The 144179-nt window shown below is 32.2% G+C and overlaps 1 protein-coding gene across 1 annotated transcript; it reads right to left on the reverse strand.

Moving 5' to 3' along the window:
- Positions 1–57853: 57853 nt before the first annotated feature.
- Positions 57854–59393, reverse strand: LOC127809299 (uncharacterized). The gene is made up of 4 exons (XM_052348063.1): positions 59024–59393; positions 58511–58873; positions 58013–58363; positions 57854–57861 (listed from the first exon to the last, which is right to left on the reverse strand). Exons 1-4 carry the CDS (start codon positions 59391–59393, stop codon positions 57854–57856), a joined length of 1092 nt encoding a protein of 363 aa, XP_052204023.1.
- Between the last annotated feature and the right edge of the window lie 84786 nt (positions 59394–144179).

Below are 144179 nucleotides of genomic sequence, written 5' to 3' on the forward strand. Positions count from 1 at the left end.
AAACTAATTACGCTAAAGAAAGTTCAATTTCAGATTTCGGGAAGTTTTGAAAACTTGAGTTTTAGCCATGGGTCCATTGTACAACACTTGTAATAAGAAAAAGACAACTTTGTTCAATCAACGATATCTCAAAATTGACTTAATTGCTTTTGACGATTTCAAATCTAGGTAAAAGACGACATTTTGATAAACTAATTACGCTAAAAAAAGTTGAATTTCGTATTTTGGAAAGTTTAGAAATCTTGAGTTTTAGCCATGGGTCCAATGCAGAACACTTGAAACAAGAAAGAGTCGACTTTGTGAATCAATGATATCTCAAAATGGACTCATTTGCTTTCGGCGATTCCAAATGTAGCTCAAAGACGACATTTTGATAAACTAATTACGTTAAAGAAAGTTAAATTTCAGATTTTGGGAAGTTTTGAAAACTTGAGTTTTAGCCATGGGTCCATTGTAGAAAACTTGAAAGAAGGAAAAGTCAACTTTGTTCAATCAACGATATCTCAAAATTGACTTAATTGCTTTTGACGATTCAAAATCTAGGTGAAAGACGACATTTTAATAAACTAATTACGCTAAAGAAAGTTCAATTTCAGATTTCGGGAAGTTTTGAAAGCTTGAGTTTTAGCCATGGGTCCATTGTAGAAAAGTTGAAAGAAGGAAAAGTCAACTTTGTTCAATCAACGATATCTCAAAATTGACTTAATTGCTTTTGACGATTCAAAATCTAGGTGAAAGACGACATTTTAATAAACTAATTACGCTAAAGAAAGTTCAATTTCAGATTTCGGGAGGTTTTGAAAACTTGAGTTTTAGCCATGGGTCCATTGTACAACACTTGTAATAAGAAAAAGTCAACTTTGTTCAATCAACGATATCTCAAAATTAACTTAATTGCTTTTGACGATTCCAAATCTAGGTGAAAGACGACATTTTAATAAACTAATTACGCTAAAGAAAGTTCAATTTCGAATTTCGGGAAGTTTTGAAAACTTGGGTTTTAGCCATGGGTCCAGTGTCGAACAATTGAAACAAGAAAGAGTCAACTTTGTTGATGCGAGCATATGAAGATCCCTTTGGTTGCATCTAAAAGCCCACGAACAAGTTGAGCATCCTCCCAAGAAAGCCAATAAATAGTGATATACACGAGGGTTGAGTGAATCAAAAAAATTGAGAGAAAACACGTGAGGGAGTGCTTGTGAGGTTATATTTGAATCTTTATGCAGGTTACTAACATGGACCCAAAAGACAAGGGAGTTAGAGAAGAGGGGAGTAGTGACAATTCATTTGTGATCCAAGCAATGCAACAACACTTTGAACGCTTCAATGTTATGTTTGGAGAATTGACTGACAGAATAGAAAGAATAGAAAAGCAAGAAGTTGGCCCAACCAATGTGAGAAGAAGACCAGCTCGTGAAAGTGCTAACTTGGGGAGACAAAGTTATCTTGATGGATATGAGGATGATGAAGAAGATGACCTAAACTTTGATGATCAATCTACTTTGCCTAGATTCGGCCACAGATTTGGAAGAAGAAATGTGAGGAGGCCGAGAACTCTAGATCGAGATGGAGATGATGAGCAAGAATTTGAGGATCAAGCCACAAACAGATTGGGCAATGAACGGGCTAACAGATTTGGTGGGAGGAATCCAGTAAGAAGGGATACCTATGATCGTGACTTGGGGAGCATTAAAATGAATATTCCTTCATTTCAAGGAAAGAATGATCCGGAAGCCTATTTGGAGTGGGAAAAGAAAGTGGAACTTGTGTTTGACTGTCATAACTACTCTGAAGTCAAAAAGGTAAAACTTGCTGCTGTTGAATTTACTGATTATGCTATAATTTGGTGGGATCAAGTTGTTTTGAATAGGAGAAGAAACCGTGAACAGCCTGTGGACACTTGGGAACAAATGAAGTCAATCATGAGAAAGAGGTTTATTCCAAGTCATTACTATCGAGACTTGTACCAGCGGCTACAAGGCCTCACTCAAGGTGCCCGAAGTGTGGAGGATTACCACAAGGAAATGGAGGTTGCCATGATTCGAGCCAATGTGGAGGAAGATAGGGAGGCAACCATGGCTAGGTTTTTACAAGGGCTAAATAGAGACATTGCCAATGTGGTAGAGCTACAACATTATGTTGAGCTAGAGGATATGTTACACATGGCCATGAAAGTTGAGAGGCAACTCAAAAGAAAAGGTGTTGTACGGGTGGGACAGATTTCGGGTTCATCCTCAACTTGGAAACCAAATTGGAGCAAAAGGGAGGAAAAGGCAGATCTTAAAACCAAATTCGAGCCTAAGTCTTACAAGGGCAAGGAAGTGGGTCCTAGCAAGGAGAAAGGTACTTTTGAGCCTCAATCTAATAGAAATCGGGATATAAAATGTTTTAAGTGTTTAGGCAAGGGACATATTGCATCTCAATGTCCAAACAAGAGGACAATGGTTTTAAGGAGCAATGGAGAGGTTGAAACTGAAAGTGAGACAGAGGCTGAATCTTTACCACTAATGGATGAGAGTGATGGAGAAGAGCATCCCGTGAATGGAGTTGTTTTGGTGACAAGGAGAGCTTTAAACTTGCAGGCAAGAGAAGAGAATGAGGTGCAACGTGACAACATTTTTCACACAAGGTGCCACATCAAAGAAAGAGTGTGTAGAATGATTATTGATGGAGGAAGCTGCACCAATGTAGCTAGCACGGAATTGGTGGAGAAGTTGAATTTACCAACTCAAACACATCCCCGACCATACAAGCTACAATGGCTGAATGATTGTGGTGAGATTAAGGTAAATAAACAAGTGCTAGTTTCATTTTCCATTGGAAGGTACTGTGACAAGGTTCTTTGTGATGTTGTGCCAATGCAAGCTGGTCATATCCTATTGGGGAGGCCATGGCAGTTTGATAGGCGGGTCAAGCATGATGGATACACTAACAAATACTCTTTTGTAATGAATGGGAAGTCTGTTACCCTTGTACCCTTGACACCCCAACAGATATATGAAGATCAGATGAGGGTTAAAAAAGAGAATGAAAAGAAAAGAGGGAGTGAGAACAAAGGAGCAATCCCGAGGAAACGAAGGAGCTCCAAAGGCAAGTTGAGGAACTTTTAGCAAAGGGATATGTAAGAGAGAGTATGAGTCCATGTGCGGTTCCGGTCTTACTTGTGCCTAAAAAGGATGGGACATGGAGGATGTGCGTGGATTGTCGAGCCATCAACCAAATCACTGTAAAGTATCGCCATCCCATTCCTAGATTAGATGACATGTTAGATGAATTGCATGGTTCATGTATCTTTTCTAAAATTGATTTAAAAAGTGGATATCACCAGATTAGAATGAGGGAAGGAGATGAATGGAAAACCGCTTTTAAAACAAAATATGGTTTATATGAGTGGTTAGTGATGCCCTTTGGGTTAACTAATGCCCCTAGTACATTCATGAGGTTGATGAACCATATTTTGCGTCCTTTTATAGGCAAGTTTGTAGTGGTTTACTTTGATGACATCCTAATCTATAGCAAGACCTTAGATGAGCATCTAGAGCATTTGCAAAATGTTCTAAGTGTTTTGCGAAAAGAGAAGTTATTTGCTAACCTCAAGAAGTGTTCCTTTTGCACAAATCAGATTGTGTTCTTAGGATATGTTGTAAGTGATAAAGGGGTTGAGGTAGATGGGGAGAAAGTTAAAGCAATCAAAGAATGGCCTACACCTAAATCTATCACCGAAGTGCGAAGTTTCCATGGCCTAGCAAGTTTCTATAGAAGATTTGTTAGGGATTTTAGTACTTTAGCCGCACCCTTGACTGAGGTTATTAAAAAGAGTGTGGGTTTTAAGTGGGGAAGTGAGCAAGAAAGAGCTTTTAATTTGATCAAAGAGAAATTAAGTTCTGCACCAATACTTGCCTTACCCAATTTTCTAAAACCTTTGAGGTTGAGTGTGATGCTTCGGGCCCCATTGCATTTTTCAGTGAGAAGCTAAATGGAGCAGCCCTTAACTACCCTACATATGATAAGGAGCTGTATGCCTTGGTTCGAGCCTTGGAGACATGGCAGCACTATTTATGGTCGAAGGAGTTTGTCATACACACTGATCATGAATCCTTGAAGCACTTTAAAGGACAAGGGAAGCTGAACAAACGACATGCAAAATGGTTAGAATTCATTGAGACCTTTCCTTATGTGATCAAATATAAACAAGGAAAAGAAAATGTGGTTGCAGATGCATTATCTCACAGGTATGCTCTTATTTCAACTTTTTTTATTATTTATTTTTTTTAAACTGATGCGAGCATATGAAGATCCCTTTGGTTGCATCTAAAAGCCCACGAACAAGTTGAGCATCCTCCCAAGAAAGCCAATAAATAGTGATATACACGAGGGTTGAGTGAATCAAACAAATTGAGAGAAAACACGTGAGGGAGTGCTTGTGAGGTTAATTTTCGTGATTATTGAAAGGAGAACTTTCTCACTTGGTTTTTCCAAGAACTCAAGACTTATCAAGATTGTTCCAATCTTGTGGCGTCCAATTTCCAAGGCTTATCGCTCCCAACTTCTTCTCTTATTCTGGAGTGTGGCGTCTATATCATTCTTTTTCTTATTTTGTTTCGTTTACTTGAATCTGGTTTGGCTTTCTTGGGATGATGCTCAACTTGTTCGTGGGCTTTTAGATGCAACCAAAGGGATCTTCATAGGCTCGCATCAGTTTTGGTATCAGAGCCATGTTCTAAATCAGGTTCGAAACACATTAAAAAAAAAAAAAAATTTCAAGTTGTTGGAATCTATTAATTTCCAGATTCTGATTAGGTTGCATTCTTGCTATTTCCTTTGTTCTTGTTGTTTTCTTCTACCAGATACAAATTTCGTTTTTTGTGTTCTTCTTTTCCACCCTTTGATTTTTTGTTCTCGTTGGTTCTTGTTTTTCATCCTTTGACTTTATCCTTATTGTACTTCTTTTTCTCGTTCCTTGATTTGTGACTATACTTAAGTTCTTCCATTGGTATTAAATCCTTACTTGGTTACCTTTGATGCCTTGTGATCTGTTCATCTTGATTTTGTGAACTCTAATCACCTTCATTGTTACCGTTTGTGTGAATCAACTAAACCCACACACCTATAAAAGCATATCTCTGTTCATCTTGATTTCAAGAATCAAACTTTAGATAGTGGAATTTTCGTGCTTATAAAAAAAAAAAAAAAAAAAAAAAGAGTTTCAGTCAAGCACGTAAAAAAAAAAAAAAAGAAAAAAAAAATACACAACAAATCAGTGGGTACATAGCATTTCAACACACAGACAAATCTGGTTGTTTTTCTAATGTTCTAAATTCATCAATTGTGATTAAATTCTGTGTTCAAAATTTATTCAATTCTGTGTTCCTTCTTCAATCTAACCTGGTTATACTCTTTGCAAATTGGGTTGCCATAGATTTCACTTTCTTGATTATAGTTGTTGAGTTCTTTCAAAAGCTAATTGAGAAAGTTGAGTGGTAAAAGGCAAGAGTGTGAGCTTATTAAAAGAAAAAGCCAATAAATAGTGATATACACGAGGGTTGAGTGAATCAAACAAATTGAGAGAAAACACGTGAGGGAGTGCTTGTGAGGTTAATTTTCGTGATTATTGAAAGGAGAACTTTCTCACTTGGTTTTTCCAAGAACTCAAGACTTATCAAGATTGTTCCAATCTTGTGGCGTCCAATTTCCAAGGCTTATCGCTCCCAACTTCTTCTCTTATTCTGGAGTGTGGCGTCTATATCATTCTTTTTCTTATTTTGTTTCGTTTACTTGAATCTGGTTTGGCTTTCTTGGGATGATGCTCAACTTGTTCGTGGGCTTTTAGATGCAACCAAAGGGATCTTCATAGGCTCGCATCATTTGTTCAATCAACGATATCTCAAAATTGACTCATTTGCTTTCGACAATTCCAAATCTTGGTCAAAGACGACATTTTGATAAACTAATTACGCTAAAGAAAGTTCAATTTCAGATTTTGGGAAGTTTTGAAAACTTGAAATTTAGCCATGGGTCCATTGTAGAAAACTGGAAAGAAGAAAAAGACAACTTTGTTCAATCAACGATATCTCAAAATTGACTTAATTTCTTTTGACGATTCCAAATCTAGGTGAAAGACGACATTTTGATAAATTAATTAAGCTAAAGAAAGATCAATTTCGGATTTCGGGAAGTTTTGAAAACTTGAGTTTTAGCCACGGGTCCAATGTCGAACAATTGAAACAAGAAAGAGTCAACTTTGTTCAATCAACGATATCTCAAAATTGACTCATTTGCTTTCGACATTTCCAAATCTTGGTCAAAGACGACATTTTGATAAACTAATTACGCTAAAGAAAGTTCACTTTGAGATTTTGGGAAGTTTTGAAAACTTTAGTTTTAGCCATGGGTCCATTGTAGAAAACTTGAAAGAAGAAAAAGACAACTTTGTTCAATCAACGATATCTCAAAATTCACTTAATATCTTTTGACGATTCCAAATCTAGGTGAAAGACGACATTTTGATAAACTAATTATGCTAAAGAAAGATCAATTTCGGATTTCGGAAAGTTTTGAAAACTTGAGTTTAGCCACGGGTCCAATGTCGAACAATTGAAACAAGAAAGAGTCAACTTTGTTCGATCAACGATATCTCAAAATTGACTCATTTGCTTTCGACAATTCCAAATCTTGGTCAAAGACGACATTTTGATAAACTAATTACGCTAAAGAAAGTTCAATTTTGGATTTCGGGAAGTTTTGAAAACTTGAGTTTTAGCCATGGGTCCAATGTCGAACAATTGAAACAAGAAAGAGTCAACTTTGTTCAATCAATGGTATCTCAAAATTGACTTATTTGGTTTCGACAATTCCAAATCTTGGTCAAAGACGACATTTTGATAAACTAATTAGGCTAAAGAAAGTTCAATTTCCGATTTTGGGAGGTTTTGAAAAGTTGAGTTTTAGCCATGGGTCCATTGTAGAAAACTTGAAAGAAGAAAAAGACAACTTTGTTCAATCAACAATATCTCAAAATTGACTTAATTTCTTTTGACGATTCCAAATCTAGGTGAAAGACGACATTTTGATAAACTAATTACGCTAAAGAAAGTTTAATTTCGGATTTCGGGAAGTTTTGAAAACTTGAGTTTTAGCCATGGGTCCAATGTCGAACAATTGAAACAAGAAAGAGTCAACTTTGTTCAATAAACGATATCTCAAAATTAACTCATTTGCTTTTGACAATTCCAAATCTTGGTCAAAGACGACATTTTGATAAACTAATTACGCTAAAGAAAGTTCAATTTCAGATTTCGGAAGTTTTGAAAACTTATGTTTTAGCCATGCGTCCATTGTACAACACTTGTAATAAGAAAAAGTCAACTTTGTTCAATCAACGACATCTCAAAATTAACTGAATTGCTTTTGACGATTCCAAATCTAGGTGAAAGACGACATTTTAATAAACTAATTACGCTAAAGAAAGTTCAAATTCGGATTTCGGGAAGTTTTGAAAACTTGAGTTTTAGGCATGGGTCCAATGTCGAACAATTGAAACAAGAAAGAGTCAACTTTGTTCAATCAACGATATCTCAAAATTGACTCATTTGCTTTCGACAATTCCAAATCTTGGTCAAAGACGACATTTTGATAAACTAATTACGCTAAAGAAAGTTCAATTTTAGATTTTGGGAAGTTTTGAAAACTTGAGTTTTAGCCATGGGTCCATTGGAGAAAACTTGAAAGAAGAAAAAGACAACTTTGTTCAATCAACGATATCTCAAAATTGACTTAATTTCTTTGGATGATTCCAAATCTAGGTGAAAGACGACATTTTGATAAACTAATTACGCTAAAGAAAGATCAATTTCGGATTTCGGGAAATTTTGAAAACTTGAGTTTTAGCCACGGGTCCAATGTCGAACAATTGAAACAAGAAAGAGTCAACTTTGTTCGATCAACGATATCTCAAAATTGACTTAATTGCTTTTGACGATTCCAAATCTAAGTGAAAGACGACATTTTGATAAACTACTTACGGTAAAAAAAAGTTCAATTTCAGATTTCGGGAAAATTAGAAAACTTAAGTTTTAGCCATGGGTCCATTGTAGAAAACTTGAAAGAAGAAAAAGACAACTTTGCTAAATCAACGATATCTCAAAATTGACTTAATTGCTTTTGACGATTCCAAATCTAGGTGAAAGACGACATTTTGATAAACTAATTAGGTTAAAGAAAGTTCAATTTTGGATTTCGGGAAGTTTAGAAAACTTGAGTTTTAGCTATGGGTCCAATGTAGAACACTTGAAACAAGAAAGAGTCAACTTTGTTCAATCAACGATATCTCAAAATTTACTTAATTGCTTTTGACGATTCCAAATCTAAGTGAAAGACGACATTTTGATAAACTAATTATGCTAAAAAAAGTTCAATTTCGGATTTCGGGAAGTTTAGAAAACAAGAGTTTTAGCCATGGGTCTATTGTACAACACTTGAAACAAGAAAGAGTCAACATTGTTCAATCAACGATATCTCAAAATTGACTCATTTGCTTATGACGATTCCAAATCTAGGTGAAAGACGACATTTTGATAAACTAATTTGGTTAAAGAAAGTTCAATTTCGGATTTCGGGAAGTTTAGAAAACTTGAGTTTTAGCCATGGGTCCAATGTAGAACACTTGAAACAAGAAAGAGTCAACTTTGTTCAATCAACGATATCTCAAAATTGACTTAATTGCTTTTGACGATTCCAAATCTAAGTGAAAGACGACATTTTGATAAACTAATTACGCTAAAGAAAGTCCAGTTTTGAATTTCGGGAAGTTTAGAAAACTAGAGTTTTAGCCATGGGTCTATTGTAGAACACTTGAAACAAGAAAGACTCAACTTTGTTCAATCATCAATATCTCAAAATTGACTAATTGGCATTTGACGATTCCAAATCTAGGTAAAAGACGACATTTTGATAAACTAATTACGCTAAAGAAAGTTCAATTTCAAATTTCGGGAAGTTTTCAAAACTTGAGTTTTAGCCATGGGTCCAATGTCGAACACTTGAAACAAGAAAGAGTCAACTTTGTTCAATAAACGATATCTCAAAATTGAATCATTTGTTTCCGGCGATTCCAAATGTAGCTCAAAGGAGACATTTTGATGAACTAATTACGCTAAAGAAAGTTCAATTTTGGATTTTGAGAAGTTTTACAAACTTGAGTTTTAGCCATAGGTCCATTGTACAAAACTTGAAAAAGAAAGAGTCAACTTTGTTCAATCAACGATATCTCAAAATTGACTTAATTGCTTTTGACGATTTCAAATCTAGGTAAAAGACGACATTTTGATAAACTAATTACGTTAAAAAAAGTTCAATTTCGGATTTCAGGAAGTTTAGAAAACTTGAGTTTTAGCCATGGGTCCAATGCAGAAATCTTGAAACAAGAAAGAGTCGACTTTGTTGAATCAATGATATCTCAAAATTGACTCATTTGCTTTCAGCGATTCCAAATGTAGCTCAAAGACGACATTTTGATGAACTAATTACGCTAAAGAAAGTTCAATTTCGGATTTCGGAAAGTTTTGAAAACTTGAGTTTTAGCCATGGGTCCATTGTAGAAAACTTGAAAGAAGAAAAAGTCAACTTTGTTCAATCAACGATATCTCAAAATTGACTTAATTGCTTTTGACGATTCCAAATCTAGGTGAAAGACGACATTTTGATAAACTAATTACGATAAAGAAAATTCAATTTCGGATTTCGGGAAATTTTGAAAACTTGAGTTTTAGCCATGGGTCCATTGTAGAAAACTTGAAAGAAGAAAAAGTCAACTTTGTTCAATCAACGATATCTCAAAATTGACTCATTTGCTTTCAGCGATTCCAAATGTAGCTCAAAGACGACATTTTGATGAACTAATTACGCTAAAGAAAGTTCAATTTCGGATTTCGAAAAGTTTTGAAAACTTGAGTTTTAGCCATGGGTCCATTGTAGAAAACTTGAAAGAAGAAAAAGTCAACTTTGTTCAATCAACGATATCTCAAAATTGACTTAATTGCTTTTGATGATTCCAAATCTAGGTGAAAGACGACATTTTGATAAACTAATTACGATAAAGAAAGTTCAATTTCGGATTTCGGGAAATTTTGAAAACTTGAGTTTTAGCCATTGGTCCATTGTACAACACTTGTAATAAGAAAAAGTCAACTTTGTTCAATTAACGATATCTTAAAATTAACTTAATTGCTTTTGACGATTCCAAATCTAGGTGAAAGACGACATTTTAATAAACTAATTACGCTAAAGAAAGTTCAATTTCGGATTTCGGGAAGTTTTGAAAACATGAGTTTTAGCCTTGGGTCCAATGCAGAACACTTGAAACAAGAAAGAGTCGACTTTGTTGAATCAAGGATATCTCAAAATTGACTCATTTGCTTTCAGCGATTCCAAATGTAGCTCAAAGACGACATTTTGATGAACTAATTACACTAAAGAAAGTTCAATTTCGGATTTCGGGAAGTTTTGAAAACGTGAGTTTTACCCATGGTTCCATTGTACCACACTTGTAAGAAGAAAAAGTCAACTTTGTTCAATCAACGATATCTCAAAATCGAATCATTTGTTTCCGGCGATTCCAAATGTAGCTCAAAGGACACATTTTGATGAACTAATTACGCTAAACAAAGTTCAATTTTGGATTTTGAGAAGTTTTACAAACTTGAGTTTTAGCCATAGGTCCATTGTACAAAACTTGAAAAAGAAAGAGTCAACATTGTTCAATCAACGATATCTCAAAATTGACTTAATTGCTTTTGACGATTTCAAATCTAGGTGAAAGACGACATTTTGATAAACTAATTGCGATAAAGAAAGTTCAATTTCGGATTTCGGGAAGTTTTGAAAACTTGAGTTTTAGCCATGGGTCCAATGCAGAACACTTGAAACAAGAAAGAGTCGACTTTGTTGAATCAAGGATATCTCAAAATTGACTCATTTGCTTTCAGCGATTCCAAATGTAGCTCAAAGACGACATTTTGATGAACTAATTACACTAAAGAAAGTTCAATTTCGGATTTCGGAAAGTTTTGATAAGTTGAGTTTTAGCCATGGGTCCATTGTAGAAACTTGAAAGAAGAAAAAGTCAATTTTGTTCAATCAACGATATCTCAAAATTGACTTAATTGCTTTTGACGATTCCAAATCTAGGTGAAAGACGACATTTTGATAAACTAATTACGCTAAAGAAAGTTTAATTTCGGATTTCGGGAAGTTTTGAAAACTTGAAAGAAGGAAAAGTCAACTTTGTTCAATCAACGATATCTCAAAATTGACTTAATTGCTTTTGACGATTCCAAATCTAGGTGAAAGACGACATTTTAATAAACTAATTACGCTAAAGAAAGTCCAATTTCGGATTTCGGGAAGTTTTGAAAACTTGAGTTTTAGCCATGGGTCCAATGCAGAACACTTGAAACAAGAAAGAGTCGACTTTGTTGAATCAATGATATCTCAAAATTGACTCATTTGCTTTCGGCGATTCCAAATGTAGCTCAAAGACGATATTTTGATGAACTAATTACACTAAAGAAAGTTCAATTTCGGATTTCGAAAAGGTTTGAAAACTTGAGTTTTAGCCATGGGTCCATTGTAGAAAACTTGAAAGAAGAAAAAGTCAACTTTGTTCAATCAACGATATCTCAAAATTGACTTAATTGCTTTTGACGATTCCAAATCTAGGTGAAAGACGATTTTTGATAAACTAATTACGCTAAAGAAAGTTCAATTTTGGATTTCGGGAAGTTTTGAAAACTTGAGTTTTAGCCATGGATCCATTGTAGAAAACTTGAAAGAAGGAAAAGTCAACTTTGTTCAATCAACGATATCTCAAAATTGACTTAATTGCTTTTGACGATTCCAAATCTAGGCGAAAGACGACATTTTAATAAACTAATTATGCTAAAGAAAGTTTAATTTCAGATTTCGGGAAGTTTTGAAAACTTGAGTTTTAGCCATGGGTCCGTTGTACAACACTTGTAATAAGAAAAAGTCAACTTTGTTCAATCAACGATATCTCAAAATTAACTTAATTGCTTTTGACGATTCCAAATCTAGGTGAAAGACGACATTTTAATAAACTAATTATGCTAAAGAAAGTTCAATTTCGGATTTCGGGAAGTTTTGAAAACTTGAGTTTTAGCCATGGGTCCATTGTAGAAAACTTGAAAGAAGAAAAAGTCAACTTTGTACAATCAACGATATCTCAAAATTGACTTAATTGCTTTTGACGATTCCTAATGTAGCTCAAAGATGACATTTTTATAAACTAATTACGCTAAAAAAAGTTCAATTTCGGATTTCGGGACGTTTAGAAAACTTGAGTTTTAGTCATGGGTCCAATGTAGAACACTTGAAACAAAAAAGAGTCGACTTTGTTGAATCAATGATATCTCAAAATTGACTAATTTGCTTTCGGCAATTCCAAATGTAGCTCAAAGACGACATTTTGATGAACTAATTACGCTAAAGAAAGTTCAATTTCGGATTTCGGGAAGTTTTGAAAACTTGAGTTTTAGCCATGGGTCCATTGTAGAAAACTTGAAAGAAGGAAAAGTCAACTTTGTTCAATCATCGATATCTCAAAATTGACTAATTTGCTTTTGACGATTCCAAATCTAGGTGAAAGACGACATTTTAATAAACTAATTACGCTAAAGAAAGTTCAATTTCAGATTTCGGGAAGTTTTGAGAACTTGAGTTTTAGCCATGGGTCCAATGCAGAACACTTGAAACAAGAAAGAGTCGACTTTGTTGAATCAATGATATCTCAAAATTGACTCATTTGCTTTCGGCGATTCCAAATGTAGCTGAAAGACGATATTTTGATGAACTAATTACCCTAAAGAAAGTTCAATTTCGGATTTCGGAAAGTTTTGAAAACTTGAGTTTTAGCCATGGGTCCATTGTAGAAAACTTGAAAGAAGAAAAAGTCAACTTTGTTCAATCAACGATATCTCAAAATTGACTTAATTGCTTTTGACGATTCCAAATCTAGGTGAAAGACGACATTTTGATAAACTAATTACGATAAAGAAAGTTCAATTTCGGATTTCGCGAAATTTTGAAAACTTGAGTTTTAGCCATTGGTCCATTGTACAACACTTGTAATAAGAAAAAGTCAACTTTGTTCAATCAACGATATCTGAAAATTAACTTAATTGCTTTTGACGATTCCAAATCTAGGCGAAAGACGACATTTTAATAAACTAATTACGCTAAAGAAAGTTCAATTTCGGATTTCGGGAAGTTTTGAAAACTTGAGTTTTAGCCTTGGGTCCAATGCAGAACACTTGAAACAAGAAAGAGTCGACTTTGTTGAATCAAGGATATCTCAAAATTGACTCATTTGCTTTCAGCGATGCCAAATGTAGCTCAAAGACGACATTTTGATGAACTAATTACACTAAAGAAAGTTCAATTTCGGATTTCGGGAAGTTTTGAAAACGTGAGTTTTACCCATGGTTCCATTGTACCACACTTGTAAGAAGAAAAAGTCAACTTTGTTCAATCAACGATATCTCAAAATCGAATCATTTGTTTCCGGCGATTCCAAATGTAGCTCAAAGGAGACATTTTGATGAACTAATTACGCTAAAGAAAGTTCAATTTTGGATTTTGAGAAGTTTTACAAACTTGAGTTTTAGCCATAGGTCCATTGTACAAAACTTGAAAAAGAAAGAGTCAACTTTGTTCAATCAACGATATCTCAAAATTGACTTAATTGCTTTTGACGATTTCAAATCTAGGTAAAAGACGACATTTTGATAAACTAATTACGGTGAAAAAAGTTCAATTTCGGATTTCAGGAAGTTTAGAAAACCTGAGTTTTAGCCATGGGTCCAATGCAGAACACTTGAAACAAGAAAGAGTCGACTTTGGTGAATCAATGATATCTCAAAATTGACTCATTTGCTTTCAGCGATTCCAAATGTAGCTCAAAGACGACATTTTGATGAACTAATTACGCTAAAGAAAGTTCAATTTCGGATTTCGAAAAGTTTTGAAAACTTGAGTTTTAGCCATGGGTCCATTGTAGAAAACTTGAAAGAAGAAAAAGTCAACTTTGTTCAATCAACGATATCTCAAAATTGACTTAATTCCTTTTGACGATTCCAAAACTAGGTGAAAGACGACATTTTGATAAACTAATTACGATAAAGAAAGTTCAATTTCGGATTTCGGGAAATTTTGAAAACTTGAGTTTTAGCCATTGGTCCATTGTACAACACTTGTAATAAGAAAAAGTCAACTTTGTTCAATCAACGATATCTTAAAATTAACTTAATTGCTTTTGACGATTCCAAATCTAGGTGAAAGACGACATTTTAATAAACTAATTACGCTAAAGAAAGTTCAATTTCGGATTTCGGGAAGTTTTGAAAACTTGAGTTTTAGCCATAGGTCCAATGCAGAACACTTGAAACAAGAAAGAGTCGACTTTGTTGAATCAAGGATATCTCAAAATTGACTCATTTGCTTTCAGCGATTCCAAATGTAGCTCAAAGACGACATTTTGATGAACTAATTACACTAAAGGAAGTTCAATTTCGGATTTCGGAAAGTTTTGATAAGTTGAGTTTTAGCCATGGGTCCATTGTAGAAACTTGAAAGAAGAAAAAGTCAACTTTGTTCAATCAACGATATCTCAAAATTGACTTAATTGCTTTTGACGATTCCAAATCTAGGTGAAAGACGACATTTTGATAAACTAATTACGCTAAAGAAAGTTTAATTTCGGATTTCGGGAAGTTTTGAAAACTTGAAAGAAGGAAAAGTCAACTTTGTTCAATCAACGATATCTCAAAATTGACTTAATTGCTTTTGACGATTCCAAATCTAGGTGAAAGACGACATTTTAATAAACTAATTACGCTAAAGAAAGTTCAATTTCGGATTTCGGGAAGTTTTGAAAACTTGAGTTTTAGCCATGGGTCCAATGCAGAACACTTGAAACAAGAAAGAGTCGACTTTGTTGAATCAATGATATCTCAAAATTGATTCATTTGCTTTCGGCGATTCCAAATGTAGCTCAAAGACGATATTTTGATGAACTAATTACACTAAAGAAAGTTCAATTTCGGATTTCGAAAAGTTTTGAAAACTTGAGTTTTAGCCATGGGTCAATTGTAGAAAACTTGAAAGAAGAAAAAGTCAACTTTGTTCAATCAACGATATCTCAAAATTGACTTAATTGCTTTTGACGATTCCTAATGTAGCTCAACGACGACATTTTAATGAACTAATTACAATAAAGAAAGTTCAATTTCGGATTTCGAAAAGTTTTGAAAACTTGAGTTTTAGCCATGGGTCCATTCTAGAAAACATGAAAGAAGAAAAAGTCAACTTTGTTCAATCAACGATATCTCAAAATTGACTTAATTGCTTTTGACGATTCCAAATCTAGGTGAAAGACGATTTTTGATAAACTAATTACGCTAAAGAAAGTTCAATTTTGGATTTCGGGAAGTTTTGAAAACTTGAGTTTTAGCCATGGATCCATTGTAGAAAACTTGAAAGAAGGAAAAGTCAACTTTGTTCAATCAACGATATCTCAAAATTGACTTAATTGCTTTTGACGATTCCAAATCTAGGCGAAAGACGACATTTTAATAAACTAATTATGCTAAAGAAAGTTTAATTTCAGATTTCGGGAAGTTTTGAAAACTTGAGATTTAGCCATGGGTCCGTTGTACAACACTTGTAATAAGAAAAAGTCAACTTTGTTCAATCAACGATATCTCAAAATTAACTTAATTGCTTTTGACGATTCCAAATCTAGGTGAAAGACGACATTTTAATAAACTAATTATGCTAAAGAAAGTTCAATTTCGGATTTCGGGAAGTTTTGAAAACTTGAGTTTTAGCCATGGGTCCATTGTAGAAAACTTGAAAGAAGAAAAAGTCAACTTTGTACAATCAACGATATCTCAAAATTGACTTAATTGCTTTTGACGATTCCTAATGTAGCTCAAAGATGACATTTTTATAAACTAATTACGCTAAAAAAAGTTCAATTTCGGATTTCGGGAAGTTTAGAAAACTTGAGTTTTAGTCATGGGTCCAATGTAGAACACTTGAAACAAAAAAGAGTCGACTTTGTTGAATCAATGATATCTCAAAATTGACTCATTTGCTTTCAGCGATTCCAAATGTAGCTCAAAGACGACATTTTGATGAACTAATTACACTAAAGAAAGTTCAATTTCGGATTTCGGAAAGTTTTGAAAACTTGAGTTTTAGCCATGGGTCCATTGTAGAAAACTTGAAAGAAGGAAAAGTCAACTTTGTTCAATCATCGATATCTCAAAATTGACTAATTTGCTTTTGACGATTCCAAATCTAGGTGAAAGACGACATTTTAATAAACTAATTACGCTAAAGAAAGTTCAATTTCGGATTTCGGGAAGTTTTGAAAACTTGAGTTTTAGCCATGGGTCCAATGCAGAACACTTGAAACAAGAAAGAGTCGACTTTGTTGAATCAATGATATCTCAAAATTGACTCATTTGCTTTCGGCGATTCCAAATGTAGCTGACAGACGATATTTTGATGAACTAATTACCCTAAAGAAAGTTCAATTTCGGATTTCGGAAAGTTTTGAAAACTTGAGTTTTAGCCATGGGTCCATTGTAGAAAACTTGAAAGAAGAAAAAGTCAACTTTGTTCAATCAACGATATCTCAAAATTGACTTAATTGCTTTTGACGATTCCAAATTTAGGTGAAAGACGACATTTTGATAAACTAATTACGATAAAGAAAGTTCAATTTCGGATTTCGGAAAGTTTTGAAAACTTGAGTTTTAGCCATGGGTCCATTGTAGAAAACTTGAAAGAAGAAAAAGTCAACTTTGTTCAATCAACGATATCTCAAAATTGAGTTAATTGCTTTTGACGATTCCAAATTTAGGTGAAAGACGACATTTTGATAAACTAATTACGATAAAGAAAGTTCAATTTCGGATTTCGGGAAATTTTGAAAACTTGAGTTTTAGCCATTGGTCCATTGTACAACACTTGTAATAAGAAAAAGTCAACTTTGTTCAATCAACGATATCTTAAAATTAACTTAATTGCTTTTGACGATTCCAAATCTAGGTGAAAGACGACATTTTAATAAACTAATTACGCTAAAGAAAGTTCAATTTCGGATTTCGGGAAGTTTTGAAAACTTGAGTTTTAGCCATGGGTCCAATTCAGAACACTTGAAACAAAAAAGAGTCGACTTTGTTGAATCAATGATATCTCAAAATTGACTCATTTGCTTTCGGCGATTCCAAATGTAGCTCAAAGACGACATTTTGATGAACTAATTACACTAAAGAAAGTTCAATTTCGGATTTCGGAAAGTTTTGAAAACTTGAGTTTTAGCCATGGGTCCATTGTAGAAAACTTGAAAGAAGAAAAAGTCAACTTTGTTCAATCAACGATATCTCAAAATTGAGTTAATTGCTTTTGACGATTCCAAATTTAGGTGAAAGACGACATTTTGATAAACTAATTACGATAAAGAAAGTTCAATTTCGGATTTCGGGAAATTTTGAAAACTTGAGTTTTAGCCATTGGTCCATTGTACAACACTTGTAATAAGAAAAAGTCAACTTTGTTCAATCAACGATATCTTAAAATTAACTTAATTGCTTTTGACGATTCCAAATCTAGGTGAAAGACGACATTTTAATAAACTAATTACGCTAAAGAAAGTTCAATTTCGGATTTCGGGAAGTTTTGAAAACTTGAGTTTTAGCCATGGGTCCAATGCAGAACACTTGAAACAAAAAAGAGTCGACTTTGTTGAATCAATGATATCTCAAAATTGACTAATTTGCTTTCGGCGATTCCAAATGTAGCTCAAAGACGACATTTTGATGAACTAATTACGCTAAAGAAAGTTCAATTTCGGATTTCGGGAAGTTTTGAAAACTTGAGTTTTAGCCATGGGTCCATTGTAGAAAACTTGAAAGAAGGAAAAGTCAACTTTGTTCAATCATCGATATCTCAAAATTGACTAATTTGCTTTTGACGATTCCAAATCTAGGTGAAAGACGACATTTTAATAAACTAATTACGCTAAAGAAAGTTCAATTTCAGATTTCGGGAAGTTTTGAGAACTTGAGTTTTAGCCATGGGTCCAATGCAGAACACTTGAAACAAGAAAGAGTCGACTTTGTTGAATCAATGATATCTCAAAATTGACTCATTTGCTTTCGGCGATTCCAAATGTAGCTGAAAGACGATATTTTGATGAACTAATTACCCTAAAGAAAGTTCAATTTCGGATTTCGGAAAGTTTTGAAAACTTGAGTTTTAGCCATGGGTCCATTGTAGAAAACTTGAAAGAAGAAAAAGTCAACTTTGTTCAATCAACGATATCTCAAAATTGACTTAATTGCTTTTGACGATTCCAAATCTAGGTGAAAGACGACATTTTGATAAACTAATTACGATAAAGAAAGTTCAATTTCGGATTTCGCGAAATTTTGAAAACTTGAGTTTTAGCCATTGGTCCATTGTACAACACTTGTAATAAGAAAAAGTCAACTTTGTTCAATCAACGATATCTGAAAATTAACTTAATTGCTTTTGACGATTCCAAATCTAGGTGAAAGACGACATTTTAATAAACTAATTACGCTAAAGAAAGTTCAATTTCGGATTTCGGGAAGTTTTGAAAACTTGAGTTTTAGCCTTGGGTCCAATGCAGAACACTTGAAACAAGAAAGAGTCGACTTTGTTGAATCAAGGATATCTCAAAATTGACTCATTTGCTTTCAGCGATGCCAAATGTAGCTCAAAGACGACATTTTGATGAACTAATTACACTAAAGAAAGTTCAATTTCGGATTTCGGGAAGTTTTGAAAACGTGAGTTTTACCCATGGTTCCATTGTACCACACTTGTAAGAAGAAAAAGTCAACTTTGTTCAATCAACGATATCTCAAAATCGAATCATTTGTTTCCGGCGATTCCAAATGTAGCTCAAAGGAGACATTTTGATGAACTAATTACGCTAAAGAAAGTTCAATTTTGGATTTTGAGAAGTTTTACAAACTTGAGTTTTAGCCATAGGTCCATTGTACAAAACTTGAAAAAGAAAGAGTCAACTTTGTTCAATCAACGATATCTCAAAATTGACTTAATTGCTTTTGACGATTTCAAATCTAGGTAAAAGACGACATTTTGATAAACTAATTACGGTGAAAAAAGTTCAATTTCGGATTTCAGGAAGTTTAGAAAACCTGAGTTTTAGCCATGGGTCCAATGCAGAACACTTGAAACAAGAAAGAGTCGACTTTGTTGAATCAATGATATCTCAAAATTGACTCATTTGCTTTCAGCGATTCCAAATGTAGCTCAAAGACGACATTTTGATGAACTAATTACGCTAAAGAAAGTTCAATTTCGGATTTCGAAAAGTTTTGAAAACTTGAGTTTTAGCCATGGGTCCATTGTAGAAAACTTGAAAGAAGAAAAAGTCAACTTTGTTCAATCAACGATATCTCAAAATTGACTTAATTCCTTTTGACGATTCCAAAACTAGGTGAAAGACGACATTTTGATAAACTAATTACGATAAAGAAAGTTCAATTTCGGATTTCGGGAAATTTTGAAAACTTGAGTTTTAGCCATTGGTCCATTGTACAACACTTGTAATAAGAAAAAGTCAACTTTGTTCAATCAACGATATCTTAAAATTAACTTAATTGCTTTTGACGATTCCAAATCTAGGTGAAAGACGACATTTTAATAAACTAATTACGCTAAAGAAAGTTCAATTTCGGATTTCGGGAAGTTTTGAAAACTTGAGTTTTAGCCATAGGTCCAATGCAGAACACTTGAAACAAGAAAGAGTCGACTTTGTTGAATCAAGGATATCTCAAAATTGACTCATTTGCTTTCAGCGATTCCAAATGTAGCTCAAAGACGACATTTTGATGAACTAATTACACTAAAGGAAGTTCAATTTCGGATTTCGGAAAGTTTTGATAAGTTGAGTTTTAGCCATGGGTCCATTGTAGAAACTTGAAAGAAGAAAAAGTCAACTTTGTTCAATCAACGATATCTCAAAATTGACTTAATTGCTTTTGACGATTCCAAATCTAGGTGAAAGACGACATTTTGATAAACTAATTACGCTAAAGAAAGTTTAATTTCGGATTTCGGGAAGTTTTGAAAACTTGAAAGAAGGAAAAGTCAACTTTGTTCAATCAACGATATCTCAAAATTGACTTAATTGCTTTTGACGATTCCAAATCTAGGTGAAAGACGACATTTTAATAAACTAATTACGCTAAAGAAAGTTCAATTTCGGATTTCGGGAAGTTTTGAAAACTTGAGTTTTAGCCATGGGTCCAATGCAGAACACTTGAAACAAGAAAGAGTCGACTTTGTTGAATCAATGATATCTCAAAATTGATTCATTTGCTTTCGGCGATTCCAAATGTAGCTCAAAGACGATATTTTGATGAACTAATTACACTAAAGAAAGTTCAATTTCGGATTTCGAAAAGTTTTGAAAACTTGAGTTTTAGCCATGGGTCAATTGTAGAAAACTTGAAAGAAGAAAAAGTCAACTTTGTTCAATCAACGATATCTCAAAATTGACTTAATTGCTTTTGACGATTCCTAATGTAGCTCAACGACGACATTTTAATGAACTAATTACAATAAAGAAAGTTCAATTTCGGATTTCGAAAAGTTTTGAAAACTTGAGTTTTAGCCATGGGTCCATTCTAGAAAACATGAAAGAAGAAAAAGTCAACTTTGTTCAATCAACGATATCTCAAAATTGACTTAATTGCTTTTGACGATTCCAAATCTAGGTGAAAGACGATTTTTGATAAACTAATTACGCTAAAGAAAGTTCAATTTTGGATTTCGGGAAGTTTTGAAAACTTGAGTTTTAGCCATGGATCCATTGTAGAAAACTTGAAAGAAGGAAAAGTCAACTTTGTTCAATCAACGATATCTCAAAATTGACTTAATTGCTTTTGACGATTCCAAATCTAGGCGAAAGACGACATTTTAATAAACTAATTATGCTAAAGAAAGTTTAATTTCAGATTTCGGGAAGTTTTGAAAACTTGAGATTTAGCCATGGGTCCGTTGTACAACACTTGTAATAAGAAAAAGTCAACTTTGTTCAATCAACGATATCTCAAAATTAACTTAATTGCTTTTGACGATTCCAAATCTAGGTGAAAGACGACATTTTAATAAACTAATTATGCTAAAGAAAGTTCAATTTCGGATTTCGGGAAGTTTTGAAAACTTGAGTTTTAGCCATGGGTCCATTGTAGAAAACTTGAAAGAAGAAAAAGTCAACTTTGTACAATCAACGATATCTCAAAATTGACTTAATTGCTTTTGACGATTCCTAATGTAGCTCAAAGATGACATTTTTATAAACTAATTACGCTAAAAAAAGTTCAATTTCGGATTTCGGGAAGTTTAGAAAACTTGAGTTTTAGTCATGGGTCCAATGTAGAACACTTGAAACAAAAAAGAGTCGACTTTGTTGAATCAATGATATCTCAAAATTGACTCATTTGCTTTCAGCGATTCCAAATGTAGCTCAAAGACGACATTTTGATGAACTAATTACACTAAAGAAAGTTCAATTTCGGATTTCGGAAAGTTTTGAAAACTTGAGTTTTAGCCATGGGTCCATTGTAGAAAACTTGAAAGAAGGAAAAGTCAACTTTGTTCAATCATCGATATCTCAAAATTGACTAATTTGCTTTTGACGATTCCAAATCTAGGTGAAAGACGACATTTTAATAAACTAATTACGCTAAAGAAAGTTCAATTTCGGATTTCGGGAAGTTTTGAAAACTTGAGTTTTAGCCATGGGTCCAATGCAGAACACTTGAAACAAGAAAGAGTCGACTTTGTTGAATCAATGATATCTCAAAATTGACTCATTTGCTTTCGGCGATTCCAAATGTAGCTGACAGACGATATTTTGATGAACTAATTACCCTAAAGAAAGTTCAATTTCGGATTTCGGAAAGTTTTGAAAACTTGAGTTTTAGCCATGGGTCCATTGTAGAAAACTTGAAAGAAGAAAAAGTCAACTTTGTTCAATCAACGATATCTCAAAATTGACTTAATTGCTTTTGACGATTCCAAATTTAGGTGAAAGACGACATTTTGATAAACTAATTACGATAAAGAAAGTTCAATTTCGGATTTCGGAAAGTTTTGAAAACTTGAGTTTTAGCCATGGGTCCATTGTAGAAAACTTGAAAGAAGAAAAAGTCAACTTTGTTCAATCAACGATATCTCAAAATTGAGTTAATTGCTTTTGACGATTCCAAATTTAGGTGAAAGACGACATTTTGATAAACTAATTACGATAAAGAAAGTTCAATTTCGGATTTCGGGAAATTTTGAAAACTTGAGTTTTAGCCATTGGTCCATTGTACAACACTTGTAATAAGAAAAAGTCAACTTTGTTCAATCAACGATATCTTAAAATTAACTTAATTGCTTTTGACGATTCCAAATCTAGGTGAAAGACGACATTTTAATAAACTAATTACGCTAAAGAAAGTTCAATTTCGGATTTCGGGAAGTTTTGAAAACTTGAGTTTTAGCCATGGGTCCAATTCAGAACACTTGAAACAAAAAAGAGTCGACTTTGTTGAATCAATGATATCTCAAAATTGACTCATTTGCTTTCGGCGATTCCAAATGTAGCTCAAAGACGACATTTTGATGAACTAATTACACTAAAGAAAGTTCAATTTCGGATTTCGGAAAGTTTTGAAAACTTGAGTTTTAGCCATGGGTCCATTGTAGAAAACTTGAAAGAAGAAAAAGTCAACTTTGTTCAATCAACGATATCTCAAAATTGAGTTAATTGCTTTTGACGATTCCAAATTTAGGTGAAAGACGACATTTTGATAAACTAATTACGATAAAGAAAGTTCAATTTCGGATTTCGGGAAATTTTGAAAACTTGAGTTTTAGCCATTGGTCCATTGTACAACACTTGTAATAAGAAAAAGTCAACTTTGTTCAATCAACGATATCTTAAAATTAACTTAATTGCTTTTGACGATTCCAAATCTAGGTGAAAGACGACATTTTAATAAACTAATTACGCTAAAGAAAGTTCAATTTCGGATTTCGGGAAGTTTTGAAAACTTGAGTTTTAGCCATGGGTCCAATGCAGAACACTTGAAACAAAAAAGAGTCGACTTTGTTGAATCAATGATATCTCAAAATTGACTAATTTGCTTTCGGCGATTCCAAATGTAGCTCAAAGACGACATTTTGATGAACTAATTACGCTAAAGAAAGTTCAATTTCGGATTTCGGGAAGTTTTGAAAACTTGAGTTTTAGCCATGGGTCCATTGTAGAAAACTTGAAAGAAGGAAAAGTCAACTTTGTTCAATCATCGATATCTCAAAATTGACTAATTTGCTTTTGACGATTCCAAATCTAGGTGAAAGACGACATTTTAATAAACTAATTACGCTAAAGAAAGTTAAATTTCAGATTTCGGGAAGTTTTGAGAACTTGAGTTTTAGCCATGGGTCCAATGCAGAACACTTGAAACAAGAAAGAGTCGACTTTGTTGAATCAATGATATCTCAAAATTGACTCATTTGCTTTCGGCGATTCCAAATGTAGCTGACAGACGATATTTTGATGAACTAATTACCCTAAAGAAAGTTCAATTTCGGATTTCGGAAAGTTTTGAAAACTTGAGTTTTAGCCATGGGTCCATTGTAGAAAACTTGAAAGAAGAAAAAGTCAACTTTGTTCAATCAACGATATCTCAAAATTGACTTAATTGCTTTTGACGATTCCAAATCTAGGTGAAAGACGACATTTTGATAAACTAATTACGATAAAGAAAGTTCAATTTCGGATTTCGGGAAATTTTGAAAACTTGAGTTTTAGCCATTGGTCCATTGTACAACACTTGTAATAAGAAAAAGTCAACTTTGTTCAATCAACGATATCTTAAAATTAACTTAATTGCTTTTGACGATTCCAAATCTAGGTGAAAGACGACATTTTAATAAACTAATTACGCTAAAGAAAGTTCAATTTCGGATTTCGGGAAGTTTTGAAAACTTGAGTTTTAGCCTTGGGTCCAATGCAGAACACTTGAAACAAGAAAGAGTCGACTTTGTTGAATCAAGGATATCTCAAAATTGACTCATTTGCTTTCAGCGATTCCAAATGTAGCTCAAAGACGACATTTTGATGAACTAATTACACTAAAGAAAGTTCAATTTCGGATTTCGGGAAGTTTTGAAAACGTGAGTTTTACCCATGGTTCCATTGTACCACACTTGTAAGAAGAAAAAGTCAACTTTGTTCAATCAACGATATCTCAAAATCGAATCATTTGTTTCCGGCGATTCCAAATGTAGCTCAAAGGAGACATTTTGATGAACTAATTACGCTAAAGAAAGTTCAATTTTGGATTTTGAGAAGTTTTACAAACTTGAGTTTTAGCCATGGGTCCATTGTAGAAAACTTGAAAGAAGAAAAAGTCAACTTTGTTCAATCATCGATATCTCAAAATTGACTAATTTGCTTTTGACGATTCCAAATCTAGGTGAAAGACGACATTTTAATAAACTAATTACGCTAAAGAAAGTTCAATTTCAGATTTCGGGAAGTTTTGAAAACTTGAGTTTTGACCATGGGTCCATTGTACAACACTTGTAATAAGAAAAAGTCAACTTTGTTCAATCAACGATATGTCAAAATTAACTTAATTGCTTTTGACGATTCCAAATCTAGGTGAAAGACGACATTTTAATAAACTAATTACGCTAAAGAAAGTTCAATTTCGGATTTCGGGAAGTTTTGAAAACTTGAGATTTAGCCATGGGTCCAATGCAGAACACTTGAAACAAGAAAGAGTCGACTTTGTTGAATCAATGATATCTCAAAATTGACTCATTTGCTTTCAGCGATTCCAAATGTAGCTCAAAGACGATATTTTGATGAACTAATTACACTAAAGAAAGTTCAATTTCGGATTTCGGAAAGTTTTGAAAACTTGAGTTTTAGCCATGGGTCAATTGTAGAAAACTTGAAAGAAGAAAAAGACAACTTTGTTCAATCAACGATATGTCAAAATTCACTTAATTTCTTTTGACGATTCCAAATCTAGGTGAAAGACGACATTTTGATAAACTAATTACGCTAAAGAAAGATCAATTTCGGATTTCGGAAAGTTTTGAAAACTTGAGTTTAGCCACGGGTCCAATGTACAACTTTTTCAACAAGAAAGAGTCAACTTTGTTCGATCAAGGATATCTCAAAATTGACTCATTTGCTTTCGACAATTCCAAATCTTGGTCAAAGACGACATTTTGATAAACTAATTACGCTAAAGAAAGTTCAATTTCAGATTTTGGGAAGTTTTGAAAACTTGAGTTTTAGCCATGGGTCCATTGTAGAAAACTTGAAAGAAGAAAAAGACAACTTTGTTCAATCAACAATATCTCAAAATTGACTTAATTTCTTTTGACGATTCCAAATCTAGGTGAAAGACGACATTTTGATAAACTAATTACGCTAAAGAAAGTTTAATTTCGGATTTCGGGAAGTTTTGAAAACTTGAGTTTTAGCCATGGGTCCATTGTACAACACTTGTAATAAGAAAAAGACAACTTTGTTCAATCAACGATATCTCAAAATTAACTTAATTGCTTTTGACGATTCCAAATCTAGGTGAAAGGCGACATTTTGAAAAATTAATTAAGCTAAAGAAAGATCAATTTTGGATTTCGGGAAGTTTTGAAAACTTGAGTTTTAGCCACGGGTCCAATGTCGAACAATTGAAACAAGAAAGAGTCAACTTTGTTCAATCAACGATATCTCAAAATTGACTCATTTGCTTTCGACATTTCCAAATCTTGGTGAAAGACGACATTTTGATAAACTAATTACGCTAAAGAAAGTTCAATTTGAGATTTTGGGAAGTTTTGAAAACTTGAGTTTTAACCATGGGTCCATTGTAGAAAACTTGAAAGAAGAAAAAGACAACTTTGTCCAATCAACGATATCTCAAAATTCACTTAATTTCTTTTGACGATTCCAAATCTAGGTGAAAGACGACATTTTGATAAACTAATTACGCTAAAGAAAGATCAATTTCGGATTTCGAAAAGTTTTGAAAACTTGAGTTTAGCCACGGGTCCAATGTCGAACAATTGAAACAAGAAAGAGTCAACTTTGTTCGATCAACGATATCTCAAAATTGACTCATTTGCTTTCGACAATTCCAAATCTTGGTCAAAGACGACATTTTGATAAACTAATTACGCTAAAAAAAGTTCAATTTCGGATTTCGGGAAGTTTTGAAAACTTGAGTTTTAGCCATGGGTCCAATGTCGAACAATTGAAACAAGAAAGAGTCAACTTTGTTCAATCAATGGTATCTCAAAATTGACTTATTTGGTTTCGACAATTCCAAATCTTGGTCAAAGACGACATTTCGATAAAATAATTACGCTAAAGAAAGTTCAATTTCAGATTTTGGGAAGTTTTGAAAACTTGAGTTTTAGCCATGGGTGAAAACTTGAAAGAAGAAAAAGTCAACTTTGTTCAATCAACGATATCTCAAAATTGACTCATTTACTTATGACGACTCCAAATCTAGGTGAAAGACGACATTTTGATAAACTAATTAGGTTAAAGAAAGTTCAATTTCGGATTTCGGGAAGTTTAGAAAACTTGAGTTTTAGCCATGGGTCCAATGTAGAACACTTGAAACAAGAAAGAGTCAACTTTGTTCAATCAACGATATCTCAAAATTGACTTAATTGCTTTTGACGATTTCAAATCTAGGTAAAAGACGACATTTTGATAAACTAATTACGCTAAAAAAAGTTGAATTTCGTATTTCGGAAAGTTTAGAAATCTTGAGTTTTAGCCATGGGTCCAATGCAGAACACTTGAAACAAGAAAGAGTCGACTTTGTGAATCAATGATATCTCAAAATTGACTCATTTCCTTTCGGCGATTCCAAATGTAGCTCAAAGACGACATTTTGATAAACTAATTACGCTAAAAAAAGTTCAATTTCGAATTTCGGAAGTTTAGAAAACTTGAGTTTTAGCCATGGGTCCAATGTAGAACACTTGAAACAAGAAAGAGTCGACTTTGTTGAATCAATGATATCTCAAAATTGACTAATTTGCTTTCGGCGATTCCAAATGTAGGTCAAAGACGACATTTTGATGAACTAATTACTCTAAAGAAAGTTCAATTTCGGATTTCGGGAAGTTTAGAAAACTTGAGTTTTAGCCATGGGTCCATTGTAGAAAACTTGAAAGAAGGAATAGTCAACTTTGTTCAATCAACGATATCTCAAAATTGACTAATTTGCTTTTGACGATTCCAAATCTAGGTGAAAGACGACATTTTAATAAACTAATTACGCTAAAGAAAGTTCAATTTCAGATTTCGGGAAGTTTTGAAAACTTGAGTTTTAGCCATGGGTCCATTGTACAACACTTGTAATAAGAAAAAGACAACTTTGTTCAATCAACGATATCTCAAAATTGACTTAATTGCTTTTGACGATTTCAAATCTAGGTAAAAGATAACATTTTGATAAACTAATTACGCTAAAAAAAGTTGAATTTCGTATTTCGGAAAGTTTAGAAATCTTGAGTTTTAGCCATGGGTCCAATGCAGAACACTTGAAACAAGAAAGAGTCGACTTTGTGAATCAATGATATCTCAAAATTGACTCATTTCCTTTCGGCGATTCCAAATGTAGCTCAAAGACGACATTTTGATAAACTAATTACGCTAAAAAAAGTTCAATTTCGAATTTCGGAAGTTTAGAAAACTTGAGTTTTAGCCATGGGTCCAATGTCGAACAATTGAAACAAGAAAGAGTCAACTTTGTTCAATCAACGATATCTCAAAATTGACTCATTTGCTTTCGACAATTCCAAATCTTGGTCAAAGACGACATTTTGATAAACTAATTACGCTAAAGAAAGTTCAATTTTAGATTTTGGGAAGTTTTGAAAACTTGAGTTTTAGCCATGGGTCCATTGGAGAAAACTTGAAAGAAGAAAAAGACAACTTTGTTCAATCAACGATATCTCAAAATTGACTTAATTTCTTTTGACGATTCCAAATCTAGGTGAAAGACGACATTTTGATAAACTAATTACGCTAAAGAAAGATCAATTTCGGATTTCGGGAAATTTTGAAAACTTGAGTTTTAGCCACGGGTCCAATGTCGAACAATTGAAACAAGAAAGAGTCAACTTTCTTCGATCAACGATATCTCAAAATTGACTCATTTGCTTTCGACAATTCCAAATCTTGGTCAAAGACGACATTTCGATAAAATAATTACGCTAAAGAAAGTTCAATTTCAGATTTTGGGAAGTTTTGAAAACTTGAGTTTTAGCCATGGGTGAAAACTTGAAAGAAGAAAAAGTCAACTTTGTTCAATCAACGATATCTTAAAATTGACTCATTTGCTTATGACGACTCCAAATCTAGGTGAAAGACGACATTTTGATAAACTAATTAGGTTAAAGAAAGTTCAATTTCGGATTTCGGGAAGTTTAGAAAACTTGAGTTTTAGCCATGGGTCCAATGTAGAACACTTGAAACAAGAAAGAGTCAACTTTGTTCAATCAACGATATCTCAAAATTGACTTAATTGCTTTTGACGATTTCAAATCTAGGTAAAAGACGACATTTTGATAAACTAATTACGCTAAAAAAAGTTGAATTTCGTATTTCGGAAAGTTTAGAAATCTTGAGTTTTAGCCATGGGTCCAATGCAGAACACTTGAAACAAGAAAGAGTCGACTTTGTGAATCAATGATATCTCAAAATTGACTCATTTCCTTTCGGCGATTCCAAATGTAGCTCAAAGACGACATTTTGATAAACTAATTACGCTAAAAAAAGTTCAATTTCGAATTTCGGAAGTTTAGAAAACTTGAGTTTTAGCCATGGGTCCAATGTAGAACACTTGAAACAAGAAAGAGTCGACTTTGTTGAATCAATGATATCTCAAAATTGACTAATTTGCTTTCGGCGATTCCAAATGTAGGTCAAAGACGACATTTTGATGAACTAATTACTCTAAAGAAAGTTCAATTTCGGATTTCGGGAAGTTTAGAAAACTTGAGTTTTAGCCATGGGTCCATTGTAGAAAACTTGAAAGAAGGAATAGTCAACTTTGTTCAATCAACGATATCTCAAAATTGACTAATTTGCTTTTGACGATTCCAAATCTAGGTGAAAGACGACATTTTAATAAACTAATTACGCTAAAGAAAGTTCAATTTCAGATTTCGGGAAGTTTTGAAAACTTGAGTTTTAGCCATGGGTCCATTGTACAACACTTGTAATAAGAAAAAGACAACTTTGTTCAATCAACGATATCTCAAAATTGACTTAATTGCTTTTGACGATTTCAAATCTAGGTAAAAGACGATATTTTGATAAACTAATTACGCTAAAAAAAGTTGAATTTCGTATTTCGGAAAGTTTAGAAATCTTGAGTTTTAGCCATGGGTCCAATGCAGAACACTTGATACAAGAAAGAGTCGACTTTGTGAATCAATGATATCTCAAAATGGACTCATTTGCTTTCGGCGATTCCAAATGTAGCTCAAAGACGACATTTTGATAAACTAATTACGTTAAAGAAAGTTAAATTTCAGATTTTGGGAAGTTTTGAAAACTTGAGTTTTAGCCATGGGTCCATTGTAGAAAACTTGAAAGAAGGAAAAGTCAACTTTGTTCAATCAACGATATCTCAAAATTGACTTAATTGCTTTTGACGATTCAAAATCTAGATGAAAGACGACATTTTAATAAACTAATTACGCTAAAGAAAGTTCAATTTCAGATTTCGGGAAGTTTTGAAAACTTGAGTTTTAGCCATGAGTCCATTGTAGAAAACTTGAAAGAAGGAAAAGTCAACTTTGTTCAATCAACGATATCTCAAAATTGACTTAATTGCTTTTGACGATTCAAAATCTAGGTGAAAGACGACATTTTAATAAACTAATTACGCTAAAGAAAGTTCAATTTCAGATTTCGGGAAGTTTTGAAAACTTGAGTTTTTGCCATGGGTCCATTGTACAACACTTGTAATAAGAAAAAGTCAACTTTGTTCAATCAACGATATCTCAAAATTAACTTAATTGCTTTTGACGATTCCAAATCTAGGTGAAAGACGACATTTTAATAAACTAATTACGCTAAAGAAAGTTCAATTTCGGATTTCGAGAAGTTTTGAAAACTTGGGTTTTAGCCATGGGTCCAGTGTCGAACAATTGAAACAAGAAAGAGTCAACTTTGTTCAATCAACGATATCTCAAAATTGACTCATTTGCTTTCGACAATTCCAAATCTTGGTCAAAGACGACATTTTGATAAACTAATTACGCTAAAGAAAGTTCAATTTCAGATTTTGGGAAGTTTTGAAAACTTGAAATTTAGCCATGGGTCCATTGTAGAAAACTTGAAAGAAGAAAAAGACAACTTTGTTCAATCAACGATATCTCAAAATTGACTTAATTTCTTTTGACGATTCCAAATCTAGGTGAAAGACGACATTTTGATAAATTAATTAATCTAAAGAAAGATCAATTTCGGATTTCGGGAAGTTTTGAAAACTTGAGTTTTAGCCTCGGGTCCAATGTCGAACAATTGAAACAAGAAAGAGTCAACTTTGTTCAATCAACGATATCTCAAAATTGACTCATTTGCTTTCGACATTTCCAAATCTTGGTGAAAGACGACATTTTGATAAACTAATTACGCTAAAGAAAGTTCAATTTGAGATTTTGGGAAGTTTTGAAAACTTTAGTTTTAGCCAGGGGTCCATTGTAGAAAACTTGAAAGAAGAAAAAGACAACTTTGTTCAATCAACGATATCTCAAAATTCACTTAATTTCTTTTGACGATTCCAAATCTAGGTGAAAGACGACATTTTGATAAACTAATTACGCTAAAGAAAGATCAATTTCGGATTTCGGAAAGTTTTGAAAACTTGAGTTTAGCCACGGGTCCAACGTCGAACAATTGAAACAAGAAAGAGTCAACTTTGTTCGATCAACGATATCTCAAAATTGACTCATTTGCTTTCGACAATTCCAAATCTTGGTCAAAGACGACATTTTGATAAACTAATTACGCTAAAGAAAGTTCAATTTCGGATTTCGGGAAGTTTTGAAAACTTGAGTTTTAGCCATGGGTCCAATGTCGAACAATTGAAACAAGAAATAGTCAACTTTGTTCAATCAATGGTATCTCAAAATTGACTTATTTGGTTTCGACAATTCCAAATCTTGGTCAAAGATGACATTTTGATAAACTAATTACGCTAAAGAAAGTTCAATTTCCGATTTTGGGAAGTTTTGAAAACTTGAGTTTTAGCCATGGGTCCATTGTAGAAAACTTGAAAGAAGAAAAAGACAACTTTGTTCAATCAACAATATCTCAAAATTGACTTAATTTCTTTTGACGATTCCAAATCTAAGTGAAAGACGACATTTTGATAAACTAATTACGCTAAAGAAAGTTTAATTTCGGATTTCGGGAAGTTTTGAAAACTTGAGTTTTAGCCATGGGTCCAATGTCGAACAATTGAAACAAGAAAGAGTCAACTTTGTTCAATCAACGATATCTCAAAATTAACTCATTTGCTTTTGACAATTCCAAATCTTGGTCAAAGACGACATTTTGATAAACTAATTACGCTAAAGAAAGTTCAATTTCAGATTTCGGAAGTTTTGAAAACTTGTGTTTTAGCCATGCGTCCATTGTACAACACTTGTAATAAGAAAAAGTCAACTTTGTTCAATCAACGACATCTCAAAATTAACTTAATTGCTTTTGACGATTCCAAATCTAGGTGAAAGACGACATTTTAATAAACTAATTACGCTAAAGAAAGTTTAATTTCGGATTTCGGGAAGTTTTGAAAACTTGAGTTTTAGCCATGGGTCCAATGTCGAACAATTGAAACAAGAAAGAGTCAACTTTGTTCAATCAACGATATCTCAAAATTAACTCATTTGCTTTTGACAATTCCAAATCTTGGTCAAAGACGACATTTTGATAAACTAATTACGCTAAAGAAAGTTCAATTTCAGATTTCGGAAGTTTTGAAAACTTGTGTTTTAGCCATGCGTCCATTGTACAACACTTGTAATAAGAAAAAGTCAACTTTGTTCAATCAACGACATCTCAAAATTAACTTAATTGCTTTTGACGATTCCAAATCTAGGTGAAAGACGACATTTTAATAAACTAATTACGCTAAAGAAAGATCAATTTCGGATTTCGGGAAGTTTTGAAAACTTGAGTTTTAGCCATGGGTCCAATGTCGAACAATTGAAACAAGAAAGAGTCAACTTTGTTCAATCAACGATATCTCAAAATTGACTCATTTGCTTTCGACAATTCCAAATCTTGGTCAAAGACGACATTTTGATAAACTAATTACGCTAAAGAAAGTTCAATTTTAGATTTTGGGAAGTTTTGAAAACTTGAGTTTTAGCCATGGGTCCATTGGAGAAAACTTGAAAGAAGAAAAAGACAACTTTGTTCAATCAACGATATCTCAAAATTGACTTAATTTCTTTTGACGATTCCAAATCTAGGTGAAAGACGACATTTTGATAAACTAATTACGCTAAAGAAAGATCAATTTCGGATTTCGGGAAATTTTGAAAACTTGAGTTTTAGCCACGGGTCCAATGTCGAACAATTGAAACAAGAAAGAGTCAACTTTGTTCGATCAACGATATCTCAAAATTGACTCATTTGCTTTCGACAATTCCAAATCTTGGTCAAAGACGACATTTCGATAAAATAATTACGCTAAAGAAAGTTCAATTTCAGATTTTGGGAAGTTTTGAAAACTTGAGTTTTAGCCATGGGTGAAAACTTGAAAGAAGAAAAAGTCAACTTTGTTCAATCAACGATATCTCAAAATTGACTCATTTGCTTATGACGACTCCAAATCTAGGTGAAAGACGACATTTTGATAAACTAATTAGGTTAAAGAAAGTTCAATTTCGGATTTCGGGAAGTTTAGAAAACTTGAGTTTTAGCCATGGGTCCAATGTAGAACACTTGAAACAAGAAAGAGTCAACTTTGTTCAATCAACGATATCTCAAAATTGACTTAATTGCTTTTGACGATTTCAAATCTAGGTAAAAGACGACATTTTGATAAACTAATTACGCTAAAAAAAGTTGAATTTCGTATTTCGGAAAGTTTAGAAATCTTGAGTTTTAGCCATGGGTCCAATGCAGAACACTTGAAACAAGAAAGAGTCGACTTTGTGAATCAATGATATCTCAAAATTGACTCATTTCCTTTCGGCGATTCCAAATGTAGCTCAAAGACGACATTTTGATAAACTAATTACGCTAAAAAAAGTTCAATTTCGAATTTCGGAAGTTTAGAAAACTTGAGTTTTAGCCATGGGTCCAATGTAGAACACTTGAAACAAGAAAGAGTCGACTTTGTTGAATCAATGATATCTCAAAATTGACTAATTTGCTTTCGGCGATTCCAAATGTAGGTCAAAGACGACATTTTGATGAACTAATTACTCTAAAGAAAGTTCAATTTCGGATTTCGGGAAGTTTAGAAAACTTGAGTTTTAGCCATGGGTCCATTGTAGAAAACTTGAAAGAAGGAATAGTCAACTTTGTTCAATCAACGATATCTCAAAATTGACTAATTTGCTTTTGACGATTCCAAATCTAGGTGAAAGACGACATTTTAATAAACTAATTACGCTAAAGAAAGTTCAATTTCAGATTTCGGGAAGTTTTGAAAACTTGAGTTTTAGCCATGGGTCCATTGTACAACACTTGTAATAAGAAAAAGACAACTTTGTTCAATCAACGATATCTCAAAATTGACTTAATTGCTTTTGACGATTTCAAATCTAGGTAAAAGACGATATTTTGATAAACTAATTACGCTAAAAAAAGTTGAATTTCGTATTTCGGAAAGTTTAGAAATCTTGAGTTTTAGCCATGGGTCCAATGCAGAACACTTGATACAAGAAAGAGTCGACTTTGTGAATCAATGATATCTCAAAATGGACTCATTTGCTTTCGGCGATTCCAAATGTAGCTCAAAGACGACATTTTGATAAACTAATTACGTTAAAGAAAGTTAAATTTCAGATTTTGGGAAGTTTTGAAAACTTGAGTTTTAGCCATGGGTCCATTGTAGAAAACTTGAAAGAAGGAAAAGTCAACTTTGTTCAATCAACGATATCTCAAAATTGACTTAATTGCTTTTGACGATTCAAAATCTAGATGAAAGACGACATTTTAATAAACTAATTACGCTAAAGAAAGTTCAATTTCAGATTTCGGGAAGTTTTGAAAACTTGAGTTTTAGCCATGAGTCCATTGTAGAAAACTTGAAAGAAGGAAAAGTCAACTTTGTTCAATCAACGATATCTCAAAATTGACTTAATTGCTTTTGACGATTCAAAATCTAGGTGAAAGACGACATTTTAATAAACTAATTACGCTAAAGAAAGTTCAATTTCAGATTTCGGGAAGTTTTGAAAACTTGAGTTTTTGCCATGGGTCCATTGTACAACACTTGTAATAAGAAAAAGTCAACTTTGTTCAATCAACGATATCTCAAAATTAACTTAATTGCTTTTGACGATTCCAAATCTAGGTGAAAGACGACATTTTAATAAACTAATTACGCTAAAGAAAGTTCAATTTCGGATTTCGAGAAGTTTTGAAAACTTGGGTTTTAGCCATGGGTCCAGTGTCGAACAATTGAAACAAGAAAGAGTCAACTTTGTTCAATCAACGATATCTCAAAATTGACTCATTTGCTTTCGACAATTCCAAATCTTGGTCAAAGACGACATTTTGATAAACTAATTACGCTAAAGAAAGTTCAATTTCAGATTTTGGGAAGTTTTGAAAACTTGAAATTTAGCCATGGGTCCATTGTAGAAAACTTGAAAGAAGAAAAAGACAACTTTGTTCAATCAACGATATCTCAAAATTGACTTAATTTCTTTTGACGATTCCAAATCTAGGTGAAAGACGACATTTTGATAAATTAATTAATCTAAAGAAAGATCAATTTCGGATTTCGGGAAGTTTTGAAAACTTGAGTTTTAGCCTCGGGTCCAATGTCGAACAATTGAAACAAGAAAGAGTCAACTTTGTTCAATCAACGATATCTCAAAATTGACTCATTTGCTTTCGACATTTCCAAATCTTGGTGAAAGACGACATTTTGATAAACTAATTACGCTAAAGAAAGTTCAATTTGAGATTTTGGGAAGTTTTGAAAACTTTAGTTTTAGCCAGGGGTCCATTGTAGAAAACTTGAAAGAAGAAAAAGACAACTTTGTTCAATCAACGATATCTCAAAATTCACTTAATTTCTTTTGACGATTCCAAATCTAGGTGAAAGACGACATTTTGATAAACTAATTACGCTAAAGAAAGATCAATTTCGGATTTCGGAAAGTTTTGAAAACTTGAGTTTAGCCACGGGTCCAACGTCGAACAATTGAAACAAGAAAGAGTCAACTTTGTTCGATCAACGATATCTCAAAATTGACTCATTTGCTTTCGACAATTCCAAATCTTGGTCAAAGACGACATTTTGATAAACTAATTACGCTAAAGAAAGTTCAATTTCGGATTTCGGGAAGTTTTGAAAACTTGAGTTTTAGCCATGGGTCCAATGTCGAACAATTGAAACAAGAAATAGTCAACTTTGTTCAATCAATGGTATCTCAAAATTGACTTATTTGGTTTCGACAATTCCAAATCTTGGTCAAAGATGACATTTTGATAAACTAATTACGCTAAAGAAAGTTCAATTTCCGATTTTGGGAAGTTTTGAAAACTTGAGTTTTAGCCATGGGTCCATTGTAGAAAACTTGAAAGAAGAAAAAGACAACTTTGTTCAATCAACAATATCTCAAAATTGACTTAATTTCTTTTGACGATTCCAAATCTAAGTGAAAGACGACATTTTGATAAACTAATTACGCTAAAGAAAGTTTAATTTCGGATTTCGGGAAGTTTTGAAAACTTGAGTTTTAGCCATGGGTCCAATGTCGAACAATTGAAACAAGAAAGAGTCAACTTTGTTCAATCAACGATATCTCAAAATTAACTCATTTGCTTTTGACAATTCCAAATCTTGGTCAAAGACGACATTTTGATAAACTAATTACGCTAAAGAAAGTTCAATTTCAGATTTCGGAAGTTTTGAAAACTTGTGTTTTAGCCATGCGTCCATTGTACAACACTTGTAATAAGAAAAAGTCAACTTTGTTCAATCAACGACATCTCAAAATTAACTTAATTGCTTTTGACGATTCCAAATCTAGGTGAAAGACGACATTTTAATAAACTAATTACGCTAAAGAAAGTTTAATTTCGGATTTCGGGAAGTTTTGAAAACTTGAGTTTTAGCCATGGGTCCAATGTCGAACAATTGAAACAAGAAAGAGTCAACTTTGTTCAATCAACGATATCTCAAAATTAACTCATTTGCTTTTGACAATTCCAAATCTTGGTCAAAGACGACATTTTGATAAACTAATTACGCTAAAGAAAGTTCAATTTCAGATTTCGGAAGTTTTGAAAACTTGTGTTTTAGCCATGCGTCCATTGTACAACACTTGTAATAAGAAAAAGTCAACTTTGTTCAATCAACGACATCTCAAAATTAACTTAATTGCTTTTGACGATTCCAAATCTAGGTGAAAGACGACATTTTAATAAACTAATTACGCTAAAGAAAGATCAATTTCGGATTTCGGGAAGTTTTGAAAACTTGAGTTTTAGCCATGGGTCCAATGTCGAACAATTGAAACAAGAAAGAGTCAACTTTGTTCAATCAACGATATCTCAAAATTGACTCATTTGCTTTCGACAATTCCAAATCTTGGTCAAAGACGACATTTTGATAAACTAATTACGCTAAAGAAAGTTCAATTTTAGATTTTGGGAAGTTTTGAAAACTTGAGTTTTAGCCATGGGTCCATTGGAGAAAACTTGAAAGAAGAAAAAGACAACTTTGTTCAATCAACGATATCTCAAAATTGACTTAATTTCTTTTGACGATTCCAAATCTAGGTGAAAGACGACATTTTGATAAACTAATTACGCTAAAGAAAGATCAATTTCGGATTTCGGGAAATTTTGAAAACTTGAGTTTTAGCCACGGGTCCAATGTCGAACAATTGAAACAAGAAAGAGTCAACTTTGTTCGATCAACGATATCTCAAAATTGACTCATTTGCTTTCGACAATTCCAAATCTTGGTCAAAGACGACATTTTGATAAACTAATTACGCTAAAAAAAGTTCAATTTCGGATTTCGGGAAGTTTTGAAAACGTGAGTTTTAGCCATGGTTCCATTGTACCACACTTGTAAGAAGAAAGAGTCAACTTTGTTCAATCAACGATATCTCAAAATTGATTGAATTGCTTTTGACGATTTTAAATCTAGGTAAAAGACGACATTTTGATAAACTAATTAAGCTAAAAAAAGTTTAAGTTCGGATTTCGGGAAGTTTAAAAAACTTGAGTTTTAGCCATGGGTCGATTGTAGAAAACTTGAAAGAAGAAAAAGACAACTTTGTTCCAGCAACGCTATCTCATAATTGACTTAATTGCTTTTGACGATTCCAAATCTAGGTGAAAGACGACATTTTAATAAACTAATTAGATTAAAGAAAGTTCAATTTCGGATTTCGAGAAGTTTCGAAAACTTTAGTTTTAGCCATGGGTCCAATGTAGAACACTTGAAACAAGAAAGAGTCAATTTTGTTCAATCAATGATATCTCAAAATTGACTTAATTGTTTTTGACGATTCCAAATCTAAGTGAAAGACGACATTTTGATAAACTAATTACGCTAAAAAAAGTTCAATTTCAGATTTCGGGAAAATTAGAAAACTTAAGTTTTAGCCATGGGTCCATTGTAGAAAACTTGAAAGAAGAAAAAGACAACTTTGCTAAATCAACGATATCTCAAAATTGACTTAATTGCTTTTGACGATTCCAAATCTAGGTGAAAGACAACATTTTGATAAATTAATTAGGTTAAAGAATGTTCAATTTTGGATTTTGGGAAGTTTAGAAAACTTGAGTTTTAGCTATGGGTCCAATGTAGAACACTTGAAACAAGAAAGAGTCAACTTTGTTCAATCAATGATATCTCAAAATTGACTTAATTGCTTTTGACGATTCCAAATCTAAGTGAAAGACGACATTTTGATAAACTAATTACGCTAAAAAAAGTTCAATTTCGGATTTCGGGAAGTTTAGAAAACAAGAGTTTTAGCCATGGGTCTATTGTACAACACTTGAATCAAGAAAGAGTCAACATTTTTCAATCAACGATATTTCAAAATTGACTCATTTGCTTATGACGATTCCAAATCTAGGTGAAAGACGACATTTTGATAAACTAATTAGGTTAAAGAAAGTTCAATTTCGGATTTCGGGAAGTTTAGAAAACTTGAGTTTTAGCCATGGGTCCAATGTAGAACACTTGAAACAAGAAAGAGTCAACTTTGTTCAATCAACGATATCTCAAAATTGACTTAATTGCTTTTGACGATTCCAAATCTAGGTGAAAGACGACATTTTGATAAACTAATTACGCTAAAGAAAGTCCAGTTTCGAATTTCGGGAAGTTTAGAAAACTAGAGTTTTAGCCATGGGTCTATTGTAGAACACTTGAAACAAGAAAGACTCAACTTTGTTCAATCATCAATATCTCAAAATTGACTAATTGGCATTTGACGATTCCAAATCTAGGTGAAAGACGACATTTTGATAAACTAATTACGCTAAAAAAGTTCAATTTCAGATTTCAGGAAGTTTTGAAAACTTGAGTTTTAGCCATGGGTCCAATGTCGAACACTTGAAACAAGAAAGAGTCAACTTTGTTCAATAAACGATATCTCAAAATTGAATCATTTGTTTCCGGCGATTCCAAATGTAGCTCAAAGGAGACATTTTGATGAACTAATTACGCTAAAGAAAGTTCAATTTCGGATTTCGAGAAGTTTTAAAAACTTGAGTTTTAGCCATGGGTCCATTGTACAAAACTTAAAAGAAGAAAGAGTCAACTTTGTTCAATCAACGATATCTCAAAATTGACATAATTGCTTTTGACGATTTCAAATCTAGGTAAAAGACGACATTTTGATAAACAAATTACGCTAAAAAAAGTTCAATTTCGGATTTCGGGAAGTTTTGAAAACTTGAGTTTTAGCCATGGGTCCAATGCAGAACACTTGAAACAAGAAAGAGTCAACTTTGTTCAATAAACGATATCTCAAAATTGAATAATTTGTTTCCTGCGATTCCAAATGTAGCTCAAAGGAGACATTTTGATGAACTAATTACGCTAAAGAAAGTTCAATTTCGGATTTCGAGAAGTTTTAAAAACTTGAGTTTTAGCCATGGGTCCATTGTACAAAACTTAAAAGAAGAAAGAGTCAACTTTGTTCAATCAACGATATCTCAAAATTGACATAATTGCTTTTGACGATTTCAAATCTAGGTAAAAGACGACATTTTGATAAACTAATTACGCTAAAAAAAGTTCAATTTCGGATTTCGGGAAGTTTTGAAAACTTGAGTTTTAGCCATGGGTCCAATGCAGAACACTTGAAACAAGAAAGAGTCGACTTTTCAACGATATCTAAAAATTTGACTCATTTGCTTATGTCGACTCTAAATCTAGGTGAAAGACGACATTTTGATAAACTAATTAGGTTAAAGAAAGTTCAATTTCGGATTTCGGGAAGTTTAGAAAACTTTAGTTTTAGCCATGGGTCCAATGTAGAACACTTGAAACAAGAAAGAGTCAACTTTGTTCAATCAACAATATCTCAAAATTGACTTAATTTCTTTTGACGATTCCAAATCTAAGTGAAAGACGACATTTTGATAAACTAATTACGCTAAAGAAAGTTTAATTTCGGATTTCGGGAAGTTTTGAAAACTTGAGTTTTAGCCATGGGTCCAATGTCGAACAATTGAAACAAGAAAGAGTCAACTTTGTTCAATCAACGATATCTCAAAATTAACTCATTTGCTTTTGACAATTCCAAATCTTGGTCAAAGACGACATTTTGATAAACTAATTACGCTAAAGAAAGTTCAATTTCAGATTTCGGAAGTTTTGAAAACTTGTGTTTTAGCCATGCGTCCATTGTACAACACTTGTAATAAGAAAAAGTCAACTTTGTTCAATCAACGACATCTCAAAATTAACTTAATTGCTTTTGACGATTCCAAATCTAGGTGAAAGACGACATTTTAATAAACTAATTACGCTAAAGAAAGTTTAATTTCGGATTTCGGGAAGTTTTGAAAACTTGAGTTTTAGCCATGGGTCCAATGTCGAACAATTGAAACAAGAAAGAGTCAACTTTGTTCAATCAACGATATCTCAAAATTAACTCATTTGCTTTTGACAATTCCAAATCTTGGTCAAAGACGACATTTTGATAAACTAATTACGCTAAAGAAAGTTCAATTTCAGATTTCGGAAGTTTTGAAAACTTGTGTTTTAGCCATGCGTCCATTGTACAACACTTGTAATAAGAAAAAGTCAACTTTGTTCAATCAACGACATCTCAAAATTAACTTAATTGCTTTTGACGATTCCAAATCTAGGTGAAAGACGACATTTTAATAAACTAATTACGCTAAAGAAAGATCAATTTCGGATTTCGGGAAGTTTTGAAAACTTGAGTTTTAGCCATGGGTCCAATGTCGAACAATTGAAACAAGAAAGAGTCAACTTTGTTCAATCAACGATATCTCAAAATTGACTCATTTGCTTTCGACAATTCCAAATCTTGGTCAAAGACGACATTTTGATAAACTAATTACGCTAAAGAAAGTTCAATTTTAGATTTTGGGAAGTTTTGAAAACTTGAGTTTTAGCCATGGGTCCATTGGAGAAAACTTGAAAGAAGAAAAAGACAACTTTGTTCAATCAACGATATCTCAAAATTGACTTAATTTCTTTTGACGATTCCAAATCTAGGTGAAAGACGACATTTTGATAAACTAATTACGCTAAAGAAAGATCAATTTCGGATTTCGGGAAATTTTGAAAACTTGAGTTTTAGCCACGGGTCCAATGTCGAACAATTGAAACAAGAAAGAGTCAACTTTGTTCGATCAACGATATCTCAAAATTGACTCATTTGCTTTCGACAATTCCAAATCTTGGTCAAAGACGACATTTCGATAAAATAATTACGCTAAAGAAAGTTCAATTTCAGATTTTGGGAAGTTTTGAAAACTTGAGTTTTAGCCATGGGTGAAAACTTGAAAGAAGAAAAAGTCAACTTTGTTCAATCAACGATATCTCAAAATTGACTCATTTGCTTATGACGACTCCAAATCTAGGTGAAAGACGACATTTTGATAAACTAATTAGGTTAAAGAAAGTTCAATTTCGGATTTCGGGAAGTTTAGAAAACTTGAGTTTTAGCCATGGGTCCAATGTAGAACACTTGAAACAAGAAAGAGTCAACTTTGTTCAATCAACGATATCTCAAAATTGACTTAATTGCTTTTGACGATTTCAAATCTAGGTAAAAGACGACATTTTGATAAACTAATTACGCTAAAAAAAGTTGAATTTTGTATTTCGGAAAGTTTAGAAATCTTGAGTTTTAGCCATGGGTCCAATGCAGAACACTTGAAACAAGAAAGAGTCGACTTTGTGAATCAATGATATCTCAAAATTGACTCATTTCCTTTCGGCGATTCCAAATGTAGCTCAAAGACGACATTTTGATAAACTAATTACGCTAAAAAAAGTTCAATTTCGAATTTCGGAAGTTTAGAAAACTTGAGTTTTAGCCATGGGTCCAATGTAGAACACTTGAAACAAGAAAGAGTCGACTTTGTTGAATCAATGATATCTCAAAATTGACTAATTTGCTTTCGGCGATTCCAAATGTAGGTCAAAGACGACATTTTGATGAACTAATTACTCTAAAGAAAGTTCAATTTCGGATTTCGGGAAGTTTAGAAAACTTGAGTTTTAGCCATGGGTCCATTGTAGAAAACTTGAAAGAAGGAATAGTCAACTTTGTTCAATCAACGATATCTCAAAATTGACTAATTTGCTTTTGACGATTCCAAATCTAGGTGAAAGACGACATTTTAATAAACTAATTACGCTAAAGAAAGTTCAATTTCAGATTTCGGGAAGTTTTGAAAACTTGAGTTTTAGCCATGGGTCCATTGTACAACACTTGTAATAAGAAAAAGACAACTTTGTTCAATCAACGATATCTCAAAATTGACTTAATTGCTTTTGACGATTTCAAATCTAGGTAAAAGACGATATTTTGATAAACTAATTACGCTAAAAAAAGTTGAATTTCGTATTTCGGAAAGTTTAGAAATCTTGAGTTTTAGCCATGGGTCCAATGCAGAACACTTGATACAAGAAAGAGTCGACTTTGTGAATCAATGATATCTCAAAATGGACTCATTTGCTTTCGGCGATTCCAAATGTAGCTCAAAGACGACATTTTGATAAACTAATTACGTTAAAGAAAGTTAAATTTCAGATTTTGGGAAGTTTTGAAAACTTGAGTTTTAGCCATGGGTCCATTGTAGAAAACTTGAAAGAAGGAAAAGTCAACTTTGTTCAATCAACGATATCTCAAAATTGACTTAATTGCTTTTGACGATTCAAAATCTAGATGAAAGACGACATTTTAATAAACTAATTACGCTAAAGAAAGTTCAATTTCAGATTTCGGGAAGTTTTGAAAACTTGAGTTTTAGCCATGAGTCCATTGTAGAAAACTTGAAAGAAGGAAAAGTCAACTTTGTTCAATCAACGATATCTCAAAATTGACTTAATTGCTTTTGACGATTCAAAATCTAGGTGAAAGACGACATTTTAATAAACTAATTACGCTAAAGAAAGTTCAATTTCAGATTTCGGGAAGTTTTGAAAACTTGAGTTTTTGCCATGGGTCCATTGTACAACACTTGTAATAAGAAAAAGTCAACTTTGTTCAATCAACGATATCTCAAAATTAACTTAATTGCTTTTGACGATTCCAAATCTAGGTGAAAGACGACATTTTAATAAACTAATTACGCTAAAGAAAGTTCAATTTCGGATTTCGAGAAGTTTTGAAAACTTGGGTTTTAGCCATGGGTCCAGTGTCGAACAATTGAAACAAGAAAGAGTCAACTTTGTTCAATCAACGATATCTCAAAATTGACTCATTTGCTTTCGACAATTCCAAATCTTGGTCAAAGACGACATTTTGATAAACTAATTACGCTAAAGAAAGTTCAATTTCAGATTTTGGGAAGTTTTGAAAACTTGAAATTTAGCCATGGGTCCATTGTAGAAAACTTGAAAGAAGAAAAAGACAACTTTGTTCAATCAACGATATCTCAAAATTGACTTAATTTCTTTTGACGATTCCAAATCTAGGTGAAAGACGACATTTTGATAAATTAATTAATCTAAAGAAAGATCAATTTCGGATTTCGGGAAGTTTTGAAAACTTGAGTTTTAGCCTCGGGTCCAATGTCGAACAATTGAAACAAGAAAGAGTCAACTTTGTTCAATCAACGATATCTCAAAATTGACTCATTTGCTTTCGACATTTCCAAATCTTGGTGAAAGACGACATTTTGATAAACTAATTACGCTAAAGAAAGTTCAATTTGAGATTTTGGGAAGTTTTGAAAACTTTAGTTTTAGCCAGGGGTCCATTGTAGAAAACTTGAAAGAAGAAAAAGACAACTTTGTTCAATCAACGATATCTCAAAATTCACTTAATTTCTTTTGACGATTCCAAATCTAGGTGAAAGACGACATTTTGATAAACTAATTACGCTAAAGAAAGATCAATTTCGGATTTCGGAAAGTTTTGAAAACTTGAGTTTAGCCACGGGTCCAACGTCGAACAATTGAAACAAGAAAGAGTCAACTTTGTTCGATCAACGATATCTCAAAATTGACTCATTTGCTTTCGACAATTCCAAATCTTGGTCAAAGACGACATTTTGATAAACTAATTACGCTAAAGAAAGTTCAATTTCGGATTTCGGGAAGTTTTGAAAACTTGAGTTTTAGCCATGGGTCCAATGTCGAACAATTGAAACAAGAAATAGTCAACTTTGTTCAATCAATGGTATCTCAAAATTGACTTATTTGGTTTCGACAATTCCAAATCTTGGTCAAAGATGACATTTTGATAAACTAATTACGCTAAAGAAAGTTCAATTTCCGATTTTGGGAAGTTTTGAAAACTTGAGTTTTAGCCATGGGTCCATTGTAGAAAACTTGAAAGAAGAAAAAGACAACTTTGTTCAATCAACAATATCTCAAAATTGACTTAATTTCTTTTGACGATTCCAAATCTAAGTGAAAGACGACATTTTGATAAACTAATTACGCTAAAGAAAGTTTAATTTCGGATTTCGGGAAGTTTTGAAAACTTGAGTTTTAGCCATGGGTCCAATGTCGAACAATTGAAACAAGAAAGAGTCAACTTTGTTCAATCAACGATATCTCAAAATTAACTCATTTGCTTTTGACAATTCCAAATCTTGGTCAAAGACGACATTTTGATAAACTAATTACGCTAAAGAAAGTTCAATTTCAGATTTCGGAAGTTTTGAAAACTTGTGTTTTAGCCATGCGTCCATTGTACAACACTTGTAATAAGAAAAAGTCAACTTTGTTCAATCAACGACATCTCAAAATTAACTTAATTGCTTTTGACGATTCCAAATCTAGGTGAAAGACGACATTTTAATAAACTAATTACGCTAAAGAAAGTTTAATTTCGGATTTCGGGAAGTTTTGAAAACTTGAGTTTTAGCCATGGGTCCAATGTCGAACAATTGAAACAAGAAAGAGTCAACTTTGTTCAATCAACGATATCTCAAAATTAACTCATTTGCTTTTGACAATTCCAAATCTTGGTCAAAGACGACATTTTGATAAACTAATTACGCTAAAGAAAGTTCAATTTCAGATTTCGGAAGTTTTGAAAACTTGTGTTTTAGCCATGCGTCCATTGTACAACACTTGTAATAAGAAAAAGTCAACTTTGTTCAATCAACGACATCTCAAAATTAACTTAATTGCTTTTGACGATTCCAAATCTAGGTGAAAGACGACATTTTAATAAACTAATTACGCTAAAGAAAGATCAATTTCGGATTTCGGGAAGTTTTGAAAACTTGAGTTTTAGCCATGGGTCCAATGTCGAACAATTGAAACAAGAAAGAGTCAACTTTGTTCAATCAACGATATCTCAAAATTGACTCATTTGCTTTCGACAATTCCAAATCTTGGTCAAAGACGACATTTTGATAAACTAATTACGCTAAAGAAAGTTCAATTTTAGATTTTGGGAAGTTTTGAAAACTTGAGTTTTAGCCATGGGTCCATTGGAGAAAACTTGAAAGAAGAAAAAGACAACTTTGTTCAATCAACGATATCTCAAAATTGACTTAATTTCTTTTGACGATTCCAAATCTAGGTGAAAGACGACATTTTGATAAACTAATTACGCTAAAGAAAGATCAATTTCGGATTTCGGGAAATTTTGAAAACTTGAGTTTTAGCCACGGGTCCAATGTCGAACAATTGAAACAAGAAAGAGTCAACTTTGTTCGATCAACGATATCTCAAAATTGACTCATTTGCTTTCGACAATTCCAAATCTTGGTCAAAGACGACATTTTGATAAACTAATTACGCTAAAAAAAGTTCAATTTCGGATTTCGGGAAGTTTTGAAAACGTGAGTTTTAGCCATGGTTCCATTGTACCACACTTGTAAGAAGAAAGAGTCAACTTTGTTCAATCAACGATATCTCAAAATTGATTGAATTGCTTTTGACGATTTTAAATCTAGGTAAAAGACGACATTTTGATAAACTAATTAAGCTAAAAAAAGTTTAAGTTCGGATTTCGGGAAGTTTTAAAAACTTGAGTTTTAGCCATGGGTCGATTGTAGAAAACTTGAAAGAAGAAAAAGACAACTTTGTTCCAGCAACGCTATCTCATAATTGACTTAATTGCTTTTGACGATTCCAAATCTAGGTGAAAGACGACATTTTAATAAACTAATTAGATTAAAGAAAGTTCAATTTCGGATTTCGAGAAGTTTCGAAAACTTTAGTTTTAGCCATGGGTCCAATGTAGAACACTTGAAACAAGAAAGAGTCAATTTTGTTCAATCAATGATATCTCAAAATTGACTTAATTGTTTTTGACGATTCCAAATCTAAGTGAAAGACGACATTTTGATAAACTAATTACGCTAAAAAAAGTTCAATTTCAGATTTCGGGAAAATTAGAAAACTTAAGTTTTAGCCATGGGTCCATTGTAGAAAACTTGAAAGAAGAAAAAGACAACTTTGCTAAATCAACGATATCTCAAAATTGACTTAATTGCTTTTGACGATTCCAAATCTAGGTGAAAGACAACATTTTGATAAATTAATTAGGTTAAAGAATGTTCAATTTTGGATTTTGGGAAGTTTAGAAAACTTGAGTTTTAGCTATGGGTCCAATGTAGAACACTTGAAACAAGAAAGAGTCAACTTTGTTCAATCAATGATATCTCAAAATTGACTTAATTGCTTTTGACGATTCCAAATCTAAGTGAAAGACGACATTTTGATAAACTAATTACGCTAAAAAAAGTTCAATTTCGGATTTCGGGAAGTTTAGAAAACAAGAGTTTTAGCCATGGGTCTATTGTACAACACTTGAAACAAGAAAGAGTCAACATTTTTCAATCAACGATATTTCAAAATTGACTCATTTGCTTATGACGATTCCAAATCTAGGTGAAAGACGACATTTTGATAAACTAATTAGGTTAAAGAAAGTTCAATTTCGGATTTCGGGAAGTTTAGAAAACTTGAGTTTTAGCCATGGGTCCAATGTAGAACACTTGAAACAAGAAAGAGTCAACTTTGTTCAATCAACGATATCTCAAAATTGACTTAATTGCTTTTGACGATTCCAAATCTAGGTGAAAGACGACATTTTGATAAACTAATTACGCTAAAGAAAGTCCAGTTTCGAATTTCGGGAAGTTTAGAAAACTAGAGTTTTAGCCATGGGTCTATTGTAGAACACTTGAAACAAGAAAGACTCAACTTTGTTCAATCATCAATATCTCAAAATTGACTAATTGGCATTTGACGATTCCAAATCTAGGTGAAAGACGACATTTTGATAAACTAATTACGCTAAAAAAGTTCAATTTCAGATTTCAGGAAGTTTTGAAAACTTGAGTTTTAGCCATGGGTCCAATGTCGAACACTTGAAACAAGAAAGAGTCAACTTTGTTCAATAAACGATATCTCAAAATTGAATCATTTGTTTCCGGCGATTCCAAATGTAGCTCAAAGGAGACATTTTGATGAACTAATTACGCTAAAGAAAGTTCAATTTCGGATTTCGAGAAGTTTTAAAAACTTGAGTTTTAGCCATGGGTCCATTGTACAAAACTTAAAAGAAGAAAGAGTCAACTTTGTTCAATCAACGATATCTCAAAATTGACATAATTGCTTTTGACGATTTCAAATCTAGGTAAAAGACGACATTTTGATAAACAAATTACGCTAAAAAAAGTTCAATTTCGGATTTCGGGAAGTTTTGAAAACTTGAGTTTTAGCCATGGGTCCAATGCAGAACACTTGAAACAAGAAAGAGTCAACTTTGTTCAATAAACGATATCTCAAAATTGAATAATTTGTTTCCGGCGATTCCAAATGTAGCTCAAAGGAGACATTTTGATGAACTAATTACGCTAAAGAAAGTTCAATTTCGGATTTCGAGAAGTTTTAAAAACTTGAGTTTTAGCCATGGGTCCATTGTACAAAACTTAAAAGAAGAAAGAGTCAACTTTGTTCAATCAACGATATCTCAAAATTGACATAATTGCTTTTGACGATTTCAAATCTAGGTAAAAGACGACATTTTGATAAACTAATTACGCTAAAAAAAGTTCAATTTCGGATTTCGGGAAGTTTTGAAAACTTGAGTTTTAGCCATGGGTCCAATGCAGAACACTTGAAACAAGAAAGAGTCGACTTTTCAACGATATCTAAAAATTTGACTCATTTGCTTATGTCGACTCTAAATCTAGGTGAAAGACGACATTTTGATAAACTAATTAGGTTAAAGAAAGTTCAATTTCGGATTTCGGGAAGTTTAGAAAACTTTAGTTTTAGCCATGGGTCCAATGTAGAACACTTGAAACAAGAAAGAGTCAACTTTGTTCAATCAACGATATCTCAAAATTGACTTAATTGCTTTTGCCGATTCCAAATCTAAGTGAAAGACGACAGTTTGATAAACTAATTACGCTAAAAAAAAGTTCAATTTCGGATTTCGGGAAGTTTAGAAAACCTGAATTATAGCCATGGGTCTATTGTACAACACTTGAAAGAAGAAAGAGTCAACTTTGTTCAATCAACGATATCTCAAAATTGACTCATTTGCTTTTGACGATTCCAAATCTAGGTGAAAGACGACATTTTCATAAGCTAATTAGGTTAAAGAAAGTTCAATTTCGGATTTCGGGAAGTTTAGAAAACTTTAGTTTTAGCCATGGGTCCAATGTAGAACACTTGAAACAAGAAAGAGTCAACTTTGTTCAATCAACGATATCTCAAAATTGACTTAATTGCTTTTGACGATTCCAAATCTAAGTGAAAGACGACAGTTTGATAAACCAATTACGCTAAAAAAAAGTTCAGTTTCGGATTTCGGGAAAATTAGAAAACTTAACTTTTAGCCATGGGTCCATTGTAGAAAACTTGAAAGAAGAAAGAGACAACTTTGTTCAATCAACGATATCTCAAAATTGACTTAATTACTTTTGATGATTCAAAATCTAGGTGAAAGATGACATTTTGATAAACTAATTACGCTAAAGAAAGTTTAATTTCCGATGTCGGGAAGTTTAGAAAGGTTGAGTTTTAGCCATGGGTCCATTGTAGAAAACTTGAAAAACGAAAAAGACAACTTTGTTCAATCAACGATATCTCAAAATTGACTAGATTGCTTTTGACGATTTTAAATGTAAGTGAAAGACGACATTTTGATAAACTAATTACGCTTAAAAAAGTTCAATTCCGGATTTCGGGAAGTTTAGAAAACTAGAGTTTTAGACATGGGTGTACAACACTTGAAACAAGAAAGAGTCAACTTTGTTCAATCAACGATATCTCAAAATTGACTCATTTGCTTATGACGACTCTAAATCTAGGTGAAAAACGACATTTTGATAAACTAATTAGGTTAAAGAAAGTTCAATTTCGGATTTCGGGAAGTTTAGAAAACTTTAGTTTTAGCCATCGGTCCAATGTAGAACACTTGAAACAAGAAAAAGTCAACTTTGTTCAATCAACGATATCTCAAAATTGACTTAATTGCTTTTGACGATTCCAAATCTAGGTGAAAGACGACATTTTGATAAACTAATTACGCTAAAAAAATTTCAATTTCGGATCTCGGGAAGTTTAGAAAACTAGAGTTTTAGACATGGGTCTATTGTACAACACTTGAAACAAGAAAGAGTCAACTTTGTTCAATCAACGATATCTCAAAATTGACTCATTTGCTTATGACGACTCCAAATCTAGGTGAAAGACGACATTTTGATAAACTAATTAGGTTAAAGAAAGTTCAATTTCGGATTTCGGGAAGTTTAGAAAACTTTAGTTTTAGCCATGGGTCCAATGTAGAACACTTGAAACAAGAAAAAGTCAACTTTGTTCAATCAACGATATCTCAAAATTGACTTAATTGCTTTTGACGATTCCAAATCTAGGTGAAAGACGACATTTTGATAAACTAATTACGCTAAAAAAAGATCAATTTCAGATTTCGGGAAAATTAGAAAACTTAAGTTTTAGCCATGGGTCCATTGTAGAAAACTTGAACGAAGATACAGACAACTTTGTTCAATCAACGATATCTCAAAATTGACTTAATTGCTTTTGACGATTCCAAATCTAGGTGAAAGACGACATTTTGATAAACTAATTAGGTTAAAGAATGTTCAATTTTGGATTTCGGGAAGTTTAGAAACTTGAGTTTTAGCTACGGGTCCAATGTAGAACACTTGAAACAAGAAAGAGTCAACTTTGTTCAATCAACGATATCTCAAAATTGACTTAATTGCTTTTGACGATTCCAAATCTGAGTGAAAGACGACATTTTGATAAACTAATTACGCTAAAAAAAGTTCAATTTCAGATTTCGAGAAAATTAGAACACTTAAGTTTTAGCCATGGGTCCATTGTAGAAAACTTGAAAAACGAAAAAGACAACTTTGTTCAATCAACGATATCTCAAAATTGACTTAATTACTTTTGATGATTCCAAATCTAGGTGAAAGATGACATTTTGATAAACTAATTACGCTAAAGAAAGTTCAATTTCCGATGTCGGGAAGTTTAGAAAGCTTGAGTTTTAGCCATGGGTCCATTGTAGAAAACTTGAAAAACGAAAAAGACAACTTTGTTCAATCAACGATATCTCAAAATTGACTTAATTGCTTTTGACGATTCCAAATCTAAGTGAAAGACGACATTTTGATAAACTAATTACGCTAAAAAAAGATCAATTTCAGATTTCGGGAAAATTAGAAAACTTAAGTTTTAGCCATGGGTCCATTGTAGAAAACTTGAACGAAGATACAGACAACTTTGTTCAATCAACGATATCTCAAAATTGACTTAATTGCTTTTGACGATTCCAAATCTAGGTGAAAGACGACATTTTGATAAACTAATTACGCTAAAAAAATTTCAATTTCGGATCTCGGGAAGTTTAGAAAACTAGAGTTTTAGACATGGGTCTATTGTACAACACTTGAAACAAGAAAGAGTCAACTTTGTTCAATCAACGATATCTCAAAATTGACTCATTTGCTTATGACGACTCCAAATCTAGGTGAAAGACGACATTTTGATAAACTAATTAGGTTAAAGAAAGTTCAATTTCGGATTTCGGGAAGTTTAGAAAACTTTAGTTTTAGCCATGGGTCCAATGTAGAACACTTGAAACAAGAAAGAGTCAACTTTGTTCAATCAACGATATCTCAAAATTGACTTAATTGCTTTTGACGATTCCAAATCTAAGTGAAAGACGACAGTTTGATAAACCAATTACGCTAAAAAAAAGTTCAGTTTCGGATTTCGGGAAAATTAGAAAACTTAAGTTTTAGCCATGGGTCCATTGTAGAAAACTTGAAAGAAGAAAGAGACAACTTTGTTCAATCAACGATATCTCAAAATTGACTTAATTACTTTTGATGATTCCAAATCTAGGTGAAAGATGACATTTTGATAAACTAATTACGCTAAAGAAAGTTCAATTTCCGATGTCGGGAAGTTTAGAAAGGTTGAGTTTTAGCCATGGGTCCATTGTAGAAAACTTGAAAAACGAAAAAGACAACTTTGTTCAATCAACGATATCTCAAAATTGACAAGATTGCTTTTGACGATTTTAAATGTAAGTGAAAGACGACATTTTGATAAACTAATTACGCTAAAAAAAAGTTCAATTTCGGATTTCGGGAAGTTTAGAAAACCTGAATTATAGCCACGGGTCTATTGTACAACACTTGAAAGAAGAAAGAGTCAACTTTGTTCAATCAGCGATATCTCAAAATTGACTCATTTGCTTTTGACGATTCCAAATCTAGGTGAAAGACGACATTTTGATAAACTAATTAGGTTAAAGAAAGTTCAATTTCGGATTTCGGGAAGTTTAGAAAACTTTAGTTTTAGCTATGGGTCCAATGTAGAACACTTGAAACAAGAAAGAGTCAACTTTGTTCAATCAACGATATCTCAAAATTGACTTAATTGCTTTTGACGATTCCAAATCTAAGTGAAAGACGACAGTTTGATAAACCAATTACGCTAAAAAAAAGTTCAATTTCGGATTTCGGGAAGTTTAGAGAACTTGAGTTATAGCCATGGGTCTATTGTACAACACTTGAAAGAAGAAAGAGTCAACTTTGTTCAATCAACGATATCTCAAAATTGACTCATTTGCTTTTGACGATTCCAAATCTAGGTGAAAGACAACATTTTGATAAACTAATTAAGTTAAAGAAAGTTCAATTTCGGATTTCGGGAAGTTTAGAAAACTTTAGTTTTAGCCATGGGTCCAATGTAGAACACTTGAAACATGAAAGAGTCAACTTTGTTCAATCAACGATATCTCAAAATTGACTTAATTGCTTTTGACGATTCCAAATCTAAGTGAAAGACGACTGTTTGATAAACCAATTACGCTAAAAAAAAGTTCAATTTTGGATTTCGAGAAAATTAGAAAACTTAAGTTTTAGCCATGGGTCCATTGTAGAAAACTTGAAAGAAAAAACAAACAAATTTGTTCAATCAACGATATCTGAAAATTGACTTAATTACGTTTGATGATTCCAAATCTAGGTGAAAGATGACATTTTGATAAACTAATTACGCTAAAGAAAGTTCAATTTCCGATGTCGGGAAGTTTAGAAAGCTTGAGTTTTAGCCATGGGTCCATTGTAGAAAACTTGAAAAACGAAAAAGACAACTTTGTTCAATCAACGATATCTCAAAATTGACTTAATTGCTTTTGACGATTCCAAATGTAAGTGAAAGACGACATTTTGATAAAATAATTACGCTAAAAAAAGTTCAATTTCTAATTTCGGGAAGTTTAGAAAACTAGAGTTTTAGACATGGGTCTGTTGAGTTCTAACTTAGTCAAGAGGGGGGGTGAATTGACACCTTTTAAAAACTTTAATGCAAAACTTATGCACGTATATATATGAGAAAACAAATTTAATATAAACCAAAATTGTAGTTGAGAGTACGGGAGCACTTAAATACTAGATGGATAATATGATATCCGCCAGCTGTGCTAGTATGTGCTTAGATCCAATATACTCTTCAAATTACAACTTGGTGAAAAACATGTGATTTGAATGCACACAATAACAAGACTTTAAATAAACCAAATGGAATATTAAATGAGTACAAAGAATGATCAATTAAAGCAAATCAAAATATAATAGCCAACAAGAATGTAGGCCTTAGGATTTGGCCACACAAAAACAAAAACAAATAAGTATAATCAAGCAAGAATAAGTAAAGAGTGAAGAGAAGAAGGACACAGCGATTTATAGTGGTTCGGCCCTTATGGCTTACATCCACTACCTAAGGATTCCCTTCCTTAGGATTTTCAATCAAATCCACTATATGAAACTTTTCTTACAACCACCAAAGCCTTCACTTGGCTTCACCACCACCAAACTATTTCTGGAGTCTCACACTCACTAGTTTGGATTTTGTACGCTCTTTACAAGATAGTAGAGATTGAAAAATAGGGTTCTCTCAAAAATAATACAATGAAGTGTAGAGAACTCTCTTAGTTTTCTCTCAAGAAGATAGAGAAAAAGAAAGACTTGGAGAGAATGAGAATCTTGGCTAATGATGTAGAAAATGATAGGGCTTCCAAAAAATTATTCCAAAGCCTTCAAGAGACCCTTTTATATAGTGCTAGAGAAGGCTTTCCTTGATCAATCTCAGCCCTCCATGTGTCAAGTCTTCAAGCCAATCTCAGCCCTTCATTTGAATTCTTGATTTTCCTTCTATAATCAGCTAACTTGATTGATCATCAAGATCTTTGACTTTTGTTGATCTCCAATCAGCCTTGAATGAGCAAATCAATTCCAATAATGCATGGTTGACTTTAAGGATTAAAATATCAACAAAATCCTTCATAATTCTTGCAAAATCGACCATAAATAAGAACTAATCAATTCTGACTTCTAGTTGAATCTTCAATCACCTTTGATTGTGCAATTGGCCCCTTAGCTTCCATAACAAGTATAGCTAATTTGAAATTTGAATTTAAACCTCCAAATGGTGGAAAATCCATCCAAATATTCTCAAATAATGAAGCAAATTTGTCCAACAATGAAGATATCAATCATAACTTCAAAAGCCCTTAATTGATCAAGTTTCCATACTAAAAATGTTGACAACAAGAAGACAATCAATTTGTGTAGCTGAATATATGCAAGATATCCTTAGAATATTCTCCCATAATGAAGATATCAATTAGTCATAATGAGTAGGATAATTGATTCCATGATTTGAGTAGAGGATCCTTTTAATGAGATAGAATCAACAATAAAGGAAAGTAATATCAATCAAGGTTTAACTTTCAAACCTTAATTTCCTCTATTAATGATGAACAATAATGCTGAATCTTTAACTTCTCCATTTGAATGCAATTCAAAAATTCTTCCATATTTAACTAAGAAAAGAAGCTTCTAAGAACCTTTAAATTTACTCCATGATTCTCTTACCATATTTAGACCAACGAGAAGATGTAACCTTGATGAGTGTGCTCCATGTGGCTGCCATGTCATCAAAATGCCACATTAACAATGCCATGTCGCCAAGTTACATATATGGCAACTCCATATAGTGGACTACTCCAATCTCCTCAAAAACTTCCATATATATCTTTTGAACTTCCCATATATGAACAAGGATTCAATATATCTTCTAGACTTTCCATTCTAAGAAGAACTTTCCATTCATAGCTCAAATACTCAAATTTCTAGAAAGCTCTCTAAAAACTTGTTTCCATATATAATGAAATCTCTATATAAGTATAAGAAGTTTCTATATATAACCTGTGTCATGAAATCACTAAAGAATAGCTTTGTAAGCCTTATGAAGGCTTCATGCTTTGTTAGAACATAAAATATAAATTCACATTCACACATGCCAATTATCAATCATCAAAATCTACACTCAACAATCTCCCCCTTTTTGATGATTGCAAAAACGTGAAAGAAGCTATACTTAAATGATTTAACAAAAATATGATTTTCCCTTAATCTTGCTCTTGCTCCCCCTTAATTTAGGCTCCCCCTTAACTTGCTCTCTCCCCCTTAATTTAGTCTCCCTCTTATCCTTTTAAAAACACCATTTAGCTACATATTTTCTCTCCCCCTTTTTTGTAATCTATCAAAAAAATACATGAGAAAGAAAAAAAATACAATTAGGGAATAGGAATCATACCAAGTGAGTTTCGAAGAAAAAGAAAATTTTCATTTGAAAGAGGCTTAGTAAAAATATCAGCAAGTTGATTCTTGGTATCCACATATTTAATCACAATATCACCTCGTAACACATGCTCTCTAATAAAATGATGTCTAACTTCTATGTGTTTAGCTTTGCTATGATACACCGGATTCTTAGATAAGTGGATAGCACTTGTGTTATCACAATAAATGGAAATATTCTTGAACTCTAAACCAAAATCCTCTAATTGTTGTTTAATCCAAAGCAATTGTGAAGTGCAACTACTTATGGCCATATACTCAGCTTCAGTAGTGGAGAGTGCTACACTTGATTGTTTCTTAGAAAACCATGAAATGAGCTTATTTCCTAGAAATTGACAAGTGCCCGTAGTACTTTTTCTATCCAATCTACAACCAGCATAATCCGAGTCACTATAAGCATACAAATCAAATAACTCTTATCATACCAAAGACCAAGAGTAGAGGTATCTTTTAAGTATCTAAAAATCCGTTTTACCGCAATTAAGTGTGATTGTCTAGGATTAGATTGAAATCTAGCACACAAACACACAGCATGCATAATATCGGGTCTAGATGCAGTAAGATATAACAGTGAGCCAATCATAGATCTATATAGCTTTTGGTCTACTTCATTACCATTTATGTCACTATCAAGCTTTGTATTTGCAGCCATGGGGGTAATACAAGGTTTAGCTAAATCCATGCCAAATCTAAATAGCAAATCTTTAGTATATTTAGCTTGACTAATGTGAATGCCATTCTCACTTTGTTTTATTTGCAAACCTAAAAAGAACGTTAGTTCACCCATCATGCTCATTTGGAATTCACCACTCATACAATCAGCAAAATCTTTACACAAAGAATCATTAGTTGATCCAAAAATAATATCATCCACATACACTTGTACAATAAGCAAATCATTATTTTTATGCTTCACAAACAAAGTACTATCAATTTTCCCACGATTAAAATCATTTTGAAGCAAGAACTTTGATAAACGATCATACCACGCTCTAGGAGCTTGTTTTAAGCCATAAAGAGATTTAAAAAGCTTGTAAACATGATTTGGGAACTTTTGATTTTCAAAACCAGGGGGTTGCTTCACATAAACATCTTCTTGAATAAAGCCATTTAAAAATGCACTCTTAACATCCATTTGAAACAATTTAAAACCTTTAAAGCATGCAAATGCCATTAACAACCTAATAGCTTCTATTCTAGCTACCGGTGCAAACGACTCATCATAATCTACTCCTTCTTCTTGACTATATCCTTGTGCCACTAATCTAGCCTTATTCCTAACCACTTTTCCATTTTCATCCATTTTGTTTTTGAAAACCCATTTTGTACCAATAATAGAATGATTTTCAGGTTTAGGAACTAAACTCCACACTTCGTTTCTTTCAAACTCATTTAACTCTTCTTGCATTGCTATTACCCAATCGGGTGCTTTTAGAGCATCATTAATACACTTAGGCTCAATTTCACAAATCAAAGCAAGAGAACTAAAAGGATGCACACCATGAGATGATCTAGTTCTAACTCCATGAGAAATGTCACCTATTATTAATTCTTTAGGATGTCGGTGCTTATTTTTAATTTGATACCAATTTTGATCATGCAAAGGACCTATCAATTCATTATTTTCTTGCGATTCTAAGTGAGTCTCATTTTCCAATTTATCTGCTTCTATATATGAATCCATGTTATTAGGTGTAGATTCCTTTAAACTAGACTCTATTTGTGGTTCAAAAACTACATCTTCATCTTCTTCAATATTAGATCCCTTAGCTAGTGATTCATCAAATTTTACATGAATGGACTCTTCTATTGTTTTTGTCCTAGAGTTATAAACTCTATATGCTCTACTAGTAGAAGAAAAACCAACCAAAGAACCTACATCAGATTTAGCATCAAACTTATCCAAATTATATTTAGTGTTCAAAATGTAACATTTACACCCAAATGGTCTAAGATAATCTACTTTAGGTGTCTTACCATGCCAAAGTTCATATGGTGTCTTATTTAGCCCTTTTCTAATAGACAACCTATTTAACACATAACTTGCATGATTAATTGCTTCAGCCCAAAATGACTTAGGTAAACCACTTTCAATTAATATAGTTCTACCAATTTCTTGTAATGACCTATTTTTTCTTTCAACTACTCCATTTTGTTGTGGAGACCTAGGTGCAGAAAAATTATGAGAAATACCATATTTATCACATAACTCACCAAAACCAAAGTTATCAAACTCACCACCATGATCACTCCTAATCTTAATTACACATGCATTTCGTTGATTTTGTAGTTTTCGAATTTGACTATCAAAAACATGTAATGTCTCACTTTTATGAGAAATAAACAAGCACCAAGTAAAACGAGAAAAGTCATCCACAATCACAAATGCATATGATTTACCACCTAAACTTTTAACCCTACTAGGACCAAACAAATCTAAATGAAGTAATTCTAATGGCCTAGTTGTGGTAACATCTTGTTTTGATTTAAATGACTCTCTAACTTGTTTTCCTCTAATGCATGCATCACACATATGTAGGTCATTCAAATTCAATTTAGGCACTCCTCTAATCAGATTTTTCTTTATTAGTTTAGAAAGAGTAGATGTGCTAATATGACCTAATCTTCTATGCCATAGATCCATAGAGTTATCATTCACCATAAGACAAGTAGCATCATTAACACATAAAGAATTCAGATTTAGCACATAAATGTTTCCTTCTCTAATGCCTTTTAAAACAATCTTATTTAAAGAATCTTTAATCAAGCACTCATTACCTTCAAATGCAACCATGTAGCCTTTGTCAATTAATTGACTTATGCTAAGCAAGTTGTAGGATAAGCCACTCACAAATAAGACATCTTCAAACATGAGTTTAGAAGGATTACCCACATTTCCAATACCTACAATTTTCCCTTTTGAGCCATCACCAAAAGTAACATTACCTCCATGCTTTTTAGCTTTAAGAGACGAAAATAAGGTGGCATCTCCAGTCATGTGCCTTGAACATCCGCTGTCCAAGAACCATTGGCTTGAAGTACCTTTGGCCTTCAAGCACACCTCCTCATCTGTGGAAGATGAGTTCTTTTCTCCTTTGGCCATCAAACAAAAGTTGGCCTTTTCTTCTTCTTCATCGCTCGAAGATGATTCAGATTCACTAGAATCATCCCAAGTTGCTTTGAATGCTTTTCTATCTTTCTTCTCTTCCTTTCTCCTTCCTTTGGATCTACCCTTCTTTGATTTGGGACATTCGGACTTGTAGTGTCCAATCTTACCACACTTGTAGCAAGTAACCTCCACTTTCTTTTCATTTGAGGCTTCTACAGGCTTAGTCTTGCTGAAACTCCTTTTATTCTTTTTCATAAAGTTTCGAAGCCTCCTAGCCAACATGGCAATCTCCTCTTCTGAATCCTCCTCTCCATTGGATTCCTGTGCAACAGGTAAAGCAATTGATTTAGATTTTAAAGAATCTTCTTTGTTTTTATACCTGTTTTTGAGAGTAAGCTCATGTGTCATTAGTGAACCCATTAGTTCATCTAGTGACAACTTCTTAGTATCCTTGGCCTCTTGAATGGCTGTCACCTTTGGATCCCATGCCTCCGGTAAAGATCTTAGAACCTTTTGTACCTTTTCAAAATCTGAAAATGATTTACCAAGAGACTCAAGAGAGTTAAGAATATCAGTCAAACGAGTATACATTTCAGAGATAGATTCATTAGGTTTCATAGAAAACAATTCAAAATCATGTATGTACATGTTTATTTTTGTTTCTCTAACTTGACTAGTACCTTCATATTTTAACTCTAACTTCTTCCAAATTTCATAAGCAGATTTACAACACTGTACATAATTAAATTCGGATCTACTTAAAGCACAATGAAATGCACTCTTAGCCTTAGCATTTAAAGCAATTAATCTCTTATCTTCATCCGTGTACTTATCTCTACTCTTTTCTACTATCTCTTCTACTTCTCCTCTCTTTACCTTTTCCTTAGGGACATATGGACCATCTCTAACTATTTCCCACAAATCAAGACTATATGCAGTTAAAAAATCTTCCATCATTGTTTTCCAATATGCATAATCGGTGCCATCAAAGAATGGTGCCCTAGATAAAGAACGACCCTCATTTTCATAAAAACGTGAACTCGATGCCATGGATACACCTAGTGATGATTAATCACTCTCTTAGGAACCTCGCTCTGATACCACTTGTTGAGTTCTAACTTAGTCAAGAGGGGGGGTGAATTGACACCTTTTAAAAACTTTAATGCAAAACTTATGCACGTATATATATGAGAAAACAAATTTAATATAAACCAAAATTGTAGTTGAGAGTACGGGAGCACTTAAATACTAGATGGATAATATGATATCCGCCAGCTGTGCTAGTATGTGCTTAGATCCAATATACTCTTCAAATTACAACTTGGTGAAAAACATGTGATTTGAATGCACACAATAACAAGACTTTAAATAAACCAAATGGAATATTAAATGAGTACAAAGAATGATCAATTAAAGCAAATCAAAATATAATAGCCAACAAGAATGTAGGCCTTAGGATTTGGCCACACAAAAACAAAAACAAATAAGTATAATCAAGCAAGAATAAGTAAAGAGTGAAGAGAAGAAGGACACAGCGATTTATAGTGGTTCGGCCCTTATGGCTTACATCCACTACCTAAGGATTCCCTTCCTTAGGATTTTCAATCAAATCCACTATATGAAACTTTTCTTACAACCACCAAAGCCTTCACTTGGCTTCACCACCACCAAACTATTTCTGGAGTCTCACACTCACTAGTTTGGATTTTGTACGCTCTTTACAAGATAGTAGAGATTGAAAAATAGGGTTCTCTCAAAAATAATACAATGAAGTGTAGAGAACTCTCTTAGTTTTCTCTCAAGAAGATAGAGAAAAAGAAAGACTTGGAGAGAATGAGAATCTTGGCTAATGATGTAGAAAATGATAGGGCTTCCAAAAAATTATTCCAAAGCCTTCAAGAGACCCTTTTATATAGTGCTAGAGAAGGCTTTCCTTGATCAATCTCAGCCCTCCATGTGTCAAGTCTTCAAGCCAATCTCAGCCCTTCATTTGAATTCTTGATTTTCCTTCTATAATCAGCTAACTTGATTGATCATCAAGATCTTTGACTTTTGTTGATCTCCAATCAGCCTTGAATGAGCAAATCAATTCCAATAATGCATGGTTGACTTTAAGGATTAAAATATCAACAAAATCCTTCATAATTCTTGCAAAATCGACCATAAATAAGAACTAATCAATTCTGACTTCTAGTTGAATCTTCAATCACCTTTGATTGTGCAATTGGCCCCTTAGCTTCCATAACAAGTATAGCTAATTTGAAATTTGAATTTAAACCTCCAAATGGTGGAAAATCCATCCAAATATTCTCAAATAATGAAGCAAATTTGTCCAACAATGAAGATATCAATCATAACTTCAAAAGCCCTTAATTGATCAAGTTTCCATACTAAAAATGTTGACAACAAGAAGACAATCAATTTGTGTAGCTGAATATATGCAAGATATCCTTAGAATATTCTCCCATAATGAAGATATCAATTAGTCATAATGAGTAGGATAATTGATTCCATGATTTGAGTAGAGGATCCTTTTAATGAGATAGAATCAACAATAAAGGAAAGTAATATCAATCAAGGTTTAACTTTCAAACCTTAATTTCCTCTATTAATGATGAACAATAATGCTGAATCTTTAACTTCTCCATTTGAATGCAATTCAAAAATTCTTCCATATTTAACTAAGAAAAGAAGCTTCTAAGAACCTTTAAATTTACTCCATGATTCTCTTACCATATTTAGACCAACGAGAAGATGTAACCTTGATGAGTGTGCTCCATGTGGCTGCCATGTCATCAAAATGCCACATTAACAATGCCATGTCGCCAAGTTACATATATGGCAACTCCATATAGTGGACTACTCCAATCTCCTCAAAAACTTCCATATATATCTTTTGAACTTCCCATATATGAACAAGGATTCAATATATCTTCTAGACTTTCCATTCTAAGAAGAACTTTCCATTCATAGCTCAAATACTCAAATTTCTAGAAAGCTCTCTAAAAACTTGTTTCCATATATAATGAAATCTCTATATAAGTATAAGAAGTTTCTATATATAACCTGTGTCATGAAATCACTAAAGAATAGCTTTGTAAGCCTTATGAAGGCTTCATGCTTTGTTAGAACATAAAATATAAATTCACATTCACACATGCCAATTATCAATCATCAAAATCTACACTCAACAGGGTCTATTGTACAACACTTGAAACAAGAAACAGTCAACTTTGTTCAATCAACGATATCTCAAAATTGACTCATTTGCTTATGACGACTCCAAATCTAGGTGAAAGACGACATTTTGATAAACTAATTAGGTTAAAGAAAGTTCAATTTCGGATTTCGGGAAGTTTAGAAAACTTTAGTTTTAGCCATGGGTCCAATGTAGAACACTTGAAACAAGAAAGAGTCAACTTTGTTCAATCAACGATATCTCAAAACTGACTTAATTGCTTTTGACAATTCCAAATCTAAGTGAAAGACGACATTTTGATAAACAAATTACGCTTAAAAAAGATCAATTTCAGATTTCGGGAAAATTAGAAAACTTGAGTTTTAGCCATGGGTCCATTGTAGAAAACTTGAAAGAAGATACAGACAACTTTGTTCAATCAACGATATCTCAAAATTGACTTAATTGCTTTTGACGATTCCAAATCTAGGTGAAAGATGACATTTTGATAAACTAATTAGGTTAAAGAAAGTTCAATTTCGGATTTCGGGAAGTTTAGAAAACTTTAGTTTTAGCCATGGGTCCAATGTTTCACTTGAAAGAAGAAAAAGTCAACTTTGTTCAATCAACGATATCTCAAAATTGACTTAATTGCTTTTGACGATTCCAAATCTAGGTGAAAGACGACATTTTGATAAACTAATTACGCTAAAAAAAGATCAATTTCAGATTTCGGGAAAATTAGAAAACTTAAGTTTTAGCCATGGGTCCATTGTAGAAAACTTGAACGAAGATACAGACAACTTTGTTCAATCAACGATATCTCAAAATTGACTTAATTGCTTTTGACGATTCCAAATCTAGGTGAAAGATGACATTTTGATAAACTATTTAGGTTAAAGAATGTTCAATTTTGGATTTCGGGAAGTTTAGAAACTTGAGTTTTAGCTACGGGTCCAATGTAGAACACTTGAAACAAGAAAGAGTCAACTTTGTTCAATCAACGATATCTCAAAATTGACTTAATTGCTTTTGACGATTCCAAATCTAAGTGAAAGACGACATTTTGATAAACTAATTACGCTAAAAAAAGATCAATTTCAGATTTCGGGAAAATTAGAAAACTTAAGTTTTAGCCATGGGTCCATTGTAGAAAACTTGAACGAAGATACAGACAACTTTGTTCAATCAACGATATCTCAAAATTGACTTAATTACTTTTGATGATTCCAAATCTAGGTGAAAGATGACATTTTGATAAACTAATTACGCTAAAGAAAGTTCAATTTCCGATGTCGGGAAGTTTAGAAAGGTTGAGTTTTAGCCATGGGTCCATTGTAGAAAACTTGAAAAACGAAAAAGACAACTTTGTTCAGTCAACGATATCTCAAAATTGACTAGATTGCTTTTGACGATTTTAAATGTAAGTGAAAGACGACATTTTGATAAACTAATTACGCAAAAAAAAGTTCAATTTCGGATTTCGGGAAGTTTAGAAAACTAGAGTTTTAGACATGGGTCTATTGTACAACACTTGAAACAAGAAAGAGTCAACTTTGTTCAATCAACGATATCTCAAAATTGACTCATTTGCTTATGACGACTCCAAATCTAGGTGAAAGACGACATTTTGATAAACTAATTAGGTTAAAGAAAGTTCAATTTCGGATTTCGGGAAGTTTAGAAAACTTTAGTTTTAGCCATGGGTCCAATGTAGAACACTTGAAACAAGAAAAAGTCAACTTTGTTCAATCAACGATATCTCAAAATTGACTTAATTGCTTTTGACGATTCCAAATCTAGGTGAAAGACGACATTTTGATAAACTAATTACGCTAAAAAAAAGTTCAATTTCGGATTTCGGGAAGTTTAGAAAACTTTAGTTTTAGCCATGGGTCCATTGTAGAAAACATGAAAAACGAAAAAGACAACTTTGTTCAATCAACGATATCTCAAAATTGACTTAATTGCTTTTGACGATTTTAAATGTAAGTGAAAGACGACATTTTGATAAACTAATTACGCTAAAAAAAGTTCAATTTCGGATCTCGGGAAGTTTAGAAAACTAGAGTTTTAGACATGGGTCTATTGTACAACACTTGAAACAAGAAAGAGTCAACTTTGTTCAATCAACGATATCTCAAAATTGACTCATTTGCTTATGACGACTCCAAATCTAGGTGAAAGACGACATTTTGATAAACTAATTAGGTTAAAGAAAGTTCAATTTCGGATTTCGGGAAGTTTAGAAAACTTTAGTTTTAGCCATGGGTCCAATGTAGAACACTTGAAACAAGAAAAAGTCAACTTTGTTCAATCAACGATATCTCAAAATTGACTTAATTGCTTTTGACGATTCCAAATCTAGGTGAAAGACGACATTTTGATAAACTAATTACGCTAAAAAAAGATCAATTTCAGATTTCGGGAAAATTAGAAAACTTAAGTTTTAGCCGTGGGTCCATTGTAGAAAACTTGAACGAAGATACAGACAACTTTGTTCAATCAACGATATCTCAAAATTGACTTAATTGCTTTTGACGATTCCAAATCTAGGTGAAAGACGACATTTTGATAAACTAATTAGGTTAAAGAATGTTCAAGTTTGGATTTCGGGAAGTTTAGAAACTTGAGTTTTAGCTACGGGTCCAATGTAGAACACTTGAAACAAGAAAGAGTCAACTTTGTTCAATCAACGATATCTCAAAATTGACTTAATTGCTTTTGACGATTCCAAATCTGAGTGAAAGACGACATTTTGATAAACTAATTACGCTAAAAAAAGTTCAATTTCAGATTTCGAGAAAATTAGAACACTTAAGTTTTAGACATGGGTCCATTGTAGAAAACTTGAAAGAAGAAACAGACAACTTTGTTCAATCAACGATATCTCAAAATTGACTTAATTACTTTTGATGATTCCAAATCTAGGTGAAAGATGACATTTTGATAAACTAATTACGCTAAAGAAAGTTCAATTTCCGATGTCGGGAAGTTTAGAAAGCTTGAGTTTTAGCCATGGGTCCATTGTAGAAAACTTGAAAAACAAAAAAGACAACTTTGTTCAATCAACGATATCTCAAAATTGACTTAATCGCTTTTGACGATTCCAAATGTAAGTGAAAGACGACATTTTGATAAACTAATTACGCTAAAAAAAGATCAATTTCAGATTTCGGGAAAATTAGAAAACTTAAGTTTTAGCCATGGGTCCATTGTAGAAAACTTGAACGAAGAGACAGACAACTTTGTTCAATCAACGATATCTCAAAATTGACTTAATTGCTTTTGACGATTCCAAATCTAGGTGAAAGACGACATTTTGATAAACTAATTACGCTAAAAAAATTTCAATTTCGGATCTCGGGAAGTTTAGAAAACTAGAGTTTTAGACATGGGTCTATTGTACAACACTTGAAACAAGAAAGAGTCAACTTTGTTCAATCAACGATATATCAAAATTGACTCATTTGCTTATGGCGACTCCAAATCTAGGTGAAAGACGACATTTTGATAAACTAATTAGGTTAAAGAAAGTTCAATTTCGGATTTCGGGAAGTTTAGAAAACTTTAGTTTTAGCCATGGGTCCAATGTAGAACACTTGAAACAAGAAAGAGTCAACTTTGTTCAATCAACGATATCTCAAAACTGACTTAATTGCTTTTGACGATTCCAAATCTAGGTGAAAGACGACATTTTGATAAACAAATTACGCTTAAAAAAGATCAATTTCAGATTTCGGGAAAATTAGAAAACTTGAGTTTTAGCCATGGGTCCATTGTAGAAAACTTGAAAGAAGATACAGACAACTTTGTTCAATCAACAATATCTCAAAATTGACTTAATTGCTTTTGACGATTCCAAATCTAGGTGAAAGACGACATTTTGATACACTAATTAGGTTAATGAATGTTCAATTTCGGATTTCGGGAAGTTTAGAAAACTTTAGTTTTAGCTATGGGTCCAATGTAGAACACTTGAAACAAGAAAGAGTCAACTTTGTTCAATCAACGATATCTCAAAACTGACTTAATTGCTTTTGACAATTCCAAATCTAAGTGAAAGACGACATTTTGATAAACAAATTACGCTTAAAAAAGATCAATTTCAGATTTCGGGAAAATTAGAAAACTTGAGTTTTAGCCATGGGTCCATTGTAGAAAACTTGAAAGAAGATACAGACAACTTTGTTCAATCAACGATATCTCAAAATTGACTTAATTGCTTTTGACGATTCCAAATCTAGGTGAAAGACGACATTTTGATACACTAATTAGGTTAATGAATGTTCAATTTGGATTTCGGGAAGTTTAGAAAACTTGAGTTTTAGCTATGGGTCCAATGTAGAACACCTGAAACAAGAAAGAGTCAACTTTGTTCAATCAACGATATCTCAAAATTAACTTAATTGCTTTTGACGATTCCAAATCTAGGTGAAAGACGACATTTTAATAACTAATTACGTTAAAGAAAGTTCAATTTCGGATTTCAGGAAGTTTTAAAAACGTGAGTTTTAGCCATGGTTCCATTGTACAACACTTGTAAGAAGAAAGAGTCAACTTTGTTCAATCAACGATATCTCAAAATTAACTCAATTGCTTTTGACGATTCCAAATCTAGGTGAAAGACGACATTTTGATAAACTAATTAGGTTAAAGAAAGTTCAATTTCAGATTTCGGGAAGTTTAGAAAACTTTAGTTTTAGCCATGGTTCCAATGTAGAACACTTGAAACAAGAAAGAGTCAACTTTGTTCAATCAACGATATCTCAAAATTGACTTAATTGCTTTTGATGATTCCAAATCTGAGTGAAAGACGACATTTTGATAAACTAATTACGCTAAAAAAAGTTCAATTTCAGATTTCGAGAAAATTAGAACACTTAAGTTTTAGACATGGGTCCATTGTAGAAAACTTGAAAGAAGAAACAGACAACTTTGTTCGATCAACGATATCTCAAAATTGACTTAATTACTTTTGATGATTCCAAATCTAGGTGAAAGATGACATTTTGATAAACTAATTACGCTAAAGAAAGTTCAATTTCCGATGTCGGGAAGTTTAGAAAGCTTGAGTTTTAGCCATGGGTCCATTGTAGAAAACTTGAAAAACGAAAAAGACAACTTTGTTCAATCAACGATATCTCAAAAATTGACTTAATTGCTTTTGACGATTCCAAATCTAGGAGAAAGACGACATTTTGATAAACTAATTACGCTAAAAAAATTTCAATTTCGGATCTCGGGAAGTTTAGAAAACTAGAGTTTTAGACATGGGTCTATTGTACAACACTTGAAACAAGAAAGAGTCAACTTTGTTCAATCAACGATATCTCAAAATTGACTCATTTGCTTATGACGACTCCAAATCTAGGTGAAAGACGACATTTTGATAAACTAATTAGGTTAAAGAAAGTTCAATTTCGGATTTCGGGAAGTTTAGAAAACTTTAGTTTTAGCCATGGGTCCAATGTAGAACACTTGAAACAAGAAAAAGTCAACTTTGTTCAATCAACGATATCTCAAAATTGACTTAATTGCTTTTGACGATTCCAAATCTAGGTGAAAGACGACATTTTGATAAACTAATTACGCTAAAAAAAAGTTCAATTTCGGATTTCGGGAAGTTTAGAAAACTTTAGTTTTAGCCATGGGTCCATTGTAGAAAACATGAAAAACGAAAAAGACAACTTTGTTCAATCAACGATATCTCAAAATTGACTTAATTGCTTTTGACGATTTTAAATGTAAGTGAAAGACGACATTTTGATAAACTAATTACGCTAAAAAAAGTTCAATTTCGGATCTCGGGAAGTTTAGAAAACTAGAGTTTTAGACATGGGTCTATTGTACAACACTTGAAACAAGAAAGAGTCAACTTTGTTCAATCAACGATATCTCAAAATTGACTCATTTGCTTATGACGACTCCAAATCTAGGTGAAAGACGACATTTTGATAAACTAATTAGGTTAAAGAAAGTTCAATTTCGGATTTCGGGAAGTTTAGAAAACTTTAGTTTTAGCCATGGGTCCAATGTAGAACACTTGAAACAAGAAAAAGTCAACTTTGTTCAATCAACGATATCTCAAAATTGACTTAATTGCTTTTGACGATTCCAAATCTAGGTGAAAGACGACATTTTGATAAACTAATTACGCTAAAAAAAGATCAATTTCAGATTTCGGGAAAATTAGAAAACTTAAGTTTTAGCCGTGGGTCCATTGTAGAAAACTTGAACGAAGATACAGACAACTTTGTTCAATCAACGATATCTCAAAATTGACTTAATTGCTTTTGACGATTCCAAATCTAGGTGAAAGACGACATTTTGATAAACTAATTAGGTTAAAGAATGTTCAAGTTTGGATTTCGGGAAGTTTAGAAACTTGAGTTTTAGCTACGGGTCCAATGTAGAACACTTGAAACAAGAAAGAGTCAACTTTGTTCAATCAACGATATCTCAAAATTGACTTAATTGCTTTTGACGATTCCAAATCTGAGTGAAAGACGACATTTTGATAAACTAATTACGCTAAAAAAAGTTCAATTTCAGATTTCGAGAAAATTAGAACACTTAAGTTTTAGACATGGGTCCATTGTAGAAAACTTGAAAGAAGAAACAGACAACTTTGTTCAATCAACGATATCTCAAAATTGACTTAATTACTTTTGATGATTCCAAATCTAGGTGAAAGATGACATTTTGATAAACTAATTACGCTAAAGAAAGTTCAATTTCCGATGTCGGGAAGTTTAGAAAGCTTGAGTTTTAGCCATGGGTCCATTGTAGAAAACTTGAAAAACAAAAAAGACAACTTTGTTCAATCAACGATATCTCAAAATTGACTTAATCGCTTTTGACGATTCCAAATGTAAGTGAAAGACGACATTTTGATAAACTAATTACGCTAAAAAAAGATCAATTTCAGATTTCGGGAAAATTAGAAAACTTAAGTTTTAGCCATGGGTCCATTGTAGAAAACTTGAACGAAGAGACAGACAACTTTGTTCAATCAACGATATCTCAAAATTGACTTAATTGCTTTTGACGATTCCAAATCTAGGTGAAAGACGACATTTTGATAAACTAATTACGCTAAAAAAATTTCAATTTCGGATCTCGGGAAGTTTAGAAAACTAGAGTTTTAGACATGGGTCTATTGTACAACACTTGAAACAAGAAAGAGTCAACTTTGTTCAATCAACGATATATCAAAATTGACTCATTTGCTTATGGCGACTCCAAATCTAGGTGAAAGACGACATTTTGATAAACTAATTAGGTTAAAGAAAGTTCAATTTCGGATTTCGGGAAGTTTAGAAAACTTTAGTTTTAGCCATGGGTCCAATGTAGAACACTTGAAACAAGAAAGAGTCAACTTTGTTCAATCAACGATATCTCAAAACTGACTTAATTGCTTTTGACGATTCCAAATCTAGGTGAAAGACGACATTTTGATAAACAAATTACGCTTAAAAAAGATCAATTTCAGATTTCGGGAAAATTAGAAAACTTGAGTTTTAGCCATGGGTCCATTGTAGAAAACTTGAAAGAAGATACAGACAACTTTGTTCAATCAACAATATCTCAAAATTGACTTAATTGCTTTTGACGATTCCAAATCTAGGTGAAAGACGACATTTTGATACACTAATTAGGTTAATGAATGTTCAATTTCGGATTTCGGGAAGTTTAGAAAACTTTAGTTTTAGCTATGGGTCCAATGTAGAACACTTGAAACAAGAAAGAGTCAACTTTGTTCAATCAACGATATCTCAAAACTGACTTAATTGCTTTTGACAATTCCAAATCTAAGTGAAAGACGACATTTTGATAAACAAATTACGCTTAAAAAAGATCAATTTCAGATTTCGGGAAAATTAGAAAACTTGAGTTTTAGCCATGGGTCCATTGTAGAAAACTTGAAAGAAGATACAGACAACTTTGTTCAATCAACGATATCTCAAAATTGACTTAATTGCTTTTGACGATTCCAAATCTAGGTGAAAGACGACATTTTGATACACTAATTAGGTTAATGAATGTTCAATTTGGATTTCGGGAAGTTTAGAAAACTTGAGTTTTAGCTATGGGTCCAATGTAGAACACCTGAAACAAGAAAGAGTCAACTTTGTTCAATCAACGATATCTCAAAATTAACTTAATTGCTTTTGACGATTCCAAATCTAGGTGAAAGACGACATTTTAATAACTAATTACGTTAAAGAAAGTTCAATTTCGGATTTCAGGAAGTTTTAAAAACGTGAGTTTTAGCCATGGTTCCATTGTACAACACTTGTAAGAAGAAAGAGTCAACTTTGTTCAATCAACGATATCTCAAAATTAACTCAATTGCTTTTGACGATTCCAAATCTAGGTGAAAGACGACATTTTGATAAACTAATTAGGTTAAAGAAAGTTCAATTTCAGATTTCGGGAAGTTTAGAAAACTTTAGTTTTAGCCATGGTTCCAATGTAGAACACTTGAAACAAGAAAGAGTCAACTTTGTTCAATCAACGATATCTCAAAATTGACTTAATTGCTTTTGATGATTCCAAATCTGAGTGAAAGACGACATTTTGATAAACTAATTACGCTAAAAAAAGTTCAATTTCAGATTTCGAGAAAATTAGAACACTTAAGTTTTAGACATGGGTCCATTGTAGAAAACTTGAAAGAAGAAACAGACAACTTTGTTCGATCAACGATATCTCAAAATTGACTTAATTACTTTTGATGATTCCAAATCTAGGTGAAAGATGACATTTTGATAAACTAATTACGCTAAAGAAAGTTCAATTTCCGATGTCGGGAAGTTTAGAAAGCTTGAGTTTTAGCCATGGGTCCATTGTAGAAAACTTGAAAAACGAAAAAGACAACTTTGTTCAATCAACGATATCTCAAAAATTGACTTAATTGCTTTTGACGATTCCAAATCTAGGAGAAAGACGACATTTTGATAAACTAATTACGCTAAAAAAATTTCAATTTCGGATCTCGGGAAGTTTAGAAAACTAGAGTTTTAGACATGGGTCTATTGTACAACACTTGAAACAAGAAAGAGTCAACTTTGTTCAATCAACGATATCTCAAAATTGACTCATTTGCTTATGACGACTCCAAATCTAGGTGAAAGACGACATTTTGATAAACTAATTAGGTTAAAGAAAGTTCAATTTCGGATTTCGGGAAGTTTAGAAAACTTTAGTTTTAGCCATGGGTCCAATGTAGAACACTTGAAACAAGAAAAAGTCAACTTTGTTCAATCAACGATATCTCAAAATTGACTTAATTGCTTTTGACGATTCCAAATCTAGGTGAAAGACGACATTTTTTTAAACTAATTAGGTTAAAGAAAGTTCAATTTCGGATTTCGGGAAGTTTAGAAAACTTTAGTTTTAGCCATGGGTCCAATGTAGAACACTTGAAACAAGAAAAAGTCAACTTTGTTCATTCAACGATATCTCAAAATTGACTTAATTGCTTTTGACGATTCCAAATCTAGGTGAAAGACGACATTTTGATAAACTAATTAGGTTAAAGAATGTTCAATTTTGGATTTCGGGAAGTTTAGAAACTTGAGTTTTAGCTACGGGTCCAATGTAAAACACTTGAAACAAGAAAGAGTCAACTTTGTTCAATCAACAATATCTCAAAATTGACTTAATTGCTTTTGACGATTCAAAATCTAAGTGAAAGACGACAGTTTGATAAACCAATTACGCTAAAAAAAAGTTCAATTTCGGATTTCGGGAAGTTTAGAAAACTTGAGTTATAGCCATGGGTCTATTGTATAACACTTGAAAGAAGAAAGAGTCAACTTTGTACAATCAACGATATCTCAAAATTGACTCATTTGCTTATGACGACTCCAAATCTAGGTGAAAGACGACATTTTGATAAACTAATTAGGTTAAAGAAAGTTCAATTTCGGATTTCGGGAAGTTTAGAAAACTTTAGTTTTAGCCATGGGTCCAATGTAGAACACTTGAAACAAGAAAGAGTCAACTTTGTTCGATCAACGATATCTCAAAATTGACTTAATTGCTTTTGACGATTCCAAATCTAAGTGAAAGACGACATTTTGATAAACTAATTACGCTAAAAAAAGATCAATTTCAGATTTCGGGAAAATTAGAAAACTTGAGTTTTAGCCATGGGTCCATTGTAGAAAACTTGAAAGAAGATACAGACAACTTTGTTCAATCAATGATATCTCAAAATTGACTTAATTGCTTTTGACGATTCCAAATCTAGGTGAAAGACGACATTTTGATACACTAATTAGGTTAATGAATGTTCAATTTTGGATTTCGGGAAGTTTAGAAAACTTGAGTTTTAGCTATGGGTCCAATGTAGAACACTTGAAACAAGAAAGAGTCAACTTTGTTCAATCAACGATATCTCAAAATTGACTTAATTGCTTTTGCCGATTCCAAATCTAAGTGAAAGACGACAGTTTGATAAACTAATTACGCTAAAAAAAAGTTCAATTTCGGATTTCGGGAAGTTTAGAAAACCTGAATTATAGCCATGGGTCTATTGTACAACACTTGAAAGAAGAAAGAGTCAACTTTGTTCAATCAACGATATCTCAAAATTGACTCATTTGCTTTTGACGATTCCAAATCTAGGTGAAAGACGACATTTTGATAAACTAATTAGGTTAAAGAAAGTTCAATTTCGGATTTCGGGAAGTTTAGAAAACTTTAGTTTTAGCCATGGGTCCAATGTAGAACACTTGAAACAAGAAAGAGTCAACTTTGTTCAATCAACGATATCTCAAAATTGACTTAATTGCTTTTGACGATTCCAAATCTAAGTGAAAGACGACAGTTTGATAAACCAATTATGCTAAAAAAAAAGTTCAGTTTCGGATTTCGGGAAAATTAGAAAACTTAAGTTTTAGCCATGGGTCCATTGTAGAAAACTTGAAAGAAGAAACAGACAACTTTGTTCAATCAACGATATCTCAAAATTGACTTAATTACTTTTGATGATTCAAAATCTAGGTGAAAGATGACATTTTGATAAACTAATTACGCTAAAGAAAGTTCAATTTCCGATGTCGGGAAGTTTAGAAAGCTTGAGTTTTAGCCATGGGTCCATTGTAGAAAACTTGAAAAACGAAAAAGACAACTTTGTTCAATCAACGATATCTCAAAATTGACTAGATTGCTTTTGACGATTTTAAATGTAAGTGAAAGACGACATTTTGATAAACTAATTACGCTAAAAAAAGTTCAATTTCGGATTTCGTGAAGTTTAGGAAACTAGAGTTTTAGACATGGGTCTATTGTACAACACTTGAAACAAGAAAGAGTCAACTTTGTTCAATCAACGATATCTCAAAATTGACTCATTTGCTTATGACGACTCCAAATCTAGGTGAAAGACGACATTTTGATAAACTAATTAGGTTAAAGAAAGTTCAATTTCGGATTTCGGGAATTTTAGAAAACTTTAGTTTTAGCCATGGGTCCAATGTAGAACACTTGAAACAAGAAAAAGTCAACTTTGTTCAATCAATGATATCTCAAAATTGACTTAATTGCTTTTGACGATTCCAAATCTAAGTGAAAGACGACATTTTGATAAACTAATTACGCTAAAAAAAAATCAATTTAAGATTTCGGGAAAATTAGAAAACTTAAGTTTTAGCCATGGGTCCATTGTAGAAAACTTGAACGAAGATACAGACAACTTTGTTCAATCAACGATATCTCAAAATTGACTTAATTGCTTTTGACGATTCCAAATCTAGGTGAAAGACGACATTTTGATAAACTAATTAGGTTAAAGAATGTTCAATTTCTAATTTCGGGAAGTTTAGAAAACTAGAGTTTTAGACATGGGTCAATTGTACAACACTTGAAACAAGAAAGAGTTAACTTTGTTCAATCAACGATATCTCAAATTTGACTCATTTGCTTATGACGACTCCAAATCTAGGTGAAAGACGACATTTTGATAAACTAATTAGGTTAAAGAAAGTTCAATTTCGGATTTCGGGAAGTTTAGAAAACTTTAGTTTTAGCCATGGGTCCAATGTAGAACACTTGAAACAAGAAAGAGTCAACTTTGTACAATCAACGATATCTCAAAATTGACTCATTTGCTTTTGACGATTCCAAATCTAGGTGAAAGACAACATTTTGATAAACTAATTAAGTTAAAGAAAGTTCAATTTCGGATTTCGGGAAGTTTAGAAAACTTTAGTTTTAGCCATGGGTCCAATGTAGAACACTTGAAACATGAAAGAGTCAACTTTGTTCAATCAACGATATCTCAAAATTGACTTAATTGCTTTTGACGATTCCAAATCTAAGTGAAAGACGACTGTTGATAAACCAATTACGCTAAAAAAAAGTTCAATTTCGGATTTCGGGAAAATTAGAAAACTTAAGTTTTAGCCATGGGTCCATTGTAGAAAACTTGAAAGAAGAAACAGACAACTTTGTTCAATCAACGATATCTGAAAATTGACTTAATTACGTTTGATGATTCCAAATCTAGGTGAAAGATGACATTTTGATAAACTAATTACGCTAAAGAAAGTTCAATTTCCGATGTCGGGAAGTTTAGAAAGCTTGAGTTTTAGCCATGGGTCCATTGTAGAAAACTTGAAAAACGAAAAAGACAACTTTGTTCAATCAACGATATCTCAAAATTGACTTAATTGCTTTTGACGATTCCAAATGTAAGTGAAAGACGACATTTTGATAAAATAATTACGCTAAAAAAAGTTCAATTTCTAATTTCGGGAAGTTTAGAAAACTAGAGTTTTAGACATGGGTCTATTGTACAACACTTGAAACAAGAAAGAGTCAACTTTATTCAATCAACGATATCTCAAAATTGACTCATTTGCTTATGACGACTCCAAATCTAGGTGAAAGACGACATTTTGATAAACTAATTAGGTTAAAGAAAGTTCAATTTCGGATTTCGGGAAGTTTAGAAAACTTTAGTTTTAGCCATGGGTCCAATGTAGAACACTTGAAACAAGAAAGAGTCAACTTTGTTCAATCAACGATATCTCAAAACTGACTTAATTGCTTTTGACAATTCCAAATCTAAGTGAAAGACGACATTTTGATAAACAAATTACGCTTAAAAAAGATCAATTTCAGATTTCGGGAAAATTAGAAAACTTAAGTTTTAGCCATGGGTCCATTGTAGAAAACTTGAAAGAAGATACAGACAACTTTGTTCAATCAACGATATCTCAAAATTGACTTAATTGCTTTTGACGATTCCAAATCTAGGTGAAAGACGACATTTTGATAAACTAATTAGGTTAAAGAAAGTTCAATTTCGGATTTCGGGAAGTTTAGAAAACTTTAGTTTTAGCCATGGGTCCATTGTAGAAACCTTGAAAAACGAAAAAGACAACTTTGTTCAATCAACGATATCTCAAAATTGACTTAATTGCTTTTGACGATTCCAAATCTAAGTGAAAGACGACAGTTTGATAAACTAATTACGCTAAAAAAAAGTTCAATTTCGAATTTCGGGTAGTTTAGAAAACTTGAGTTTTAGCCATTGGTCCAATGTAGAAAACTTGAAAGAAGAAACAGTCAACTTTGTTCAATCAACGATATCTCAAAATTGACTTAATTGCTTTTGACGATTCCAAATCTAGGTGAAAGACGACATTTTGATAAACTAATTACGCTAAAGAAAGTTCAATTTCCGATGTCGGGAAGTTTAGAAAGCTTGAGTTTTAGCCATGGGTCCATTGTAGAAAACTTGAAAAACGAAAAAGACAACTTTGTTCAATCAACGATATCTCAAAATTGACTAGATTGCTTTTGACGATTTTAAATGTAAGTGAAAGACGACATTTTGATAAACTAATTACGCTAAAAAAAGTTCAATTTCGGATTTCGGGAAGTTTAGAAAACTAGAGTTTTAGACATGGGTCTATTGTACAACACTTGAAACAAGAAAGAGTCAACTTTGTTCAACCAACGATATCTCAAAATTGACTCATTTGCTTATGACGACTCCAAATCTAGGTGAAAGACGACATTTTGATAAACTAATTAGGTTAAAGAAAGTTCAATTTCGGATTTCGGGAAGTTTAGAAAACTTTAGTTTTAGCCATTGGTCCAATGTAGAACACTTGAAAGAAGAAAGAGTCAACTTTGTTCAATCAACGATATCTCAAAATTGACTCATTTGCTTTTGACGATTGCAAATCTAGGTGAAAGACGACATTTTGATAAACTAATTACGCTAAAAAAAGTTCAATTTCAGATTTCGGGAAAATTAGAAAACTTAAGTTTTCGCCATGGGTCCAATGTAGAAAACCTGAAAGAAGAAACAGACAACTTTGTTCAATCAACGATATCTCAAAATTGACTTAATTACTTTTGAGGATTCCAATTCTAGGTGAAAGATGACATTTTGATAAACTAATTACGCTAAAGAAATTCAATTTCAGATGTCGGGAAGTTTAGAAAGCTTTAGTTTTAGCCATGGGTCCTTTGTAGAAAACTTGATAGAAGAAAAAGACAACTTTGCTAAATCAACGATATCTCAAAATTGACTTAATTGCTTTTAACGATTCCAAATTTAGGTGAAAGACGACATTTTGATAAACTAATTAGGTTATAGAAAATTTAATTTTGGATTTCGGGAAGTTTAGAAAACTTTAGTTTTAGCCATGGGTCCAATGTAGAACACTTGAACCAAGAAAGAGTCAACTTTGTTCATTCAACTATATCTCAAAATTGACTTAATTGCTTTTGACGATTCCAAATCTATGTGAAACACGACATTTTGATAAACTAATTACGCTAAAAAAAGTTCAATTTCAGATTTCGGGAAAATTAGAAAACTTAAGTTTTAGCCATTGGTCCATTGTAGAAAACTTTAAAGAAGATACAGACAACTTTGTTCAATCAACGATATCTCAAAATTGACTTAATTGCTTTTGACGATTCCAAATCTAGGTGAAAGACGACATTTTGATACACTAATTAGGTTAATGAATGTTCAATTTTGGATTTCGGGAAGTTTAGAAAAGTTGAATTTTAGCTATGGGTCCAATGTAGAACACTTGAAACAAGAAAGAGTAAACTTTGTTCAATCAACGATATCTCAAAATTGACTTAATTGCTTTTGACGATTCCAAATCTAAGTGAAAGACGACAGTTTGATAAACCAATTACGCTAAAAAAAAGTTCAATTTCGGATTTCGGGAAGTTTAGAAAACCTGAGTTATAGCCATGGGTCTATTGTACAACACTTGAAAGAAGAAAGAGTCAACTTTGTTCAATCAACGATATCTCAAAATTGACTCATTTGCTTTTGACGATTCCAAATCTAGTTGAAAGACAACATTTTGATAAACTAATTAGGTTAAAGAATGTTTAATTTTGGATTTCGGGAAGTTTAGAAAACTTGAGTTTTAGCTATGGGTCCAATGTAGAACACTTGAAACAAGAAAGAGTCAACTTTGTTCAATGAACGATATCTCAAAATTGACTTAATTGCTTTTTGACGATTCCAAATCTAAGTGAAAGACGACATTTTGATGAACCAATTACGCTAAAAAAAGGTTCAATTTCGGATTTCGGGAAGTTTAGAAAACCTGAGTTATAGCCATGGGTCTATTGTACAACACTTGAAACAAGAAAGAGTCAACTTTGTTCAATCAACGATATCTCAAAATTGACTCATTTGCTTATGAGGATTCCAAATCTAGGTGAAAGACGACATTTTGATAAACTAATTACGCTAAAGATATTCAATCTCAGATGTCGGGAAGTTTAGAAAGCTTTAGTTTTAGCCATGGGTCCGTTGTAGAAAACTTTATAGAAGAAAAAGACAACTTTGCTAAATCAACGATATCTCAAAATTGACTTAATTGCTTTTAACGATTCCAAATCTAGGCAAAAGACGACATTTTGATAACTAATTAGGTTAATGAATGTTCAATTTGATTTCGGGATGTTTAGAAAACTAGAGTTTTAGACATGAGTCTATTGTACAACACTTGAAACAAGAAAGAGTCAACTTTGTTCAATCAACGATATCTCAAAATCGACTCATTTGCTTATGACGATTCCAAATCTAGGTGAAAGACGACATTTTGATAAACTAATTACGCTAAAAAAAGTTCAATTTCAGATTTCGGGAAGTTTAGAAAACTTTAGTTTTAGCCATGGGTCTATTGTACAACACTTGAAACAAGAAAGAGTCAACTTTGTTCAATCAACGATATCTCAAAATTGACTCATTTGCCTATGACGACTCCAAATGTAGGTGAAAGACGACATTTTGATAAACTAATTAGGTTAAAGAAAGTTTAATTTCGGATTTCGGAAAGTTTAGAAAACTTTAATTTTAGCCATGGGTCCAATGTAGAACACTTGAAACAAGAAAGAGTCAACTTTGTTCAATCAACGATATCTCAAAATTGACTTAATTGCTTTTGACGATTCCAAATCTAAGTGAAAGACGACATTTTGATAAACTAATTACGCTAAAAAAAGTTCAATTTCAGATTTCGAGAAAATTAGAAAACTTAAGTTTTAGACATGGGTCCATTGTAGAAAACTTGAAAGAAGAAACAGACAATTTTGTTCAATCAACGATATCTCAAAATTGACTTAATTACTTTTGATGATTCCAAATCTAGGTGAAAGACGACATTTTGATAAACTAATTACGCTAAAGAAAGTTCAACTTCGGATTTCGGAAGTTTAGAAAACTTGAGTTTTAGCCATGGGACCATTGTAGAAAACTTGAAAGACGAAAAAGACAACTTTGTTCAATCAACGATATCTCAAAATTGACTTAATTGCTTTTAACGATTCCAAATCTAGGTGAAAGACGACATTTTGATAAACTAATTACGCTAAAGAAAGTTCAACTTCGGATTTCGGAAGTTTAGAAAACTTGAGTTTTAGCCATGGGTCTATCGTAGAACACTTGAAACAAGAAAGAGTCAACTTTGTTAAATCATCAATATCTCAAAATTGACTAATTGGCATTTGACGATTCCAAATCTAGGTGAAAGACGACATTTTGATAAACTAATTACGATAAAGAAGGTTCAATTTCAGATTTCGGGAAGTTTTGAAAACTTGAGTTTTAGCCATTGGTCCATTGTACAACACTTGAAAGAAGAAAGAGTCAACTATGTTCAATCAACGATATCTCAAAATTGACTCATTTACTTTTGACGATTCCAAATCTAGGTGAAAGACGACATTTTGATAAACTAATTAGGTTAAAGAAAGTTCAATTTCGGATTTCGGGAAGTTTTGAAAACTTGAGTTTTAGCCATTGGTCCATTGTACAACACTTGAAAGAAGAAAGAGTCAACTTTGTTCAATCAATGATATCTCAAAAATGACTCATTTGCTTTTGACCATTCCAAATCTAGGTGAAAGACGACATTTTGATAAACTAATTAGGTTAAAGAATGTTCAATTTTGGATTTCGGGAAATTTAGAAAACTTGAGTTTTAGCTATGGGTCCAATGTAGAACACTTGAAACAAGAAAGGGTCAAATTTGTTCAATCAACGATATCTCAAAATTGACTTAATTGCTTTTGACGATTCCAAATCGAAGTGAAAGACGACAGTTTGATAAACAAATTACGCTAAAAAAAGTTCAATTTCGGATTTCGGGAAGTTTAGAAAACTAGAGTTTTAGACATGGGTCTATTGTACAACATTTGAAACAAGAAAGAGTCAACTTTGTTCAATCAACGATAACTCAAAATTGACTCATTTGCTTATGACGACTCCAAATCTAGGTAAAAGACGACATTTTGATAAACTAATTAGGTTAAAGAAAGTTCAATTTCGGATTTCGGGAAGTTTAGAAAACTTTAGTTTTAGCCATGGGTCCAATGTAGAACACTTGAAACAAGAAAGAGTCAACTTTGTTCAATCAACGATATCTTAAAATTGACTTAATTGCTTTTGACGATTCCAAATCTAAGTGAAAGACGACATTTTGATAAACTAATTACGTTAAAAAAAAGTTCAATTTCAGATTTCGGGAAAATTAGAAAACATAAGTTTTAGACATGGGTCCATTGTAGAAAACTTGAAAGAAGAAACAGACAACTTTGTTCAATCAACGATATCTGAAAATTGACTTAATTACTTTTGATGATTCCAAATCTAGGTGAAAGACGACATTTTGATAAACTAATTACGCTAAAGAAAGTTCAACTTCGGATTTCGGAAGTTTAGAAAACTTGAGTTTTAGCCATGGGTCTATCGTAGAACACTTGAAACAAGAAAGAGTCAACTTTGTTAAATCATCAATATCTCAAAATTGACTAATTGGCATTTGACGATTCCAAATCTAGGTGAAAGACGACATTTTGATAAACTAATTACGATAAAGAAAGTTCAATTTCAGATTTCGGGAAGTTTTGAAAACTTGAGTTTTAGCCATTGGTCCATTGTACAACACTTGAAAGAAGAAAGAGTCAACTTTGTTCAATCAACGATATCTCAAAATTGACTCATTTGCTTTTGACGATTCCAAATCTAGGTGAAAGACGACATTTTGATAAACTAATTAGGGTAAAGATTGTTCAATTTTGGATTTCGGGAAGTTTAGAAAACTTGAGTTTTAGCTATGGGTCCAATGTAGAACACTTGAAACACGAAAGAGTCAAATTTGTTCAATCAACGATATCTCAAAATTGACTTAATTGCTTTTGACGATTCCAAATCTAAGTGAAAGACGACAGTTTGATAAACTAATTACGCTAAAAAAAAAGTTCAATTTCGGATTTCGGGAAGTTTAGAAAACTTGAGTTTTAGCCATCGGTCCATTGTACAACACTTGAAACAAGAAAGAGTCAACTTTGTTCAATCAACGATATCTCAAAATTGACTTAATTGCTTTTGACGATTCCAAATCTAGGTGAAAGACGACATTTTGATAAATTAATTACGATAAAGAAAGTTCAATTTCAGATTTCGGGAAGTTTTGAAAACTTGTGTTTTAGCCATTGGTCCATTGTACAACACTTGAAACAAGAAAGAGTCAACTTTGTTCAATCAACGATATCTCAAAATTGACTCATTTGCTTATGACGATTCCAAATCTAGCTGAAAGACGACATTTTGATAAACTAATTAGGTTAAAAAAAGTTCAATTTCGGATTTCGGGAAGTTTTGAAAACTTTAGTTTTAGCCATGCGTCCATTGTAGAACACTTGAAACAAGAAAGAGTCAACTTTGTTCAATCAACGATATCTCAAAATTGACTTAATTGCTTTTGACGATTCCAAATCTAGGTGAAAGACGACATTTTGATAAACTAATTACGATAAACAAAGTTCAATTTCAGATTTCGGGAAGTTTTAAAAACTTGTGTTTTAGCCATTGGTCCATTGTACAACACTTGAAACAAGAAAGAGTCAACTTTGTTCAATCAACGATATCTCAAAATTGACTCATTTGCTTTTGATGATTCCAAATCTAGCTGAAAGACGACATTTTGATAAACTAATTAGGTTAAAGAAAGTTCAATTTCGGATTTCGAGAAGTTTTGAAAACTTGAGTTTTAGCTATTGGTCAATTGTACAACACTTGAAAGAAGAAAGAGTCAACTTTGTTCAATCAACGATATCTCAAAATTGACTTAATTGCTTTTGACGATTCCAAATCTAGGTGAAAGACGACATTTTGATAAACTAATTACGATAAAGAAAGTTCAATTTCAGATTTGGGGAAGTTAAGAAAACTTGAGTTTTAGCCATTGGTCCATTGTAGAACACTTGAAACAAGAAAGAGTCAACTTTGTTCAATCAACGATATCTCAAAATTGACTCATTTGCTTATGACGGTTCCAAATCTAGGTGAAAGACGACATTTTGATAAACTAATTACGCTAAAGAAAGTTCAATTTCGGATTTCGGGAAGTTTTGAAAACTTGAGTTTTAGCCATTGGTCCATTGTAGAAAACTTGAAAGACGAAAAAGACAACTTTGTTCAATCAACGATATCTCAAAATTGACTCATTTGCTTTTGACGATTCCAAATCTAAGTGAAAGACGACAGTTTGATAAACTAATTACGCTAAAAAAAAGTTCAATTTCGAATTTCGGGAAGTTTAGAAAACTTGAGTTTTAGCCATTGGTCCATTGTACAACACATGAAACAAGAAAGAGTCAACTTTGTTCAATCAACGATATCTAAAAATTTGACTCATTTGCTTATGTCGACTCTAAATCTAGGTGAAAGACGACATTTTGATAAACTAATTAGGTTAAAGAAAGTTCAATTTCGGATTTCGGGAAGTTTAGAAAACTTTAGTTTTAGCCATGGGTCCAATGTAGAACACTTGAAACAAGAAAGAGTCAACTTTGTTCAATCAACGATATCTCAAAATTGACTTAATTGCTTTTGACGATTCCAAATCTAAGTGAAAGACGACATTTTGATAAACTAATTACGCTAAAAAAAGTTCAATTTCAGATTTCGGGAAAATTAGAAAACTTAAATTTTAGCCATGGGTCCATTGTAGAAAACTTGAAAGAAAAAACAGACAACTTTGTTCAATCAACGATATCTCAAAATTGACTTAATTGCTTTTAACGATTCCAAATCTAGGTGATAGACGACATTTTGATAAACTAATTACGCTAAAGAAAGTTCAATTTCGGAATTCGGGAAGTTTTGAAAACTTGAGTTTTAGCCATGGGTCCAATGTAGAACACTTGAAACAAGAAAGAGTCAACTTGGTTCAATCAACGATATCTCAAAATTGACTTAATTGCTTTTGACGATTCCGAATCTAGGTGAAAGACGACATTTTGATAAACTAATTACGATAAAGAAAGTTCAATTTCAGATTTCGGGAAGTTTTGAAAACTTGAGTTTTAGCCATTAGTCCATTGTACAACACTTGAAACAAGAAAGAGTCAACTTTGTCAATCAACGATATCTCAAAATTAACATAATTGCTTTTGACGATTCCAAATATAGGTGAAAGACGACATTTTAATAACTAATTACGCTAAAGAAAGTTCAATTTCGGATTTCGGGAAGTTTAAAAACGTGAGTTTTAGCCATGGTTCAATTGTACAACACTTGTAAGAAGAAAGAGTCAACTTTGTTCAATCAACGGTATCTCAAAATTGACTGAATTGCTTTTGACGATTTCAAATCTAGGTTAAAGACGATATTTTGATAAACGAATTAAGCTAAAAAAAGTTCAATTTTGGATTTCAGGAAGTTTAGAAAACTTTAGTTTTAGCCATGGGTCCAATGTAGAAAACTTGATAGTTGAAAAAGACAACTTTGCTAAATAACCGATATCTCAAAATTGACTTAATTGCTTTTGACGATTCCAAATCTAGGTGAAAGACGACATTTTGATACACTAATTAGGTTAATGAATGTTCAATTTTGGATTTCGGGAAGTTTAGAAAACTTGAGTTTTAGCTATGGGTCCAATGTAGAACACTTGAAACAAGAAAGAGTCAACTTTGTTCAATCAACGATATCTCAAAATTGACTTAATTGCTTTTGCCGATTCCAAATCTAAGTGAAAGACGACAGTTTGATAATCCAATTACGCTAAAAAAAAGTTCAATTTCGGATTTCGGGAAGCTTAGAAAACTTGAGTTATAGCCATGGGTCTATTGTACAACACTTGAAAGAAGAAAGAGTCAACTTTGTTCAATCAACGATATCTCAAAATTGACTCATTTGCTTTTGACGATTCCAAATCTAGGTGAAAGACGACATTTTGATAAACTAATTAGGTTAAAGAAAGTTCAATTTCGGATTTCGAGAAGTTTAGAAGACTTTAGTTTTAGCCATGGGTCCAATGTAGAACACTTGAAACAAGAAAGAGTCAACTTTGTTCAATCAACGATATCTCAAAATTGACTTAATTGCTTTTGACGATTCCAAATCTAAGTGAAAGACGACATTTTGATAAACTAATTACGCTAAAAAAAGTTCAATTTCAGATTTCGAGAAAATTAGAAAACTTAAGTTTTAGACATGGGTCCATTGTAGAAAACTTGAAAGAAGAAACAGACAATTTTGTTCAATCAACGATATCTCAAAATTGACTTAATTACTTTTGATGATTCCAAATCTAGGTGAAAGACGACATTTTGATAAACTAATTACGCTAAAGAAAGTTCAACTTCGGATTTCGGAAGTTTAGAAAACTTGAGTTTTAGCCATGGGACCATTGTAGAAAACTTGAAAGACGAAAAAGACAACTTTGTTCAATCAACGATATCTCAAAATTGACTTAATTGCTTTTAACGATTACAAATCTAGATGAAAGACGACATTTTGATAAACTAATTACGCTAAAAAAACTTCAATTTCGGATTTTGGGAAGTTAAGAAAACTTTAGTTTTAGCCATGGGTCTATCGTAGAACACTTGAAACAAGAAAGAGTCAACTTTGTTCAATCATCAATATCTCAAAATTGACTAATTGGCATTTGACGATTCCAAATCTAGGTGAAAGACGACATTTTGATAAACTAATTACGATAAAGAAAGTTCAATTTTAGATTTCGGGAAGTTTTGAAAACTTGAGTTTTAGCCATTGGTCCATTGTACAACACTTGAAAGAAGAAAGAGTCAACTTTGTTCAATCAACGATATCTCAAAATTGACTCATTTGCTTTTGACGATCCCAAATCTAGGTGAAAGACGACATTTCGATAAACTAATTAGGGTAAAGAATGTTCAATTTCGGATTTCGAGAAGTTTTGAAAACTTGAGTTTTAGCTATTGGTCCATTGTACAACATTTGAAAGAAGAAAGAGTCAACTTTGTTCAATCAAGGATATCTCAAAATTGACTTAATTGCTTTTGACGATTCCAAATCTAGGTGAAAGACGACATTTTGATAAACTAATTACGATAAAGAAAGTTCAATTTCAGATTTCGGGAAGTTTTGAAAACTTGAGTTTTAGCCATTGGTCCATTGTACAACACTTGAAACAAGAAAGAGTCAACTTTGTTCAATCAACGATATCTCAAAACTGACTTAATTGCTTTTGACAATTCCAAATCTAAGTGAAAGACGACATTTTGATAAACAAATTACGCTTAAAAAAGATCAATTTCAGATTTCGGGAAAATTAGAAAACTTAAGTTTTAGCCATGGGTCCATTGTAGAAAACTTGAAAGAAGATACAAACAACTTTGTTCAATCAACGATATCTCAAAATTGACTTAATTGCTTTTGACGATTCCAAATCTAGGTGAAAGACGACATTTTGATAAACTAATTAGGTTAAAGAATGTTCAATTTCTAATTTCGGGAAGTTTAGAAAACTAGAGTTTTAGACATGGGTCAATTGTACAACACTTGAAACAAGAAAGAGTTAACTTTGTTCAATCAACGATATCTCAAATTTGACTCATTTGCTTATGACGACTCCAAATCTAGGTGAAAGACAACATTTTGATAAACTAATTAGGTTAAAGAAAGTTCAATTTCGGATTTCGGGAAGTTTAGAAAACTTTAGTTTTAGCCATGGGTCCAATGTAGAACACTTGAAACAAGAAAGAGTCAACTTTGTACAATCAACGATATCTCAAAATTGACTCATTTGCTTTTGACGATTCCAAATCTAGGTGAAAGACAACATTTTGATAAACTAATTAAATTAAAGAAAGTTCAATTTCGGATTTCGGGAAGTTTAGAAAACTTTAGTTTTAGCCATGGGTCCAATGTAGAACACTTGAAACATGAAAGAGTCAACTTTGTTCAATCAAGGATATCTGAAAATTGACTTAATTACGTTTGATGATTCCAAATCTAGGTGAAAGATGACATTTTGATAAACTAATTACGCTAAAGAATGTTCAATTTCCGATGTCGGGAAGTTTAGAAAGCTTGAGTTTTAGCCATGGGTCCATTGTAGAAAACTTGAAAAACGAAAAAGACAACTTTGTTCAATCAACGATATCTCAAAATTGACTTAATTGCTTTTGACGATTCCAAATGTAAGTGAAAGACGACATTTTGATAAAATAATTACGCTAAAAAAAGTTCAATTTCTAATTTCGGGAAGTTTAGAAAACTAGAGTTTTAGACATGGGTCTATTGTACAACACTTGAAACAAGAAAGAGTCAACTTTGTTCAATCAACGATATCTCAAAATTGACTCATTTGCTTATGACGACTCCAAATCTAGGTGAAAGACGACATTTTGATAAACTAATTAGGTTAAAGAAAGTTCAATTTCGGATTTCGGGAAGTTTAGAAAACTTTAGTTTTAGCCATGGGTCCAATGTAGAACACTTGAAACAAGAAAGAGTCAACTTTGTTCAATCAACGATATCTCAAAACTGACTTAATTGCTTTTGACAATTCCAAATCTAAGTGAAAGACGACATTTTGATAAACAAATTACGCTTAAAAAAGATCAATTTCAGATTTCGGGAAAATTAGAAAACTTAAGTTTTAGCCATGGGTCCATTGTAGAAAACTTGAAAGAAGATACAGACAACTTTGTTCAATCAACGATATCTCAAAATTGACTTAATTGCTTTTGACGATTCCAAATCTAGGTGAAAGACGACATTTTGATAAACTAATTAGGTTAAAGAAAGTTCAATTTCGGATTTCGGGAAGTTTAGAAAACTTTAGTTTTAGCCATGGGTCCATTGTAGAAACCTTGAAAAACGAAAAAGACAACTTTGTTCAATCAACGATATCTCAAAATTGACTTAATTGCTTTTGACGATTCCAAATCTAAGTGAAAGACGACAGTTTGATAAACTAATTACGCTAAAAAAAAGTTCAATTTCGAATTTCGGGTAGTTTAGAAAACTTGAGTTTTAGCCATTGGTCCATTGTAGAAAACTTGAAAGAAGAAACAGTCAACTTTGTTCAATCAACGATATCTCAAAATTGACTTAATTACTTTTGATGATTCCAAATCTAGGTGAAAGATGACATTTTGATAAACTAATTACGCTAAAGAAAGTTCAATTTCCGATGTCGGGAAGTTTAGAAAGCTTGAGTTTTAGCCATGGGTCCATTGTAGAAAACTTGAAAAACGAAAAAGACAACTTTGTTCAATCAACGATATCTCAAAATTGACTAGATTGCTTTTGACGATTCAAATCTAGGTGAAAGACGACATTTTGATAAACTAATTACGCTAAAAAAAGTTCAATTTCGGATTTCGGGAAGTTTAGAAAACTTGAGTTTTAGCCATGGGTCTATTGTACAACACTTGAAACAAGAAAGAGTCAACTTTGTTCAATCAACGATATCTCAAAATTGACTCATTTGCTTTTGACGACTCCAAATCTAGGTGAAAGACGACATTTTGATAAACTAATTAGGTTAAAGAAAGTTCAATTTCGGATTTCGGGAAGTTTAGAAAACTTGAGTTTTAGCCATTGGTCCAATGTAGAACACTTGAAAGAAGAAAGAGTCAACTTTGTTCAATCAACGATATCTCAAAATTGACTCATTTGCTTTTGACGATTCCAAATCTAGGTGAAAGACGACATTTTGATAAACTAATTACGCTTAAAGAAAGTTCAATTTCGGATTTCGGGAAGTTTTGAAAACTTGAGTTTTAGCCATTGGTCCATTGTACAACACTTGAAAGAAGAAAGAGTCAACTTTGTTCAATCAACGATATCTCAAAATTGACTCATTTGCTTTTGACCATTCCAAATCTAGGTGAAAGACGACATTTTGATAAACTAATTAGGTTAAAGAATGTTCAATTTTGGATTTTGGGAAGTTTAGAATACTTGAGTTTTAGCTATGGGTCCAATGTAGAACACTTGAAACAAGAAAGGGTCAACTTTGTTCAATCAACGATATCTCAAAATTGACTTAATTGCTTTTGACGATTCCAAATCGAAGTGAAAGACGACAGTTTGATAAACAAATTACGCTAAAAAAAGTTCAATTTCGGATTTCGGGAAGTTTAGAAAACTAGAGTTTTAGACATGGGTCTATTGTACAACATTTGAAACAAGAAAGAGTCAACTTTGTTCAATCAACGATAACTCAAAATTGACTCATTTGCTTTTGACGATTCCAAATCTATGTGAAACACGACATTTTGATAAACTAATTACGCTAAAAAAAGTTCAATTTCAGATTTCGGGAAAATTAGAAAACTTAAGTTTTAGCCATTGGTCCATTGTAGAAAACTTTAAAGAAGATACAGACAACTTTGTTCAATCAACGATATCTCAAAATTGACTTAATTGCTTTTGATGATTCCAAATCTAGGTGAAAGACGACATTTTGATACACTAATTAGGTTAATGAATGTTCAATTTTGGATTTCGGGAAGTTTAGAAAAGTTGAATTTTAGCTATGGGTCCAATGTAGAACACTTGAAACAAGAAAGAGTAAACTTTGTTCAATCAACGATATCTCAAAATTGACTTAATTGCTTTTGACGATTCCAAATCTAAGTGAAAGACGACAGTTTGATAAACCAATTACGCTAAAAAAAAGTTCAATTTCGGATTTCGGGAAGTTTAGAAAACCTGAGTTATAGCCATGGGTCTATTGTACAACACTTGAAAGAAGAAAGAGTCAACTTTGTTCAATCAACGATATCTCAAAATTGACTCATTTGCTTATGTCGACTCTAAATCTAGGTGAAAGACGACATTTTGATAAACTAATTAGGTTAAAGAAAGTTCAATTTCGGATTTCGGGAAGTTTAGAAAACTTTAGTTTTAGCCATGGGTCCAATGTAGAACACTTGAAACAAGAAAGAGTCAACTTTGTTCAATCAACGATATCTCAAAATTGACTTAATTGCTTTTGACGATTCCAAATCTAAGTGAAAGACGACATTTTGATAAACTAATTACGCTAAAAAAAGTTCAATTTCAGATTTCGGGAAATTAGAAAACTTAAATTTTAGCCATGGGTCCATTGTAGAAAACTTGAAAGAAAAAACAGACAACTTTGTTCAATCAACGATATCTCAAAATTGACTTAATTGCTTTTAACGATTCCAAATCTAGGTGATAGACGACATTTTGATAAACTAATTACGCTAAAGAAAGTTCAATTTCGGATTTCGGGAAGTTTAGAAAACTTGAGTTTTAGCCATCGGTCCATTGTACAACACTTGAAACAAGAAAGAGTCAACTTTGTTCAATCAACGATATCTCAAAATTGACTTAATTGCTTTTGACGATTCCAAATCTAGGTGAAAGACGACATTTTGATAAACTAATTACGATAAAGAAAGTTCAATTTCAGATTTCGGGAAGTTTTGAAAACTTGTGTTTTAGCCATTGGTCCATTGTACAACACTTGAAACAAGAAAGAGTCAACTTTGTTCAATCAACGATATCTCAAAATTGACTCATTTGCTTATGACGATTCCAAATCTAGCTGAAAGACGACATTTTGATAAACTAATTAGGTTAAAAAAAGTTCAATTTCGGATTTCGAGAAGTTTTGAAAACTTTAGTTTTAGCCATGGGTCCATTGTAGAACACTTGAAACAAGAAAGAGTCAACTTTGTTCAATCAACGATATCTCAAAATTGACTTAATTGCTTTTGACGATTCCAAATCTAGGTGAAAGACGACATTTTGATAAACTAATTACGATAAACAAAGTTCAATTTCAGATTTCGGGAAGTTTAGAAAACTTGAGTTTTAGCCATGGGTCCATTGTACAACACTTGAAACAAGAAAGAGTCAACTTTGTTCAATCAACGATATCTCAAAATTGACTCATTTACTTTTGATGATTCCAAATCTAGCTGAAAGACGACATTTTGATAAACTAATTAGGTTAAAGAAAGTTCAATTTCGGATTTCAAGAAGTTTTGAAAACTTGAGTTTTAGCTATTGGTCCATTGTACAACACTTGAAAGAAGAAAGAGTCAACTTTGTTCAATCAACGATATCTCAAAATTGACTTAATTGCTTTTGACGATTCCAAATCTAGGAGAAAGACGACATTTTGATAAACTAATTACGATAAAGAAAGTTCAATTTCAGATTTGGGGAAGTTTTGAAAACTTGAGTTTTAGCCATTGGTCCATTGTACAACACTTGAAACAAGAAAGAGTCAACTTTGTTCAATCAACGATATCTCAAAATTGACTCATTTGCTTATGACGGTTCCAAATCTAGGTGAAAGACGACATTTTGATAAACTAATTAGGTTATAGAAAATTTAATTTTGGATTTCGGGAAGTTTAGAAAACTTTAGTTTTAGCCATGGGTCCAATGTAGAACACTAGAAACAAGAAAGAGTCAACTTTGTTCATTCAACTATATCTCAAAATTGACTTAATTGCTTTTGACGATTCCAAATCTATGTGAAACACGACATTTTGATAAACTAATTACGCTAAAAAGAGTTCAATTTCAGATTTCGGGAAAATTAGAAAACTAAAGTTTTAGCCATGGGTCCATTGTAGAAAACTTGAAAGAAGATACAAACAACTTTGTTCAATGAACGATATCTCAAAATTGACTTAATTGCTTTTGACGATTCCAAATCTAGGTAAAAGACGACATTTTGATAAACTAATTAGGTTAAAGACTGTTCAATTTTGGATTTCGGGCAGTTTAGAAAACTTGAGTTTTAGCTATGGGTCCAATGTAGAACACTTGAAACAAGAAAGAGTCAACTTTGTTCAATCAACGATATCTCAAAATTGACTTAATTGCTTTTTACGATTCCAAATCTGAGTGAAAGACGACAGTTTGATAAACTAATTACGCTAAAAATAAGTTCAATTTCGGATTTCGGGAAGTTTAGAAAACTTGAGTTTTAGCCATGGGTTTATTGTACAACACTTGAAAGAAGAAAGAGTCAACTTTGTTCAATCAACGATATCTCAAAATTGACTCATTTGCTTTTGACGATGCCAAATCTAGGTGAAAGACGACATTTTGATAAACTAATTAGGTTAAAGAAAGTTCAATTTCAGATTTCGGGAAGTTTAGAAAACTTGAGTTTTAGCCATGGGACCATTGTAGAAAACTTGAAAGACGAAAAAGACAACTTTGTTCAATCAACGATATCTCAAAACTGACTTAATTGCTTTTGACAATTCCAAATCTAAGTGAAAGACGACATTTTGATAAACAAATTACGCTTAAAAAAGATCAATTTCAGATTTCGGGAGAATTAGAAAACTTAAGTTTTAGCCATGGGTCCATTGTAGAAAACTTGAAAGAAGATACAAACAACTTTGTTCAATCAACGATATCTCAAAATTGACTTAATTGCTTTTGACGATTCCAAATCTATGTGAAAGACGACATTTTGATAAACTAATTAGGTTAAAGAATGTTCAATTTCTAATTTCGGGAAGTTTAGAAAACTAGAGTTTTAGACATGGGTCAATTGTACAACACTTGAAACAAGAAAGAGTTAACTTTGTTCAATCAACGATATCTCAAATTTGACTCATTTGCTTATGACGACTCCAAATCTAGGTGAAAGACAACATTTTGATAAACTAATTAGGTTAAAGAAAGTTCAATTTCGGATTTCGGGAAGTTTAGAAAACTTTAGTTTTAGCCATGGGTCCAATGTAGAACACTTGAAACAAGAAAGAGTCAACTTTGTACAATCAACGATATCTCAAAATTGACTCATTTGCTTTTGACGATTCCAAATCTAGGTGAAAGACAACATTTTGATAAACTAATTAAGTTAAAGAAAGTTCAATTTCGGATTTCGGGAAGTTTAGAAAACTTTAGTTTTAGCCATGGGTCCAATGTAGAACACTTGAAACATGAAAGAGTCAACTTTGTTCAATCAACGATATCTGAAAATTGACTTAATTACGTTTGATGATTCCAAATCTAGGTGAAAGATGACATTTTGATAAACTAATTACGCTAAAGAAAGTTCAATTTCCGATGTCGGGAAGTTTAGAAAGCTTGAGTTTTAGCCATGGGTCCATTGTAGAAAACTTGAAAAACGAAAAAGACAACTTTGTTCAATCAACGATATCTCAAAATTGACTTAATTGCTTTTGACGATTCCAAATGTAAGTGAAAGACGACATTTTGATAAAATAATTACGCTAAAAAAAGTTCAATTTCTAATTTCGGGAAGTTTAGAAAACTAGAGTTTTAGACATGGGTCTATTGTACAACACTTGAAACAAGAAAGAGTCAACTTTGTTCAATCAACGATATCTCAAAATTGACTCATTTGCTTATGACGACTCCAAATCTAGGTGAAAGACGACATTTTGATAAACTAATTAGGTTAAAGAAAGTTCAATTTCGGATTTCGGGAAGTTTAGAAAACTTTAGTTTTAGCCATGGGTCCAATGTAGAACACTTGAAACAAGAAAGAGTCAACTTTGTTCAATCAACGATATCTCAAAACTGACTTAATTGCTTTTGACAATTCCAAATCTAAGTGAAAGACGACATTTTGATAAACAAATTACGCTTAAAAAAGATCAATTTCAGATTTCGGGAAAATTAGAAAACTTAAGTTTTAGCCATGGGTCCATTGTAGAAAACTTGAAAGAAGATACAGACAACTTTGTTCAATCAACGATATCTCAAAATTGACTTAATTGCTTTTGACGATTCCAAATCTAGGTGAAAGACGACATTTTGATAAACTAATTAGGTTAAAGAAAGTTCAATTTCGGATTTCGGGAAGTTTAGAAAACTTTAGTTTTAGCCATGGGTCCATTGTAGAAACCTTGAAAAACGAAAAAGACAACTTTGTTCAATCAACGATATCTCAAAATTGACTTAATTGCTTTTGACGATTCCAAATCTAAGTGAAAGACGACAGTTTGATAAACTAATTACGCTAAAAAAAAGTTCAATTTCGAATTTCGGGTAGTTTAGAAAACTTGAGTTTTAGCCATTGGTCCATTGTAGAAAACTTGAAAGAAGAAACAGTCAACTTTGTTCAATCAACGATATCTCAAAATTGACTTAATTACTTTTGATGATTCCAAATCTAGGTGAAAGATGACATTTTGATAAACTAATTACGCTAAAGAAAGTTCAATTTCCGATGTCGGGAAGTTTAGAAAGCTTGAGTTTTAGCCATGGGTCCATTGTAGAAAACTTGAAAAACGAAAAAGACAACTTTGTTCAATCAACGATATCTCAAAATTGACTAGATTGCTTTTGACGATTTTAAATGTAAGTGAAAGACGACATTTTGATAAACTAATTACGCTAAAAAAAGTTCAATTTCGGATTTCGGGAAGTTTAGAAAACTAGAGTTTTAGACATGGGTCTATTGTACAACACTTGAAACAAGAAAGAGTCAACTTTGTTCAATCAACGATATCTCAAAATTGACTCATTTGCTTATGACGACTCCAAATCTAGGTGAAAGACGACATTTTGATAAACTAATTAGGTTAAAGAAAGTTCAATTTCGGATTTCGGGAAGTTTAGAAAACTTTAGTTTTAGCCATTGGTCCAATGTAGAACACTTGAAAGAAGAAAGAGTCAACTTTGTTCAATCAACGATATCTCAAAATTGACTCATTTGCTTTTGACGATTCCAAATCTAGGTGAAAGACGACATTTTGATAAACTAATTACGCTAAAAAAAGTTCAATTTCAGATTTCGGGAAAATTAGAAAACTTAAGTTTTCGCCATGGGTCCAATGTAGAAAACCTGAAAGAAGAAACAGACAACTTTGTTCAATCAACGATATCTCAAAATTGACTTAATTACTTTTGAGGATTCCAATTCTAGGTGAAAGATGACATTTTGATAAACTAATTACGCTAAAGAAATTCAATTTCAGATGTCGGGAAGTTTAGAAAGCTTTAGTTTTAGCCATGGGTCCTTTGTAGAAAACTTGATAGAAGAAAAAGACAACTTTGCTAAATCAACGATATCTCAAAATTGACTTAATTGCTTTTAACGATTCCAAATTTAGGTGAAAGACGACATTTTGATAAACTAATTAGGTTATAGAAAATTTAATTTTGGATTTCGGGAAGTTTAGAAAACTTTAGTTTTAGCCATGGGTCCAATGTAGAACACTTGAACCAAGAAAGAGTCAACTTTGTTCATTCAACTATATCTCAAAATTGACTTAATTGCTTTTGACGATTCCAAATCTATGTGAAACACGACATTTTGATAAACTAATTACGCTAAAAAAAGTTCAATTTCAGATTTCGGGAAAATTAGAAAACTTAAGTTTTAGCCATTGGTCCATTGTAGAAAACTTTAAAGAAGATACAGACAACTTTGTTCAATCAACGATATCTCAAAATTGACTTAATTGCTTTTGATGATTCCAAATCTAGGTGAAAGACGACATTTTGATACACTAATTAGGTTAATGAATGTTCAATTTTGGATTTCGGGAAGTTTAGAAAAGTTGAATTTTAGCTATGGGTCCAATGTAGAACACTTGAAACAAGAAAGAGTAAACTTTGTTCAATCAACGATATCTCAAAATTGACTTAATTGCTTTTGACGATTCCAAATCTAAGTGAAAGACGACAGTTTGATAAACCAATTACGCTAAAAAAAAGTTCAATTTCGGATTTCGGGAAGTTTAGAAAACCTGAGTTATAGCCATGGGTCTATTGTACAACACTTGAAAGAAGAAAGAGTCAACTTTGTTCAATCAACGATATCTCAAAATTGACTCATTTGCTTTTGACGATTCCAAATCTAGGTGAAAGACGACATTTTGATAAACTAATTAGGTTAAAGAATGTTTAATTTTGGATTTCGGGAAGTTTAGAAAACTTGAGTTTTAGCTATGGGTCCAATGTAGAACACTTGAAACAAGAAAGAGTCAACTTTGTTCAATGAACGATATCTCAAAATTGACTTAATTGCTTTTTGACGATTCCAAATCTAAGTGAAAGACGACATTTTGATAAACCAATTACGCTAAAAAAAAGTTCAATTTCAGATTTCGGGAAGTTTAGAAAACCTGAGTTATAGCCATGGGTCTATTGTACAACACTTGAAACAAGAAAGAGTCAACTTTGTTCAATCAACGATATCTCAAAATTGACTCATTTGCTTATGAGGATTCCAAATCTAGGTGAAAGACGACATTTTGATAAACTAATTACGCTAAAGATATTCAATCTCAGATGTCGGGAAGTTTAGAAAGCTTTAGTTTTAGCCATGGGTCCGTTGTAGAAAACTTTATAGAAGAAAAAGACAACTTTGCTAAATCAACGATATCTCAAAATTGACTTAATTGCTTTTAACGATTCCAAATCTAGGCAAAAGACGACATTTTGATAACTAATTAGGTTAATGAATGTTCAATTTGATTTCGGGATGTTTAGAAAACTAGAGTTTTAGACATGAGTCTATTGTACAACACTTGAAACAAGAAAGAGTCAACTTTGTTCAATCAACGATATCTCAAAATCGACTCATTTGCTTATGACGATTCCAAATCTAGGTGAAAGACGACATTTTGATAAACTAATTACGCTAAAAAAAGTTCAATTTCAGATTTCGGGAAGTTTAGAAAACTTTAGTTTTAGCCATGGGTCTATTGTACAACACTTGAAACAAGAAAGAGTCAACTTTGTTCAATCAACGATATCTCAAAATTGACTCATTTGCCTATGACGACTCCAAATGTAGGTGAAAGACGACATTTTGATAAACTAATTAGGTTAAAGAAAGTTTAATTTCGGATTTCGGAAAGTTTAGAAAACTTTAATTTTAGCCATGGGTCCAATGTAGAACACTTGAAACAAGAAAGAGTCAACTTTGTTCAATCAACGATATCTCAAAATTGACTTAATTGCTTTTGACGATTCCAAATCTAAGTGAAAGACGACATTTTGATAAACTAATTACGCTAAAAAAAGTTCAATTTCAGATTTCGAGAAAATTAGAAAACTTAAGTTTTAGACATGGGTCCATTGTAGAAAACTTGAAAGAAGAAACAGACAATTTTGTTCAATCAACGATATCTCAAAATTGACTTAATTACTTTTGATGATTCCAAATCTAGGTGAAAGACGACATTTTGATAAACTAATTACGCTAAAGAAAGTTCAACTTCGGATTTCGGAAGTTTAGAAAACTTGAGTTTTAGCCATGGGACCATTGTAGAAAACTTGAAAGACGAAAAAGACAACTTTGTTCAATCAACGATATCTCAAAATTGACTTAATTGCTTTTAACGATTCCAAATCTAGGTGAAAGACGACATTTTGATAAACTAATTACGCTAAAAAAAGTTCAATTTCGGATTTTGGGAAGTTAAGAAAACTTGAGTTTTAGCCATGGGTCTATCGTAGAACACTTGAAACAAGAAAGAGTCAACTTTGTTCAATCATCAATATCTCAAAATTGACTAATTGGCATTTGACGATTCCAAATCTAGGTGAAAGACGACATTTTGATAAACTAATTACGATAAAGAAGGTTCAATTTCAGATTTCGGGAAGTTTTGAAAACTTGAGTTTTAGCCATTGGTCCATTGTACAACACTTGAAAGAAGAAAGAGTCAACTTTGTTCAATCAACGATATCTCAAAATTGACTCATTTACTTTTGACGATTCCAAATCTAGGTGAAAGACGACATTTTGATAAACTAATTAGGTTAAAGAAAGTTCAATTTCGGATTTCGGGAAGTTTTGAAAACTTGAGTTTTAGCCATTGGTCCATTGTACAACACTTGAAAGAAGAAAGAGTCAACTTTGTTCAATCAACGATATCTCAAAATTGACTCATTTGCTTTTGACCATTCCAAATCTAGGTGAAAGACGACATTTTGATAAACTAATTAGGTTAAAGAATGTTCAATTTTGGATTTTGGGAAATTTAGAATACTTGAGTTTTAGCTATGGGTCCAATGTAGAACACTTGAAACAAGAAAGGGTCAAATTTGTTCAATCAACGATATCTCAAAATTGACTTAATTGCTTTTGACGATTCCAAATCGAAGTGAAAGACGACAGTTTGATAAACAAATTACGCTAAAAAAAGTTCAATTTCGGATTTCGGGAAGTTTAGAAAACTAGAGTTTTAGACATGGGTCTATTGTACAACATTTGAAACAAGAAAGAGTCAACTTTGTTCAATCAACGATAACTCAAAATTGACTCATTTGCTTATGACGACTCCAAATCTAGGTAAAAGACGACATTTTGATAAACTAATTAGGTTAAAGAAAGTTCAATTTCGGATTTCGGGAAGTTTTGAAAACTTTAGTTTTAGCCATGGGTCTATCGTATAACACTTGAAACAAGAAAGAGTCAACTTTGTTAAATCATCAATATCTCAAAATTGACTAGTTGGCATTTGACGATTCCAAATCTAGGTGAAAGACGACATTTTGATAAACTAATTACGATAAAGAAAGTTCAATTTCAGATTGCGGGAAGTTTTGAAAACTTGAGTTTTAGCCATTGGTCCATTGTACAACACTTGAAAGAAGAAAGAGTCAACTTTGTTCAATCAACGATATCTCAAAATTGACTCATTTGCTTTTGACGATTCCAAATCTAGGTGAAAGACGACATTTTGATAAACTAATTACGCTAAAGAAAGTTCAACTTCGGATTTCGGAAGTTTAGAAAACTTGAGTTTTAGCCATGGGTCTATCGTAGAACACTTGAAACAAGAAAGAGTCAACTTTGTTAAATCATCAATATCTCAAAATTGACTAATTGGCATTTGACGATTCCAAATCTAGGTGAAAGACGACATTTTGATAAACTAATTACGATAAAGAAAGTTCAATTTCAGATTGCGGGAAGTTTTGAAAACTTGAGTTTTAGCCATTGGTCCATTGTACAACACTTGAAAGAAGAAAGAGTCAACTTTGTTCAATCAACGATATCTCAAAATTGACTCATTTGCTTTTGACGATTCCAAATCTAGGTGAAAGACGACATTTTGATAAACTAATTAGGGTAAAGAATGTTCAATTTTGGATTTCGGGAAGTTTAGAAAACTTGAGTTTTAGCTATGGGTCCAATGTAGAACACTTGAAACACGAAAGAGTCAAATTTGTTCAATCAACGATATCTCAAAATTGACTTAATTGCTTTTGACGATTCCAAATCTAACTGAAAGACGACAGTTTGATAAACTAATTACGCTAAAAAAAAGTTCAATTTCGGATTTTGGGAAGTTTAGAAAACTTGAGTTTTAGCCATCGGTCCATTGTACAACACTTGAAACAAGAAAGAGTCAACTTTGTTCAATCAACGATATCTCAAAATTGACTTAATTGCTTTTGACGATTCCAAATCTAGGTGAAAGACGACATTTTGATAAACTAATTACGATAAAGAAAGTTCAATTTCAGATTTCGGGAAGTTTTGAAAACTTGTGTTTTAGCCATTGGTCCATTGTACAACACTTGAAACAAGAAAGAGTCAACTTTGTTCAATCAACGATATCTCAAAATTGACTCATTTGCTTATGACGATTCCAAATCTAGCTGAAAGACGACATTTTGATAAACTAATTAGGTTAAAAAAAGTTCAATTTCGGATTTCGGGAAGTTTTGAAAACTTTAGTTTTAGCCATGGGTCCATTGTAGAACACTTGAAACAAGAAAGAGTCAACTTTGTTCAATCAACGATATCTCAAAATTGACTTAATTGCTTTTGACGATTCCAAATCTAGGTGAAAGACGACATTTTGATAAACTAATTACGATAAACAAAGTTCAATTTCAGATTTCGGGAAGTTTTGAAAACTTGAGTTTTAGCCATTGGTCCATTGTACAACACTTGAAACAAGAAAGAGTCAACTTTGTTCAATCAACGATATCTCAAAATTGACTCATTTACTTTTGATGATTCCAAATCTAGCTGAAAGACGACATTTTGATAAACTAATTAGGTTAAAGAAAGTTCAATTTCGGATTTCAAGAAGTTTTGAAAACTTGAGTTTTAGCTATTGGTCCATTGTACAACACTTGAAAGAAGAAAGAGTCAACTTTGTTCAATCAACGATATCTCAAAATTGACTTAATTGCTTTTGACGATTCCAAATCTAGGAGAAAGACGACATTTTGATAAACTAATTACGATAAAGAAAGTTCAATTTCAGATTTGGGGAAGTTTTGAAAACTTGAGTTTTAGCCATTGGTCCATTGTACAACACTTGAAACAAGAAAGAGTCAACTTTGTTCAATCAACGATATCTCAAAATTGACTCATTTGCTTATGACGGTTCCAAATCTAGGTGAAAGACGACATTTTGATAAACTAATTAGGTTATAGAAAATTTAATTTTGGATTTCGGGAAGTTTAGAAAACTTTAGTTTTAGCCATGGGTCCAATGTAGAACACTAGAAACAAGAAAGAGTCAACTTTGTTCATTCAACTATATCTCAAAATTGACTTAATTGCTTTTGACGATTCCAAATCTATGTGAAACACGACATTTTGATAAACTAATTACGCTAAAAAGAGTTCAATTTCAGATTTCGGGAAAATTAGAAAACTAAAGTTTTAGCCATGGGTCCATTGTAGAAAACTTGAAAGAAGATACAAACAACTTTGTTCAATGAACGATATCTCAAAATTGACTTAATTGCTTTTGACGATTCCAAATCTAGGTAAAAGACGACATTTTGATAAACTAATTAGGTTAAAGACTGTTCAATTTTGGATTTCGGGCAGTTTAGAAAACTTGAGTTTTAGCTATGGGTCCAATGTAGAACACTTGAAACAAGAAAGAGTCAACTTTGTTCAATCAACGATATCTCAAAATTGACTTAATTGCTTTTTACGATTCCAAATCTGAGTGAAAGACGACAGTTTGATAAACTAATTACGCTAAAAATAAGTTCAATTTCGGATTTCGGGAAGTTTAGAAAACTTGAGTTTTAGCCATGGGTTTATTGTACAACACTTGAAAGAAGAAAGAGTCAACTTTGTTCAATCAACGATATCTCAAAATTGACTCATTTGCTTTTGACGATGCCAAATCTAGGTGAAAGACGACATTTTGATAAACTAATTAGGTTAAAGAAAGTTCAATTTCAGATTTCGGGAAGTTTAGAAAACTTGAGTTTTAGCCATGGGACCATTGTAGAAAACTTGAAAGACGAAAAAGACAACTTTGTTCAATCAACGATATCTCAAAACTGACTTAATTGCTTTTGACAATTCCAAATCTAAGTGAAAGACGACATTTTGATAAACAAATTACGCTTAAAAAAGATCAATTTCAGATTTCGGGAGAATTAGAAAACTTAAGTTTTAGCCATGGGTCCATTGTAGAAAACTTGAAAGAAGATACAAACAACTTTGTTCAATCAACGATATCTCAAAATTGACTTAATTGCTTTTGACGATTCCAAATCTATGTGAAAGACGACATTTTGATAAACTAATTAGGTTAAAGAATGTTCAATTTCTAATTTCGGGAAGTTTAGAAAACTAGAGTTTTAGACATGGGTCAATTGTACAACACTTGAAACAAGAAAGAGTTAACTTTGTTCAAATAACGATATCTCAAATTTGACTCATTTGCTTATGACGACTCCAAATCTAGGTGAAAGACAACATTTTGATAAACTAATTAGGTTAAAGAAAGTTCAATTTCGGATTTCGGGAAGTTTAGAAAACTTTAGTTTTAGCCATGGGTCCAATGTAGAACACTTGAAACAAGAAAGAGTCAACTTTGTACAATCAACGATATCTCAAAATTGACTCATTTGCTTTTGACGATTCCAAATCTAGGTGAAAGACAACATTTTGATAAACTAATTAAGTTAAAGAAAGTTCAATTTCGGATTTCGGGAAGTTTAGAAAACTTTAGTTTTAGCCATGGGTCCAATGTAGAACACTTGAAACATGAAAGAGTCAACTTTGTTCAATCAACGATATCTGAAAATTGACTTAATTACGTTTGATGATTCCAAATCTAGGTGAAAGATGACATTTTGATAAACTAATTACGCTAAAGAAAGTTCAATTTCCGATGTCGGGAAGTTTAGAAAGCTTGAGTTTTAGCCATGGGTCCATTGTAGAAAACTTGAAAAACGAAAAAGACAACTTTGTTCAATCAACGATATCTCAAAATTGACTTAATTGCTTTTGACGATTCCAAATGTAAGTGAAAGACGACATTTTGATAAAATAATTACGCTAAAAAAAGTTCAATTTCTAATTTCGGGAAGTTTAGAAAACTAGAGTTTTAGCCATGGGTCTATTGTACAACACTTGAAACAAGAAAGAGTCAACTTTGTTCAATCAACGATATCTCAAAATTGACTCATTTACTTTTGATGATTCCAAATCTAGCTGAAAGACGACATTTTGATAAACTAATTAGGTTAAAGAAAGTTCAATTTCGGATTTCAAGAAGTTTTGAAAACTTGAGTTTTAGCTATTGGTCCATTGTACAACACTTGAAAGAAGAAAGAGTCAACTTTGTTCAATCAACGATATCTCAAAATTGACTTAATTGCTTTTGACGATTCCAAATCTAGGAGAAAGACGACATTTTGATAAACTAATTACGATAAAGAAAGTTCAATTTCAGATTTGGGGAAGTTTTGAAAACTTGAGTTTTAGCCATTGGTCCATTGTACAACACTTGAAACAAGAAAGAGTCAACTTTGTTCAATCAACGATATCTCAAAATTGACTCATTTGCTTATGACGGTTCCAAATCTAGGTGAAAGACGACATTTTGATAAACTAATTAGGTTATAGAAAATTTAATTTTGGATTTCGGGAAGTTTAGAAAACTTTAGTTTTAGCCATGGGTCCAATGTAGAACACTAGAAACAAGAAAGAGTCAACTTTGTTCATTCAACTATATCTCAAAATTGACTTAATTGCTTTTGACGATTCCAAATCTATGTGAAACACGACATTTTGATAAACTAATTACGCTAAAAAGAGTTCAATTTCAGATTTCGGGAAAATTAGAAAACTAAAGTTTTAGCCATGGGTCCATTGTAGAAAACTTGAAAGAAGATACAAACAACTTTGTTCAATGAACGATATCTCAAAATTGACTTAATTGCTTTTGACGATTCCAAATCTAGGTAAAAGACGACATTTTGATAAACTAATTAGGTTAAAGACTGTTCAATTTTGGATTTCGGGCAGTTTAGAAAACTTGAGTTTTAGCTATGGGTCCAATGTAGAACACTTGAAACAAGAAAGAGTCAACTTTGTTCAATCAACGATATCTCAAAATTGACTTAATTGCTTTTTACGATTCCAAATCTGAGTGAAAGACGACAGTTTGATAAACTAATTACGCTAAAAATAAGTTCAATTTCGGATTTCGGGAAGTTTAGAAAACTTGAGTTTTAGCCATGGGTTTATTGTACAACACTTGAAAGAAGAAAGAGTCAACTTTGTTCAATCAACGATATCTCAAAATTGACTCATTTGCTTTTGACGATGCCAAATCTAGGTGAAAGACGACATTTTGATAAACTAATTAGGTTAAAGAAAGTTCAATTTCAGATTTCGGGAAGTTTAGAAAACTTGAGTTTTAGCCATGGGACCATTGTAGAAAACTTGAAAGACGAAAAAGACAACTTTGTTCAATCAACGATATCTCAAAACTGACTTAATTGCTTTTGACAATTCCAAATCTAAGTGAAAGACGACATTTTGATAAACAAATTACGCTTAAAAAAGATCAATTTCAGATTTCGGGAGAATTAGAAAACTTAAGTTTTAGCCATGGGTCCATTGTAGAAAACTTGAAAGAAGATACAAACAACTTTGTTCAATCAACGATATCTCAAAATTGACTTAATTGCTTTTGACGATTCCAAATCTATGTGAAAGACGACATTTTGATAAACTAATTAGGTTAAAGAATGTTCAATTTCTAATTTCGGGAAGTTTAGAAAACTAGAGTTTTAGACATGGGTCAATTGTACAACACTTGAAACAAGAAAGAGTTAACTTTGTTCAATCAACGATATCTCAAATTTGACTCATTTGCTTATGACGACTCCAAATCTAGGTGAAAGACAACATTTTGATAAACTAATTAGGTTAAAGAAAGTTCAATTTCGGATTTCGGGAAGTTTAGAAAACTTTAGTTTTAGCCATGGGTCCAATGTAGAACACTTGAAACAAGAAAGAGTCAACTTTGTACAATCAACGATATCTCAAAATTGACTCATTTGCTTTTGACGATTCCAAATCTAGGTGAAAGACAACATTTTGATAAACTAATTAAGTTAAAGAAAGTTCAATTTCGGATTTCGGGAAGTTTAGAAAACTTTAGTTTTAGCCATGGGTCCAATGTAGAACACTTGAAACATGAAAGAGTCAACTTTGTTCAATCAACGATATCTGAAAATTGACTTAATTACGTTTGATGATTCCAAATCTAGGTGAAAGATGACATTTTGATAAACTAATTACGCTAAAGAAAGTTCAATTTCCGATGTCGGGAAGTTTAGAAAGCTTGAGTTTTAGCCATGGGTCCATTGTAGAAAACTTGAAAAACGAAAAAGACAACTTTGTTCAATCAACGATATCTCAAAATTGACTTAATTGCTTTTGACGATTCCAAATGTAAGTGAAAGACGACATTTTGATAAAATAATTACGCTAAAAAAAGTTCAATTTCTAATTTCGGGAAGTTTAGAAAACTAGAGTTTTAGACATGGGTCTATTGTACAACACTTGAAACAAGAAAGAGTCAACTTTGTTCAATCAACGATATCTCAAAATTGACTCATTTGCTTATGACGACTCCAAATCTAGGTGAAAGACGACATTTTGATAAACTAATTAGGTTAAAGAAAGTTCAATTTCGGATTTCGGGAAGTTTAGAAAACTTTAGTTTTAGCCATGGGTCCAATGTAGAACACTTGAAACAAGAAAGAGTCAACTTTGTTCAATCAACGATATCTCAAAACTGACTTAATTGCTTTTGACAATTCCAAATCTAAGTGAAAGACGACATTTTGATAAACAAATTACGCTTAAAAAAGATCAATTTCAGATTTCGGGAAAATTAGAAAACTTAAGTTTTAGCCATGGGTCCATTGTAGAAAACTTGAAAGAAGATACAGACAACTTTGTTCAATCAACGATATCTCAAAATTGACTTAATTGCTTTTGACGATTCCAAATCTAGGTGAAAGACGACATTTTGATAAACTAATTAGGTTAAAGAAAGTTCAATTTCGGATTTCGGGAAGTTTAGAAAACTTTAGTTTTAGCCATGGGTCCATTGTAGAAACCTTGAAAAACGAAAAAGACAACTTTGTTCAATCAACGATATCTCAAAATTGACTTAATTGCTTTTGACGATTCCAAATCTAAGTGAAAGACGACAGTTTGATAAACTAATTACGCTAAAAAAAAGTTCAATTTCGAATTTCGGGTAGTTTAGAAAACTTGAGTTTTAGCCATTGGTCCATTGTAGAAAACTTGAAAGAAGAAACAGTCAACTTTGTTCAATCAACGATATCTCAAAATTGACTTAATTACTTTTGATGATTCCAAATCTAGGTGAAAGATGACATTTTGATAAACTAATTACGCTAAAGAAAGTTCAATTTCCGATGTCGGGAAGTTTAGAAAGCTTGAGTTTTAGCCATGGGTCCATTGTAGAAAACTTGAAAAACGAAAAAGACAACTTTGTTCAATCAACGATATCTCAAAATTGACTAGATTGCTTTTGACGATTTTAAATGTAAGTGAAAGACGACATTTTGATAAACTAATTACGCTAAAAAAAGTTCAATTTCGGATTTCGGGAAGTTTAGAAAACTAGAGTTTTAGACATGGGTCTATTGTACAACACTTGAAACAAGAAAGAGTCAACTTTGTTCAATCAACGATATCTCAAAATTGACTCATTTGCTTATGACGACTCCAAATCTAGGTGAAAGACGACATTTTGATAAACTAATTAGGTTAAAGAAAGTTCAATTTCGGATTTCGGGAAGTTTAGAAAACTTTAGTTTTAGCCATTGGTCCAATGTAGAACACTTGAAAGAAGAAAGAGTCAACTTTGTTCAATCAACGATATCTCAAAATTGACTCATTTGCTTTTGACGATTCCAAATCTAGGTGAAAGACGACATTTTGATAAACTAATTACGCTAAAAAAAGTTCAATTTCAGATTTCGGGAAAATTAGAAAACTTAAGTTTTCGCCATGGGTCCAATGTAGAAAACCTGAAAGAAGAAACAGACAACTTTGTTCAATCAACGATATCTCAAAATTGACTTAATTACTTTTGAGGATTCCAATTCTAGGTGAAAGATGACATTTTGATAAACTAATTACGCTAAAGAAATTCAATTTCAGATGTCGGGAAGTTTAGAAAGCTTTAGTTTTAGCCATGGGTCCTTTGTAGAAAACTTGATAGAAGAAAAAGACAACTTTGCTAAATCAACGATATCTCAAAATTGACTTAATTGCTTTTAACGATTCCAAATTTAGGTGAAAGACGACATTTTGATAAACTAATTAGGTTATAGAAAATTTAATTTTGGATTTCGGGAAGTTTAGAAAACTTTAGTTTTAGCCATGGGTCCAATGTAGAACACTTGAACCAAGAAAGAGTCAACTTTGTTCATTCAACTATATCTCAAAATTGACTTAATTGCTTTTGACGATTCCAAATCTATGTGAAACACGACATTTTGATAAACTAATTACGCTAAAAAAAGTTCAATTTCAGATTTCGGGAAAATTAGAAAACTTAAGTTTTAGCCATTGGTCCATTGTAGAAAACTTTAAAGAAGATACAGACAACTTTGTTCAATCAACGATATCTCAAAATTGACTTAATTGCTTTTGATGATTCCAAATCTAGGTGAAAGACGACATTTTGATACACTAATTAGGTTAATGAATGTTCAATTTTGGATTTCGGGAAGTTTAGAAAAGTTGAATTTTAGCTATGGGTCCAATGTAGAACACTTGAAACAAGAAAGAGTAAACTTTGTTCAATCAACGATATCTCAAAATTGACTTAATTGCTTTTGACGATTCCAAATCTAAGTGAAAGACGACAGTTTGATAAACCAATTACGCTAAAAAAAAGTTCAATTTCGGATTTCGGGAAGTTTAGAAAACCTGAGTTATAGCCATGGGTCTATTGTACAACACTTGAAAGAAGAAAGAGTCAACTTTGTTCAATCAACGATATCTCAAAATTGACTCATTTGCTTTTGACGATTCCAAATCTAGGTGAAAGACGACATTTTGATAAACTAATTAGGTTAAAGAATGTTTAATTTTGGATTTCGGGAAGTTTAGAAAACTTGAGTTTTAGCTATGGGTCCAATGTAGAACACTTGAAACAAGAAAGAGTCAACTTTGTTCAATGAACGATATCTCAAAATTGACTTAATTGCTTTTTGACGATTCCAAATCTAAGTGAAAGACGACATTTTGATAAACCAATTACGCTAAAAAAAAGTTCAATTTCAGATTTCGGGAAGTTTAGAAAACCTGAGTTATAGCCATGGGTCTATTGTACAACACTTGAAACAAGAAAGAGTCAACTTTGTTCAATCAACGATATCTCAAAATTGACTCATTTGCTTATGAGGATTCCAAATCTAGGTGAAAGACGACATTTTGATAAACTAATTACGCTAAAGATATTCAATCTCAGATGTCGGGAAGTTTAGAAAGCTTTAGTTTTAGCCATGGGTCCGTTGTAGAAAACTTTATAGAAGAAAAAGACAACTTTGCTAAATCAACGATATCTCAAAATTGACTTAATTGCTTTTAACGATTCCAAATCTAGGCAAAAGACGACATTTTGATAACTAATTAGGTTAATGAATGTTCAATTTGATTTCGGGATGTTTAGAAAACTAGAGTTTTAGACATGAGTCTATTGTACAACACTTGAAACAAGAAAGAGTCAACTTTGTTCAATCAACGATATCTCAAAATCGACTCATTTGCTTATGACGATTCCAAATCTAGGTGAAAGACGACATTTTGATAAACTAATTACGCTAAAAAAAGTTCAATTTCAGATTTCGGGAAGTTTAGAAAACTTTAGTTTTAGCCATGGGTCTATTGTACAACACTTGAAACAAGAAAGAGTCAACTTTGTTCAATCAACGATATCTCAAAATTGACTCATTTGCCTATGACGACTCCAAATGTAGGTGAAAGACGACATTTTGATAAACTAATTAGGTTAAAGAAAGTTTAATTTCGGATTTCGGAAAGTTTAGAAAACTTTAATTTTAGCCATGGGTCCAATGTAGAACACTTGAAACAAGAAAGAGTCAACTTTGTTCAATCAACGATATCTCAAAATTGACTTAATTGCTTTTGACGATTCCAAATCTAAGTGAAAGACGACATTTTGATAAACTAATTACGCTAAAAAAAGTTCAATTTCAGATTTCGAGAAAATTAGAAAACTTAAGTTTTAGACATGGGTCCATTGTAGAAAACTTGAAAGAAGAAACAGACAATTTTGTTCAATCAACGATATCTCAAAATTGACTTAATTACTTTTGATGATTCCAAATCTAGGTGAAAGACGACATTTTGATAAACTAATTACGCTAAAGAAAGTTCAACTTCGGATTTCGGAAGTTTAGAAAACTTGAGTTTTAGCCATGGGACCATTGTAGAAAACTTGAAAGACGAAAAAGACAACTTTGTTCAATCAACGATATCTCAAAATTGACTTAATTGCTTTTAACGATTCCAAATCTAGGTGAAAGACGACATTTTGATAAACTAATTACGCTAAAAAAAGTTCAATTTCGGATTTTGGGAAGTTAAGAAAACTTGAGTTTTAGCCATGGGTCTATCGTAGAACACTTGAAACAAGAAAGAGTCAACTTTGTTCAATCATCAATATCTCAAAATTGACTAATTGGCATTTGACGATTCCAAATCTAGGTGAAAGACGACATTTTGATAAACTAATTACGATAAAGAAGGTTCAATTTCAGATTTCGGGAAGTTTTGAAAACTTGAGTTTTAGCCATTGGTCCATTGTACAACACTTGAAAGAAGAAAGAGTCAACTTTGTTCAATCAACGATATCTCAAAATTGACTCATTTACTTTTGACGATTCCAAATCTAGGTGAAAGACGACATTTTGATAAACTAATTAGGTTAAAGAAAGTTCAATTTCGGATTTCGGGAAGTTTTGAAAACTTGAGTTTTAGCCATTGGTCCATTGTACAACACTTGAAAGAAGAAAGAGTCAACTTTGTTCAATCAACGATATCTCAAAATTGACTCATTTGCTTTTGACCATTCCAAATCTAGGTGAAAGACGACATTTTGATAAACTAATTAGGTTAAAGAATGTTCAATTTTGGATTTTGGGAAATTTAGAATACTTGAGTTTTAGCTATGGGTCCAATGTAGAACACTTGAAACAAGAAAGGGTCAAATTTGTTCAATCAACGATATCTCAAAATTGACTTAATTGCTTTTGACGATTCCAAATCGAAGTGAAAGACGACAGTTTGATAAACAAATTACGCTAAAAAAAGTTCAATTTCGGATTTCGGGAAGTTTAGAAAACTAGAGTTTTAGACATGGGTCTATTGTACAACATTTGAAACAAGAAAGAGTCAACTTTGTTCAATCAACGATAACTCAAAATTGACTCATTTGCTTATGACGACTCCAAATCTAGGTAAAAGACGACATTTTGATAAACTAATTAGGTTAAAGAAAGTTCAATTTCGGATTTCGGGAAGTTTTGAAAACTTTAGTTTTAGCCATGGGTCTATCGTAGAACACTTGAAACAAGAAAGAGTCAACTTTGTTAAATCATCAATATCTCAAAATTGACTAGTTGGCATTTGACGATTCCAAATCTAGGTGAAAGACGACATTTTGATAAACTAATTACGATAAAGAAAGTTCAATTTCAGATTGCGGGAAGTTTTGAAAACTTGAGTTTTAGCCATTGGTCCATTGTACAACACTTGAAAGAAGAAAGAGTCAACTTTGTTCAATCAACGATATCTCAAAATTGACTCATTTGCTTTTGACGATTCCAAATCTAGGTGAAAGACGACATTTTGATAAACTAATTACGCTAAAGAAAGTTCAACTTCGGATTTCGGAAGTTTAGAAAACTTGAGTTTTAGCCATGGGTCTATCGTAGAACACTTGAAACAAGAAAGAGTCAACTTTGTTAAATCATCAATATCTCAAAATTGACTAATTGGCATTTGACGATTCCAAATCTAGGTGAAAGACGACATTTTGATAAACTAATTACGATAAAGAAAGTTCAATTTCAGATTGCGGGAAGTTTTGAAAACTTGAGTTTTAGCCATTGGTCCATTGTACAACACTTGAAAGAAGAAAGAGTCAACTTTGTTCAATCAACGATATCTCAAAATTGACTCATTTGCTTTTGACGATTCCAAATCTAGGTGAAAGACGACATTTTGATAAACTAATTAGGGTAAAGAATGTTCAATTTTGGATTTCGGGAAGTTTAGAAAACTTGAGTTTTAGCTATGGGTCCAATGTAGAACACTTGAAACACGAAAGAGTCAAATTTGTTCAATCAACGATATCTCAAAATTGACTTAATTGCTTTTGACGATTCCAAATCTAACTGAAAGACGACAGTTTGATAAACTAATTACGCTAAAAAAAAGTTCAATTTCGGATTTTGGGAAGTTTAGAAAACTTGAGTTTTAGCCATCGGTCCATTGTACAACACTTGAAACAAGAAAGAGTCAACTTTGTTCAATCAACGATATCTCAAAATTGACTTAATTGCTTTTGACGATTCCAAATCTAGGTGAAAGACGACATTTTGATAAACTAATTACGATAAAGAAAGTTCAATTTCAGATTTCGGGAAGTTTTGAAAACTTGTGTTTTAGCCATTGGTCCATTGTACAACACTTGAAACAAGAAAGAGTCAACTTTGTTCAATCAACGATATCTCAAAATTGACTCATTTGCTTATGACGATTCCAAATCTAGCTGAAAGACGACATTTTGATAAACTAATTAGGTTAAAAAAAGTTCAATTTCGGATTTCGGGAAGTTTTGAAAACTTTAGTTTTAGCCATGGGTCCATTGTAGAACACTTGAAACAAGAAAGAGTCAACTTTGTTCAATCAACGATATCTCAAAATTGACTTAATTGCTTTTGACGATTCCAAATCTAGGTGAAAGACGACATTTTGATAAACTAATTACGATAAACAAAGTTCAATTTCAGATTTCGGGAAGTTTTGAAAACTTGAGTTTTAGCCATTGGTCCATTGTACAACACTTGAAACAAGAAAGAGTCAACTTTGTTCAATCAACGATATCTCAAAATTGACTCATTTACTTTTGATGATTCCAAATCTAGCTGAAAGACGACATTTTGATAAACTAATTAGGTTAAAGAAAGTTCAATTTCGGATTTCAAGAAGTTTTGAAAACTTGAGTTTTAGCTATTGGTCCATTGTACAACACTTGAAAGAAGAAAGAGTCAACTTTGTTCAATCAACGATATCTCAAAATTGACTTAATTGCTTTTGACGATTCCAAATCTAGGAGAAAGACGACATTTTGATAAACTAATTACGATAAAGAAAGTTCAATTTCAGATTTGGGGAAGTTTTGAAAACTTGAGTTTTAGCCATTGGTCCATTGTACAACACTTGAAACAAGAAAGAGTCAACTTTGTTCAATCAACGATATCTCAAAATTGACTCATTTGCTTATGACGGTTCCAAATCTAGGTGAAAGACGACATTTTGATAAACTAATTAGGTTATAGAAAATTTAATTTTGGATTTCGGGAAGTTTAGAAAACTTTAGTTTTAGCCATGGGTCCAATGTAGAACACTAGAAACAAGAAAGAGTCAACTTTGTTCATTCAACTATATCTCAAAATTGACTTAATTGCTTTTGACGATTCCAAATCTATGTGAAACACGACATTTTGATAAACTAATTACGCTAAAAAGAGTTCAATTTCAGATTTCGGGAAAATTAGAAAACTAAAGTTTTAGCCATGGGTCCATTGTAGAAAACTTGAAAGAAGATACAAACAACTTTGTTCAATGAACGATATCTCAAAATTGACTTAATTGCTTTTGACGATTCCAAATCTAGGTAAAAGACGACATTTTGATAAACTAATTAGGTTAAAGACTGTTCAATTTTGGATTTCGGGCAGTTTAGAAAACTTGAGTTTTAGCTATGGGTCCAATGTAGAACACTTGAAACAAGAAAGAGTCAACTTTGTTCAATCAACGATATCTCAAAATTGACTTAATTGCTTTTTACGATTCCAAATCTGAGTGAAAGACGACAGTTTGATAAACTAATTACGCTAAAAATAAGTTCAATTTCGGATTTCGGGAAGTTTAGAAAACTTGAGTTTTAGCCATGGGTTTATTGTACAACACTTGAAAGAAGAAAGAGTCAACTTTGTTCAATCAACGATATCTCAAAATTGACTCATTTGCTTTTGACGATGCCAAATCTAGGTGAAAGACGACATTTTGATAAACTAATTAGGTTAAAGAAAGTTCAATTTCAGATTTCGGGAAGTTTAGAAAACTTGAGTTTTAGCCATGGGACCATTGTAGAAAACTTGAAAGACGAAAAAGACAACTTTGTTCAATCAACGATATCTCAAAACTGACTTAATTGCTTTTGACAATTCCAAATCTAAGTGAAAGACGACATTTTGATAAACAAATTACGCTTAAAAAAGATCAATTTCAGATTTCGGGAGAATTAGAAAACTTAAGTTTTAGCCATGGGTCCATTGTAGAAAACTTGAAAGAAGATACAAACAACTTTGTTCAATCAACGATATCTCAAAATTGACTTAATTGCTTTTGACGATTCCAAATCTATGTGAAAGACGACATTTTGATAAACTAATTAGGTTAAAGAATGTTCAATTTCTAATTTCGGGAAGTTTAGAAAACTAGAGTTTTAGACATGGGTCAATTGTACAACACTTGAAACAAGAAAGAGTTAACTTTGTTCAATCAACGATATCTCAAATTTGACTCATTTGCTTATGACGACTCCAAATCTAGGTGAAAGACAACATTTTGATAAACTAATTAGGTTAAAGAAAGTTCAATTTCGGATTTCGGGAAGTTTAGAAAACTTTAGTTTTAGCCATGGGTCCAATGTAGAACACTTGAAACAAGAAAGAGTCAACTTTGTACAATCAACGATATCTCAAAATTGACTCATTTGCTTTTGACGATTCCAAATCTAGGTGAAAGACAACATTTTGATAAACTAATTAAGTTAAAGAAAGTTCAATTTCGGATTTCGGGAAGTTTAGAAAACTTTAGTTTTAGCCATGGGTCCAATGTAGAACACTTGAAACATGAAAGAGTCAACTTTGTTCAATCAACGATATCTGAAAATTGACTTAATTACGTTTGATGATTCCAAATCTAGGTGAAAGATGACATTTTGATAAACTAATTACGCTAAAGAAAGTTCAATTTCGATGTCGGGAAGTTTAGAAAGCTTGAGTTTTAGCCATGGGTCCATTGTAGAAAACTTGAAAAACGAAAAAGACAACTTTGTTCAATCAACGATATCTCAAAATTGACTTAATTGCTTTTGACGATTCCAAATGTAAGTGAAAGACGACATTTTGATAAAATAATTACGCTAAAAAAAGTTCAATTTCTAATTTCGGGAAGTTTAGAAAACTAGAGTTTTAGCCATGGGTCCATTGTACAACACTTGAAAGAAGAAAGAGTCAACTTTGTTCAATCAACGATATCTCAAAATTGACTCATTTGCTTTTGACGATTCCAAATCTAGGTGAAAGACGACATTTTGATAAACTAATTAGGTTAAAGAAAGTTCAATTTCGGATTTCGGGAAGTTTAGAAAACTTGAGTTTTAGCCATGGGTCCAATGTAGAACACTTGAAACAAGAAAGAGTCAACTTTGTTCAATCAACGATATCTCAAAATTGACTTAATTGCTTTTGACGATTCCAAATCTAGGTGAAAGACGACATTTTGATAAACTAATTACGCTTAAAAAAGTTCAATTTCAGATTTCGGGAAGTTTAGAAAACTTGAGTTTTAGCCATGGGTCCATTGTAGAACACTTGAAACAAGAAAGAGTCAACTTTGTTCAATCAACGATATCTCAAAATTGACTTAATTGCTTTTGACGATTCCAAATCTAGGTGAAAGACGACATTTTGATAAACTAATTAGGTTAAAGAAAGTTCAATTTCGGATTTCGGGAAGTTTAGAAAACTTTAGTTTTAGCCATGGGTCCATTGTAGAAACCTTGAAAAACGAAAAAGACAACTTTGTTCAATCAACGATATCTCAAAATTGACTTAATTGCTTTTGACGATTCCAAATCTAAGTGAAAGACGACAGTTTGATAAACTAATTACGCTAAAAAAAAGTTCAATTTCGAATTTCGGGTAGTTTAGAAAACTTGAGTTTTAGCCATTGGTCCATTGTAGAAAACTTGAAAGAAGAAACAGTCAACTTTGTTCAATCAACGATATCTCAAAATTGACTTAATTACTTTTGATGATTCCAAATCTAGGTGAAAGATGACATTTTGATAAACTAATTACGCTAAAGAAAGTTCAATTTCCGATGTCGGGAAGTTTAGAAAGCTTGAGTTTTAGCCATGGGTCCATTGTAGAAAACTTGAAAAACGAAAAAGACAACTTTGTTCAATCAACGATATCTCAAAATTGACTAGATTGCTTTTGACGATTTCAAATGTAAGTGAAAGACGACATTTTGATAAACTAATTACGCTAAAAAAAGTTCAATTTCGGATTTCGGGAAGTTTAGAAAACTAGAGTTTTAGCCATGGGTCTATTGTACAACACTTGAAACAAGAAAGAGTCAACTTTGTTCAATCAACGATATCTCAAAATTGACTCATTTGCTTATGACGACTCCAAATCTAGGTGAAAGACGACATTTTGATAAACTAATTAGGTTAAAGAAAGTTCAATTTCGGATTTCGGGAAGTTTAGAAAACTTTAGTTTTAGCCATGGGTCCAATGTAGAACACTTGAAAGAAGAAAGAGTCAACTTTGTTCAATCAACGATATCTCAAAATTGACTTAATTGCTTTTGACGATTCCAAATCTAGGTGAAAGACGACATTTTGATAAACTAATTACGCTAAAAAAAGTTCAATTTCAGATTTCGGGAAAATTAGAAAACTTAAGTTTTCGCCATGGGTCCAATGTAGAAAACCTGAAAGAAGAAACAGACAACTTTGTTCAATCAACGATATCTCAAAATTGACTTAATTACTTTTGAGGATTCCAAATCTAGGTGAAAGATGACATTTTGATAAACTAATTACGCTAAAGAAAGTTCAATTTCAGATGTCGGGAAGTTTAGAAAGCTTGAGTTTTAGCCATGGGTCCTTTGTAGAAAACTTGATAGAAGAAAAAGACAACTTTGCTAAATCAACGATATCTCAAAATTGACTTAATTGCTTTTAACGATTCCAAATTAGGTGAAAGACGACATTTTGATAAACTAATTAGGTTATAGAAAATTTAATTTTGGATTTCGGGAAGTTTAGAAAACTTTAGTTTTAGCCATGGGTCCAATGTAGAACACTTGAACCAAGAAAGAGTCAACTTTGTTCATTCAACTATATCTCAAAATTGACTTAATTGCTTTTGACGATTCCAAATCTATGTGAAAGACGACATTTTGATAAACTAATTACGCTAAAAAAAGTTCAATTTCGATTTCGGGAAGTTTAGAAAACTTGAGTTTTAGCCATTGGTCCATTGTAGAACACTTGAAAGAAGAAAGAGTCAACTTTGTTCAATCAACGATATCTCAAAATTGACTCATTTGCTTTTGATGATTCCAAATCTAGGTGAAAGACGACATTTTGATAAACTAATTAGGTTAAAGAAAGTTCAATTTCGGATTTCGGGAAGTTTAGAAAACTTGAGTTTTAGCCATGGGTCCAATGTAGAACACTTGAAACAAGAAAGAGTCAACTTTGTTCAATCAACGATATCTCAAAATTGACTTAATTGCTTTTGACGATTCCAAATCTAAGTGAAAGACGACATTTTGATAAACTAATTACGCTAAAAAAAGTTCAATTTCGGATTTCGGGAAGTTTAGAAAACTAGAGTTTTAGCCATGGGTCATTGTAGCAACACTTGAAAGAAGAAAGAGTCAACTTTGTTCAATCAACGATATCTCAAAATTGACTCATTTGCTTTTGACGATTCCAAATCTAGGTGAAAGACGACATTTTGATAAACTAATTAGGTTAAAGAAAGTTCAATTTCGGATTTCGGGAAGTTTAGAAAACTTGAGTTTTAGCCATGGGTCCAATGTAGAACACTTGAAACAAGAAAGAGTCAACTTTGTTCAATCAACGATATCTCAAAATTGACTTAATTGCTTTTGACGATTCCAAATCTAAGTGAAAGACGACATTTTGATAAACTAATTACGCTAAAAAAAGTTCAATTTCAGATTTCGGGAAGTTTAGAAAACTTGAGTTTTAGCCATGGGTCCATTGTACAACACTTGAAACAAGAAAGAGTCAACTTTGTTCAATCAACGATATCTCAAAATTGACTCATTTGCTTTTGACGATTCCAAATCTAGGTGAAAGACGACATTTTGATAAACTAATTACGCTAAAGAAAGTTCAATCTCAGATTTCGGGAAGTTTTGAAAACTTGAGTTTTAGCCATGGGTCCATTGTAGAACACTTGAAACAAGAAAGAGTCAACTTTGTTCAATCAACGATATCTCAAAATTGACTTAATTGCTTTTGACGATTCCAAATCTAGGTGAAAGACGACATTTTGATAAACTAATTACGATAAAGAAAGTTCAATTTCGATTTCGGGAAGTTTAGAAAACTTGAGTTTTAGCCATGGGTCCATTGTAGAACACTTGAAACAAGAAAGAGTCAACTTTGTTCAATCAACGATATCTCAAAATTGACTAATTGCTTTTGACGATTCCAAATCTAGGTGAAAGACGACATTTTGATAAACTAATTACGCTAAAGAAAGTTCAATTTCAGATTTCGGGAAGTTTTGAAAACTTGAGTTTTAGCCATGGGTCAATTGTACAACACTTGAAAGAAGAAAGAGTCAACTTTGTTCAATCAACGATATCTCAAAATTGACTAATTGCTTTTGACGATTCCAAATCTAGGTGAAAGACGACATTTTGATAAACTAATTAGGTTAAAGAAAGTTTAATTTCGGATTTCGGAAAGTTTAGAAAACTTTAATTTTAGCCATGGGTCCAATGTAGAACACTTGAAACAAGAAAGAGTCAACTTTGTTCAATCAACGATATCTCAAAATTGACTTAATTGCTTTTGACGATTCCAAATCTAAGTGAAAGACGACATTTTGATAAACTAATTACGCTAAAAAAAGTTCAATTTCAGATTTCGAGAAAATTAGAAAACTTAAGTTTTAGACATGGGTCCATTGTAGAAAACTTGAAAGAAGAAACAGACAATTTTGTTCAATCAACGATATCTCAAAATTGACTTAATTACTTTTGATGATTCCAAATCTAGGTGAAAGACGACATTTTGATAAACTAATTACGCTAAAGAAAGTTCAACTTCGGATTTCGGAAGTTTAGAAAACTTGAGTTTTAGCCATGGGACCATTGTAGAAAACTTGAAAGACGAAAAAGACAACTTTGTTCAATCAACGATATCTCAAAATTGACTTAATTGCTTTTGACGATTCCAAATCTATGTGAAAGACGACATTTTGATAAACTAATTACGCTAAAAAAAGTTCAATTTCGGATTTCGGGAAGTTTAGAAAACTTGAGTTTTAGCCATGGGTCCATTGTAGAACACTTGAAACAAGAAAGAGTCAACTTTGTTCAATCAACGATATCTCAAAATTGACTAATTGCTTTTGACGATTCCAAATCTAGGTGAAAGACGACATTTTGATAAACTAATTACGATAAAGAAAGTTCAATTTCAGATTTCGGGAAGTTTTGAAAACTTGAGTTTTAGCCATTGGTCCATTGTACAACACTTGAAAGAAGAAAGAGTCAACTTTGTTCAATCAACGATATCTCAAAATTGACTCATTTCCTTTTGACGATACCAAATCTAGGTGAAAGACGACATTTTGATAAACTAATTAGGTTAAAGAAAGTTCAATTTCGGATTTCGGGAAGTTTTGAAAACTTGAGTTTTAGCCATTGGTCCATTGTACAACACTTGAAAGAAGAAAGAGTCAACTTTGTTCAATCAACGATATCTCAAAATTGACTCATTTGCTTTTGACGATTCCAAATCTAGGTGAAAGACGACATTTTGATAAACTAATTAGGTTAAAGAAAGTTCAATTTCGGATTTCGGGAAGTTTTGAAAACTTGAGTTTTAGCTATTGGTCCATTGTACAACACTTGAAACAAGAAAGAGTCAACTTTGTTCAATCAACGATATCTCAAAATTGACTTAATTGCTTTTGACGATTCCAAATCTAGGTGAAAGACGACATTTTGATAAACTAATTACGCTAAAGAAAGTTCAATTTCGGATTTCGGGAAGTTTAGAAAACTTGAGTTTTAGCCATGGGTCCATTGTACAACACTTGAAACAAGAAAGAGTCAACTTTGTTCAATCAACGATATCTCAAAATTGACTCATTTGCTTATGACGATTCCAAATCTAGATGAAACACGACATTTTGATAAACTAATTACGCTAAAAAGAGTTCAATTTCAGATTTCGGGAAAATTAGAAAACTAAAGTTTTAGCCATGGGTCCATTGTAGAAAACTTGAAAGAAGATACAAACAACTTTGTTCAATGAACGATATCTCAAAATTGACTTAATTGCTTTTGACGATTCCAAATCTAGGTAAAAGACGACATTTTGATAAACTAATTAGGTTAAAGACTGTTCAATTTTGGATTTCGGGCAGTTTAGAAAACTTGAGTTTTAGCTATGGGTCCAATGTAGAACACTTGAAACAAGAAAGAGTCAACTTTGTTCAATCAACGATATCTCAAAGTTGACTTAATTGCTTTTTACGATTCCAAATCTGAGTGAAAGACGACAGTTTGATAAACTAATTACGCTAAAAATAAGTTCAATTTCGGATTTCGGGAAGTTTAGAAAACTTGAGTTTTAGCCATGGGTTTATTGTACAACACTTGAAAGAAGAAAGAGTCAACTTTGTTCAATCAACGATATCTCAAAATTGACTTAATTGCTTTTGACGATTCCAAATCTAGGTGAAAGACGACATTTTGATAAACTAATTACGGTTAAAGAAAGTTCAATTTCAGATTTCGGGAAGTTTAGAAAACTTGAGTTTTAGCCATGGGTCCATTGTAGAACACTTGAAAGAAGAAAGAGTCAACTTTGTTCAATCAACGATATCTCAAAATTGACTTAATTGCTTTTGACGATTCCAAATCTAGGTGAAAGACGACATTTTGATAAACTAATTAGGTTAAAGAAAGTTCAATTTCAGATTTCGGGAAGTTTAGAAAACTTGAGTTTTAGCCATGGGTCCATTGTACAACACTTGAAAGAAGAAAGAGTCAACTTTGTTCAATCAACGATATCTCAAAATTGACTCATTTGCTTTTGACGATTCCAAATCTAGGTGAAAGACGACATTTTGATAAACTAATTAGGTTAAAGAAAGTTCAATTTCGATTTCGGGAAGTTTAGAAAACTTGAGTTTTAGCCATGGGTCCATTGTACAACACTTGAAAGAAGAAAGAGTCAACTTTGTTCAATCAACGATATCTCAAAATTGACTCATTTGCTTTTGACGATTCCAAATCTAGGTGAAAGACGACATTTTGATAAACTAATTAGGTTAAAGAATGTTCAATTTCTGGATTTCGGGAAGTTTAGAAAACTTGAGTTTTAGCCATGGGTCCATTGTACAACACTTGAAAGAAGAAAGAGTCAACTTTGTTCAATCAACGATATCTCAAAATTGACTTAATTGCTTTTGACGATTCCAAATCTAGGTGAAAGACGACATTTTGATAAACTAATTACGCTTAAAGAAAGTTCAATTTCGGATTTCGGGAAGTTTAGAAAACTTGAGTTTTAGCCATGGGTCCATTGTACAACACTTGAAACAAGAAAGAGTCAACTTTGTTCAATCAACGATATCTCAAAATTGACTCATTTGCTTTTGACGATTCCAAATCTAGGTGAAAGACGACATTTTGATAAACTAATTAGGTTAAAGAAAGTTCAATTTCGGATTTCGGGAAGTTTAGAAAACTTTAGTTTTAGCCATGGGTCCAATGTAGAACACTTGAAACAAGAAAGAGTCAACTTTGTTCAATCAACGATATCTTAAAATTGACTTAATTGCTTTTGACGATTCCAAATCTAAGTGAAAGACGACATTTTGATAAACTAATTACGATAAAGAAAGTTCAATTTCAGATTTCGGGAAGTTTTGAAAACTTGAGTTTTAGCCATTAGTCCATTGTACAACACTTGAAACAAGAAAGAGTCAACTTTGTTCAATCAACGATATCTCAAAATTGACTTAATTGCTTTTTACGATTCCAAATATAGGTGAAAGACGACATTTTAATAACTAATTACGCTAAAAATAAGTTCAATTTCGGATTTCGGGAAGTTTAGAAAACTTGAGTTTTAGCCATGGGTCCAATGTAGAACACTTGAAACAAGAAAGAGTCAACTTTGTTCAATCAACGATATCTCAAAATTGACTCATTTGCTTTTGACGATGCCAAATCTAGGTGAAAGACGACATTTTGATAAACTAATTAGGTTAAAGAAAGTTCAATTTCAGATTTCGGGAAGTTTAGAAATCTTTAGTTTTAGCCATGGGTCCAATGTAGAACACTTGAAACAAGAAAGAGTCAACTTTGTTCAATCAACGATATCTCAAAATTAACTTAATTGCTTTGGACGATTCCAAATCTAGGAGAAAGACGACATTTTGATAAACTAATTAGGTTAAAGAAAGTTCAATTTCGAATTTCGGGAAGTTTAGAAAACTTGAGTTATAGCCATGGGTCTATTGTACAACACTTGAAAGAAGAAAGAGTCAACTTTGTTCAATCAACGATATCTCAAAATTGACTCATTTGCTTTTGACGATTCCAGATCTAGGTGAAAGATGACATTTTGATAAACTAATTAGGTTAAATAAAGCCCAATCTCGGATTTCGGGAAGTTTAGAAAACTTTAGTTTTAGCCATGGGTCCAATGTAGAACACTTGAAACAAGAAAGAGTCAACTTTGTTCAATCAATGATATCTCAAAATTAACTTAATTGCTTTGGACGATTCCAAATCTAGGAGAAAGATGACATTTTAATAACTAATTACGCTAAAGAAGGTTCAATTTCGGATTTCGGGAAGTTTTAAAAACGTGAGTTTTAGCCATGGTTCCATTGTACAACACTTGTAAGAAGAAAGAGTCAACTTTGTTCAATCAACGATATCTCAAAATTGAATGAATTGCTTTTGACGATTTCAAATCTAGGTTAAAGACGACATTTTGATAAACTAATTAAGCTAAAAAAAATTCAATTTCGGATTTCAGGAAGTAATGAAAACTTGAGTTTTAGCTATGGGTCCATTGTAGAACACTTGAAAAAAGAAAGAGTCAACTTTGTTCAATCAACGATATCTCAAAATTGACTTAATTACTTTTGATGATTCCAAATCTAGGTGAAAGATGACATTTTGATAAACTAATTACGCTAAAAAAAAGTTCAATTTCGGATTTCAGGAAAATGAGAAAACTTAAGTTTTAGCCATGGGTCCATTGTAGAAAATTTGAAAGAAGAAACAGACAACTTTGTTCAATCAACGATATCTCAAAATTGACTTAATTACTTTTGATGATTCCAAATCTAGGTGAAAGACGACATTTTGATAAACTAATTACGCTAAAGAAAGTTCAACTTCGGATTTCGGAAGTTTAGAAAACTTGAGTTTTAGCCATGGGACCATTGTAGAAAACTTGAAAGACGAAAAAGACAACTTTGTTCAATCAACGATATCTCAAAATTGACTTAATTACTTTTAACGATTCCAAATCTAGGTGAAATACGACATTTTGATAAACTAATTACGCTAAAAAAAGTTCAATTTCGGATTTTGGGAAGTTAAGAAAACTTGAGTTGTAGCCATGGGTCTATCGTAGAACACTTGAAACAAGAAACAGACAACTTTGTTCAATCAACGATATCTCAAAATTGACTTAATTACTTTTGATGATTCCAAATCTAGGTGAAAGACGACATTTTGATAAACTAATTACGCTAAAGAAAGTTCAACTTCGGATTTCGGAAGTTTAGAAAACTTGAGTTTTAGCCATGGGACCATTGTAGAAAACTTGAAAGACGAAAAAGACAACTTTGTTCAATCAACGATATCTCAAAATTGACTTAATTACTTTTAACGATTCCAAATCTAGGTGAAATACGACATTTTGATAAACTAATTACGCTAAAAAAAGTTCAATTTCGGATTTTGGGAAGTTAAGAAAACTTGAGTTGTAGCCATGGGTCTATCGTAGAACACTTGAAACAAGAAAGAGTCAACTTTCTTCAATCATCAATATCTCAAAATTGACTAATTGGCATTTGACGATTCCAAATCTAGGTGAAAGACGACATTTTGATAAACTAATTACGCTAAAGAAAGTTCAATTTCGGATTTCGGGAAGTTTTGAAAACTTGAGTTTTAGCCATTGGTCCATTGTAGAACACTTGAAACAAGAAAGAGTCAACTTTGTTCAATCAACGATATCTCAAAATTGACTTAATTGCTTTTGACGATTCCAAATCTAAGTGAAAGACGACATTTTGATAAACTAATTACGCTAAAAAAAGTTCAATTTCAGATTTCGGGAAGTTTAGAAAACTTAAGTTTTAGCCATGGGTCCATTGTAGAAAACTTGAAACAAGAAACAGACAACTTTGTTCAATCAACGATATCTCAAAATTGACTTAATTGCTTATGTCGATTCCAAATCTAGGTGAAAGACGACATTTTGATAAACTAATTACGCTAAAGAAAGTTCAATTTCGGATTTCGGGAAGTTTAGAAAACTTGAGTTTTAGCCATGGGTCCAATGTAGAACACTTGAAACAAGAAAGAGTCAACTTGGTTCAATCAACGATATCTCAAAATTGACTTAATTGCTTTTGACGATTCCAAATCTAGGTGAAAGACGACATTTTGATAAACTAATTACGCTAAAGAAAGTTCAATTTCAGATTTCGGGAAGTTTTGAAAACTTGAGTTTTAGCCATGGGTCCATTGTAGAACACTTGAAACAAGAAAGAGTCAACTTGGTTCAATCAACGATATCTCAAAATTGACTTAATTGCTTTTGACGATTCCAAATCTAGGTGAAAGACGACATTTTGATAAACTAATTACGATAAAGAAAGTTCAATTTCAGATTTCGGGAAGTTTTGAAAACTTGAGTTTTAGCCATGGGTCCAATGTAGAACACTTGAAACAAGAAAGAGTCAACTTGGTTCAATCAACGATATCTCAAAATTGACTTAATTGCTTTTGACGATTCCAAATCTAGGTGAAAGACGACATTTTGATAAACTAATTACGATAAAGAAAGTTCAATTTCAGATTTCGGGAAGTTTTGAAAACTTGAGTTTTAGCCATGGTCCAATGTAGAACACTTGAAACAAGAAAGAGTCAACTTGGTTCAATCAACGATATCTCAAAATTGACTTAATTGCTTTTGACGATTCCAAATCTAGGTGAAAGACGACATTTTGATAAACTAATTACGATAAAGAAAGTTCAATTTCAGATTTCGGGAAGTTTTGAAAACTTGAGTTTTAGCCATGGGTCCAATGTAGAACACTTGAAACAAGAAAGAGTCAACTTGGTTCAATCAACGATATCTCAAAATTGACTTAATTGCTTTTGACGATTCCAAATCTAGGTGAAAGACGACATTTTGATAAACTAATTACGATAAAGAAAATTCAATTTCAGATTTCGGGAAGTTTTGAAAACTTGAGTTTTAGCCATTAGTCCATTGTACAACACTCGAAACAAGAAAGAGTCAACTTTGTCAATCAACGATATCTCAAAATTAACTTAATTGCTTTTGACGATTCCAAATATAGGTGAAAGACGACATTTTAATAACTAATTACGCTAAAGATAAGTTCAATTTCGGATTTCGGGAAGTTTAGAAAACTTGAGTTTTAGCCATGGGTCCAATGTAGAACACTTGAAACGAGAAAGAGTCAACTTTGTTCAATCAACGATATCTCAAAATTGACTTAATTGCTTTTGCCGATTCCAAATCTAAGTGAAAGACGACAGTTTGATAAACCAATTACGCTAAAAAAAAGTTCAATTTCGGATTTCGGGAAGCTTAGAAAACTTGAGTTATAGCCATGGGTCTATTGTACAACACTTGAAAGAAGAAAGAGTCAACTTTGTTCAATCAACGATATCTCAAAATTGACTCATTTGCTTTTGACGATTCCAAATCTAGGTGAAAGACGACATTTTGATAAACTAATTAGGTTAAAGAAAGTTCAATTTCGGATTTCGAGAAGTTTAGAAGACTTTAGTTTTAGCCATGGGTCCAATGTAGAACACTTGAAACAAGAAAGAGTCAACTTTGTTCAATCAACGATATCTCAAAATTGACTTAATTGCTTTTGACGATTCCAAATCTAAGTGAAAGACGACATTTTGATAAACTAATTACGCTAAAAAAAGTTCCATTTCAGATTTCGAGAAAATTAGAAAACTTAAGTTTTAGACATGGGTCCATTGTAGAAAACTTGAAAGAAGAAACAGACAATTTTGTTCAATCAACGATATCTCAAAATTGACTTAATTACTTTTGATGATTCCAAATCTAGGTGAAAGACGACATTTTGATAAACTAATTACGCTAAAAAAACTTCAATTTCGGATTTTGGGAAGTTAAGAAAACATGAGTTTTAGCCATGGGTCTATCGTAGAACACTTGAAACAAGAAAGAGTCAACTTTGTTCAATCATCAATATCTCAAAATTGACTAATTGGCATTTGACGATTCCAAATCTAGGTGAAAGACGACATTTTGATAAACTAATTACGATAAAGAAAGTTCAATTTTAGATTTCGGGAAGTTTTGAAAACTTGAGTTTTAGCCATTGGTCCATTGTACAACACTTGAAAGAAGAAAGAGTCAACTTTGTTCAATCAACGATATCTCAAAATTGACTCATTTGCTTTTGACGATCCCAAATCTAGGTGAAAGACGACATTTTGATAAACTAATTAGGGTAAAGAATGTTCAATTTTGGATTTCGAGAAGTTTAGAAAACTTGAGTTTTAGCTATGGGTCCGATGTAGAACACTTGAAACAAGAAAGAGTCAAATTTGTTCAATCAACGATATCTCAAAATTGACTTAATTGCTTTTGACGATTCCAAATCTAGGTGAAAGACGACAGTTTGATAAACTAATTACGCTAAAAAAAAGTACAATTTCGGATTTCGGGAAGTTTAGAAAACTTGAGTTTTAGCCATCGGTCCATTGTACAACACTTGAAACAAGAAAGAGTCAACTTTGTTCAATCAACGATATCTCATGATTGACTTAATTGCTTTTGACGATTCCAAATCTAGGTGAAAGATGACATTTTGATAAACTAATTACGATAAAGAAAGTTCAATTTCAGATTTCGGGAAGTTTTGAAAACTTGAGTTTTAGCCATTGGTCCATTGTACAACACTTGAAACAAGAAAGACTCAACTTTGTTCAATCAACGATATCTCAAAATTGACTCATTTGCTTATGACGATTCCAAATCTAGCTGAAAGACGACATTTTGATAAACTAATTAGGTTAAAGAAAGTTCACTTTCGGATTTCGGGAAGTTTTAAAAACTTTAGTTTTAGCCATGGGTCCATTGTAGAACACTTGAAACAAGAAAGAGTCAACTTTCTTCAATCAACGATATCTCGAAATTGACTTAATTGCTTTTGACGATTCCAAATCTAGGTGAAAGACGACATTTTGATAAACTAATTACGATAAACAAAGTTCAATTTCAGATTTCGGGAAGTTTTGAAAACTTGAGTTTTAGCCATTGGTCCATTGTACAACACTTGAAACAAGAAAGAGTCAACTTTGTTCAATCAACGATACCTCAAAATTGACTCATTTGCTTTTGATGATTCCAAATCTAGCTGAAAGACGACATTTCGATAAACTAAGTAGGTTAAAGAAAGTTCACTTTCGGATTTCGGGAAGTTTTAAAAACTTTAGTTTTAGCCATGGGTCCATTGTAGAACACTTGAAACAAGAAAGAGTCAACTTTCTTCAATCAACGATATCTCGAAATTGACTTAATTGCTTTTGACGATTCCAAATCTAGGTGAAAGACGACATTTTGATAAACTAATTACGATAAACAAAGTTCAATTTCAGATTTCGGGAAGTTTTGAAAACTTGAGTTTTAGCCATTGGTCCATTGTACAACACTTGAAACAAGAAAGAGTCAACTTTGTTCAATCAACGATATCTCAAAATTGACTTAATTGCTTTTGACGATTCCAAATCTAGGTGAAAGACGACATTTTGATAAACTAATTACGCTAAAAAAAGTTCAATTTCAGATTTCGGGAAAATTAGAAAACTTAAGTTTTAGACATGGGTCCATTGTAGAAAACTTGAAAGAAGAAACAGACAACTTTGTTCAATCAACGATATCTCAAAATTGACTTAATTCCTTTTGATGATTCCAAATCTAGGTGAAAGACGACATTTTGATAAACTAATAACGCTAAAGAAAGTTCAACTTCGGATTTCGGAAGTTTAGAAAACTTGAGTTTTAGCCATGGGACCATTGTAGAAAACTTGAAAGACGAAAAGGACAACTTTGTGCAATCAACGATATCTCAAAATTGACTTAATTGCTTTTAACGATTCCAAATCTAGGTGAAAGACGACATTTTGATAAACTAATTAGGTTAAAGAAAGTTCAATTTCAGATTTCGGGAAGTTTAGAAAACTTTAGTTTTAGCCATGGGTCCAATGTAGAACACTTGAAACAAGAAAGACTCAACTTTGTTCAATCAACGATATCTCAAAATTAACTTAATTGCTTTGGACGATTCCAAATCTAGGAGAAAGACGACATTTTGATAAACTAATTAGGTTAAAGAAAGTTCAATTTCGGATTTCGGGAAGTTTAGAAAACTTGAGTTATAGCCATGGGTCTATTGTACAACACTTGAAAGAAGAAAGAGTCAACTTTGTTCAATCAACGATATCTCAAAATTGACTCATTTTCTTTTGACGATTCCAAATCTAGGTGAAAGACGACATTTTGATAAACTAATTACGCTAAAAAAAGTTCAATTTCGGATTTTGGGAAGTTAAGAAGACTTGAGTTTTAGCCTTTGGTCCATTGTACAACACTTGAAACAAGAAAGAGTCAACTTTGTTCAATCAACGATATCTCAAAATTGACTTAATTGCTTTTGACGATTCCAAATCTAGCTGAAAGACGACATTTTGATAAACTAATTACGATAAAGAAAGTTCAATTTCAGATTTCGGGAAGTTTTGAAAACTTGAGTTTTAGCCATTGGTCCATTGTACAACACTTGAAACAAGAAAGAGTCAACTTTGTTCAATCAACGATATCTCAAAATTGACTCATTTGCTTATGACGGTTCCAAATCTAGGTGAAAGACGACATTTTGATAAACTAATTAGGTTAAAGAAAGTTCAATTTCGGATTTCGGGAAGTTTAGAAAACTTGAGTTATAGCCATGGGTCTATTGTACAACACTTGAAAGAAGAAAGAGTCAACTTTGTTCAATCAACGATATCTCAAAATTGACTCATTTTCTTTTGACGATTCCAGATCTAGGTGAAAGACGACATTTTGATAAACTAATTAGGTTAAATAAAGCTCAATTTCGGATTTCGGGAAGTTTAGAAAACTTTAGTTTTAGCCATGGGTCCAATGTAGAACACTTGAAACAAGAAAGAGTCAACTTTGTTCAATCAACGATATCTCAAAATTAACTTAATTGCTTTGGACGATTCCAAATCTAGGAGAAAGACGACATTTTGATAAACTAATTAGGTTAAAGAAAGTTCAATTTCGGATTTCGGGAAGTTTAGAAAACTTGAGTTATAGCCATAGGTCTATTGTACAACACTTGAAGAAGAAAGAGTCAACTTTGTTCAATCAACGATATCTCAAAATTGACTCATTTTCTTTTGACGATTCCAGATCTAGGTGAAAGACGACATTTTGATAAACTAATTAGGTTAAATAAAGCTCAATTTCAGATTTCGTGAAGTTTAGAAAACTTGAGTTATAGCCATGGGTCTATTGTACAACACTTGAAAGAAGAAAGAGTCAACTTTGTTCAATCAACGATATCTCAAAATTGAATGAATTGCTTTTGACGATTTCAAATCTAGGTTAAAGACGACATTTTGATAAACTAATTAAGCTAAAAAAAGTTCAATTTCGGATTTCAAGAAGTAATGAAAACTTGAGTTTTAGCTATGGGTCCATTGTAGAACACTTGAAAAAAGAAAGAGTCAACTTTGTTCAATCAACGATATCTCAAAATTGACTTAATTACTTTTGATGATTCCAAATCTAGGTGAAAGAAGACATTTTGATAAACTAATTACGCTAAAAAAAAGTTGAATTTCGGATTTCTGGAAAATTAGAAAACTTAAGTTTTAGCCATGGGTCCATTGTAGAACACTTGAAAGAAGAAACAGACAACTTTGTTCAATCAACGATATCTCAAAATTGACTTAATTACTTTTGATGATTCCAAATCTAGGTGAAAGACGACATTTTGATAAACTAATTAGGTTAAAGAAAGTTCAACTTCGGATTTCGGAAGTAATGAAAACTTGAGGTTTAGGTATGGGTCCATTGTAGAACACTTGAAAAAAGAAAGAGTCAACTTTGTTCAATCAACGATATCTCAAAATTGACTTAATTACTTTTGATGATTCCAAATCTAGGTGAAAGATGACATTTTGATAAACTAATTACGCTAAAAAAAAGTTCAATTTCGGATTTCGGGAAAATTAGAAAACTTAAGTTTTAGCCATGGGTCCATTGTAGAAAACTTGAAACAAGAAAGAGTCAACTTTGTTCAATCAACGATATCTCAAAATTAACTTAATTGCTTTGGACGATTCCAAATCTAGGAGAAAGACGACATTTTGATAAACTAATTAGGTTAAAGAATGTTCAATTTCAGATTTCGGTAAGGTTTTGAAAACTTGAGTTTTAGCCATTGGTCCATTGTACAACACTTGAAACAAGAAAGAGTCAACTTTGTTCAATCAACGATATCTCAAAATTGACTCATTTGCTTATGACGATTCCAAATCTAGCTGAAAGACGACATTTTGATAAACTAATTAGGTTAAAGAAAGTTCAATTTAGGATTTCGGGAAGTTTAGAAAACTTTAGTTTTAGCCATGGGTCCAATGTAGAACACTTGAAACAAGAAAGAGTCAACTTTGTTCAATCAACGATATCTCAAAATTAACTTAATTGCTTTGGACGATTCTAAATCTAGGAGAAAGATGACATTTTAATAACTAATTACGCTAAAGAAGGTTCAATTTCGGATTTCGGGAAGTTTTAAAAACGTGAGTTTTAGCCATGGTTCCATTGTACAACACTTGTAAGAAGAAAGAGTCAACTTTGTTCAATCAACGATATCTCAAAATTGAATGAATTGCTTTTGACGATTTCAAATCTAGGTTAAAGACGACATTTTGATAAACTAATTAAGCTAAAAAAAGTTCAATTTCAGATTTCGGGAAAATTAGAAAACTTAAGTTTTCGACATGGGTCCATTGTAGAAAACTTGAAAGAAGAAACAGACAACTTTGTTCAATCAACGATATCTCAAAATTGACTTAATTACTTTTGATGATTCCAAATCTAGGTGAAAGACGACATTTTGATAAACTAATTACGCTAAAGAAAGTTCAACTTCGGATTTCGGAAGTTTAGAAAACTTGAGTTTTAGCCATGGGACCATTGTAGAAAACTTGAAAAACGAAAAAGACAACTTTGTTCAATCAACGATATCTCAAAATTGACTCATTTGCTTTTAACGATTCCAAATCTAGGTGAAAGACGACATTTTCATAAACTAATTACGCTAAAGAAAGTTCAATTTCGGATTTTGGGAAGTTAAGAAAACTTGAGTTTTAGCCATGGGTCTAACGTAGAACACTTGAAACAAGAAAGAGTCAACTTTGTTCAAGCATCAATATCTCAAAATTGACTAATTGGCATTTGACGATTCCAAATCTAGGTGAAAGACGACATTTTGATAAACTAATTAGGTTAAAGAATGTTCAATTTTGGATTTCGGGAAGTTTAGAAAACTTGTGTTTTAGCTATGGGTCCAATGTAGAACACTTGAAACAAGAAAGAGTCAAATTTGTTCAATCAACGATATCTCAAAATTGACTTAATTGCTTTTGACGATTCCAAATCTAAGTGAAAGACGACAGTTTGATAAACTAATTACGCTAAAAAAAAGTTCAATTTCGGATTTCGGGAAGTTTAGAAAACTTGAGTTTTAGCCTTTGGTCCATTGTACAACACTTAAAATAAGAAAGAGTCAACTTTGTTCAATCAACGATATCTCAAAATTGACTTAATTGCTTTTGACGATTCCAAATCTAGCTGAAAGACGACATTTTGATAAACTAATTACGATAAAGAAAGTTCAATTTCAGATTTCGGGAAGTTTTGAAAACTTGAGTTTTAGCCATTGGTCCATTGTACAACACTTGAAACAAGAAAGAGTCAACTTTGTTCAATCAACGATATCTCAAAATTGACTCATTTGCTTATGACGATTCCAAATCTAGGTGAAAGACGACATTTTGATAAACTAATTAGGTTAAAGAAAGTTCAATTTCGGATTTCGGGAAGTTTAGAAAACTTTAGTTTTAGCCATGGGTCCATTGTAGAACACTTGAAACAGGAAAGAGTCAACTTTGTTCAATCAACGATATCTCAAAATTGACTTAATTGCTTTTGACGATTCCAAATCTAGGTGAAAGACGACATTTTGATAAACTAATTACGATAAACAAAGTTCAATTTCAGATTTCGGGAAGTTTTGAAAACTTGAGTTTTAGCCATTGGTCCATTGTACAACACTTGAAACAAGAAAGAGTCAACTTTGTTCAATCAACGATATCTCAAAATTGACTCATTTGCTTATGACGATTCCAAATCTAGCTGAAAGACGACATTTTGATAAACTAATTAGGTTAAAGAAAGTTCAATTTCGGATTTCGGGAAGTTTTGAAAACCTTAGTTTTAGCCATGGGTCCAATGTAGAACACTTGAAACAAGAAAGAGTCAACTTTGCTAAATCAACGATATCTCAAAATTGACTTAATTGCTTTTGACGATTCCAAATCTAAGTGAAAGACGACATTTTGATAAACTAATTACGCTAAAAAAAGTTCAATTTCAGATTTCGGGAAAATTAGAAAACTTAAGTTTTAGCCATGGGTCTATTGTAGAAAACTTGAAAGAAGAAACAGACAACTTTGTTCAATCAACGATATCCCAAAATTGATTTAATTACTTTTGATGATTCCAAATCTAGGTGAAAGACGACATTTTGATAAACTAATTACGCTAAAGAAAGTTCAACTTCGGATTTCGAAAGTTTAGAAAACTTGAGTTTTAGCCATGGGTCCAATGTAGAACACTTGAAACAAGAAAGAGTCAACTTTGTTCAATCAACGATATCTCAAAATTGACTTAATTGCTTTTGACGATTCCAAATCTAGGTGAAAGACGACATTTTGATAAACTAATTACGATAAAGAATGTTCAATTTCAGATTTCGGTAAGGTTTTGAAAACTTGAGTTTTAGCCATTGGTCCATTGTACAACACTTGAAAGAAGAAAGAGTCAACTTTGTTCAATCAACGATATCTCAAAATTGACTCATTTGCTTTGGACGATTCCAAATCTAGGTGAAAGACGACATTTTGATAAACTAATTAGGTTAAAGAAAGTTCAATTTACGATTTCGGGAAGTTTAGAAAACTTTAGTTTTAGCCATGGGTCAAATGTTTACACTTGAAACAAGAAAGAGTCAACTTTGTTCAATCAACGATATCTCAAAATTGACTTAATTGCTTTTGACGATTCCAAATCTAATTGAAAGACGACATTTTGATAAACTAATTACGCTAAAAAAGGTTCAATTTCAGATTTCGGGAAAATTAGAAAACTTAAGTTGTAGCCATGGGTCTATTGTAGAAAACTTGAAAAAGAAACAAACAACTTTGTTCAATTAACGATATCTCAAAATTGACTTAATTACTTTTGATGATTCCAAATCTAGGTGAAAGATGACATTTTGATAAACTAATTACGCTAAAGAAAGTTCAATTTCAGATGTCGGGAAGTTTAGAAAACTTGAGTTTTAGCCATGGGTCTATCGTAGAACACTTGAAACAAGAAAGAGTCAACTTTGTTCAAGCATCAATATCTCAAAATTGACTAATTGGCATTTGACGATTCCAAATCTAGGTGAAAGACGATATTCTGATAAACTAATTACGATAAAGAAAGTTCAATTTCAGATTTCGGGAAGTTTTGAAAACTTGAGTTTTAGCCATTGGTCCATTGTACAACACATGAAAGAAGAAAGAGTCAACTTTGTTCAATCAACGATATCTCAAAATTGACTCATTTGCTTTTGACGATTCCAAATCTAGGTGAAAGACGACATTTTGATAAACTAATTAGGTTAAAGAAAGTTCAATTTCGGATTTCGGGAAGTTTAGAAAACTTTAGTTTTAGCCATGGGTCAAATGTTTACACTTGAAACAAGAAAGAGTCAACTTTGTTCAATCAACGATATCTCAAAATTGACTTAATTGCTTTTGACGATTCCAAATCTAATTGAAAGACGACATTTTGATAAACTAATTACGCTAAAAAAGGTTCAATTTCAGATTTCGGGAAAATTAGAAAACTTAAGTTGTAGCCATGGGTCTATTGTAGAAAACTTGAAAAAGAAACAAACAACTTTGTTCAATTAACGATATCTCAAAATTGACTTAATTACTTTTGATGATTCCAAATCTAGGTGAAAGATGACATTTTGATAAACTAATTACGCTAAAGAAAGTTCAATTTCAGATGTCGGGAAGTTTAGAAAACTTGAGTTTTAGCCATGGGTCCATTGTAGAAAACTTGAAAAACGAAAAAGACAACTTTGTTCAATCAACGATATCTCAAAATTGACATAATTGCTTTTGACGATTCCAAATCTAAGTGAAAGACGACATTTTGATAAACTAATACGCTAAAAAAAGTTCAATTTCGGATTTCGGGAAGTTTTGAAAACTTTAGTTTTAGCCATGGGTCCATTGTAGAAAACCTGAAAGAAGAAACAGACAACTTTGTTCAATCAACGATATCTCAAATTTGACTTCATTACTTTTGATGATTCCAAATCTAGGTGAAAGACGATATTTTGATAAACTAATTACGCTAAAGAAAGTCCAATTTCAGATGTCGGGAAGTTTAGAAAGCTTGAGTTTTAGCCATGGGTCCATTGCAGAAAACTTGAAAACCGAAAAAGACAACTTTTTTCAATCAACGATATCTCAAAATTGACTCATTTGCTTATGACGATTCCAAATCTAGGTGAAAGACGACATTTTGATAAACTAATTAGGTTAAAGAAAGTTCAATTTCGGATTTCGGGAAGTTTAGAAAACTTTAGTTTTAGCCATGGGTCCAATGTAGAACACTTGAAACAAGAAAGAGTCAACTTTGTTCGATCATCAATATCTCAAAATTGACTAATTGGCATTTGACGATTCCAAATCTAGGTGAAAGACGACATTTTGATAAACTAATTACGCTAAAGAAAGTTCAATTTCAGATTTCGGGAAGTTTTGAAAACTTGAGTTTTAGCCATGGGTCCAATGTAGAACACTTGAAACAAGAATGAGTCAACTTTGTTCAATCAACGATATCTCAAAATTGACTTAATTACTTTTGACGATTCCAAATCTAGGTGAAAGACGACATTTTGATAAACTTATTACGATAAAGAAAGTTCAATTTCCCATTTCGGGAAGTTTTGAAAACTTGAGTTTTAGCCATTGGTCCATTGTACAACACTTGAAACAAGAAAGAGTCAACTTTGTTCAATCAACGATATCTGAAAATTGACTTAATTGCTTTTGACGATTCCAAATCTAGGTGAAAGACGACATTTTGATAAACTAATTAGGTTAATGAATGTTCAATTTTGGATTTCGAAAAGTTTAGAAAACTTGAGTTTTAGCTATGGGTCCAATGTAGAACACTTGAAACAAGAAAGAGTCAACTTTGTTCAACCAACGATATCTCAAAATTGACTTAATTGCTTTTGACGATTCCAAATCTAAGTGAAAGACGACAGTTTGATAAACTAATTACGCTAAAAAAAGTTCAATTTCAGATTTCGGAATAATTAGAAAACTTAAGTTTTAGCCATGGGTCCATTGTAGAAAACTTGAAAGAAAAAACAGACAACTTTGTTCAATCAACGATATCTGAAAATTGACTTAATTACTTTTGATGATTCCAAATCTAGGTGAAAGACGACATTTTGATAAACTAATTACGCTAAAGAAAGTTCAACTTCGGATTTCGGAAGTTTAGAAAACTTGAGTTTTAACCATGGGACCATTGTAGAAAACTTGAAAGACGAAAAAGAACACTTTGTTCAATCAACGATATCTCAAAATTGACTTAATTGCTTTTGACGATTCCAAATCTACGTGAAAGACGACATTTTGATAAACTAATTACGATAAATAAAGTTCAATTTCAGATTTCGGGAAGTTTTGAAAACTTGAGTTTTAGCCATTGGTCCATTGTACAACACTTGAAACAAGAAAGTGTCAACTTTGTTCAATCAACGATATCTCAAAATTGACTTAATTGTTTTTGACGATTCCAAATCTTGGTGAAAGACGACATTTTGATAAACTAATTAGGTTAATGAATGTTCAATTTTGGTTTTCGGGAAGTTTAGAAAACTTGAGTTTTAGCTATGGGTCCAATGTAGAACACTTGAAACAAGAAAGAGTCAACTTTGTTCAATCAACGATATCTCAAAATTGACTTAATTGCTTTTGACGATTCCAAATCTAAGTGAAAGACGACAGTTTGATAAACCAATTACGCTAAAAAAAAGTTCAATTTCGGATTTCGGGAAGTTTAGAAAACTTGAGTAATAGCCATGGGTCTATTGTACAACACTTGAAAGAAGAAAGCGTCAACTTTGTTCAATCAACGATATCTCAAAATTGACTCATTTGCTTTTGACGATTCCAAATCTAGGTGAAAGACGACATTTTGATAAACTAATTAGGTTAAAGAAAGTTCAATTTCGGATTTCGGGAAGTTTAGAAAACTTTAGTTTTAGCCATGGGTCCAATGTAGAACACTTGAAACAAGAAAGAGTCAACTTTGTTCAATCAACGATATCTCAAAATTGACTTAATTGCTTTTGACGATTCCAAATCTAAGTGAAAGACGACATTTTGATAAACTAATTACGCTAAAAAAAGTTCAATTTCAGATTTCGGGAAAATTAGAAAACTTAAGTTTTCGCCATGGGTCCATTGTAGAAAACTTGAAAGAAGATACAGACAACTTTGTTCAATCAACGATATCTCAAAATTGACTTAATCGCTTTTGACGATTCCAAATCTAGGTGAACGACGACATTTTGATAAACTAATTAGGTTAAAGAATGTTCAATTTTGGATTTCGGGAAGTTTAGAAAACTTGAGTTTTAGCTATGGGTCCAATGTAGAACACTTGAAACAAGAAAGTGTCAACTTTGTTCAATCAACGATATCTCAAAATTGACTTAATTGCTTTTGACGATTCCAAATCTAAGTGAAAGACGAAAGTTTGATAAACTAATTACGCTAAAAAAAAGTTCAATTTCGGATTTCGGGAAGTTTAGAAAACTTGAGTTATAGCCATGGGTTAGTACAACACTAGAAAGAAGAAAGAGTAAACTTTGTTCAATCAACGATATCTCAAAATTGACTCATTTGCTTTTGACGATTCCAAATCTAGGTGAAAGACGACATTTTGATAAACTAATTTGGCTAAAGAAAGGTCAATTTCGGATTTCGGGAAGTTTAGAAAACTTTAGTTTTAGCCATGGGTCCAATGTAGAACACTTGAAACAAGAAAGAGTCAACTTTGTTCAATCAACGATATATCAAAATTGACTTAATTGCTTTTGTCGATTCCAAATCTAGGTGAAAGAGGACATTTTGATAAACTAATTACGCTAAAGAAAGTTCAATTGCAAATGTCGGGAAGTTTGGAAAGCTTTAGTTTTAGCCATGGGTCCATTGTAGAAAACTTGAAAAACGAAAAAGACAACTTTGTTCAATCAACGATATCTCAAAATTGACTTAATTGCTTTTGACGATTCCAAATCTAAGTGAAAGGCGACATTTTGATAAACTAATTACGCTAAAAAAAGTTCAATTTCGGATTTCAGGAAGTTTAGAAAACTAGAGTTTTAGACATGGGGTCTATTGTACAACACTTGAAACAAGAAAGAGTCAACTTTGTTCAATCAACGATATATCAAAATTGACTCATTTGCTTATGACGATACCAAATCTAGGTGAAAGATGACATTTTGATAAACTAATTAGGTTAAAGAAAGTTCAATTTCGGATTTCGGGAAGTTTAGAAAACTTTAGTTTTAGCCATGGGTCCAATGTAGAACACTTGAAACAAGAAAGAGTCAACTTTGTTCAATCAACGATATCTTAAAATTGACTTAATTGCTTTTGACGATTCCAAATCTAATTGAAGGACGACATTTTGATAAACTAATTACGCTAAAAAAAGTTCAATTTTAGATTTCGAGAAAATTAGAAAACTTAAGTTTTAGCCATGGGTCCATTGTAGAAAACTTGAAAGAAGAAACAGACAACTTTGTTCAATCAACGATATCCCAAAATTGACTTAATTACTTTTGATGATTCCAAATCTAGGTGAAAGATGACATTCTGATAAACTAATTACGCTAAAGAAAGTACAATTTCAGATGTCGGCAAGTTTAGAAAGCTTGAGTTTTAGCCATGGGACCATTGTAGAATACTTGAAACACGAAAAAGACAACTTTGTTCAATCAACGATATCTCAAAATTGACAAAATTGCTTTTGACGATTCCAAATCTAAGTGAAAGGAAACATTTTGATAAACTAATTATGCTAAAAAAAGTTCAATTTCGGATTTCGGGAAGTTTAGAAAACTAGAGTTTTAGACATGGGTCTATTGTACAACACTTGAAACAAGAAAGAGTCAACTTTGTTCAATCAACGATAACTCAAAATTGACTCATTTGCTTATGACGATTCCATATCTAGGTGAAAGACGACATTTTGATAAACTAATTAGGTTAAAGAAAGTTCAATTTCGGATTTCGGGAACTTTAGAAAACTTTAGTTTTAGCCATGGGTCCAATGTAGAACACTTGAAACAAGAAAGAGTAAACTTTGTTCAATCAACGATATCTCAAAATTGACTGAATTGCTTTTGACGATTCCAAATCTAATTGAAAGACGACATTTTGATAAACTAATTACGCTAAAAAAGGTTCAATTTCAGATTTCGGGAAAATTAGAAAACTTAAGTTCTAGCCATGGGTCCATTGTAGAAAACTTGAAAGAAGAAACAGACAACTTTGTTCAATCAACGATATCTCAAAATTGACTTAATTACTTTTGATGATTCCAAATCTAGGTGAAAGACGACATTTTGATAAACTAATTACGCTAAAGAAAGTTCAATTTCAGATGTCGGGAAGTTTAGAAAACTTGAGTTTTAGCCACGGGTCCATTGTAGAAAACTTGAAAAACGAAAAAGACAACTTTGTTCAATCAACGATATCTCAAAATTGTCATAATTGCTTTTGACGATTCCAAATCTAAGTGAAAGACGACATTTTGATAAACTAATTACGCTAAAAAAAGTTCAATTTCGGATTTCGGGAAGTTTAGAAAACTAGAGTTTTAGACATGGGTCTATTGTACAACACTTGAAACAAGAAAGAGTCAACTTTGTTCAATCAACGATATCTCAAAATTGACTCATTTGCTTATGACGATTCCAAATCTAGGTGAAAGACGACATTTTGATAAACTAATTACGCTAAAAAAAGTTCAATTTCGGATTTTGGGAAGTTAAGAAAACTTGAGTTTTAGCCATGGGTCTATTGTAGAACACTTGAAACAAGAAAGAGTCAACTTTGTTCAATCATCAATATCTCAAAATTGACTAATTGGCATTTGACGATTCCAAATCTAGGTGAAAGACGACATTTTGATAAACTAATTACGCTAAAGAAAGTTCAATTTCGGATTTCGAGAAGTTTTGAAAACTTGAGTTTTAGCCATGGGTCCAATGTAGAACACTTAAAACAAGAAACAGTCAACTTTGTTCAATCAACGATATCTCAAAATTGACTTAATTGCTTTTGACGATTCCTAATCTAGGTGAAAGACGACATTTTGATAAACTAATTACGATAAAGAAAGTTCAATTTCAGATTTCGGGAAGTTTTGAAAACTTGAGTTTTAGCCATTGGTCCATTGTACAACACTTGAAACAAGAAAGAGTCAACTTTGTTCAATCAACGATATTCTGAAAATTGACTTAATTGCTTTTGACGATTCCAAATCTAATTGAAAGACGACATTTTGATAAACTAATTACGCTAAAAAAAGTTCAATTTCAGATTTCGAGAAAATTAGAAAACTTAAGTTTTAGCCATGGGTCCATTGTAGCAAACTTGAAAGAAGAAACAGACAACTTTGTTCAATCAACGATATCCCAAAATTGACTTAATTACTTTTGATGATTCCAAATCTAAGTGAAAGGCGACATTTTGATAAACTAATTACGCTAAAGAAAGTTCAACTTGGGATTTCGGAAGTTTAGAAAACTTGAGTTTTAGCCTTGGGACCATTGTAGAAAACTTGAAAGACGAAAAAGACAACTTTGTTCAATCAACGATATCTCAAAATTGACTCATTTGCTTATGACGATACCAAATCTAGGTGAAAGATGACATTTTGATAAACTAATTAGGTTAAAGAAAGTTCAATTTCGGATTTCGGGAAGTTTAGAAAACTTTAGTTTTAGCCATGGGTCCAATGTAGAACACTTGAAACAAGAAAGAGTCAACTTTGTTCAATCAACGATATTCTGAAAATTACTTAATTGCTTTTGACGATTCCAAATCTAATTGAAAGACGACATTTTGATAAACTAATTACGCTAAAAAAAGTTCAATTTCAGATTTCGAGAAAATTAGAAAACTTAAGTTTTAGCCATGGGTCCATTGTAGCAAACTTGAAAGAAGAAACAGACAACTTTGTTCAATCAACGATATCCCAAAATTGACTTAATTACTTTTGATGATTCCAAATCTAAGTGAAAGGCGACATTTTGATAAACTAATTACGCTAAAGAAAGTTCAACTTGGGATTTCGGAAGTTTAGAAAACTTGAGTTTTAGCCATGGGTCCATTGTAGAAAACTTGAAAGAAGAAACAGACAACTTTGTTCAATCAACGATATCTGAAAATTGACTTAATTACTTTTGATGATTCCAAATCTAGGTGAAAGACGACATTTTGATAAACTAATTACGCTACAGAAAGTTCAACTTCGGATTTCGGAAGTTTAGAAAACCTGAGTTTTAGCCATGGGACCATTGTAGAAAACTTGAAAGACGAAAAAGACAACTTTGTTCAATCAACGATATCTCAAAATTGACTTAATTGCTTTTGACGATTCCAAATCTAATTGAAAGACGACATTTTGATAAACTAATTACGCTAAAAAAAGTTCAATTTCAGATTTCGGGAAAATTAGAAAACTTAAGTTTTAGGCATGGGTCCATTGTAGAAAACTTGAAAGAAGAAACAGACAACTTTGTTCAATCAACGATATCTCAAATTTGACGTAATTACTTTTGATGATTCCAAATCTAGGTGAAAGACGATATTTTGATAAACTAATTACGCTAAAGAAAGTCCAATTTCAGATGTCGGGAAGTTTAGAAAGCTTGAGTTTTACCCATGGGTCCATTGTAGAAAACTTGAAAAACGAAAAAGACAACTTTGTTCAATCAACGATATCTCAAAACTGACTTAATTGTTTTTGATGATTCCAAATCTAAGTGAAAGACGACATTTTGATAAACTAATTACGCTAAAAAAAGTTCAATTTCGGATTTCGGGAAGTTTAGAAAACTAGAGTTTTAGCCATGTGTCTATTGTACAACACTTGAAACAAGAAAGAGTCAACTTTGTTCAATCAACGATATCTCAAAATTGACTCATTTGCTTATGACGATTCCAAATCTAGGTGAAAGATGACATTTTGATAAACTAATTAGGTTAAAGAAAGTTCAATTTCGGATTTCGGGAAGTTTAGAAAACTTTAGTTTTAGCCATGGGTTCAATGTAGAACACTTGAAACAAGAAAGAGTCAACTTTGTTCAATCAACGATATCTTAAAATTGACTTAATTGCTTTTGATGATTCCAAATCTAAGTGAAAGACGACATTTTGATAAACTAATTACGCTAAAAAAAGTTCAATTTCAGATTTCGGGAAAATTCGAAAACTTAAGTTTTAGCCATGGGTCCATTGTAGAAAACTTGAAAAAAGAAACAGACAACTTTGTTCAATCAACGATATCTCAAATTTGACTTAATTACTTTTGATGATTCCAAATCTAGGTGAAAGATGATATTTTGATAAACTAATTACGCTAAAGAAAGTTCAATTTTAGATGTCGGGAAGTTTAGAAAGCTTGAGTTTTAGCCATGGGTCCATTGTAGAAAACTTGAAAAACGAAAAAGACAACTTTGTTCAATCAACGATATCTCAAAATTGACTTAATTGTTTTTGATGATTCCAAATCTAAGTGGAAGACGACATTTTGATAAACTAATTACGCTAAAAAAAGTACAATTTCGGATTTCGGGAAGTTTAGAAAACTAGAGTTTTAGCCATGGGTCTAATGTACAACACTTGAAACAAGAAAGAGTCAACTTTGTTCAATCAACGATATCTCAAAATTGACTAATTTGCTTATGACGATTCCAAATCTAGGTGAAAGACGACATTTTGATAAACTAATTAGGTTAAAGAAAGTTCAATTTCGGATTTAGGGAAGTTTAGAAAACTTTAGTTTTAGCCATGGGTCCATTGTACAACACTTGAAACAAGAAAGAGTCAACTTTGTTCAATCAACGATATCTCAAAATTGACTTAATTGCTTTTGACGATTCCAAATCTAAGTGAAAGACGATATTTTGATAAACTAATTACGCTAAAAAAAGTTCAATTTCAGATTTCGGGAAAATTAGAAAACTTAAGTTTTAGCCATGGGTCCATTGTAGAAAACTTGAAAGAAGAAACAGACAACTTTGTTCAATCAACGATATCTCAAATTTGACGTAATTACTTTTGATGATTCCAAATCTAGGTGAAAGACGACATTTTGATAAACTAATTCCGCTAAAGAAAGTTCAACTTCTGATTTTGGAAGTTTAGAAAACTTGAGTTTTAGCCATGGGACCATTGTAGAAAACTTGAAAGACGAAAAAGACAACTTTGTTCAATCAACGATATCTCAAAATTGACTTAATTGCTTTTAACGATTCCAAATCTAGGTGAAAGACGACATTTTGATAAACTAATTACGCTAAAAAAAGTTCAATTTCGGATTTTGGGAAGTTAAGAAAACTTGAGTTTTAGCCATGGGTCTATTGTAGAACACTTGAAACAAGAAAGAGTCAACTTTGTTCAATCATCAATATCTCAAAATTGACTAATTGGCATTTGACGATTCCAAATCTAGGTGAAAGACGACATTTTGATAAACTAATTACGCTAAAGAAAGTTCAATTTTGGATTTCGGGAAGTTTTGAAAACTTGAGTTTTAGCCATGGGTGCAATGTAGAACACTTGAAACAAGAAAGAGTCAACTTTGTTCAATCAACGATATCTCAAAATTGACTTAATTGCTTTTGACGATTCCAAATCTAGGTGAAAGACGACATTTTGATAAACTAATTACGATAAAGAAAGTTCAATTTCAGATTTCGGGAAGTTTTGAAAACTTGAGTTTTAGCCATTGGTCCATTGTACAACACTTGAAACAAGAAAGAGTCAACTTTGTTCAATCAACGATATCTCAAAATTGACTCATTTGCTTATGACGATTCCAAATCTAGGTGAAAGACGACATTTTGATAAACTAATTACGTTAAAGAATTTCTTTAGTGTATTTAGATTCGGTGTCTTCAAAAGCCATTATGTCATTTTTGAGATATTATTGATTGAACAAAGTTGTCTATTTCTTGGTTCAACGGTTCTACTATGGACCCATGGCTAAAACCCAACATTTCAAAACATTCAAAAATTCAAAATTAGACTTCCTTTAGTGTATTTAGTGGATCAAAATGTTATCTTTAACATAAATTCGGAATCGTCAAAATCCATTATGTCAATTTTGAGATATCGTTGATTACACAAAGCTATCTCTTTCTTCTTTCAAGTGTTCTACTATGGACCCGTGGCTAAACCCAACATTTCAAGACTTTCCAAAATCCAGAATTAAACTTTCTTTAGGGTATTTATTATATCAAAATGTTATCTTTAACATGGATTCGGAATTGTCAAAAGCCATTATGTCAATTTTGGGATATCGTTGATAGAAAAAAGTTGTCTCTTTCTTCTTTCAAGTGTTCTACTATGGACCCATGGCTAAAACCCAACTTTTCAAGACTTTTCAAAATCCATAATTTGGCTTTCTTTAGTGTATCAAAATGTTATCTTAAACATAGATTCGGAATCGTCAAAAGCTATTATGTCAATTTTGAGATATCGTTGATTGAAAAAATTTATCTCTTTCTTCTTTCAAATGTTCTACTATGGGCCTATGGCTAAAACCCAACATTTCAAAACTTTATAAGATCCCAATTTAAACTTTCTTCAGTGTATTTAAGGTATTAAAATGAGTATTTAGTGTATCAAAATGTGATCTTTAACATAGATTCGGTATCGTCAAAAGCCATTATGTCAATTTTGAGATACTATTGATTGAACAAAGTTGTCTCTATCTTGTTTCAAGTGTTCTACTATGGAGCCATCGCTAAAACCCAACTTTTCAAGACTTTCCAAAATCCATAATTAGGCTTTCTTTTGTGTATTTAGTGTATCAAAATGTTATCTTTAACATAGATTCGGAATCGTCAAAAGCCATTATGTCAATTTTGAGATATTATTGATTGAACAAAGTTGTCTATTTCTTGGTTCAACGGTTCTACTATGGACCCATGGCTAAAACCCAACATTTCAAAACATTCAAAAATTCAAAATTAGACTTCCTTTAGTGTATTTAGTGGATCAAAATGTTATCTTTAACATAAATTCGGAATCGTCAAAATCCATTATGTCAATTTTGAGATATCGTTGATTACACAAAGCTGTCTCTTTCTTCTTTCAAGTGTTCTACTATGGACCCATGGCTAAACCCAACATTTCAAGACTTTCCAAAATCCAGAATTAAACTTTCTTTAGGGTATTTATTATATCAAAATGTTATCTTTAACATGGATTCGGAATCGTCAAAAGCCATTATGTCAATTTTGGGATATCGTTGATAGAACAAAGTTGTCTCTTTCTTCTTTCAAGTGTTCTACTATGGACCCATGGCTAAAACCCAACTTTTCAAGACTTTTCAAAATCCATAATTTGGCTTTCTTTAGTGTATCAAAATGTTATCTTAAACATAGATTCGGAATCGTCAAAAGCTATTATGTCAATTTTGAGATATCGTTGATTGAAAAAAGTTATCGCTTTCATCTTTTAAATGTTCTACTATGGACCTATGGCGAAAACCCAACATTTCAAAACTTTGTGAAATCCCAATTTAAACTTTCTTTTGTGTATTTAATGTATCAAAATGATATCTTTAACATATATTCGGAATCGTCAAAAGCCATTTTTTCAATTTTGAAATATCGTTGAATTAACAAGGTTGTCTCTTTCTTCTTTCAAGTGTTCTACTATGGACCCATGGATAAAACCCAACTTTTCAAGACTTCCCAAACTCCCAAATTAGACTTTTTTTAGTGTATTTAGTGTATCAAAATGTGATCTTTAACATAGATTCGGTATCTTCAAAAGCCATTATGTCAATTTTGAGATATTATTGATTGAACAAAGTTGTCTATTTCTTGGTTCAACTGTTCTACAATGGACCCATGGCTAAAACCCAACATTTCAAAACATTCAAAAATTCAAAATTAGACTTTCTTTAGTGTATTTAGTGGATCAAAATGTTATCTTTAACATAGATTCGGAATCGTCAAAAGCCATTATGTCAATTTTGAGATATTGTTGATTGAACAAAGTTGTCTCTTTCCTCTTTCAAATATTCTACTATGGACCCATGGCTAAAACCCAACTTTTCAAGACTTTCAAAAATCCATAATTAGACTTTCTTTACTGTATTTAGTGGATCAAAATGTTATCTTTAACATAGATTTGGAATCGTCAAAAGCCATTATGTCAATTTTGAGATATCGTTGATTACACAAAGTTGTCTCTCTCTTCTTTCAAGTGTTCTACTATGGACCCATGGCTAAACCCAACATTTCAAGACTTTCCAAAATCCAGAATTAAACTTTCTTTAGGGTATTTATTATATCAAAATGTTATCTTTAACATGGATTCGGAATCGTCAAAAGCCATTATGTTAATTTTGGGATATCGTTGATAGAACAAAGTTGTCTCTTTCTTCTTTCAAGTGTTCTACTATGGACCCATGGCTAAAACCCAACTTTTCAAGACTTTTCAAAATCCATAATTTGGCTTTCTTTAGTGTATCAAAATGTTATCTTTAACATAGATTCGGAATCGTCAAAAGCCATTATGTCAATTTTGAGATATCGTTGATTGAAAAAAGTTATCGCTTTCTTCTTTTAAATGTTCTACTATGGACCTATGGCTAAAACCCAACATTTCAAAACTTTGTGAAATCCCAATTTAAACTTTCTTTAGTGTATTTAAGGTATCAAAATGATATCTTTAACATATATTCGGAATCGTCAAAAGCCATTTTTTAAATTTTGAAATATCGTTGAATTAACAAAGTTGTCTCTTTCTTCTTTCAAGTGTTCTACTATGGACCCATGGTTAAAACCCAACTTTTCAAGACTTCCCAAACTCCCAAATTAGACTGTTTTTAGTGTATTTAGTGTATCAAAATGTGATCTTTAACATAGATTCGATATCTTCAAAAGCCATTATGTCAATTTTGAGATATTATTGATTGAACAAAGTTGTCTATTTCTTGGTTCAACTGTTCTACAATGGACCCATGGCTAAAACCCAACATTTCAAAACATTCAAAAATTCAAAATTAGACTTTGTTTAGTGTATTTAGTGGATCAAAATGTTATCTTTAACATAGATTCGGAATCGTCAAATGCCATTATGTCAATTTTTGAGATATCGTTGATTGAACAAAGTTGTCTCTTTCCTCTTTCAAGTATTCTACTATGGACCCATGGCTAAAACCCAACATTTCAAGACTTTCAAAAATCCAAAATTAAACTTTATTTAGTGTATCAAAATGTTATC

This window comes from Diospyros lotus, chromosome 9, assembly GCF_014633365.1.
Source record: "Diospyros lotus cultivar Yz01 chromosome 9, ASM1463336v1, whole genome shotgun sequence".
NCBI classification, from domain to species: Eukaryota; Viridiplantae; Streptophyta; class Magnoliopsida; order Ericales; family Ebenaceae; genus Diospyros; species Diospyros lotus.

Bases quoted from the DNA above. Each gene is read 5' to 3' on its own strand.
- LOC127809299 (XM_052348063.1), bottom strand. From the start codon at position 59,393: ATGGCATCGAGTTCACGTTTTTATGAAAATGAGGGTCGTTCTTTATCT. The intron at 58,874-59,023 runs GTACTAGTCAAG...AATCATTTTCAG, and splicing joins GTTAGAGTTAAAATATGAAG to ATTTTGAAAAGGTACAAAAG. The intron at 58,364-58,510 runs GTAAGATTGGAC...CGAGCGATGAAG, and splicing joins GGTTACTTGCTACAAGTGTG to AAGAAGAAAAGGCCAACTTT.